The following is a 121591-nucleotide window of genomic DNA, read 5'->3' on the forward strand; positions in this document are numbered from 1 at the left end:
TATGTTTGTTTTTTCTTTTTGGTTTTCGTAGATTGCTTTTCGTTTGGTTCACTTTGTCACCGATGATCTTTTTCCTTAGTTTTATATCATATCATCTTTGATTCACTTTGTCATCAATTTATGAACTTTTTTCTTAATTTTATATCATATCATCCTTGATTCACTTTGTCATCAATTTCAAATTAGAAAAAAAACAAAAGAATGTTAGCTTTTCTCAAACAATAATTTTGATCATCCCTAGTGGATACGTTGGAGATTGTTTTATGCTCCAATTCAAATTTCTTGTTCTTTTAAAATTGATATTCTGGATGAGTGAAAAAGATACAAAAAAAGCAATTCAAATTTTTTATTCGTTTAAACTTGGTATTCTGGATGAATGAAAAAGATAAAAATAAAAAATAAAAGTAAAGAAAGAAAAAAAGATCATATAAACATCATTAACCATGTGTCTTGGACAGGAGACCACGTGTTGGCAGTGATCTCGCCAGTACACCACCAAATCTTTTCCCTAAATGCATATGGTAACATATACGAGGGACAATGACATTAGTTTCTTTATTAGAGGCAGAGTGGGATTTGGATGTACTTGGCCCAAAATAGGTTATGATACATGACTTGTCGTGCGCTGTTTTTTGTACATAGGTTTATTTGGACCTATCCTATGAAATCAAATTAAAAGCAAGAAGTGGACCTTCACTCAACGATGAAAAGAAAGAAAGAGAAAGGAGTGGAACCTCATAAATATACTTTAATTTTTTTTTAATTGAAAAAAAAACTACCCACTTTCAAAAATCTCATCCACACTTTTTTTTTTTTTTTTTTTTTCAATTTTGATATTTTTTATCAGAATAACCATCATGGTAATACGTGACTACCAAATTACGGTACTTTATGATAGAGAATTCACTGTGTTAAGGTTATTTTGGTAAAAAATAATATCAAAATTAAGAAAAAAAGATGTGGACGAAATTTATAAGAGTTGAGGGTATTTTTCAATTAGACAGAAATTAAGATATATTTCTGATAATTTTCTTATTTTTTGTTATTTTAATTATTTTAGTTATTTATATATTTTTTACGGCTTCATTCTAACGAGAAACGTGGATAAGTTTGAGCTCAATCCAATGCAGGGAAAAAGAAAGGGGCAATTTAAATGTTGGATATGCTAAAAAAAAAACGAATATGAACATAAACTATAAATATGGGAAAGTGTTTTATTAGTTAGCAGGTGCAAGAGCCCGCTGACTCTTCGATGTCCATCTTTAAGATGGACGTTGTGGAAAGAGCATGGGGTCAAGTCATATATGAATTGTGCCAAAAACATTCTAAAAAAACACACTGTAAGGTTCATATAAAAAAATATATTTTTTTTTATATTTATGATCAGCTTAGCTTAGATGACGAATTTTTAAATTTTTAAATAAAAAATTTATCTTTAAGGTGAATTTTATAGGGGCTCCACACGTGTACATATGAGTCGGCTGACTCATAGAAACCCATCCATAAAATATTGAGGACATTTCTTAAATTTTAAAAATTACAGAGAGTATTTATGTAAACCTCTCTCGGTTTACAGAGATGCATTATATGAAATGACTTATATAAGTGAAAATATTGGTCTTGGTCGAGGCCCAAATAGTGCAAAACCACAAAAGTTTATTTGAATTTTGCAAAATGTTTTAGGATTGTTTATTTTTTCATAGCAAATGCTTTTTTTAAATGTAAGTTATTATCATAGCAAAGGCTGTCGATGGGACATGCCCTTGATTTGTGAATTTTTGCTCATACAACTAGTGTGGTATGTTGGTCGCGTCCTCCTTGATGCTCTCTCAAAATCGTCTAAAAAAAAAACAAAAAAAACGAAAGACGGAGTTCGAATGCTTTTATTTGGGCTTGTATATTATGAGAACATTTATTTTTTGGTACAAAGAGGTCATAACTATTTTTAGCTATTAGTTGTAAGATTCAATAGGTTGAAGCATCAACCACCGTATTTTATATCTAATAGTCAATAATGATCGTGATCTCCTTTATTTAAAAGTAAATAGTCTCATTGTATGCATTTCTTTTTGGTTTTATAACGGTAATGATGTTATAAATAAAAAAATGCGTTTCATTACAGAAAGTGGAGAAATGGAGCCAAAAAAAATGGAAAAAAAGGGGAAGTAATGAAAAACTAGGGAAATAGGAAAATTTATGAAAAGTCCTCATATAAGCTCGACATTTAAAAATGGGGCGAGGTTTGTATGAGATACCCACCCTAAACTATACAACCAAAGCGTGCCTATTTTCCTTGAAGATATAGTTTTGGTATCGGAGATCTCATAATTTCAAGTAAAATTTCAAACATATTTATAAATAATTGAAAATCTTGAAAATATACAATCCAAGTAACTTATTACAAGATGCACTATTTTAAGACTTGATATTCTTTTTTTTTTTTTTTTTTATATGCACACTTTTGGTGGTCTAGATGAACAATCGAAAGGCTTTCCGACTTAGGAACACCCTTTTCTACTAAATTTTGGATCGACCCGCGAGTCGATGGCCACCCCTAATCACACTTGAGAACGCATTACATCTTCATCACTTGGCCATCTTTTTTTATTATAAATTCATCTATAACAACGAGGTAATCCCCTCTACGTGCATCTTTGAGTTGCTTTAAGTTTATCATTCCATGGTTGGCTTGCCCATTCATTATATCTCAATTTGGTGCAATTTTCATTGAGATTTCCTGAGTTTTTCATGGCTGAAAGTTTCTGACGGTTTTAATTATATATCAGTGAGCTTTTATATATATATATATATATATATATATATATATATATATATATGAAAAAACCTTAAAAATGCCAATAGGCGAAGTGCTACAGTGTTTCGCCACTGCCACAGACTTGCTATGTTCATGGCGGTTCATTGAACGGACCTGCAATGAACGACGCACCATTTATTGCGGTTTTGCATGAATTTTTTACCGTAGAAGTTGAAAGATACACGCCGTCCGATTTTTTCAGATGGTGATGAGCCTATGGCCGAAAACGCTATTCATTTTCAGACGGTGATGTGTGTGTATATATATATACATACTAAAGTGCCTCTTAGATCGGAATTGGCCAGTGGCCGGTTCCGATTTCGACCGGTTTGGTAACCAACCAGGTATTTTTTTAAAAAAAAAATTTAAAATTTATTTAAAATCTCAAAAAAGAATGGATTTTGTTTGTAATGTATTTTTTAATATTTTCATCATTATGAAAAAAATTGAAAATTGTTTTGGCCATCACTATTTATTTTTATATTTTCTCATCTTTTTTAAAAAATTTTAAAAATACCCTTGGGCACAAATTGATTCTTTAAAATTCATTTTTTTCCATTCATTTTCAACTTAATTTTGATGTGTTTTGTTCAATCATTCTTTAAATATAATTTTCATATATTATTAGATTTTTTGTTGTATTTTTTTATCACTTTTTTTTTACCGTCCGGGACTTACCCAATTAGAACGGTTGAATCCGCCGATTTACCAGTTAGTTCGGTTGAATCGCTTTCGGGACCATGTCCAGTTAACCGTTTCGATTCGATTTTTCCTACTCTGCTTGAAAAGCCATTTTTTCTAGACAATGCAATGCCAAAAATTTCCCATGCACTAGCTTGATCATTTCCCTGCCTTAATTTCTAATTTGGCCACTCTACAAACCTTTCTCTCACTCTAGTCCACACACACCATCTCTCTATCTCCATATCCCACACGTGTTCAAGTAGCCTTCCATACTTTTATTACAACACCCATTCATGTGGATTTAAGCTTTATGATGCGTGCTTCCCAACTGTGATTAAATTTGATCCTTTATCTTCTGTTATCGGGAGTGGTCATAAATAGGGGTAGCAATGGGTAGAGTGGCATGGCCCAACCCTGTCGTGCCATCCCTAAAAATTAGGACTTGGGCAAGGCCCAGCCCAGTTTAGCTCAGTTGGGCCTGGCATAGCCTAGCCCTGATAGGGCTATGGCCTCTTTGACCCTAATAGGGATAGCTCAGCTGGGCCCGGTTCAGCCAAGTCCTAATAGGGCTATGGACGGCATTGGGCCATGGCCTCTTCAGCCCTAATAGGGCTGGATTTGAGCCAACCTGTTACACCCCAAGAATTTACAATACTGTTATTTCTGAGATGTGACAGACAAAACATATATACATCTATTGATACGACAAATTTACAGTGGCGAGGTCTTACAAAGTAAATAAAGAAAGCTAGCACAACAACAGTATCTTCCAAGGTTGATCTTGACTAGCACTCAAAATGAATCCGCAGTTATCCTGAAAAAAATACCATAGTTTGATGAGTTTGGCTACTCAGTAAGTGATCATCATAATCCTAAAAATAATCATGATTGAAAGATATCAATATTTTCCAAAATGAGATCTATGAACAGAAATGCATCAACAGTTTCACTTTCAATAAATGCATAATTAAGTATAATCCGAGTAATTGAAATGCTTATAACACTTTTAATGGCAGTACATAGTTCAAAGGATTTCACAAAATACCCTACTGGCGTCCCAAGTAGGTCACCTATTGTCACACCCCAAGAATTTACAATACTGTTATTCCTGAGATGTGACAAACAAAACATATATACATCTATTGATAGGACAAATTTACAGTGGCGAGGTCTTACAAAGTAAATAAAGAAAGCTAGTACAACAACAGTATCTTCCAAGGTTGATCTTGACTATCACTCAAAATGAATCCGCAGTTATCCTGAAAAAAATGTTTACCGTAGTTTGTTGAGTTTGGTTACTCAGTAAGTGATCATCATAATCTTAAAAATAATCATGATTGAAAGATATCAAAATTTTCCAAAATGAGATCTATTAACAGAAATGCATCAACAGTTTTACTTTCAATAAATGCATAATTAAGTATAATCCGAGTAATTGAAATGCTTATAACACTTTTAACGGCAGTACATAATTCAAAGGATTTCACAAAATACCCTACTGGCGTCCCAAGTAGGTCACCTATATACCCCATCAGCGTCCTGATGGGTCCACTTAATCCCTATCGGCGTCCCAGATAGGTCCACTTAATCTCTGCAGGTCCACTTATACCTCACCGGCGTACCGGATGAGTCCACTTAAACCCTACTGGCGTCCCAGATAGGTCCACTTATACCTCACCGGCGAACCGGATGAGTCCACTTGCATACTTAAATTATTTCTAAATCTCTTTAAACCTTCGAAAGCAGCAATATCATGTACTCAACATATCACTGAAACCATTAATATGAATTTCACTTAAACCATTAATAACAATCACTCTCTATAACATTTCAAAAATAACCAATCGAATATTTTGGGCTCAAATTTAGAAAGGTAGTAGTTTGTAAAGGCATTCTAGCATAATTGCCAATTTAATATGTATAGAAAAACTCTTATAAAAATTCAAGAATACGGAATTATCACAATTTATGGAATATCAATTCACAAATAAACATTTTACAACAATACTATAATCAATTGCAAAAAATGTCAATTTTTAAATAATACGGCAGTCATTTGCACATGAATTTTACAATGTCTAAATATTCAAAACAGTAGAAAGAAATATCACAATTTTACTAAAAGCAGAAATATCACATTTATTTCTAACAATAGACAAGAAAAATAAATAAATTTATTTTTCTAATTTACAGCATTCAAAATTTCTAACATAAATAAAATATCACAATTTTTATTAAAAAGATTATTTTTCAAGATAATGAGGTCACGTGCGCATAAAATTTATCGCGCCTAAAATTCATGATAATAAGCAGAAATAATTATTTCATTTTATTTTTAAAAAGAATGAATTATTTTTCGAGACAATGAGGTCACTTACACACAAAACTGATAAAATAAAGATCCTAGACGGAAATATCACTATTTATTAAAAATAGACTATTTTTCAGAAAGACGATGTCACTTACCCACAATTATTTGAGAGGGAGCTTCCGATAAAAAAATTTCGGTTCGAGAGAGAAGTTCACTGTGTTTCGACCAAAGAGAGAGATCTCAAAATTTTGTTTTTAGGGTGGGAGTGCTCACATCCCCTATTTAAATTCTTATAACGTATTATTATATTGTTTTCTTACGCTCTACCTCATACCTGAGGTGTCGCGTTAAAAGTAGACTTTTATCGTACGAAAACCACGTCCGCTAAAGGACGCTGCCAGCTGCAAGCAGCAGGAGGCAAAAGCGGGCAAAGGAAAAAAAGTAAAGGCAAAGCAAAAGTTAATCCAAAGCAAAAGTTTTTGAAAACAGTGATGGTCCCCAAGGACCATCATACTCAAACAGAAGATCACCTATTTATAAGCATATTTTCTCCTTTTTTTTTTTTTTTTTTTTTTTTTTGAAATTTTAGGATTGTTACATTCTTCCCTCCTTAAAGAAATTTAGTCATCTAAATTTTTGTATCTGATTACTGAAAAAGATAGGGGTATTTTTCTCTGATTTTGTTTTCTCGTTCCCAAGTCGACTCTTCTCTTGAATGGTACTGCCATAATACACGGACTAAAGGAATCTCCTTGTTACGCAACACTTGCACCCTTCTATCCAGTATCAAAATTGGCTGCTCAATGAAGGATAGGTCCTTCCTGATCGGTAAAGGTTCATATTTTAAGATATGGGACGGGTCGGGCTGATATTTACGTAGTGAAGATACATGAAAGACATTATGGACATTTGCCAATTCGGGTGGTAAGGCAAGTCTATAAGCGACACCTCCGATTCTTTCCAGGATTTCAAATGGTCCGATGTAACGTGGGCTCAACTTTCCTTTCTTGCCGAATCTCATAATGCCCTTTATTGGTGAGATTTTTAGGAAAACTCGATCACCTTCCTCAAATTCAAGATCTCTCCTTCGGTTATCGGCATAACTCTTTTACCGACACTGAGATGTCCTGAGCCTTTCATGAATTAATGCTATTTTATCTGTGGTTATCTGGACAATTTCTGGCCCCAAAAGCTTTCTTTCACCAACCTCGTCCTAACATATGGGTGACCTGCATTTTCTTCCATACAGGGCTTCATATGGTGCCATTTGAATACTGACTTGGAAGCTATTATTATAAGCAAACTCAATCAGGGGTAAATGGTCATCCCAGCTTCCTGTAAGGTCAATAACACAGGCCCTCAGCATATCTTCCAAGGTTTGGATGGTCCTCTCCGATTATCCATCAGTTTGGGGGTGAAAGGCAGTACTAAAGGCGAGTCTCGTCCCCATGGCTGACTGTAGTCTAGCCCAAAATTTAGAAGTAAACCGAGTATCCCTGTCCTATACAATACTGACAGGAACTCCATGCAACCGCACTATTTCCTTAATGTACAGCAGAGCCAATCGATCCAAAGTGTACGTCGTGCGAATCGGTAGATAGTGGGTAGCTTTGGTTAACCGGTCCACAATGACCCAAATGCTATCATGTCCTGAATTTGTTCTAGGCAAGCCAGAGACAAAATCCATAGAGATGTGCTCCCATTTCCATTCTGGCACCGGTAAAGGCTGCAACAACCCAGCGGGCCTTTGATGTTCAGCTTTTACTTGCTGGCATGTTAAGCATTTAGACACAAATAGTGCTACCTCTTTTTTCATATTATTCCACCAAAAGGTTTTCTTCAGGTCCTGATACATTTTAATACTTCCGGGATGTATTGTATAACGAGAATGATGTGCTTCTTCTAAGATAGCTTTCTTTACACTCTCATCATTCGGGACACAAACCCGACCTTTGAATCTTAGCAAATCCTCACTACATATAGAGAATTCATCTCTCTTTCCTTGCTTCACCTCTTCTATAATTGTTATAAGCTGGTGGCCTTTCTTTTGTGCCAATCGAATTTGTTGGATTAATTGGGGTTCCGCCTTAATATTGGCAATCATACTTATCATACCATTAATGGACGGAGTTGGATGCCAATCCACTCTTTCTTTTAACAATCGCATTTCTTGGATCATTAGATGAGCTAAGACTCCCGTAGATTTTCTACTTAGAGCGTCGGCCACAACGTTAGCTTTTCCTGAATGATAATGGATTGTACAATCATAATCTTTTTAGAAATCCATCCATCTTATCTGCCGCATATTTAAATCTTTATGAGAGAAAAGGTATTTCAAACACTTATGATCCGTGTATATTACGAATTGTTCACCATATAGATAATGCCTCCATATTTTCAAAGCGAATACTATTGCAGCTAGCTCCAAATCATGAACTGGATATTTTTTCTCATATTCTTTCAACTGTCTGGATGCATATGCCACTACTTTCTCATATTGCATTAATACACAGCCCAAACCTTTATGTGAAGCATCACTATAAATCACAAATCCCCCACTCCCCTCAGGAATAGTTAAAATAGGTGCTGAAGTTAATCGAACTTTTAGTTCTTGAAAACTCTCCTCACATTCACTTGTTCACTCAAATTCGACATTTTTCTGTGTCAATCGAGTCAATGGGATTGCGATTCGAGAAAATCCTTCTACAAATTTTCTGTAATATCCTGTCAATCCCAAAAAGCTTCGAACTTCAGTCACATTACTTGATTGTTTCCAATTAACAATGGCTTCAACCTTTGAAGGATCAACTGATAGACCTTCTTTTGATATGACAAGTCCTAAAAATGTCACTTGTTCAAGCCAAAATTCACATTTACTAAGTTTGGCATACAATTTCTTCTCTCTTAATATTTGCAATATCATTCTTACATGCTGCTCATGTTCCTTCTGATTCTTGGAATAAATTAAAATATCATCGATGAATACCACAATAAATTTATCCAAAAAGGGCTTAAAGATCCGATTCATCAAATCCATAAATGCAGCTGGTGCATTGGTTAATCTAAAAGGCATGACTAAAAATTCATAATGGCCATACCTTGTTCTGAAAGCTGTCTTGAGTACATCTTCACTTTTAATCTTAAGCTGATAGTATCCAGATCTAAGATCAATTTTTGAAAACACTTGTGATCCTTGTAATTGATCAAATAAATCATCAATCCTAGGTAATGGATACTTATTTTTCACTGTCACTTGGTTCAACTGTCTATAATCAATACACAATCTCATAGTCCCATCTCTCTTTTTGACAAACAGTACTGGAGCACCCCAAGGTGACACACTGGGCCTGATAAAACCTTTATCTAATAATTCTTCCAATTGTTGTTTCAGTTCTTTAAGTTCTGCAGGAGCCATTCTGTAAGGTGCCTTAGAAATTGGTGCTACCCCTGGCAATAATTCAATGGAGAATGCAATTTCCCTGTCAGGCGGTAATCTTGGCAATTCTTCAGGAAAAACGTCGGGAAATTCTCGGATAACCGGAGTGGTATCCAAATTTATTTCTTCCTTTCTATCTTCTTTGATATAGGCAAGAAAGCCTTGACACCCTTTTCGACGGAGGCGATTAGCTCGAATACAAGAGATTAAATATGACGGGGAGTCTTCTTTGACACCATTGAAGTAAAATACTGGTTGATTCGGAATACTAAAGGTAACAAATTTTTTATAACAATCAATACTTGCATGGTATGCAGAAAGCCAATCCATGCCTAAGATTACATCAAAATCTTGAATTTCCAGGAGTATTAAATCAACCAACAGTTCCTTTTATTCTATCTTTATTATACATGATTTGTACATTATATTGGTGTTAATTGAATCTCCCATCGGTGTGGCTACCTCTAGAATGTATTCTAATTGTTCTGGTTCTACCTTTAAGTAGCATGCAAAGTGTTGTGACACAAATGAATGAGTAGATCCAGGATCAATCAAAACATGAGCTACTTTTTGGAAGATAGTAAGAGTACCTTGGATCACTGATTTTGAGGCCTGAGCGTCTTGCTCGGTAATCGCAAATACTCTTCCCTTCATCAGAGGCTTTGGAGCTATCTCTCCCTGCTTTGGAAGCTGTCGTGTCTGTAAACTAGGACATTGTTTAATCTGGTGTCCCAATTTTCCACATTTAAAACAGGCTCCGGTATTCCAATAACAAGGGCTTGATCCATGATTTTTCCCACATTTTCTACATGATTCTATTGGGTTTTGAAATGGCGAGGGCCTCGGCTTCTTGTTTGGCCTTTCAAACTGTTGTCGATTAGATGATGTAGGTCTAACATGACTGTTCTGATTTTTCGTCTTTTGGTAATCTTCAAAATCTTTTTCGACAATTTGGGCACGATCCACTATTTCAGCATAATTTCTTAATTTCAAGATTGATATTCTACTTCTAATAGCTGGCCTGAGACCCCTTTCAAATTTCTTCACCTTTCTTGCATCATTTTTAATCATATGTGGTGCAAACCTGGCCAATTCAGTAAACTTGGCCTCATACTGTGCTACTGTCTTATTTCCTTCGATTAATTCTAGAAATTCCATTTCTTTTTGGTCTCGAATAAAATTTGGGAAATATTTTTCATTAAATGCCTCTAGAAATACTTCCCAAGTCAAGGTTTTATTTTCTTTGACCAATACTCCTTTTGCCATTCGACACCAGTGTTGTGCCTCACCTTCTAACATAAAAACTGCCAAGGCCACCTTCCTATCATCAGGACATTCCATAACCTCGAATATTTTTTCCAATTGCATAATCCATCCCTCGGCTTCCAGTGGGTTTACAGCACCCTTAAAAGAAGGTGGGTTTAGTTTCTTAAATTGTTCGATATTGCTCCCACCATTTCCTGTAACTGACTGCCTGGGTGGATTGTTGTTTTCCATCTGATGTTGCATTAGAGCAACCATATTTTCCAAGGCTTTGTGAATTCCTTCCATATTGGCTTCAGCTATTCTGGATCTTGACTTTCTCCCGGTCTGTACACACAATAAATGTGATTTTAAGTACATTCTTTTTAAATTTCCTAAGGATCTTAAACCTATTGCTTTGATACCATAATTGTCACACCCCAAGAATTTACAATACTGTTATTCCTGAGATGTGACCGACAAAACATATATACATCTATTGATAGGACAAATTTACAGTGGCGAGGTCTTACAAAGTAAATAAAGAAAGCTAGCACAACAACAGTATCTTCCAATGTTGATCTTGACTAGCACTCAAAATGAATCCGCAGTTATCCTGAAAAAAATGTTTACCATAGTTTGATGAGTTTGGCTACTCAATAAGTGATCATCATAATCCTAAAAATAATCATGATTGAAAGATATCAATATTTTCCAAAATGAGATCTATTAACAGAAATGCATCAACAGTTTCACTTTCAATAAATGCATAATTAAGTATAGTCCGAGTAATTGAAATGCTTATAACACTTTTAACGGCAGTACATAATTCAAAGGATTTCACAAAATACCCTACTGGCGTCCCAAGTAGGTCACCTATATACCCCATCAGCGTCCTGATGGGTCCACTTAATCCCTATCGACGTCCCAGATAGATCCACTTAATCCCTGCAGGTCCACTTATACCTCACCGGCCTACCGGATGATTCCACTTAATCCCTACCGGCGTCCCAGATAGTTTCACTTATACCTCACCGACGAACCGGATGAGTCCACTTGCATACTTAAATTATTTCTAAATCTCTTTAAACATTCGAAAGCAGCAATATCATGTACTCAACATATCACTAAAATCATTAATATGAATTTCACTTAAACCATTAATAACAGTCACTCTCTAACATTTCAAAAATAACCAATCAAATATTTTGGGCTCAAATTTAGAAAGGTAGCAGTTTGTAAAGGCATTCTAGCATAATTGCCAATTTAATATGTATAGAAAAACTCTTATAAAAATTCAAAAATACGGAATTATCACAATTTATGGGATATCAATCCACAAATAAACATTTCACAACAATACTATAATCAATTGCAAAAATGTCAATTTTTTTAAATAATAAGGCAGACATTTGCACATGAATTTTACAATGTCTAAATATTCAAAACAGTAGAAAGAAATATCACAATTTTACTAAAAGCAGAAATATCACATTTATTTCTAACAATAAACAAGAAAAATAAATAAATTTATTTTTCTAATTTACAGCATTCAAAATTTCTAACATAGATAAAATATCACAATTTTTATTAAAAAGATTATTTTTCAAGATAATGAGGTCACGTGCGCATAAAATTTATCGCGCCTAAAATTCATGATAATAAGCAGAAATAATTATTTCATTTCATTTTTAAAAAGAATGGATTATTTTTCGAGACGATGGGGTCACTTACACACAAAACTTATAAAATAAGATCCTGGACGGAAATATCACTATTTATTAAAAACAGACTATTTTTCAGGAAGACGATGTCACTTACTCACAAATATTTGAGAGGGAGCTTCCGATAAAAATTCGGTTCGAGAGAGGAGTTCACTGTATTTCGACCAGAGAGAGAGAGATCTCAAAATTTTTTAGGATGGGAGTGCTGGCCTCCCCTATTTAAATTCTTATAACGTATTATTATATTATTTTATTACGCTCTACCTCATACCTGAGGTGTCGCGTTAAGAGTCTGCTTTTAACATATGAAAACCACGTCCACTAAAGGACGTGGCAAGCAGTAAGCAACAGGAGGCAAAAGCAGCAGCAAAAGTTTAAACAAAGTAAAAACTTTTAAAAATAGTGATGGTCCCCAAAGACCATCATACTCAAACAGACCATCACCTATTTAAAAGCATCTTTTCTTTTTTTTTTTTTTTTTTGAAATTTTAAGATTGTTACACACTCTATGTGGATCAGGGCTTGGTTAGGGCCAGGGCTAATGTGGTTGTTGCTGGCCCCAATCATAACATGGGGTGTATTCAAATCCTTGGAGGCGATCCGGGGTAATATCATTTGAAATCGGCTTCCGATGCTGTTAGATTAAGTGCACGCATTTGATTTATCATTATTCAATGAATCCAGATGGCAATTGGTGATGGGGTTAGAACTTCCTTTTGGTTTCATAAGTGGATAACAAATATACGAAATACCTAGTGGGGTATACGACTTAAATATTGAGTTTAAGGTTTAGGTTTCGATCGACTCTAAGCTAGAGAAGGTAAGGTGATTTGCAACTAAGTCCCTGTGGTGACCACTATATACCTTAAAGGCCTTGAAATTAGATTAATATTAAGATTTCTAGATGCCACTAAACTATGGGTTTTGCAAGTGCCACAAAGAATTGAAGCTGTTAAGGAGGTGTTTGGCCACTGGAAATTTTAGCGGTAGAAGTTGGGAGTTGAAATTTCTAGTTCACTGTAGCAGAAGTGGGTTTGATAGCGACCTAACCTGGTGGAAAGAGAAAGATACGGATCAAGAGATTAGGCCTCGATAGCAAAGAGCAGCGAAGCCTTACCAGATATCCTACGTGGGAGTAGCCTCGGTAGACCTGGTTAAGCTTTCGTTCCTTAGCCGAGTCTATATCCTAAGCTAATGCAATTCCCTCCCAACAATAAAATGTATGTGTTACCGCCCAATGGCTTTCATGCTATTCTGTTGCTTGGTTCTTGATATGCTCAACTAAGTGTCTCCTTGTTTGGCGATTGAAAATACTATTAGGGTAAAACTCAGGAATATTTAACAATAAAAAATTGTTAAACTAAAATCAACGTTTAACTATTTTGCACGTAATTTTGATGTTTGGATGATGATTTGTGAGTATTTTTTGTTGTATGGCCCTTTTTTTTTTTGAAATGTCTCTTGCAACAAATCAATATATATATATATATATATAATTACAACTTTTGATGTTATTTTTACTTTAATTTGAATTTAACTAGTTCTATTGTATTTGTAACAGTTTTTTTGTTTTTGTTTTTTGTTTTTTAATTTATTTGTTTGGGCTAGTTTGTTTGCACCGCACACCACTTGAGCGAGTCCGCTCGGACTCGACCTACTTGCTTGGCAACGGTAAGGCCTGATCTGAAGCCCGAACCGAGTTTTTAAACGTTTATCAATGCCATAGTTTTTTTATTCTCCCCTTCTCATAATTCATCTTCCACCTTTGCTCCCTTTCTTTTCTTTTTGTGGAAGACAAGCCCCAAAGCATAAAAGGCCTCCATATCATTGTCAATGACTCTGAATTTTTCATCAAATAATAGTAATATTTCATAAATAGGCCCATGCAACTTAATTAAGCTTAACAAGGAAACCCGGAGGATATGGTGTCTCAAGCATCTATTGATTCCAAGACAGATCAGACTAATTCAAAGTCCGATCCTTATGAGATCGTGTCCAAACTTAAATATTTAAAGTTAGAAGATGTGGGCTCCATCAAATTCAGAGCACGAAGAAATCAATTTAAAAAGACATGTCCTTCAAATATCCTTGGCCAAGCCGGCTTAGTTATTTGTAAAAAATGAAAAGAAAAATATAAATAGAAGACTCACCAAAAAAAAAAGAATATAAATAGAAGTAAAAAAAGAAGAACACATCTAAAGAGACTTTCTAAAGAAATAGACAATAATAATCGAAATAAAGGAAAACAACAAAAACTATGAAAGAAAAGAAATAATAGATGAATATACTTGAAGGCAATTATACCTTAAAGCCGAGCCCTCAAGCCCAACACCTGGAGTGAAGAAGAAGCTTGTTGTCCCTCTTGGTATAGAGATCTTTTGAGCATTCAAGAAAGAGTTTTTGGTAAGGATTTTTCATGGGTTTTTTCATTGAAGTAACATTGTATCTCATATTGTAAATTTATCTTTGCAAGTGGAATTTTTTGCTTGCCTCATTTCTCATGGATGTAGTCCGAGTGGTGAACTACGTAAATCCGTTGTTGTGGTTTGTTCTTCGTTTCTTTATATGGTTTGTTTATTCCATCCACATACAGTTGTGCAATATTAAGAAATAGACAATGATAATAGGAATAAAGGTTACAAAGAAGACAATGAAATCATGAAAAAAAAGAAATAAAGAACAACCATACCTGAAGGTTGGGCCCTCAAGCCCAATACTTGGAGTGAAGAAGAAGCTTGTTGTCCCTCTTGGTGCAAATATTTTATGAGCTTTCAAGAAAGGGTTTTGGTGAGGATTATTCACCGGTTTCTTCATTAACGTAAAATTCTTATCTTATTTTGTAAATTTCTCTTTGATAATCGAGCTTTTTGCTTGTCGCATTGCTCGTAAATGTAGTCCTAGTGGTGAACCACGTAAATATGATGTTGTACTTTGTTCTTCATTTCATTTTGTAGTTTTTTTATTCCATCTTTTGTTTATTTTTCTCCTTATTATATTGCACATGATTGCTTGGTTTTCTTCTTGCATAATCGGTACACATACGATGATCTATATACATTTTAGGAGGTCTTGGTCAAGAATATGATTCATTAGTTACATCCATCACAACTCGTGTTAGTGGGGCCAAACCTTATATGACTCCTATTGTCATTGGCAACAAATTATCTAAGGGCACAAACCATCCACTCCTTGATGGTACCGAGTATAGGAGTTGTTGGCGCTCTCCCATATTTAACCATAATATGCCCGACATTGGTTTTCTTGTCAATTAGGTGTGTCAATTTATGACACATTGGGCTACTGCTAAACGCATTCTACGGTACCTTAAAGGCACAATTGATTATGGTATTCACTTTAAGCTAGGCACACTAAATCTTGTTGCTTATTCTGATGTGGATTGAGCTAGTAGTCCGGATGATCACCAGTCAACAAGTAGCTATTGCGTATACTTTGATAGCAACCTCGTCGCATGGAGTGCCAAGAAATAGGCCACTATGGCTAGGTCAAGTACCAAGTCCGAATATAGATCGTTGACTCACACCGCTGTCGAGTTATACTTGATTCACATGCTTCTCAAGGACTTCATAATTTTTTACCGTCTCCACCAACCATTTGGTACGACAACATTAGCGCATTATCATTAGTTGCTAATCAGGTCTTTCATGCACATAATAAGTACGTGGAGGTTGACTATCACTTCGTTCGCAAAAAGTATATCACAAAGATCTTGATATTCGCTATGTTTCCACCTATGACCAAGTGGCAAACTTATTCACTAAAAGACTGCACTCTACCCGGTTTCACATGCTTCGTGACAAGCTGACTGTTCATCCCTGTACTCAGCCAATTTGCTTGATGGCCCTTATTAACAAACTTACCAAACCTATCTCCACCACATCAACAACAAACAAACCCTCTAATTCTTTTCACAAATGAAATATTTAAAATTGATTATCAATTTGTTGAGCTTACATGGTTTTATCTATATCCTACAATTTTATATAAATATCTACTATTTATGAAGTGAGAGAGGACCTCACTTTTTTTTTTATGATATGTGTTTCTCAAAATTAAAAAAGTGTGTCCTTCCTTAGAACTCTATGATCTTACATACCTCTCCCACCTCTTTTATTAAATTTTTTTTTTTCAATTTCTATATTTTTTCTGTCTCAAATTTTTAAAATGTGCATCTCCTCAAAACTCTCCTATCTCTCCTTAAATTTGAAAAGGTGCATACTTCCTTAAAATTCTCTCTCCTCTCGCATCTCTTTTCTTAAATTTTTTTGTTAAGGTTTTTCTCTCATAAAATTTGAAAAGTTGCATCTCTCCTTAAAACTCTCCCATCACTCATCTCATGCACATCTCTCGTCTCTTACATATATTTTTCTTTTTGAATTTTAGAATTTTTATATCTCAAAATTTGAAAGGTATCTCACACACTCCTCACTTTTTCTTTAAATTTTTCATTTGAATTTGTAAGTTTAATTTTTTCTAAAAATTTGAAAACGTGCATCTCTCCTTAAAACTTTTTTGTCTTTCATCTCATACATCTTTCCTATCTCTTTTCTTAAATTTTTGTTTTTTTTAGTTTCAAATTTTTTCATCTCACACATCTTTCTTTTTATTAATTTTAAATATATAAAAATATCATGGGAGCCCATTGTGCATATGGGCCCACCATATTTCTAGAAGGTGGGGCCTATGAGTGCCTCCCTTGGATGGCACACCCCACCCTTTATTCTCTTTCCTAGTTTTTTTAGTGATATGACATGTGGCCATATGGTTGGAAGATATTGACCAACTTGATATATCTTTGAAAGATTTTGTAGAAAGATTGAGTAGACTTGTGTTATTTTGTAGTATGCACAATATTTTGATTAGATTTAATTTGTTTAATTTCTACTGATAGTAAAATGGTTTAGGGTATGCACCTTCAATAATGTTGATGGCCCATTTATTAAATGGATGGCTCAAATATCTCACGCCACAAATCACTTAAATCAATGATTCTTATTCAATCTCTCAAGAAGATGCAAGTCAAAGAAAACCTTAATAAACCTTAATAAACCTTAATCTTATTTAAAGCTTATAAAAAGGGGATTGTCTCTACCCAAAATCTCTACACATTATCTTTCTATCTCTCTCTTAAAAAAAATTTCTTTTTCTCGTGAAAGCCAAAAAAAAAAAAAAGAGGCATGTCCCACTCTCCCATCTTTGAGATCGTTTTCTCTTCTACATTGTGAAAGAACCGAAGAGTTTAGGTTATGGAGTTTTTCTCTCTCATATCTCTCAACTATGGATTTACTATTTATGGCTAAGAGTTTTATGGTTTAGTAAAAAGATAATTCATCTCTCTCAAACTAGGTTGCTAAGGGAATTCACCTAGGGTTTGAGTTTGTGATCAAAGGTGTTCATGTTCTATTGGTGTGGCTTGGCCTAAATTTACTTTTCCGGTTGAGATTGAATGTTGAAAATTGATCCCGCACCATCGGATGGTGGTGACTCGGTGTGGGGTGTAATAAGCCGGTTGAGGTAATCTCCGGCACTCTCTTTTTTTTGTTTCTTACTATATTTAATTATATTGGTTTTATATTCCCAAGCAAAAGAATTGTTGATATTTTCTTTGGTTAAAGAAAATTGATTTAATGACATCAAGGTTTTTTTGAAGATATTGGATTTGTTAGTTTAATTTTCTTTGAATCAAGAGTTATTGCAATAAAACTACTTGTAAGTCATATTTGCTAAAAGAAAAAAAAAAAAAAGGGTGAAAAGAATATATATATATATATATGTATATGATCTCATAGTATACAATCCCTTTTTGAGCTCGTAAAATATCTCACTATCCTCGTATACTTAAATCTCATTCATCTCTCATCTCTATCTATTCTCGGACATATCTATCTCAATTTAAAAAGTTGCATCTTTTTACCAAAAAAAAAAAGAAAAAAAAAAGAAAAGAAAGGTGCATCTCTCTATATTTATCTCTCCCATCTCTCAACTATATATTCCTTCTTAATCGTATCTCTCAATTTGAAATAGTGGTCTCTTTCTATTTAAAAGAGGTGTGAGAAGTTGATAACAAGTTTTCCAAATCCCCTATTCTAGCGGTTTCCAATCTCTCATCTTCTCACTATTTTGTCATCCTCTTTCTACTCTCTTATCCTCTCTGTTTGCTCTCACTTTAGACTCTATATCTGCAAAACTCTCTACTCACTTTGATGTATCCTAGTAAGCTTTGATTCTTTTTTCTATTGATTTTTTTGTGCTATTATCTTTCAAATTATTTTACCTAAGTTCAGATTTTCCTTTGCTTTTTCTATTTTTTAAAGGGAAAAGTTTATACTCTAAACAATCAAATTTGAGCCTACTTCAAAAATTTCATTAGAATATATTGTTTTGATGTCCAAAATATCTTCAAATTGATCATCTCGACATCAAGAAGCATGGACATGAGAATAGAGCATTTTGTAAAGCATTTTTGGACCGTCAGTTTTCAAGATTTTCAAGTTTTCATAGATCTGTCAATCTACACTATTTTTGAAGCTTTCAAATTTATAAATAAATATAAAAATATATTTTAAGGCTATCACAAAGATTTCCAATAGTGAAACCACAATTTTGGACACTATTTGAAAGTAGACTCTAATTTGATTGTTTAGAGCCTAGGCTCTATACAAACCACACCCTTTTTTAAAAGGGATTTTATGTATGTTATTAGTACATTGAAATGAAAGGCATCTCATTTTTAGTTAAAAATCATTATTCAGTTAATTTAATTAATATTTATAATGAATAATTTTTAGTTTGAATTTTTTTATGTAATAAACACTAATATTTATTTTTGGATCTATATATTTTATTTTCAGTTAATTATTGGGTGTTACAATAAATATGCAAACCTCATCAAATGGGAGGAAATGTAATATATGCTTTGATTTTATTTTGTAAATTTTCTATCCATGTATTTTGTAAATGGACTATGAGGCTGGCTAGTTTCGCATTTTTGAATGTTGGTGTTTTCTCTAAAAATTTACTATTAATTTCTTATTGTATTTTTTATAAACCTGTTTAGTTTTTTAGGATATTTATTTTTGAATAATTTATTATATTTGTAATTAAAATTAATTCAGTTTCTTTTGGATGATGTGTGAAGTGGATCGCGTGGCATGATAGCTTCATGTTTTCAAATGTTAGTATTATCTCGAATACTTTGCTATTAAATTCTTATTACAAATTATTTTAAATTTTTAAATTGATTTTGGTAGGACCTTCAATTAATAATTGTTTTTTCTTTAAAATGTGACTAATTTTTAATGTTTTGTAGTGTGAAATTTGTAATTTCTAATACTATTGTATCATTTCATATATAATACTTTATTCAAGCATTAATTATATTGGGAAAAGGATGGGATCGTGATGGTAGCACCCCATATCCTACTCACCATATTGTGGTTTCTATTCCCACCACTAATGTCACCTCACCAATACCTTTAAAAACAAGTCATAACTTATATTTTTTTGAACTTTTGAGTAACTATAATTTTTAATTATAAATTTCACTTAATATAAAAACAAGCCATAATTAATTTTTTAAGTTCCTTATCAGATCTTGCTCTTTCTTTAAATTTTATCTTTTAATATGTTTAAATTATATATGTTAATTACTAACTTTTAAGAAATTATTTATGACTATTATTCACACTTCACTTCATAATATTATTTTATTTTTATTATTTATTCTACTCAATAATAACTTTTAAGTTTCCATGTAACGCAGCTCTCAAGTGAATATGAGCTTTCATCTCTCTTTCTTAGTATCATAATTTTACATCCTCTCCCTTCAATATGGCTAGGTGGGCAATCCAAATCCTATTCCAGGTGGGCAATCCAAATCCCAGTCCAAGTTTTAAGAAACCCCTATAAAGTACCTGGGTGAGGCAGGGGGGTTAAGACCATGGAGGGAATTATCACGTCTCATGAATTTGATATGGACGCAGTTAGCATGCGTCAAGCGTACAAATGGGCTTGGCAATAAATATATATTTTAAATATAATTTGAATCAAATTTTCAGTGAATATGTAACCTTTAATATACAGATCATGAATATGAAAAAATAAATAAATTTTGAATACTAAAAATAACAATTATATTAAAAAAACATTTGAACCATTAGTTACAATAGTTTTTAGAAGGACTACCTATTTACATCTATCTATAAAACATGCTTATACCTCTGGACTGCATGTTGTAGAAATGCGGTCCAGCCCACATGAAACAATTGTTCATTAGGGATAATATATTGGAAGGAAAAAGTTTATATAAGGATGCTACTTTATAATGTAGAACTATAGATGCCTCTAAAAAATCCATCGGAAAATATAGTTTTAATGTTGAAAAACCTTTTGATTGATCATCTCGACATCAAGATGTACGACCATGAAAAATAAAAAAAATTTAAGTCTAAAAAATAGTACATTTTACAACATATTATCTATACCATCCATTTTCAAGATTTTCATATGTTTATAGATCTATTTGATTTTAACTATTTTTAAAATTTTAAATTTTATAATTAAATATAAAAATATTTTTTGAGATAGTCTTAAAAATATTTTATAACAAAATTATATATCATGATAAAATTTGAAGGTGAACCCACCTGCGAATGCATCCGTATGCAAAGTGCACCCATGTTGAAAAAGTACTTGGCTTATTAATGGTTTAATTAATGTTTTAAAAGTAGGAAAGTATAGGAATGGTCAAACGGTTTTGGATCTGGGTACATGAAAAGCGGCAGGGCAATAACTTTTCCTTCGGATTCGGTGCCCAATTGGGATAAGGAAACCGTCTTTGTTTTTTTAATGTTGACTTCCGGTTTTAATGTTTACTTTAAACTAGTGAGAAATATGAGAATGGAACTTGGTATCTAGTATTTAAAATTTTAAAAATCAAAAAGTTTATGTAAGGTGGGAACCTTAAAAAGTAGAATTAAAGATGCAACTAAAAAATCCATTGGACAAAGTTGTTTTAATAGTGAAAAACCCTTTAATTGATCATCTCGACTTCGAGATGTATGAATATAAAAAAAAAAAAATTTGAATATAAAAGATAGTGCATCTTGTAACACATGTTAAAGATTTTCTTATGTTGAAAGATATGCTTGATTTTAATCATTTTTTATATTTAAAATTTTATAATTAGAGATCAAGATAGATTTAAAGATAATCCTAATAATTTTTTATATAAAAATTATATATCATGATAAAATTTGGAGGTGCACCCTAATTGGATTGTTTAAGGTTGCAACATTATAGAAACCATACGTTCTTGAAAATAGTACATATCGAGCATACCTATAAATATTTGAATATATTAAAAAAAACCGACTAGATAACTTGTTAGGAGATGTACTATGTTTAAGACCTAAAATAACTTTTTTTTTTCTATATCCATATAACTTAAACTCGAGATGATTAAAGTGGACGTTTTCCAATATCAGAACACTCCCTTCTAGACAATTATTGAAGCGCCGTTTAGTTCAATAGTTACACTTTCTATAAAAAAAAAATTTGTTTTTAAAATTTCAGAATCTGAATTGTCAAGGAATGATTCAATTTGCCTACTTAGTTCAATAATATAAGGTTAACACCTTATATAAACTTTTTTTGTTTTTTGCATTTCAAAATCTGAATTAAGGGATGATTCAATTTGCTGAGTTCAACTTAGGCGATTGTGTAGTTATGAATCACCAAGGGATGGATTCCATTCGCAAGTGATTTAAGATTTGGCTGTATATCATATCAAAACTAAAGAAAAAGAAAAAAAAAACCAACGGAATCAAGGTTATGCGATATTTTGTTTGGGTGAATAAGTGGGGGCTCCTTAATTTAAGTGGGAATTGAGCTTAAGACGTACCGTTACAAATCATCAAGCAATAACCAATTAAGCCCAAGTTCTTTTTTTACGTTCCTTAATAGGAAATCATCTACTTAGGAATTTTCATCGACAATACCATTTATGATCCCTGTTCAAAAAATATCTATATTTGGATCGGCAATTTTTCAAACACCATTCTCTCGCCTGGGATAAGCATCAGACGAAGGGAAAGGGAAAGGAAAAGGGGAGGGGGGGGGGGGAATAATTGGGAAAGAGAATTCCGTGAGATCATGTAGGTGTAAAAAGGATCCAGATTCGTGCAATTACAAGTTTGGAGCCTTTTTGTGAGTAGTTCAAACTGGCGGTCACAACATTAAAACTAGTCATGAAATCGGTTTTAAGTAAGGCAACCGACCTCGACAGGAGGGAAAGACCCAATTCAAGTTCGGGTATGTGTCTAAAAATTGGATATGATAGGTTGGGTTTGGGATCAAATCTTGGACTTGACAACAATTAGATTATTAGTCTCAATATATAAAATATTTTTAAATATAATTAAATACATAGACATTTTAATTTTGGGTCGTCTCAACCCCACATCATTTTTTTTGGTTTGGGACCGGCCTGAGGCATTCCCATACCCGACCGTTGTCACCTCTTCTATATCCCTAAATAAAATTTTTTAAAAAAAAAGAAAAAAAGAAAAAAAAAATTGTAATTTTTTAAGAGATATTCACTCGAAATTCCAATCCAGATTCCAATTCCCTCTCTACTTATCTGCCTCACTTTCTGTCACTCTCTACTTATCTGCCTCACTTTCTCTCTCATTGTACCTCTCTCTCTCTGCAGTATCTCGCTCTGTCCTCTCTCTCTCTCTCTAGTTATTCTCCATTTCTCTTTCTGCCCCTTCTCCACCTTCCCGTTCTTAGATCTCTCTCTCTCTCTCTCTCTCTAAATGGACTCAAAAACAGGGGCCGACTCCCCGGAGGAGGAAATGGAGAACTCACCAGTGGAGCAAGTTGCCCTGACGGTGCCTACAACAGACGACACCACTGTCCCAACCCTAACTTTCCGAACCTGGTTCCTAGGCTCCCTACTCTGCGTCCTCCTCTCCTTCCTCAACCAGTTCTTCTGGTTCCTCACCGAGCCCCTGTCGATAACCTCGATCTCAGCTCAGATTGCAGTGGTGCCCCTGGGCCACCTCATGGCCATTGTCTTGCCGACTTGGCCGTTCTTCAAGCGTACTAGCTGGGAGTTTACGCTGAATCCGGGGCCTTTTAACGTGAAGGAACATGTCCTCATCACCATTTCGCGAATTCGGGGGCCGGATCCGTTTACGCAATTCATATTGTGACTTCTGTGAAGATTTTTTACAAGCAGACTCTCACCTTCTTTGTCGCATTTCTGGTTGTGATCACAACTCAGGTATTTAGATCTGGTTTTTCATCTTTCGTGTTTGGTTTTTTTATTTTTTAAAATCGATTGAGGGGTTGGGTGTGGAATCTGTGGATTTGATTGGGGCTGTTACAGGTGTTGTTGGGTTTTGGATGGGCGGGAATATTTCGGAAATACTTGGTGGAGCCGGCTGCAATGTGGTGGCCCTCCAATCTTGTGCAGGTCTCCCTCTACAAAATGCATGTTTCTCTAAAATGCAATGCATGTTTCTCTAAAATGCAATGCATGTTTCTTTGGTGTGTGTTTTTAAGTTGGGTGTCGTTTGCTTGTTCGATGTCTCTTGGATTTGGGTCGTAGGTCGAAAGTGGTGGCAATGGACTCGGACCCGATCCGGGACGTCCAGGTGGGCATGGGTCGAAAAATTAGATTTATTGGTTAGGCACCCATGCAAACATTATTTGTTTCGGGACCTGCAGGTAGGTGTGGGTCGAAAATTTGGATTTACCGGTATTCTTATAAAAGAGTAAAGCATCCATCTTAAAGATGTAAAATTGCGAGCATGATTACTACACATGCAATCCAAAAAGTGTAGAGCATCCATCTCAAAGACTTGCAAGTGGGTGTGGGTCGAAATATTGGATTTACCGGTACTCCTATAAAAGAGTAAAGCATCCATCTTAAAGATGAAAAATTATGAGCATGGTTACTACACATGCAATCCAAAAAGTGTAGAGCATCCATCTTAAAGACAGATGCAACTAAGTGTTCCATCTAATAACATAATATAGGAAATTATGAGTCCAAATGTTTTTTTACTAAATTTATTTTTTAAAATTTTTAAAATTTATTTATTTATTTAAAATTTTTAAATTTATTTATTTATTTATTCACATGTCCAAAATCCATCTCAAAAATAAATTTTTAAGAAGCCCCGCATTTCTACATGCCCGCATACTAACGGCGTCCTTTAAGTTGTGTTTTGTTTGATATTCTCTTGGGTTTAGGTCACAGGTGGTTTGCTCTCTCTCTTCTCATGCATAGAGAGTCGTGCACTTCCTTTTTCCTTTTTCTTCTCATTTTCTCTCTCTCTATATGTAGTTTCTCTCTCTAAATCCAGCGCTTCTGGGTTCTCGGTTTCCTTTACTCGGAGTTTTTTCCAAAACAGGGAGTTCAGGAAAAAGGCATCTAACAGAGAGAAAACGATGTTTTACTTTTCTATAAATTTCTTTGTCATGTAGTCAAAGATTCCTTTATTCAATTTTTTTTGAAGTATTTTGACTCTTTTTAATTTTTAATTTTAATTTTTTTTGCTTTTATCATTTTTATTCGAAAACTTTATGAATGCCCTTCAAATTCTACCGTCTATATATCCTATCCCCAAAACTTATTTTATCCCACTGTAAACCCCAATAATATTTTTCTCATACACCATTGGAGTTTAGGGTAGTATACAAAAAAATTTGAAAGGTGAGATTTTTAGAAAATTGAATTTGGAGATTTCTATGATTTTTTTTTTTTAATTTCGTTAGAAGGTTTATCTCCAATTTATTAAACTAAGTACTTTGATAATAATTTAGTTTTCGATCCCGATCCCATCGTGATTTTTTGGCTTGTTTTGACTATTTTAATCATTTTTTATTGTTCCCCTTTATTTTATTTTTTTGTGAAATATTATTACAAAATTTTTTGATATTAAAAAAAAGGGTACTATTTTTATATCAAACAGTAACCTTCAAATAGTGTCGAGAAATGCGATTTCAATATTGAAAATCTTTGTGATAGCCTTAATATATTTTCATCCCTAATTATATATTTTAAAATTTAAAAAATAGTGCAGATCGAGCAGATTTATAAAAACTTGAAAATATTAAAAATTGACATTCCGAGAATGCAATACAATATACACTATTTCCAAAACTTGAAATCCATTTTTTTCTCATGTCCATGTATCTTGATGTCGAGATGATTAATTTAAAAATATTTGAGCATCAAAACAACCTCTTCTAGTGAAATTTTTTAGATCGCTCTAATTTGATTATTAAGAGCCTCAGCTCTATATAAATTTTTTCCTTAAGGACTGTTTCTATGTGGCCAAGCCTGTAGATGTAGAAATGTGGGCCTCTTAATAAATCTATTTTTAAGATGGATTTTAATACTTAAGTTTTAAGGACATGTAATCTCTTTATGGAGATCATGATTATGAACAATTAAATCAATTTTAAATACTAAAAATCATAATTTTATTAAGAATATATTTGGACCATTAATTTCCATTGGTTTTAGATGAAACACCTATTAATCTTTAAGATGGATGCTTTACACTTTCCGGACTACATATGTAGAAATATCTGACAAGTCTTGTGTATCAAAATTTGAAAACGCATTTTTTCTAAAGAAAACAACTCAGAACATGCGTTTCGATCTAGTGGCAAAAACATATATTTCGGTTGAACAGATCTCCAACTTTTACCCTGGTTTTCTATGAAAAATTTGTTTCGGAACATCCAAATAACATGGTGATACTTGAAAATCTTGGAAATTGGAAGAACACAAATTGGGTAGAACAAATTTTTCTTATGGGTTTTTGAGGTGTGCCTTTTTTTCTATAGGTAATTTTATAGGTAATAGAAGTGTTCCCGAGTCAATTGTGTGTGAAAACTGGGGTATTTAAGAAAATTACAAAAAACAAAAAAATTGTAAAACATAAAGTTGTGTTATACAATTTTTTCTTGCATGATCTAGATGTAATGGTGAGTATTTTTTGTCATAATCACATTTTTGTATTGTTCGTTTTTTAACTCTTTTTTTAAAAAAAATATCCAAAACAGTAAATTGCGCTTTTCTAAATCATTGTTTTCTCTACCTTTTTAAACCTTTCTTTTATCTTTTTAATGGTGTTTTAGGTTTGAATTTACTTTTAATACATATTTATTATTTTTCAAAAATTTTGTTTTTTTATTTTTTTAAAGGGCCAACTCGATTATTTATATACATTGGATAATAGACTAAGGTTGGTACCTTATTTTTTTAACTTTTTCCCTTTTTAATTCCACAAAGATGCGATAGTACCAAAAAAATACCTTCCTTTTTAAATTAAGATCCTGTAAGAAGAAGCTGCGGATGCTGGTTTTATAGAATCTATAAAGAGAAAAAGACTGTGTTACAGTATTATTCAAAGGGCAAAAGAATCTCATGCTCTGTCTTATTTATTAGATTTTATAAAAAGGAAAAGACTGTAGCACTATAAGTCAATAGGGAGATAATCAAATGTATTCAACTTTTCATTAAGTGAGTTAGGGGAAGAGCAAAAGGTGTGGTGTGGTGTGGTGTTTGTGGAATGAATGGCCCGTCTCCAACCCAACCATCACGTGGGTATTCAAATTTATTTATTTCCACATGCCCTAAAAGTGGCTACGGTGTGACAATAGGGGTGGCAACGGGACCTGGACCCGAAAGAAATTATGCGACCATGATTCTGAACCCGATTGGACCCATTCTAAAAATAAATAAAAATAAAACGAAAAATATCTCTTTATTTTTTATTTTTAACTTCTATATATCACGATATCCAAGAATTTAAAATGTTATTTGCAAGAAAAAAATGTCTCAATCTTTTCCATCTTACAAGCTCTTGGACCCTTTTGATCATAAATTTTTTACCCAAACAAATACTAAAATGACACCTTATTCAAACTCTATCTCTCTTCCTAAAACTCCGTCTCTCTTTTCACTTCTAGCTGAGTTTACCCGCTATGATCATAATTTTTTTACCTAAACAAATATTAAAATGACACCCTATTTAAACTCCATCTCTCTCTCTCTCTCTTTGCTTCTAGCCGAGTTTATCGGCCAAGGGGTTTAGCTTTAACTCTTACACGAGTACACCTTTTTGTGTGTGAGAGAGAAATGGAGTTTTAGAGAGAGAGAGAGATGGAATTTAGGTTTTAGAGATGGAATTTTAAAGAGAGAGATGGAGTTTGAGTTTTGGGGAGAGAGATAGAGTTTTGAGAGAGTGACAATGATGTGAGAGAGAGAGATGAGTTTGGATTTTAGAGAGAGACAGAGTTTTGAGTGAGAGAGACATGATGCGAGAAAGATGAGTTTTAGAAAGAGATAGAATCATTTCATAAGTTGTTGAGGTCAATAATACATGGTCAAAAGGGTTTAAGGGGTTGGAAGATAAAAGAGATGAATTCTTTTTTTTTACAATTAATATTTTTAATTTTTAGGTATCACGAGATATAGAAATTAAAAATAGAGGATAATAGCATATTTTCCCATAAAAAGAAAAATCTAAATATATTTAAATGTTATGTTAAATGTATATATATATATATATATTATTCAAATATTATAATTGAAAATATATAATTATATTTATTTAAATATTAATTAAATAAGTATTATTAAATTATTATATATTAAATATTATTTATATAATAATGCTATTCGGGTCTGAGTTTATTTATTAAAATATTATATTAAATACTATTTATATAATAACACTATTCAGGTCCGGGTTGGGTCCACGTATTCAAGTTCGAATTTTGGACCTAGACCCGACCTGCTAGGTCCAAGTCTTGAACCCAGACCCAAGTCGGGTCCTAGGTCCATTGCCGCCCCTACGATATTAGTGCCAAACACCCTTCTAATGACCTGCAAATCTCAGTGTTAGTGCAAATCTAATGTGGCCCACAATACGATTTCGAGGTCCAAATCTGTGTTTTATGAGGTGCACATTGATAAAACACTCCATGATTGGGACGTGTAACTTCATAAAATACTTTTCGAGACTAAAATAAATCCTTATAAAATAGTTGAAAAAAATAAGATATTAAACAGAAAAAGATAAGATATTAAATAGTTGATAAATCAGATGTATTTTGATTAGTTTCCCACTTAGAAATGCCAAAATATATTTGGGTACCAGACAAAAAGTGAGTGGCATCCCACACTTATATGCAACTCTTTTAAGTTTTTCCGTTTTTTTTTTTCTCCTCCTTTTGACCCGTGAATATCCAATTTGTAGAAAAAGAAATCAAGCTCACGTGCTTTCTTCATTATTATTATTTAATTAAAAACCTCATGTCTCAATCGGGTATATTTAAATCCTTACCACTTGGTCCATATCAGGGTTTTCTACAAAAGGCGAACCAAACTGGAATCTGACAGTTCCGATTGGGAACTGATGGCACCGGTTTGCTTTCACAAAATATCGGTATTCCGTCGGTTTTAGTTGAGTGACAAAACCAGTCCGACTTTTACTTTTTAATTTATTTATTTTTTATTCTCTAATTTTTAAAAACTTTTTTATTGGCTGGTTCGCTCGGTCAGTTTAGGGTTTAGGGCAGATGGGTGATCCGGGTCACCGAACTGTATTTGAAGCCTAGTTCTGTATAAAAGATATTACACAAGTGGTGTATTTTGTATGATACATGGGACGGCCCAGTCCACCGTTCATCCTCATGAACGGATCATAGAGATGAGTGATCCATTGTTCCCCATTATAGTGCAACGTCGTCCCCTTCATTGAAAAAATATCTAGCGTCGAATGATGGGACTAACGGTGGATGGTCCCTCTTATATACCATAGACACTGTACATACCATTCCAACCTTGATATTATTCTCGGATTAATTCAATTTATCTTTATTCTATAAGATAAATTGTAATGGCAATAATATTCCCGATAAATATCCTGCAAAATTAATTTATCACGATATTTTATATGTTGTTATTATCATGATAAATTACATTCTCGATAATATGTAATTCAAAAGCAAAATTAACTATTTGAATATAAAAAAAATATTCACATACCTAAAAACAGCTCTGAAATATCAAGAAGGCAAATGGGAGCAAGTTTCAAAAATATTGATAATGGACATGTAAGTTCAAGCTAAAAGTGCACAATGGGTGACAAAATTAATTTTGTTTATAAATTTTGTTATAAATTAGAAATCATTAACTTTATCGCTCATAAAAACTTTTAATTTATTTATGATTTCACCTGGGTGAAATAAAATTAACAAATAAACTCTCTAAATTTACCCCTCCAGAGATTTTTTAAAGGTTTTGACCCTTTAATTATATTTGTCCCTTGCAACAAGTTCTGAACATTTTGGAGTGTTGTTCATCTGCTCGAAGTCGATAAAAAATATCCATAAATCAAAGAACTTCAACAGAACTATCGACACGAGATCCATGCAGTACATGATATAATTATAGCATAGTGATCCTTCTACGCTATCACACATGTTCATACGGTTCTTTTTTCCGTAATCTCGTACTATTATTTCTCCTAAATTTCATATTTATTTTTAGGGGAAATATCATATATCCCTTATTTTTAGATTTCATTTTTTGATAAACCCAAAGTTTCAAAGGATATATTCACCCTTTAACACTTATTTTTTAACTTAAACAAATATGAAAAAAACATGCTCTTTCTAAACCCTATCATTTTTTTCTCTTAACTTATATACCCCAAACTGCTCTCTTTCTCTCTCTCTCTTCCTGTCTTTGTCCTATCGTCTTTTTAGATTTGTCTCAAGGGTTAGAAAAAATAGAATCTACCATATTTATACCTCAAAATATCTTTTAAAACCTTAGGTCTATCGTGAAATGAAACCTAAAAAAAAATATACAGATATTTTTCTTTATTTTTATTCTCTCACCTTGTCTAATAGTATGGTTTCTAGCATTCTTTCTTTTTGATAGTTCTATCATATCTGTCACATATATCATTCGTATTTTTATCATATCTACCATTCATTTTAACATGCTCTCTCTCTCTCTCTCTCTCTCTCTCTCAGGGCACTGCACGAGAAGGACAAGCGGCCAAAGGGCGGTCTAACCCGAAACCAGTTTTTCCTAATTGCCCTCATGTGCAGCTTTGCATACTACGCCCTCCCTGGCTACCTCTTCCCAATGCTCACCTCTCTCTCATGGGTTTGTTGGATTTTCCCAAAATCTGTTCTCGCCCAACAATTGGGCTCAGGCCTATATGGGCTGGGCTAGGGTGCAGTTGGGCTCGACTGGTCAGCTATCTCCTCTTACTTAGGCAGCCCATTAGCGAGCCCGTGGTTTGCAATAGCTAACATAGGAGCTGGTTTCTTCTTGGTTATGTATGTCATAGCTCCAATATGCTACTGGTTCGATATGTTCCACGCAAAGAGGTTCCCTATATTTTCTGAGGATCTCTTCAAATTTTCAGGCCAACAATATGACATTTTGAGCATAATTAACAATAAATTCAATATAGACCTTGATGCCTATAAGAGAAATGGGCCACTTTACCTTAGCACCTTCTTTGCAGTCACGTATGGGGTCGGTTTCGCGTCTCTCACTGCGACAGTAGTACACGTGATGCCGTTTCATGGTCGGTAGGTGGACCTCTTTGTTCTCTTTTTTTGCACTTCTGTTAATGTTGGTGTGCTTGCGTTGTGATCTCTCGATATCTGCTAGTTTAAAGGTGAGAGACCTTTCGTAGATTGTCTTTGGAAGATACACTCTATACTAAGGGTGTATGATGTATGGGAACACAACGAGGACATTCACCATCCATTCCAGAACATGGATGGTGGAGATTAATGGTAAGATTAACCCAATAGGACACACAACCACCTACAACGAAGCTCCATTTTAGGTGGATATTCCACTGGTAAATCATGCATTGCGCAAACTAATGCGAAGTGTAGTTTCTCCCCTATTGATAACTAAAGAATGAGCACATTGGTGCATTTGGGCCACTTTCTTAGACCTTTGGATATTTTGAACCAACCTGGATATTTTAAACCAATCATATAATCCCCCACTTTTCTCATGTTTGTAGCGAAATATGGCAATTGAGCAAGTCTGCATTCCAAAAAGAGACAATGGATATCCATACCAAGCTCATGAGTAAGTATAAGCAAGTTCCCGAGTGGTGGTTCTTCATCATCCTTGCAATCCATATAGTCCTCACAATCTTTGCCTGCGAATATTACAAAGAACAGCTTCAACTGCCATGGTGGGGTGTCCTACTTTCCTGTGGCCTAGCCTTTTTTTTCACTCTTCCAGTTGGGATCATCGCTGCAACTACTAACCAAGTATGAACTCCCTACACCCCCACTCCATATAATCATAAACATGTACAAACAATTCTGAGAGGTAAAATAAAGGGAAAATATCAAGGCAGTGCCTGGCAAACCTAAATAATTCATTAAGGAGCTCCAAAAGCTTCTAATCTCAAGACTTTTTCAAATACCTGATCTGAAAGTTCACATTGGAAGAGACACCTGTCCAGGCTGCTTATTGATGCTTAAAACTGACACCCACAGTACCGGGTTTCTCAGCATCTGATTTGATATTTTCCCTTAAGACAGTACTTTATTGCCATAAAGTTGGGTACTTGATTCATTCTCTATTTCTAATAGCATTCTTATTGCATTTTGTGTTGCACAAAAACCTGGTTCCTGACAAGATTTTGATGGTAACAGGCTTCTGGTCTCAATATCATCACTGAATACATCATTGGCTACATGTATCAGGGTCGACCAGTGGCAAATGTTTGCTTCAAGGTGTATGAGTACATTAGTATGTTACAAGCTCTCACCTTCTTGCAAGACTTTAAGCTCGGCCACTACATGAAGAAACCTCCAAGAACAATGTTTGTTGCACAGGTACTTTCCTAGTTATGACTTAGTTTCTTTGTTCAATTGAAGATACTGGATTTCAGAATGATTTTTTACTCTTATCCAGCACAAATTTTTTAATATAGACAAGAGTTTAAGTGCTTTAAGAAACTAAACAGGAATGTGGTTTGAAATAATGGATGAAAATAAGACTGCTTTCCACTCAAATGAACAAAAAAGTCGCTTTTTAAACAAAATATTCAGTTTTGGAAACAAAAAAGTTTCACTCATGAAAAATCTAAATTAAGCCAAAAAGGTAATTTGGAAACAAGAAAGTTGCACATGAAAAATCCAAATTGAAAAAAAAAAAGGGGTAAATCAGTTTGTCGCTCTCTTGGTTTGGTGTTGATGAAGAAAGCATATTAGTAGCTTGTTTTCAGGCTAGATTAGAAGGCTGAAATTTTGGAAAGACAAAAAAATCATTGCTGCTCACTAGGACTAGTTGAGCATGTTCTCCTGGTTCTTGTATTTTGTTTTCATAATTCTCTTGGTATTTGTATTTTGTTATCATATTGCTTTTCATATTGCCTTTCAGAAGCAAGCTCTTAGAAACTTAGGTCTTAAACAACATGGAATTTTTCTTTTAAAAAAAATTCTATGATGCTTCAAGTGATTCATAAATTTCTCCAATCTTACTCTCCTCGAGGCCTGAGGAATCCCCAAGAGGCCAAATTACTATACTTTGCCTAAGGAATCCCCAAGAAAAGCCAAATTACTATACTTTTCCTAAGGAATCCCCAAGAAAAGCCAAATTCCTATACTTTCTCTATGAAATAACCCCACAGAAGATAGAAATCCCCTGAGAACTAATTCTCTCACTATAGATACCTATAGAAATCCCCTGAGAACTAGATCTCTCACTATAGAGACCTATAGAAATCCCCTGAGAACTAGTTCTCTCACTACAGAGACCTAAAAGTGTTTGTATTGGTAACAACGAACAGGTGGTGGGGACCTTGATTGCCTCCTTTGTCTACTTGGGAACTGCATGGTGGCTCATGAACTCCATTCCCCACATATGCGACAGAAAGCTCCTCCCTCATGATAGCCCTTGGACTTGCCCAATGGACAGAGTCTTCTATGATGCCTCAGTCATATGGGGCCTCATTGGCCCACGTTGAATCTTTGGTAACCTTGGCTTCTATAGTTCAGTGAATTGGTTCTTCCTCGTCGGTGCCATAGCCCCTGTTCTTGTGTGGCTCTTGCACAAGGCCTACCCCACAAAGACTTGGATTCGCCTCATCAACATGCCAGTCTTAATTGGGGCAACAGGAATGATGCCTCCAGCCACTGCAGTTAATTATACCACTTATGTTTTTGTTGGTTTCCTCTTCAGCGTTGTGCTATATAGGTATTACCGAGGGTGGTGGGCAAGGCATAACTATGTGCTTTCGGGTGCTTTCGATGCGGGGTTGGCCTTCATGGGAGTGCTTCTATACTTATCATTGGGGCTCGAGAATGTTAGCTTCAAATGGTGGGGCTCAGAGCTTCATGGGTGCCCCCTGGCTACTTGCCCTACGGCGAAGGGAGTGCATGTTCAAGGTTGCCCGGTCTTCTAACTTGTTGGGTGTTTTACACTGGAAACCTTGTGGTTGAGACGTAAACCTCCTCCAGCTTGTCTGCTCCTGCTTCTTACTCTTTATTCCAATTTTTCCCTCTATTGGGCAGCTGAATTTCATATTTGAACCAGAAGCGTAGTGATTGAGATAAAATCTATGTTTTCTAGTTTTTAGCATAAACGTCAGTTTCTGGTGGATATGTTCCAGATTCTATGTTCCCATTTGTAAAGATCTTCGAATTGTAAATATGCATAGTAAGACGCATGATCATTTTAAGCAGAATATGGTATTTGGTACGATTTTGTAAACCATGTTTACTTAAAAATATGAAAGTTAAAAGGAGTGCCATTAGAAGATAATGAGATCCTCTGCCTCAATTTATGGAAATTTGAGTTCTGAAATGTCCTAAAGCTCCTGTCCTATAAGTATAATGTGAACTACCTCCAATAAGAAATAAAAGCTGGACTAAAATTAGAATATAATCAACACAGTAACATGTAAATGTCAGATGGAAAGGAAGGGAAAGGATTCAATAGATTGATGTTAATATTTCATGATAAATGTTTTGATGCGGTTCCAGCTACAACATAAATCATATAGCTTCACTTCATTTCACCATAAGTTTCAGAGTTTGATGGCCCAAAAAAAGTTTCAAATATAGGTATCTTAACACATCCTCTCAGTGAGCACCAATTAATACAAGTCAATTCACACCAAGTTGTTGCATAGGTCTCTTGTTGCCCTCTTTTATGGAAACATGCCTGACTCATAAATTGACTCAAAAAAATACAAAACTGACATATGGAGGAAACAATAACAATAAAGTGTAAAATACAAACATACATCTCAATAAAGAAGTTTGACATTTAATATATATATATATATATATATATATATATATATATATATATATATATATATATATATATATATATATATATATATATATTAAATGTCACGGGAGGAAGAGGGTTGGGTGAGCTTTGAGACAGACTTAGGTAATTCATGGGAGGAAGTTTCTGAGAGGGGAATCTCGGGGGATGGGGGAGGTTTAATGGGAGCCGTAGATCTCCACCTATGAGGCCTCCAAAGGGGAGATGGAATCAAGTGGATTTAGGGAGGGGGAATGAGATTGCCAGCATGGCTTGAGGATCTGAGATCAAAACATGGGTAGATTAAGGGGGTGAGATGGGTTACTTTCTGCAGCCTAGACGATAGGGCTTACATCAGCCCTGGTTGGGGGAGGGGAAGACGGAAGGGTGGGGAGATTATGGGGCCTAGGGTTCTGGGGAAGGATAGCATGCGTGGGATGAGGAGGGTGGGATGCAATTAGGGCCCTTGGATGATGCGGGGCGACGATTGCGATGATTCCTTCTGTGCTTTCTATAGTGGACCTAATCCCCCCTTCATGGTCCCCTCTGTGCTCCCGAGAGTGGTCTCTAGGATGGAGTTCAGGGTGGGGAGAGGCGACCATCCAGGTGATGTTGCCCTCTCAATGTATGCCATTGTTCTGAGGGGATAAGCTATGAATCAAATGCTGTACTAAGCAACTGTATTGCTTCCAGTAGAAGTATCTCTGAGGATCTCCAATGCACTGAGACAACCCCCACAAGCCTCTCTGATAACTCTAAAGGTGTCAACATGCCACACATAGAAGGGGATGTGGGATGCTCAAATCCAATATCTGAGCTTACAGGATGCACCCAGGTCCTTATGACAATGGGCCAGAGAGAGGGGGCCTCCTTTGAAGTGGGGTTTACTCCAGTGCAATGCTCGGAGAGCTCTGCCTTCAGATGGAGATGAGAAGAGCACTCCCCTGCTGGAAAGTTTGTGACATATTAGGTCTGGCTCGTCCCGTAGACTTTAGCACCACTTTTCGATGTCCCTGATGTCGTCTCCATGGGGTCAAAAGGGGCTCACCGGGGTGGATTGCAGTTGTTTCTCCAGAGCTATGCAATGTTGCTCCTCAAGACAAATAAGGTTTGGGTGAGGATGGGTGTAAGCAGATACGGGATAAAGATGTAGTCGATGTGGCGGGGGTACGAGGGAAGGGGAAGCTGGGGGCTTACGAATGGAAGGGGCAGGAGGTTTGAGGAGGTGATCATAGTTATGGTAAAGAGGAGGGAGCGGAGGGCAATACGGGCCGGTGTGGCGATTTGGTAGAAAGGAGGGAGTGTGGCGGGGGTATGGGGGAAGGGAAAACTGGGGGCTTGGGAATGGAAGGGGCAGGAAGTTTTGCCAGAGGTGAACATAGTTCTGTAGGGAGGAGGGAGTGGAGTGCAATAGGGGCCAGGGTGACATTTAATAATTAATATATGCATTTTTGCGCTCATGAAATAAAATTTTAGCCTCAGTTGTTACATGAATATACCCCAAGGACAATGTATTAGATGTACTGGAAAGACTTCATACATGGAAGAGTTACAATTAATACTTTAAATTTTCATCTGCAATTGGCCAAAGAAAAAGGGTGTGGTTTGTATAAGGCTGAGGCCCTAAACAATCAAAGGCGCACCTTCAAATAGTGCAGAAACATTTGCTTCAGTATTAGAGATCTTTATGATGGCCTGAAAATTTAATTTCATCTCTAATTATAAAATTTAAAGATTAAAAAATATTGTAGATCGAGCAGATTTATGAACACTTGAAAATCTTGAAAATTGACGGTCTAGATAATATATTACAAGATGCACTATTTCTAAGATCTGAGATCTATTTTCTCTCATCTCCATACATCTTGAGGTCGAGATGATCAAATTGAAGGTGTTTCAACATTGAAAAAACCTCTTCTAGTAAATCTTTAGGTGCGCCTTAATTTGATTGTTTCGGGCCTCACCCTAATATAAACCTTTTCCAAAGAACAAACCTAATAATGAGAAACTACAAGTCCAGAAATACTAAACACACATTCTCAAATTAATATTTATAACATTGTTATACAAGGGTATCTGGTATTACATTCATTTAATCAGTTATTCACATACCCTTGCGTGTTTATGCAGGATTCAAGTCTTCAGAAAAACCCAGCAGATAATTCAGGGTCAATAAATTTGGTTCTGACACTTCTGTTTGGCCTTCAAATTTGTCACAAGGAGTTGCAAAGAGTTGCCATAAACAAGAAGTTTTTTTTTTGATGAAAAAATTTTATGATCACCCATTGTACAGGCCATAAACAACAAGTTAATTCATGGGGAACAAGTTGGTCAAGAAAATGTAATCGGTCAAACAGCTTCCCTGAAGTAATATGTTAAAAAATCATCTCTCTTCTCAAAGTATAGCTTTCGAAAATGGTTTCACATAAACGTCAACACAGAAATTCTGATCTGCCATTTTGTAAGCTTGCCCGCAAGCCGGCACTTACAGTATCCTGAAAACTAGAGACTAACCTGCTCATCCATGGACTAGCTTCAAAGACCAACTCTTCCATAACGCATCCATTGTGTTGTGCTGATCAGCTCTCAGCACATCTTTGGCAACCCTGGCACCTAGTTGGATAACCCAAATTCTTCCTTGTCAGTATAGTTGTTCCAACCACAATATCACAAGTCATGAAGACCTATATTAAGAGCTGTTAATATGCTGACATTCAATGTGACATTAGGAAGAGGACCCCAACAGCCACATAGCAACAAACATGTAAATCCATGTGTCTTAGAGCAAATTTATACCAGGGATCGTCTTTGTCCTTACCTTTAGTTAGTGCATGTGTTAGATAAATGTTTAGAGAGGATTAAAACTTGATGGCTGGGGCACTTGCCTGACAACTACAAAGATCACAGTAAAGATCCGCTGAGCTTTACAGGTCTGACAAATGGTTAATTGGTGCCTGATGAGTGTTACTATTTGCATTCAAGATGCTCTTGCAGCTAGAAATCATTGAATAACAGATGCATGAATGAATTTTCACAAGAAACAAATAGCACACATTCTAAAGAGGCAAGAAACAATGAGTACAGAAAGAATGCCATCACTAAACAGAAGATATCCAAGTACAAAATGGGTAAAATTCTGGCCCAATTACAAGAAGGAACATTCTACATACAGAAGATAATGTGAAGACAAGGATCAGAAATAATATACACACATATGAATACACCAGTCCCATGGAATAACCTCTTATTTGCTTTAAAAAAATGGACTTTACTTCAGAAAGTGGAATACAATACACGCATGAAAGAACCAGTGCATCCTTGCAAAAGACCTGCCATTTTGTTCATGAGACATCAACCCCTGCAAAAGATTATTAGCACTTCAGACCCAACTCCTAGATAGTTTGATCAATTAAAAGAAATCAAGGGTTACCACCACTAACTTTTCATAAGAAATGGAAGCATACCTCTACATCATTTGAAAAATGTGTCAAGTTACAGAACTCTAACACCTGGTGATAGAAGGTACTTCTAGAGGTGCTTTGGTTAATTGAAAAAACGAAAAAGAATGAATTTAAACCCTCCTATAAAAATCCAAGAATACCCTTCGCTCTTATATTACACGTGAGCTGCTTTCATTCTCAAAAAAATATTCCGAGGTACTTTTTTCCCAGAAATCAGGTTTGCCTTCTCTTCCATATCCCAGTTCACATTTGCTACATCAGAACCCTGCCCATTGATCTCAGAAATAACTGGACTGATCATGAAGCACATTCAAGTGAGCCAGAGTCCTGGCTGCCAAAGACTTGGTAGTGCTATTCCCCCTCTGGGTAATATCCACAAGATGAATTTGAACAGAGGTGCCAAACTCTGTTCTATACTCATTCAACATAAACACCCTCTCTAAAACCCTAAGTGCCTTCTCTTGAACATTGGCTGAATCTGTGCTCAATAATCTTATCATGCCCATTATTCCATTTGCCTCCGCAATAACTTGACTGCCACTTTGTAACCGCTCCCCTTCGATTAGAGTCTCTAAAGCCCGCAAAGCTCCCTCGCGTGCACCTTCATCCGGGTCCTCCAAAACCCTAACCAGTGGCCCCACTGCTCCAGCCTCTACCAAACAAAAAGACTCTTCTACTGAGCAGATACCAGGGTGGACACGACAACCTCTTTCTGGAGGAGGTGCAAAGCACAAGAAGCCTCTCCTTCTTATCAATGGCCTGCACAAACCACCAGAACTTTGAGAGAATTGTGCAAGTGAAATTGAAGCTTGGCGTTTTGTTAAGCTGCTTCCATGCTGTAGAAGCTTCACTAGAATTGGGATTGTGTTGGCTTCAGCCACTTTTCTTTGACAATCAACATCATTTGGTGAAGTCAAGTGGCAAAGAACCCCAGCTGAATTCTCAACCAACTGAGTTTGAGGCTGGTTATTTGAATAAGCAGCATTTTCGAGGATTCTGATGATAATTGGGAGTGCCCATGAGGCTGCAAGCCATTGGGTGATCTCTGTGTTTCGCACAGGGAGGTTGGCGATGATCCCCATGGCTGCAGCTTTCTCCTCTTCATCTGCCGATGTTTGAATTATGTTTAATAGGGTTTCGAGGTCACTCTGAGCAATTTGCTCCATTTCTGAGCTATTAGTGCTGCTCTGAGACAGGCTAAAGAGCAGCTTCACTGCACTTGACCTGATTACAAGGTTCCCACTGTCGAAGACTTGAATCAGAACTTGAACAGCTCTTGCCTGTGAAATCCAACAATTAGATACAGAAATGGGCATGCATGTGCACGACCATGCCTACACACACACACACACGAAAGAGGGAAAAAAGCAAATTTTTTAAGTCGAGCCAACAACTTAAAGCTGCTCGCTGAAAAGTTGTCTCCCTTAAACACTATGCGAGTATGTACGCAATTATTCAAACATTTGTTCCCCTAGCATTTTTCAGGGAAGATTTGTTACAGGAGTAGATTAGGCAAGACTTTGGGAGTTGCAGCTGGAAACATTCTAACCATGTTTCTAAATGGTGCATTACATACATTGCCAATATACATGCACACATATATACTTACATGACTGCTAATATCTGTACATGTAAGCATATTTGTTATGCATCCCTGAAGGTGCGAGTGGCACCACAGCTGAAAATATGCCTTGAGGGATGTCTTCCAACACTTTGTATGGCACTCCCATTCTTTTGCACATTCCTGAACAAAATTGCCGATTTTCGCCCACTGGCGAACCTATGTTCTAAGAAAGTAAAAGTGTTTTGAAATTTAAATCAAAAAAGGACAAGTGGAAGATGAGAGATTATTTAGTTAGTAGTTACTTGGGTTCCGTTGATAATATTCCTTCTTGATCTGTTCATCACTATAGTTAAGCCAAAGCTTGTCTAATCGCTACAAAGGAATTAAAGGCGAAGTACAAAAAATCAACATGGTCTTTCAAGAACCACTTATGGAAACCAAAAGCTAATTGTGATGACAAAAAACCTCTAATTATCCACAAATGACAAACAATCAAATGTCAGAAAGAATCCATTTAGGTTCCAAGAATTGATGTAATGAGCACATCACTAGAAACCCTAGAAAAAACCATTACAATGTGATCTTTCAGAAATGACCAATGAATCAAAACACAGTGAGTCCGACTCAGACTTGACCAAATTACTCAAACAAATCAGGCTGCCTAGTCCAGCTTGCTGAGTCTGGAACCACAACCATGGTAACCGGCTGAGTCTCATTGCTTTCCAATATTTGGTATCTTTTTTTTTAAGTACTGAGCCAAGTTCTTGAAAGATTTGTTTTCGAGTTCAAGTTTCCTGACTCAAGCTGGGGACTTTAGCAAGCCCCAACCAGATCCTTGCCTTAAAGCACTGGAGATTACAACCCCAGATGGCCTCAACCCCTCCAATAGCTTATTTGAAATAACTACAATATCTTTTATTTTTAAACACCATGATATTTCCAAAAATAAATCAAAAACCTCAGAAATTAATGTGCTTTAACGTCCTTTTCAATTTATAACTCATCAATAATAACCAATTGAAACCATTACCAAGTGAAGAAGACTAAATTCCAACTAAAAGGATAAAAAAACGCATCAGATCACTGCAAATTTGTACCTCAATTAGCTTGTTCCTCATGTCAGTTGCTGAGGGAGGTCTGCACATTGCATGAAAAGCAGCAAGTATGCTTCCCTGTATACTAGGTCCAGTCAAGTTAACCAAAGAGAACAGCCTGAATATGTCATTATCAGACTCCAAAAACACCACTCTCTCTCCACCAGGTTCAGCCATTGTGGCAGAGACTGCAAGATTGGCAAGGGTTGCAGCTGAATGTTCCCTTAAGGTTTGTGAAGATCCACTTGGAAGCTGCAGAAGGTCTAGTAAGGGGTGCACCAACCCTTCTTTGATCATACGAATCCCATTCTTAGGCACAGTAGAGAGGTTTTGAAGAGCTCTTATGGATGCTTCCTTACAATGCATATCTACATTGGAGACCATTCCAAGGAGTGATGTGAGGGCACCTTCATCAAAGAGAGAAGATTTCTTGTGATCCACTAACTCCATTTCAGCCAAAGCTGTGGCCATTTTCGTTTTCACAGCTTCAGATCCTGCATTCCCAAAAAACATCAATGCAGTAAGTATTTGAGGGGAGAAAACCCCCTGTACATATGACATGAACACAGAGAACCCACTGAAAGGACCAACTTCTAACTCCTTGAAGATTCCTAAAGAATCTATTAAGGTTCACAAAGTCAAAGTAATTGTTTCCTGAATACTTTATCCTGTTAGTTAGCATCTCAAAGAATCATCTTCCACATGGTCCACATCAAATGAGTGAACATCCCAAAGATTCAATACTTACTCACTGAAACAGAAATTGTTTTCATTCAGAAAGCACACAATGTTAAGAATGGGCACACTTTTATAGTTTCACAGAATCTGGATGCTGCCTGGTTGCAACCCAGATATAAAGAACATGTAATTTGGTGCATTCTGAATCTTAGATTCATAATAGATTTTTGAAGCATTTCAAACAGTGATAAAATTTAAATACTTCTTTAATTTGGCCAAAAGTAAAAAAATTTGGCAAAAAACTCAGGACTTGCCCAAAATAAAAAAATCACAGATAATTTTTGCATAAAAAACGGCAAGTTCCTAGAAAGAAGTAACTAGCATATGCAAAGTTGAAACAATACTGGAATGAAATAACAGTGTACATTCCCCCGCCCCTGCGAAAACCTTAGTCCCCCAGACTACCCACATAAACATAATGAATTTATGATAACTCATATTCATTAGCATGTTCTTATATACTTCTCTCACTAAACATCTTAAAAAGAAACCAATTGAATTTGGTAAATAGTAATTGCACAATAAAAAATAACCAAACTTCCCTCAAAAAATTCAAATCTCTAAAATTTCAGGACTAAGAAAACCCACAAATATCTTAGTTTTTAGAAGGGCTTTCTGATTGCCATATATTGCTCTCACTAAACTTCTCAATGATACTTCTTTTTCATCGACATCTCACCCAAAAGAACAAGGACCATAGATCAACCAATCAGCAAAATAAGATTCCTTAAAAGAAATAACGCTACAACAGGAATTCATAAATTTGGATATCAAAATGACATAGATGTTAACGCACAATGCCATCCAACTTCCATACTAGATAAAATGCAGCGGTCATAAATTTTCCAACATATCCATTAAGAGAAGTCACATTTTAGACCTTCTTAGCATTGTATGTCAGGAAACCTGTAGCTCGAATAGTAGATTAGCAAACCTTAGCTGAAATACATGCACTAGAAAATCTTAGCTGAAAGAAAGGGATTAGCCTGGGTAGTTATATTTACCTGTGTTCCTCGATTTAGGTAGTTTCTTTATTTGAATAAGATGTATGGGATTGTGTAGGGTAATGCTTACATGAGTTGAAGTAATAAAAAAAGAAAAAAAACCATTGAACTTTTTACCCTAGTTTGTGCATGTTGCACAAGGAGGACAACCCTCCCAAAGAAGATCAACCATTGCGTTTCTTTTCTTTTCTTTTGGTTGCTGGGTATGACTTGGCTTTGTGAGATCATATCATTTGGCATCAAAGCATCGACCCTGGTGTGCCCAAAGCTGGTCAGAAGGCTTTGGATAAGCAGGGGATGGAACAAAAAATGGAAAAGCTCGAAGGACAGGTACATCAACACTCAGACTGCTGCATGAGATACACAAGACCCTCGCCGCTAAGTCTTCAGTATGAGCGGTTTAGCATCTTCAATACCAAACTTGCAGAGGAATGGTCGATCAATCAGGTCAGGAGGACCAAGGTAGACATGTCCCATGGAGGGACATTTTGCACTGGAGAGGGTGGAGCCCCGATCAAAACCTGGTATACATGTTTAGATTTTCATGAGTTTGGTGGTGATGATCCAACTGGGTGGATTTATCGCGTGGAGCAATTCTTCAAGTTTAGAGACATACAGAAGGAACAAAAGCTTCTCCTAGCATCTTTCCACTTGGAAAGAGATGCAGTGCAGATATTGCAACACTGACATGGGCAGATATTGGTAAAGCATTATGTGTTTGTTTCGGACCCATGGACTACAAAGAGTTCGATGTAGCCCTCTTTAAATTACAGTGGATGGGAACCATTCGAGAATATTTTTGAGAGGCTACCAAATCGGGTGGAGGGTGGACAGGAAAAGGATTTAATCAGGAGCTTTATCGGGGCCTAAAGGAAGAAATAGGGACCGTGGTCCAAATGTTCCAGCCCACAACCTTGACAGACATGATCAGTCTTACACGTGTGCAAGCAGAAAAACCACAACTCATTAGGTGTAGAGGAAAAAACCAAGTTAACTGGCACGAGGCTATTGTACCCTTGCAGACAACTTCTAACACAGGAACCCCTGCGACTAAGAAACTGGCCTGGGCCGAGATGGAGTGCAGAGACAATGGTCTCTACTATGAGATGGAGTGTAGTGACAATGGTCTCTACTATAATTATGACAAAAATTTCGAGCTGGGCCACAGATGTAAGTCCCAACAGTTATTTATGCTAGATGGTGATGATGACTGGAGGGCGGATGATCAAGAGGGATAATAAGCGAGCGCTTCCCAGATTTCTGACCTCAAGGTTGATTTGAAGGAGGGTGGAATGTTAGGAAACCCGTCGTTGGAGGATTAGGAAACCTTAAATAAGGGATTAGGAAATATTAGCTGAAATAAAGGGATTACCTTGGGTAGTTATGGTTACCTAAATATCTGGGGAGTGCCTTGATTTAGGTAGTTTCTTTACTTGAATAAGATTGTATGGAATTGTGTTGGGTAATGCCTTTATCTATAAAGGTGAGTTGAAGTAATGAAAAAGAAAAAACCATTGAAATTTTACCCCAATGTGTGCACGTCGCACAAGGAGGACAATCCCTCTCAAAAAGGATCAAGCATTGCTTTGTTTTCTGGTCTTTTAGTTTCCAGGTACGACCTGACTTACCGATATCGTATCATTGTATTATTCTGGTTGGCATAAGACCTTGTTACCATAAATAGGTGGAATCTAAAACATATGGAAAATTCAGCTATTATAGTGAATAATTAACTGCTTGAACATTTCTTTTTCTTTTTGATAGTTCCCCATTCTATGTAAATAACTTCTAGGTAAACAGCTAAGTTTCCCAGGATGCACCTTTTACATACAGCTATTTCCGACTTAAATGGCAAACCGCAGTCAAGAATCAAAGTGTGTGAATGGACTTATTATGGACAAGAGAGACCTATATTTACAAGAATATCTCAACAAAATCTTTATTAAAATAAGATGGTCCAAACAAATCTGAAAATAGCAAGACAAGAGAGCACACCAGAATGTAGGCACCGCAATAAGGGTTTGAAATAGTTTGTCTTTGCCATCTGTACTACATTCTCATCAACCGAAGAAAGATTGTCCAAAAGCTTACACGCATCTTCTGCAGCTTGAGAGCTCTCATCATTTAACATGTTGACCAAGAGGAATATGCATCCCTTTACACTTGCAATCCGGTTATGAACTGCATCATTCTCCGATAGTTCCAAAAGCAAAGAAACAGCTAAAATGCGTTCCCCAACATTCCTAGAAAGTGAACGAACTATATCCTCAATGGCATGATCCACCTCTGCTATTCTCTCCTGTTACACTCAATAATATCGATTAATTCACGAAATCCTAAATTCTAGACAAATCGCTCCAACAAAGTGCTCATAAACAGTGCATACCGTATAGCTATGATTTCAGATAGACAATACATGAAAATGGATACTTATCTGGGCCAATACTTTGTTTTAGAAAACAAACACTACCAAAAATAGATGGCTTTACTGTGTCCATAGTCATTTATATTTACAACAAAAAGCCCTTTGGTTTCATGTAAATAAAACCGCAGTTTCAAATTTCTGTGATTACGCTTTAGTTTCAATGGCTTCTAGAAATCGAAGTCCAGGTAATGTCTATGCGACTATCTTTAGGACAAAAACTGAATAAAAAAACAAATTACAAAAGGACAGTAAAAGTACCAACAAAAATATACCAAAAAAGTTTCAGAGAAACGACCGAAATATTTTGTTAACTAGAAAAAAAATGATTTTCATGAAACCCAGTAGCAGCACTCACCCTGGTGTCATAGCTGTCCTTTGCCAAGCAGCAGAGTATGGTCAAAGCCTGCTTCCTGATTAACTTCTTATTGTTACCAGACCTGTTCCTGCCAAGAAACCTTAGAAGGAGAGGTATGTAATCCTCCATCACAATCCATTCCCGATGCACATCTCTCTCTTCACAAAGAGAATGCAGCTCCAATAGAGTATCCAATACTTCTTGCTCGTCATGAGAACCAAGCTTGGGTTTCATAGAGGCAATTGTGATCATGGTGTTCCGATCCTTCCATTCCTCGATAGATTTCCTTAAGGTAATATTTGGTCTGAGCTCACCAGTAACTGGGGTCTTGGTAACAGGGCAAATCTTATTCTCAGTAGCAAACCACTTCTCTATGGCGCTTCTCTCGAAAGTTTGACCTGATGAAATCTCAACAGGGTCCACCATAACATCTTGGGTTATTGGGCAATAAAATGGTTGAAGGGGTTCTAAGAGCTGATTTCCCAAAGACTTTCTCTTGTTATGATATTTACTGGCCCTCTCCTTTGGAGAAGAGGCAACATCGGCCCACTCGAGCAAAGCAATGATTTGCTCCATTTGAATGGCTTCTGCCCTGTTTTTTCTCAATTGGGCATCAGTCATTTCACTCTTAAATTCATCGAATTCCTTCTTAATGGCTGACCTATCACTTGGAACACCAACTGCCTCAGCAATCTGAATAAGCAAGTCATTTGCATATGATCTATTGGCACTACGTTCCCTTATTCCTGCGTCAATACTCTCCAGAACTTTTTCCTCTTTAACAGTTGCCTTAAACTCAGCAGTCAACATTTTGTCACATAGCTCCCCAATCTCATCATGGGTTCTTGAGGAGATCTCCAGCAAAGCCAAGGGAATGAGGCTAAGGGCTCGACCAATCTCTCTAGTTGTGTCTTGGATTTGCTTAACTATTTTCTTACAATTGATTAAGAGATAAAACCTATTTCTCTTAGAGCATTCTGAGATGAGATGATTAGCAATCTTGACCTCTCTACAGAGAATCTCTATTGCATTGCTCACACTCTCGGATTGTGAAAGGTTTTTATGCATCAGTTCTTTTAAGACTGGAACAACCTTTTCCAGGTAACTTGAGAGCTCAGAAAAGCTCTTCTGCTCTATGACCACATCATTGGCACTTCGCAATGTCCCTACTATCTCATCTACTACCTTAGACAGGGCCTCGGATGCAGGAACAAGAGATGCTTCTAAAATTGCATTCCCCGACATCTTAAGAGCAACTCGTGGAAACAGATCGAGTACCAATTTCTAGGGCTATATCAAGGAACTATGGCCAAGATGACACTTTTTTCTTTCTAGAGAGATTTCCAATGACTGTAGCCACATTGCAGATTAACACACTCCATAATGCAAGACCTTGAAGATTTACAGCAAATCTGGTCATTCATTTTAAGCAGTGATCTTTTCTGTTCACGATTTCTCTAAATTTGAGCCTCTTTAGATGAGAATTAAGTCAGACGATAAGTTTGCAAGGGTTTCTTTCCTTTGAGAGCTCAAATAAGGCAATGTAAATAATGAAACCACTAAATCATGCAAAACAAGATCCAATTTATCCAAAATCTTCTAATAAAAGGTGAACAATCACTCTTTCTTGACCTGTATTGCAGGTACACAGGAGTGAAACACCTAAAATTTCTGGAATGGAATTCTACCAAAGAAAAATTTTCAATAAATACACCACATACTCTCTTCCTTGAATGAGTCCATGGCAACATCAGACTAAAACAAGGCAGTCACTCATCCTGCCAAATTCGTCAAAGATAGCTGGATATCTCAGTTCTTGGACCGAAACTTACACGGAATTCAGACCGAGACATGACAGGATCCAATTACTGCCCTATGTTTGAAAAGTGAAACTAATATTACGGGTGAAATTCTCTATACTGGAAATCAGTCCATTCACAAGAAAAGCATGTAACAACATACATTTTCTCGATCATTCCTCTCTCCAAACTTGTAAGACCATCCCCTGAAACAAATGATCTTGTTATGCAGCTTCCACTTCACTCCCCCGCCAAAGATTACAGTAATTCCAAGGTAAATACCAGAAAGAACGAAAAAAAAGCCTTAACAGCAAGTTAGAGAAGGAAATCCTAACTCATTCATTTCCGAAGAATCTGTGGTCTTCGAACTCCATATATACTGCACAAACAACCCAGCAATGGAGAATTCAGTTTCAGCAAGCTAGGGTTTGCTCATCTCAAGAGGCTCTGGAGAAATTCAACTGAGAAATGAAATTCAACTTGAAAATTGAAATTCAAATTGAAAATTAAATAAAAAACTCTTCATTTTTCATCACGATGACCAAAATTCGCCACCCCAGTCCAAAACGAACCGAGAGAAAGAAGAAAACAATAATCCAATCAATATACACACTGTAGGATAAAAACAGAGTGTTTCGAGTTTCATTAGACTTGACTAGGTTTTATTTGAGGTGGTGCGAGAGCGATGAATTACAATTTTACCCCTGTGTCCTCTTTTGGTATTTCGAGATTTTGGTATTTTGCAAGTGGGTTTCTTCCCCTTTTACTCGGCAGGTGCTTGAGAGAATAATTACTAAAATACCCCTTGACTTGGTTTGATTCTACCAAAATACTCCTTGACTTGGATTGACTCCGTGGCCGGCGCCCCGGCATAAAAACAGAGAACCGACACGAACACGAACAATGAAACACAATTTCGGGACGGAACCAAAATTTCGGGACGGGACCAAAGTTTCGGCGGGAATTTAGATGGAAAATTCGTAGAACTTGTGAGTGGTATGCCGGACCACCAAATTCACTTGCTCTACGCCGCAAAACATGGATTTCTTTGAGCTGAAATTTCTCGAGCCATTTTCGATTCACCTTTGATCCTACGTGATTCACCTTGTGAGCCCAGTGAGTAATTAAAAGAAATAAAAATAAAATCACCTTTTAATATCCTCGATTTATTCTTCGATCAATTGGATGGTTTGGTGATCGAACATTTTTTCCTTGTTAAATTTTGAGATTTCGGACTAATTCGTTTTTAATTGCGTACTACTGTGTTTCAAATGTAAAGGCGAACATACAGTCATGGTTGCCAACGGACCAGACCAACCGGTTTGATGGTTGGTCAGTGCCTTAGCCAGTTGGATCTAAAGAAGAAATTTAGTTTGATCGAAAACTGATTGAAATCATTGTTCGACTGATTTTGGCCAGTCGAACCATACAGTTATGACCAATTCAACCAGCTAAACAAATTTGAGAAATTTTTTTCTAATTTGAAACATGTCTTTAAAATATTATGCTAAATTATGTATGAACCCAAAATAATTACCTAAATTACAAAATGATCTGATTTAGGCAAAAATTACAATGAAAATCAGTCAACCCGCACTTTTTATTTTTTTAAAATTGTCCCTCGGTCCGAGGATTCTATCCTCAAACTATATTTAATATTTATTTTTATTTTTTTTCATTAGTAGGGCAATCTCCCAAGTTATAGGGGCAACATCAAGGCAGTCTAAGGTTAAAATCCTCGGACCGCCTTGCGAACACAGAAAAGCCCCAATAGAGTGGTCCGAGGCCCCTATCCTCGGATTGTTGTTTTTCTTAAAAAACAAGAAATAAAATGCAGTCTGAGGATGGGGAACTTGAACCATGTTGGAGCTGAGTTTTGCTCAATCCAAAAAGCGGTCTAACGTCTTCATCCTCATACTATTGTTTTTCTAATAAAAATAAAAATAAAAATAACGTAAAGCGTGATCTGAGGGATGGGGACCTTGGACTGATGCTTTTTTCAAAAAAATAAAAAGAGTTGTCTGAGGATGGGGACTAGGTGCCGCTCAACAACTGAGGCCTGCTTAGTCCAAAGGACGGTCCGGCTAGGCACCGCCCCTAAAGCTTGAGGCACTTTTGGAAAAAATAAAAAATATAGGTTGATAGACCTTCTACGTAATTTTCACCCAAAATTATCCCATTTTTAGGTAAATTTTTCGGGTATGTATGTAAATCACTCAAAATATTACGATATTTTTTATATTTTAAAAACCTAAAAGATGTGGAGTATATTGTCCATTTACTTCCTCGGATGAAACCCCACTTAAGATTAGTTTTAGGAACCCAAATTTTAACCTCTTTAACAATTAACCTCAATATAAAAAATAAAAATAAAAAAATCTAGTTACACCCTCTAAACACTTAAAAAAATATTGCCTCCTAGAAAACTCAAATTTCAAAAAACAAAAATTGAGCATAATCATCACTCTTTAAAGTGGTTATCAATATTTCAGGTTGAAAAGATCTCCCCAAGTAGATCATCTTACTGATGCAGTAAAAGTAAACTATGTTCCCGAAGGAGCATAGCATAGATGCTCGGTAAAAATTTTGGTACCATGGGATTGTACAGTATGAAACCATTTACTTTTGTTACAAAAAGGTTACAAATACCTTAAGCCATTCGATTTCAAATTGGACAACTTGAGTTGTGTTACAAAGTTCGAAAAAAAAAAATTTGAATTTTGAACTTAGTCAATAACACACTTATAACCACCTGATTTAAAATCTGATAGACAATAGTGATTGTGAAATATATAAGCTCTTTGTATATTTTCCTATTTTAATTGGGCTAGATTCGTCACTGATTTAGTGGCTACTTGGATCATGATAAGTGGTTAGATTCCTCTCTTCATTTTTTTTAATAAAAAAATCTCATATTGGAGAGCACAGAGCATAGAGATGTAAAGCTCAATGCGTTGATCTCTAAAAGCCTATCTGATTTCTGGAAGGCAAATGTTTTTTGGAAATTGGAAGTACTTCGATATTGGGCATTAGGACATTAATTTTCTGAAGCTGTTAATGACTATTTGATAACTTAGGGTGGGGGTGCCTAGGAGCAAGCTAGTGAGAGGAAGAGGCTGGGGCGAGTGATATTGCTGATGGGCTAGCCAATGATGTTGTTGATAGGCTAGTTAAATATGGTGGTGTTTCTCTTCCCTTTTTGCAAGTTTGTAACGATTCGATATAATTTTTGTAATCTCATGCTTTTGAAGCATTGCTTTAATATAAGTTCATAACATTTGTCAAAAAAAAAAAAAAAAAAAACTGTGAAAAGTTTGTGCGGAGACTGAGAGGAGTTAGGGTGGTGCAGAGGCAAGGAGGAGCTAGGGTAAATGGTCGAATGTGAACCTCAGGTGTCCTTCCCAAAGTTTGACTACAAGGTCGACAACGAAGTCAAACCTTATCATGTTGAACTGGAAAAAAAGAAGAGAGTTCTAACACTCAAACTGATTCCTGGATGTTTCAGTTCCTCCTAAACAAATACGCCATAAAATTCAAGAATAGTTGTTTCACTCTGTGTTTTTATGGGCACTTTCGAAGTAAATTCATATAATACATTGGTAAACGTAATAAATAACCTTCGTGAGAGTGGACTTTTTTTATTCTTAGGTAGACAAAATTGTTTGAGGAATCTTAAACATTTCCATGCATGGGTTGACATTTTTAGTCCATGGAACTTTGCTTTTTGGTCATTTTTTAGAATAAGGCTTTGAAATATACTAGAAAACAAGATAAATTGTTTGAGAAATCTAAAACATTTCCATGCAAGGGTTGACATTTTTAGTCGATGAAACTTTTCTTTTTGGCGTTTTTGAGTAGGATGAAGTTTCTATAAGTCCTAAGCTTTATGAAAACAAAAGAAACTTTCACCACAAATTCTCGTCCTGCGGAGGAAATCTCCATGATGGTTTTAAAATCAATTTTCAACACTAACAATAAAAATTGAAACTCAAAAAATGATATAAATCTTGCGAATCTGTGAACACTTAGTTTTTAGGGCGAAATCTACGGTCTAGATAATCGGTTAAAATATACACTATTTTTAGAGCTTGAAATACTTTTTTTTTTTCACAACCATAATATTCAAGCTGAGATGATCGATATAAGGGTTTTTCGATGCTTAAATTACAATTTTCGATGAATTATGAGGTGAGGTTTTACTTAACTGCAGCCCTATCAAACAATTTTCCTTTCTGAGTCATAGGCTTTGAACCTTGGTTTGGTCCAGGCACTACACAGAGCTTGAACCCCAAAGAACAAGAACATAAATGCTATTGTTAACTTAGACAAAGAGTGAGATTGATAGAAGACAAATCGATGACTTAGGACATTTAACTAAGCGCACAAATGAAATAGCCTTGGGCATATTTTTTTCTCTTTTGAATAAGGAAAAGTATATAAAAAGACCATTTATTTTTGGTATAAGGAGGTCCTAATCATTTAGTTCATTAAATTTTAAATTGGGTGAGTTGTTAAGAGTGTCATTGACTAGTCTCAAAATTCGAAACAAAAAATTTGAACTTTATAGCACAATCCAAACCATCCAATTTGACATCTAATGGCTAAGAATAATTGTGACCTCAATATCTGATAGTATGCAATCCCTTAAATAATTTGTTTGGTAGGCATGCTTAGTCCATTTCATGGAGAGAGTGGCCATCTTGATTTTAGCAAGGCAAACCTCTGTTTTTTTTTTTTCAGCAAGGTAATTTTGCCACTGATTTATCACTTCACAAACTTTAAGAAATTATTTGAAAAAATTAAAAATAGAAATGTAAAAAGAAAATGAAAACCTCAACTATCTGACTCCAATTCTAGTCTAGCAAGATAGTGTTTCTGTTGTGATTGTTTTGTGGAGTATCCAAATAATACATGAATATGTTTAGTAACAGTTTATGGACACAATAAAATAAAATGGGAAGGTTTTCAATTCAACATAAAAAAAAAATTGCTAGTTTTTTAAATGAGAAGAACAAGCTTGCCCTTGATCTTTTTCAGACAGAGAAACTAATTCCTTGAATTTTTATATTTAATTCGAAAATGCTCATTTTCTTTTTATTTTGGTATTGAAAATGCTCATTTTCATTTCATTTTTATATAATTTCAAAATGCTCATTTTCATTTTATTTTGGTATAAGGAGCTCCTCCCACAAGAGCATATTGTCCACTTGGTCCCCGAGGTAATACTCCCACTTAAGAGGATTTGTGTGATATAGAATTACCTTAGAAACATTAAATGAATCATCTATATATCTTTACATACGAAAACGTTTACATCAAGTTGAGGCCCTAAATAATCAAACTAAGGTTCATACCAAAAACTCACTAGAAGAAGTTGTGTTTTATGCCGAAATACCCTAAAATCCGATCATCTCACCCCTGAGATACATGGACGGAAATAACATGGACTTCAAGTCTTGAAAATAGTCCATCTTGTAATATATTATCATATTGTCAGTTTTTTAAGGTATTCATATATCTGTTTGATCTACACTATTTTTTAAGCTTTAAATTTATAATTAGAGATGAAATTAAATTTTTAGGCCATTGTAAATATTTTTTATACCGAAATGTCATCTTTCGATACTATTTGAGGCGGTGCCTACTTTGATTGTTTAGAGCCTTAGCTTTATACAAACCACACCGTTATATACAAGAGGAGGTCCCCTTTTATTTTTTTTTACCAATTGTCATTTTTACTTTCTAATTTTATCCTTTAATAATTTTTTATTCCTATTTTTCAGCAAGGTAATTTCGCCACTATCTACTATATTTATCACTATTTATTCATAGAAAATTTGTATATAAGGCCGTAAGAATTCACAAGAAGAAGTTGTTTCGATGTTGAAAAACTCTCGAATCTGATCATCTCAACCTTGAGATATATGAATGTAAAAAAAATAGACTTCAAGTCTTGGAAATACTGCAACTTGTAATGCATTATTAGGCTACCAATTTTCAAGATGAACAGTGTTCATAGATCTACTTATTTACACTATTTTTTAAACTTTAAAATTTATAATTAGAAATAACAATAAATTTTGAGGCCATCATAAAGATTTTTGAAACCAAAACATCTTTCAACATTATTTAAAGGTGTGTCTGTACTTTGATTGTTTAAAGCATCAAAATTATACAAACCGTACCCTTTATTCATATTCTCTCTCTTTCATTGAATTATCTCTCCCTCTCTCTATCTCTCTCACACACATACACAACAGGTTTACATGCAAATTATTTATTTTTATCTCTTCTCTCAAATTATTTATTTTTGTCTCTTCTCTCAACAAACTCTTTCTCTCTCTCTCTAAATAGTTATAAATAACCGTATTTATTTTCCCTCACCTCTTATATTTACTCTCTGTTCTCCTTCTCAGCGGATTTACATGCAAATTATTCTTTTATCTTTATTTTTTCTCTAAATATTTCTATTTAGTCCTTTTTGTTTCATTAAATCTCTATTGAATCCATTTATTTCCTTAACTTTGAGGTTCTCTAGAATTTTAATGAAAATTTTAACAAACGAACATTTTTAGTTGATAAATTCATCTATCTTTACGTGATTGACGTCATGTGCACGTTCTTTTAGATAAAAAGTTATACTCATATAAGGCACATTCATATTCAATAAGAGGTCAGTCTTTTCTTTTTAGCATTGAACTTCCACGATTCTTGGTTTATTTATTAGTATTGGAATAAATTTATTATTATTATTATTGTTATTGTTATCGTTATTGTTATTATTATTTTATTTTGCAGTGTTGGAGTGGTTGATTTTCATTGTGTAGAAATATTTTGCTCGTTAACTATATGATTCAATAAAACATGAAGTTATCAGTTAAGAATTATGCTTATAGTTTCAATGTTAGCATGTCTTTGTTTTTTGAATTTTAAAATTTTAAATTAAACTTTTGCATTATATTCAAATTGCTATCTAGAATAATTTTTTTCCTTTTTTTGTATTTTTTCAATTTTTGAGATTTTATTTCATGGATTTATCTTGAGGTCCACATGAGTTTTTTTTTTTTTTTTTTCCTATTTCAGTTTACACATATTATACTATATTATGTTTTCAATTTTCAATTAAAATGTTTTTCTGTTTAGTAAGAGGTTGAATGTATGATAAATTTATCGCTTTCCATCTTATGTAAATTTCTTTCCTATATTTGAAATCATTAATATTCTATATTTTCAATTTTAAAAAAAGTTTTTTCATGTGTTATTGTTAGATTTTTCATTTTTTCAACGTGGTTGATTTTATTTTTGTTGGATAATCTTCTATTTTATTTTCAGTGTCAATCAAGCGGCACTAGCATAGACGCTCACATTCAATATGTTTTATAGAATTTTTATGTTTTAAATAATATTTTTATGTTACTCTAATATTTAATTATATTTTTCTTATATTTAATTTATATTATGAGAAAAACTTATTCATTTGAATCTGTTTATTGTTTTCTTCTTATTTTGTGTGTTTTCATTATTAAATAAATAAATCATGATAATTGTTTGACGTGTGTATTTTTAATGTTGATAGTATGTGTCAGACTCTACTTTTTTATATAATTGTAGGTTAGTGCCTTTTGATTATTCTAATTTTCTCCCTACTTCCATGCATTCTTACTCTTTTTTAATCTTAATAATCGTTCCTATTTTTCAAATCTTTCTCTTCACAACCTTAAACAATTAATTAAGGCGCACCTCCAAATTTTATAATAACATATAATTTTGGTGTAAAATTTTTTAGAATTATCTGAAAATCTATTTTTATCTATAATTATAAAATTTTAAACTCCAAAATAGTAAAAATCAACTAGAATATGGAAAATAGACGGTCTGTATAATCTGTTGCAATATGCACTATTTTTGGGACTCAAAATCTTCTTCTTCTTTTCATATTCATACATCTTGATACCAAGATGATCAATTAGAGGGTTTTTCAACATTAAAACAACCTTTTCCGATAGATTTTTTAAGTGTATCTTTCATTCTACATTTAAGGTTGCAACCTTATAGAAACGTTTTTCCATATATATGTGTATGTGCATGCACAGGTGTGTTCCGATATATTTATATACATTGGTGTTCTTATATTAAGATAATCACTTTCAAGTATCAGTATTTTCCAAACTTCTCTCTCTCCAAATCAAAATTCCTTGCAACAAAGCCGCAAGTTGAGCATGATTTGCTGTCATCACTCCACATGGGCCAACAATGCAAAATAAGATGGATCCCATACTATCCCTACATACCCCACCAACTCTGCATTCCCTAGGTTTCACAAGGATGAATCATCAAAATTGATCTTAAAACTTTCTTCTATCGTTGGGACCCATCTCACATTTGGTTGAAGCGATGAGTTATTAGAATTTCCAAATTTTAAAAAGAGTAATGATCCTATGAGACCCTCCCACACACATGTGTGTAAGACCTCAAATGATCACCATTAAATTTGATACAGACATCTAGAAAAGTTATCATATGGATATGGGACTTGACTTTTTTAGAGATCTATGTCAAATTTAATGGTGATCCTTTAGGGTCTTACATACATGTGTGTGGGAGGGTCTCATAAGATGCTCTTTAAAAAAACAGTAACTTTAGAGACCCCAAGCTACCCTGAACCGAATCCAAACCATATTAAAAATTCTATTTTTCCGCTCTTGTAACTCCTAGGACCCTCCATCGAAAGTTTTTGTGTCTATGAAGCTTAAGATCGAGATGATCGATTTGAGAGTTTTCTAACGTAAGAACAATCTTCAATAATGGGTTTTTACGTGCACCCTAGCCACACAGTACAAGGTTGAGACCTTCTATAAATTTTTTCCTTTCCTTTTTCATGTTTGGTTCTCCAAAACCTCTTCAAAACCGAAAAAAAAAACGTACTTATGAGGAAAAGGGCTATGAGGGGGCATGTGGTTGATGTTCCAAGTAATCACATAAGTGATGAATATTAGATGGTATTTACACATCACAACCAAGTGTCAAAGACCAAGTGAATTAATTAATTAAGGAGAGAGAAAAATGGGGCCACTTGTCTCCCAAAAAAAAAAAATTTCCAAAGGGTTTTAACCGACAGAGAAAAAAGAAGGATAATTATTTGTGGTCCCTAAGTACCACTCAAAACAATGGCCCTGCAAAAAAGAAAAGGAGGTAAAATTAGAATATTTGTTTTGAAACAAAAACATAGATTAAATAGCAATAGCTTCCCTAAAGAAAAATATTTGGCCACAAACAGGAATTCAAGCTCTAAAAGGAAAAACCACAATGGGGCTCCCCAAGGTCCAGGCCAAGAGCATAGCATGTACATCTACTCCCTAAGTCAAAAGACGCATTTGGGAAACATTTTGAATCTTAAAATTTGAAAACCCTTTAAAATCACTAGATGGTTATTCTCACAAATAAATAACTTGACATTTTGAGTTTTCTGATACTTAGAACTTACCTTCTAAAATTTAGACGGTGCCCATCCAATCTTAGGACATTACATTTCAAAGGTGAATCAGGGTTTAATTAATATTTTATTCTTTTTTTTAATTGAGGTTAATCTATTGCTTGAAGTGATTACATCCCCAACATTTGGAATTTACATAAGTGAGTAAATTTACAATATACTCTTTTTTTTGGTTAAGTAATTTACAATAGGGAACGGTTTCTATACTTCCTCTAGATCATAAAAGATCTATGCTTCCCTTATATCCAACTGTCCAATTTTGATCAAAAGAGTCGCTCATCATTTGATCTTAGATCCGACGTCTCAAAGTATTTTATTTTTAATTTTTTATACAAATTGCATAAATATGAAATTTGGTACGTATCATCTTCTCATTGGGGTACACCTATAAAAAATATTAAAAATAAATTTTTGATAAAATATAATAACCAAAATACCCTTTGAAACTTTCAAAGGTATTTTGGAGATTTTATTTTAGTGAAAATATTTTTTTTATATTTTTCACTAGTACAAGTTTAGTAGAGGATTGAACGTTTAAAATTTGGTGTCAAAATAGTAAAAAATTAAAAATAAAATAGTGTAACTACGTGACACTGTAATTCCATTCAGAATAGAGGGTTGGATAAAAGGAAGTCTGTAAAGTTTATGCTATAGGAGAAGCATATAAAGCTTGCCTTTTACAATATACTCAACTAGAAGATAATATCATTTGGCATCATTATCATCCAAGTCTTTTTTCAACTATTTGGCATAATTTTATAAATACAATACCTTCTCTCTTCTCATGAGAGAGACACCATCAAGGGTCATCTTCATTTAATTTATAAAATTGTATATTATGATACCATTTATCTTTCATACAACAAAGTCCCAATTCTGAATGGATGTAAAATCTAATAATTTCAATGTGTCATAAAGTTCAATTTTTTTTTTTTAAAAGTTTAATCTTAGTCAATGAAATAAATAGAGCCATTTAATTTCACATCCAATAGATAAACACAACCATTCCATGTGAAATCAAATAGATTCAAAAAAAAAAATTTGAAGTTTAAAAATAAATACAATCATATAATTTAACATCCAATGGTCAAAATTAATTCTGAGCTACCAAATATAAATGATCTCCGGCTCAAGATTAATTGTGAGCTACCAAAGATAAATGATCTCCCGCTGGGTAACTATGGATGACAACGAGTTAACCATTTCTAACGCTCTTTCTCTCTCTTTCTCTCTAAAACGTCTCACTACGCTTAAAATGAGTGCACCTCATCTGTATCGCCATTGCTTCTCTCTCTTATGAACCAGATAAAGCAAATCCACGCCCACACACTCAGGAATGGCCTGGATCAAACCAAGCTCTTGATCACCAGGCTTCTGCAACTCCCCAACCTTCATTACGCTCGCCTTCTCTTCAATCAAATCCTTGAACCCCAACCATTCTTATACAACAAACTGATCCAATCTTACTCGAACAATGGCCCCTTTGAACAAAGTTTGTTCTTATACTCAAACATGCACAGTAATGGCCTCCCCGCAAATCAGTATACCTTCACCTTCCTACTCAAGGCCTGTGTTTCTCTCTGTAGAATTCATGAAGGTCAGAGCCTCCACACCCATATTGTCAAATTGGGCTTTTACTCTGATCTCTTTGTGACCACCTCCATGGTTGACTTGTATGCGAAGGCCGGTCTATTGGGTGATGCAGAAAAACTGTTTGATGAAATGGGAAAGAGAGAGGTCGTCGCCTGCAATGTTCTCATTGCCGGCTATGGCAAAATTGGGGATTTGTGCAGAGCAAGAGAGGTGTTTGATACAATTGAGCTCAAAACAGTTGTTTCATGGACTGCCATGATTGCCGGATATGTCCAAAACGATCGGTTTTTAGAAGCAATAAGCCTCTTTCGAATGATGACAGAGAAAGGCATGAGCCCCAATGAGGTAACATTAGCAAGCATTCTCCCCGCCTGTGCAAGCCTCGGGGCTTTGGGATTAGGTGAAGAGATACATTCCTATGTGAGAGAAAATGGGTACGCCTCAATTTTTGTTGACAATGCTTTAATGGAGATGTATGCCCGATGTGGTTGCATAGACAAGGCATGGAAACTCTTTGATGAAATACCTGAAAGAAACCTATGTTCATGGAACACCATTATCATAGGCCTTGCTGTGCATGGTCAATGGAGGGACGCACTCAACCTCTTCAATCAAATGATCACTGGTAGCTTAAAACCAGATGACATAACATTTGTTGGTGTTTTAAGTGCGTGTAGCCATGGAGGACTCATGAACCATGGACGGAATTACTTCAATTCAATGAACTCGATCTATGGCATAATCCCCAAATTGCAACACTATGGATGCATGGTAGATCTTCTAGGAAGAGCTGGTCAGTTAACAGAGGCATACATGCTCATAACAAGCATGCCCGTGATGCCCGATTCAGTCATATGGGGAGCTCTTCTTGGGGCTTGTAGTTTTCATTGTAATATCGAATTTGCGGAGAAAGCTGTCGATTTCTTGTTCGAGCTCGAGCCAAACAATCCAGGGAACTATGTGATCATGTCAAATATATATGCTGCTAGAGATAGGTGGGATGGGGTCGCTAGAGTGAGAATGAAGATGAGAAAGAATGGGATTCAAAAGGTGGCAGGGCATAGCTCGATCGAAGTGGATGGTGGGGTTCACAAGTTCATGGTGGAGGATATGTCGCACCCTCGGTCTGTTGAGATTTACAGTGTGTTGGATGAAATTGCTGAGCATATGAGGCTTCCTAGGTTTGTTATGGGCCAGGATTTGGGGTTCAGTGTACCAGGGTGACCGATGGCCGGCTAGTTTTTGTGGCTCCATGATTGAGATTTGGATGAAGAGAGAGAGAGAGACCTCTCAGTTTAAATACAGAAGAGGCGGGGGAGGAATGAGATACTACCAGTTGCACAACCAGTGGTACCCCACTCAAAAAAAATTGTATTTCATGTATTTATTTTATTTATACTATACTACATACAGGCGGTGATCTCATGCAACGGTTGTATTATAGTATAATGCAACTACATTTCTAAAAAACTATGTTTATGGTATTTGTATGCACACTCTTTTCATCTCAATAATCAATCTAAAAAAAAAACTAATTTACAGCCAAAATGAATCGTCTCCAACAATAAATCTAGACCGTCCATTTGATGAATTTCAAGATCTAAGCTTTTATGAATTCAAAATCAATTTTTTCTTTTTAATTTTGTTAATCTAATGATAATAAAATTATCTAAAAATTTTGGAAAGAAAAAATATCATTTTAAAGCTTAGATCTAAGTATCTCAGCAAAATAGATGGCTTATATTAATTGGGTTAAAAAAATACTCTCTTTTAAATTTTTTTTTTTTGTTGTTCATTAGAATAAAAAGAGTCTGTATTTTGAAATTTAGATCAAACAAATGGCCGATGATTTTTTAAAATTATCGTATTATATTATTATACAACCGTTGCATGAAATCATTGCTCATTATATTATTAATTTAGAGTTAGAAGTACATTATTAATTCAGAGTTGAAGGGTAGACAGATATGGCAAGAATAGGAAAGGGCTGTGATGTTATAGAGATTTCATGGTAGGTGACTCTAAATCATATTCCCCATCTTTAGAGGAGGAGAGAGATTTCATACTCATTTTTTAGAGAGGTCTTCATCATTTATCAGAGAGGTCTTTAGGGGAGGAGAGAGATTTCATACTCATTTTTTAGAGAGAGGTGTAAACACAGATTACTTTGTTGGATTTCGATTGCCTTGCCATTGTTTTAAGCAAAAAAAAATCACATAATAGATAAATCAAAAGAATTTTAGCCCCCCCCCCCCCCCCCCCCCCACAAAACAACTGCCTTTCTTTCTCACCTCCCTTTTTCTTTTTAACTTCGCAAAAAACCAATAACAAAGTATATTCCTAACTACCCCCATGAATATTCCAAATTTATGTGCATGTTTTATATTATTATAATTTTATTTTTTTTTAGTTTTTAATTTTGAGATTCTAACAATGTTAATAATCATTAGTAATTATAAATATGATTATATGATCATTACTATAATATTAGTCTCTCTCTAAAATAAATGAGTAAACTCTTTCTTTCTTTTTGACAAGAGTATTTAATTTTATTAGATCAAGAGGTAGTTACATCACAAAATTACAGCAAATGAGAAGAAACAATTGATGACTCCATAGATACAACCCTCTTCGCCAAGTCATCTGTAACTTCATCGGCCTACTTATAGACATGGTTGCAACTCACCGAGCATACAGCAGTAAGCTCTTGATGCTGGGTTCATGTTTTGGGCTCCGGACACCAAATTGATGCTGGGCTCATGTTTCAGGCTCCCGACACCAGATTGCAAAGTTTATAATTTTTCGAATGTTATAAATCTGTTATTGGATCAAGATCCGATTTCATGAAACTGGAGAGTTGAGTTTGTAAATTTCTCTAGTAAGATAAATTGCAAGACATTACTCCTTTTTTTCAGTGCTATTGGCGAATGCCATGCTCTCCCCAAAGAGAGAACAATGTGCAGAGAAGATAAAGGCAAGAAATAAAATAGATCAAAGGATAACCCAAGCAGTTCTCCACACATCTCAACCAGCTTCATCCCCTGTAGAAACATATAAATGCATAAATGAATTAACAGCCATAGGGTGATTGCAAAGAGCCAATACAACAAGAGGGCAAGGCCAAAAGAAGGAGAACCTTGCAACATCAAGAGTAAGAATAAACATGGCATGCAAATTTGATTGTCAGCATCCTCATCTCACTGTATTCTTCGTGCCATACCTGTAGACAGAGAGAGATCCTATCTCTACTACTGTATTCTTCATGTCAAATCTGTAGAGAGCGAGAGCAAGTCTGTACACGAATAATAGAATTATCATCATCAGAGCATTTTTTCAACTATTCGAGGTCAACTACACGAATTAAATGATAGAATGTGTACGTGTAAATAAAAATACAATAGAGAGTATGAACGGCACCAGTAAAAACGGTGCTAGTAAAAAGTAATTGTGTTTTTGAGAGAGAGAGAGAAGATTCCTTGATAGAGAAAATTGTGTGCATGCATATTGTTTTAGGGGGAGAAAGTGAGAGTGAGCCATTCCTTTGCCTACCATTATGGGTGATGCCAACATTCAGCCATAAACACGCAGAGCCGCTTCTTCCCGATCCCACAAAACCTAAACATAGTAAAATTTAATGTGTCTTTTTTTAAAAAAAATAGAAATCAAAACTTGTGAAAAAAATATATATATATCAAACGTGCTAGTTATGATTCTTCCATGTAGTGATCTGAAAATTGGAATCCGCCCCCGGATCATGAGGGGCTCGTTTCTAATTTGCTCGGTCCAACAGTGTGATTCCCAAGCCAACCAGGATGCAATTAACAAGAGATTAAAAAAAAAAAAAAGAAAATCTTGGATAATTGGAGCGACTCCAAGGTTCCTTGATTAGACTCGGCTCCTAGTCAAATAGGCAATATTCAGAAATGCATTCAAATACGCCTGCGACCTTGCCCATAGAAGAAAGGCTGGATGCTCCACACTATCGATTTTAGTTAGACTATATAGATTTGATGGGTTTTTTATAACAGCTTCAAAATAGCACGCTATATAAGATAGTATCATATCTAAATCGTCCAATTAAAATAGGGGCATAGATTGTTGTAACCTTACTTCTACAATCTACAAGTAACTCATAAAAACTTTTCCCTTTTAAAAAAGATGGATGGAAGATTATTGAGGACAAGGTTGCGATTAAAACATGAAACTCACATTTTAAATCTCCAACTCTGAACAAAAGCTATTTGAAAAATAGAAAAGAATTTGAAAGCTATGGTACATGTACCATACTGTTCAGTTGGGGCATGCACCATCAACCATCGGTTGTCAACAATGCTGCAATTCAACATGACACCAACCCACCAGACTGTCAAGCCTACAAGTGGGTGCACTTGGGCTCCACACCCAGGTCGAGCATGCCAAGGCAAGGAAATCCCGATCCTTGTGCTTGTCCACCTTTGCCAACAACAAACACACCTCTCAAGCCACTTCAACACCCTCTCTCAACGGCTCCGACACACCGAGCACCACCACCGCCAAATGACCGGCTCCTTGGACCGAGCCATAAGCATCCCCACTTTCATGCACAACCTTGCCTCTCAAACCCATGCACTCCCCGTAGAAGACACATGTTCTACTATCTCATATAAAACATATACAATGTCCATATGACCGAGTAGATTATAGTCACTCGCGTGGTCTCTTGATATATATATATATATTGGTTTCCATAAGGTTTCAACTTCAAACAATCAGCACCATTAAATTTTATCATATATGTAATTTTGGCATAAAAATTTATGGGATTGTATACCATTTACCTTTTATAGAAAGTGGTCACAATTCTATACAACCATTTGATGTGAAATCTGAAAGCTTGTGTGAATCATAAAGTTTGAGAAAATTTCTTTTGAAGTTTATGCTTGGTCAATGAAATAAATGCAGCCATCTAATTTCACATCCAATGGTCAATGAAATAAATGCAGCCATCTAATTTCACATCCAATGATCAAGATTAATTATGACTACCTTGTACTAAAGATAAATGATCTTATTGAGAATCCATTTTTAGTTCTTATTATAAAAGTTTAGACTTCAAAAATGGTTCAAATAAAGTAGATTTATAAATACACAAAAATATTGAAAATGAACCTTACAAAATCTATTGTAAAGTGCGCTACTTTTAGACTAAACAAAAAAACAAAAAAAACAAAAAATATATATATCTCGAAGTTGAGATGATCAATTAGAGAGTTTCAAATTTCAAAACAACCTTTCACGATGTATTTGTTAAGTGAACCTCAATTCTACAATTTAAAGTTGCAACTTCACAAACTTTTTTCATATATATATATATATATATATATATATATATAGAGAGAGAGAGAGAGAGAGAAAGAGCAAGTGTTAAGAGTATGACAGGCAATTGATTGAAAGTAAGACCCTATTATGTATGAGGGCTTGGAGTATGTGACCTTAAAGAGAGGTCTTATGTGAGGGGGCTTAGGGTAGGTAACCTTTAAAAAGAGAGCCTTTTGGTAGGGTACGGGAGAGAGTAAGATGAGGCGAGGCAATTGGATATGGCATGGTAGAGGAGATGGGCCTCCCTTAACCGTAGCCCTCTTCATAAAATCTCTCACTTTCTCATCGCCAATCAAAACGCTCTCCACCGACATTCTCTCACTATTTTTAATAGGAAATAGGGATATTTACCTAATCATCATCTCTTGCTTTTTAAGACGAAATGGGGATATTAACTAATCAAGATCGGATGGGAGATTTTATATGGAACAATTTTATAAATAATTAAGGAAAAGGGTATAGATAAGAGGAAAAATATTTCAAGAGAGAGAGCGAAAGATTCATGCCCACTCTCTATGGAGTATGGACACCGTTTATATGAGTCTACAGTCTCACATGCAGAAATGCGAGCCCTTTAATAATTTATTTTTGAAATAGAATTTAATCTTAATTTATAGGAAATATATAACCTTTAACATAAAAATTATTAACATGTAAAAATAAATAAATTTTAAAAATTAAAAATAATATTTTTTAGAAAAAATACTTGAACCGTTGATTTTACTTTTTCAGACCCTATTTTATTGGACGGTTTAGATCTCCAAGCCAACATAGTAACAAGGGCAGGCTTGGATGCACAAGCCAATTTTCCACTCTCTATACATCAACCAACAATCGTTGCGCCAGATCAAATTTAGATCATTATTCTTTTGATTTAAAATTCAAGTATTTTATTCGATGCTGATGCATTTAAGTCCACGTGCGAAGAGCACGCATTCAATTGGTATTATCGTAAGTGTTGAGACTCGAAAGCAAATAACCGGTTGGACCTGGCTTGGGCTAACGGCGAAAGACAGAATATGGGTTTGACCCAAACCTAGTTGGTTTCAAGCCTTGGGTCCAAGTCAAAGTGGACTAAAACCCAAACTCAACCCGTTTGGGTTTAGTCTAATCCAAGTCAAAATTTATATTATATCAATTTTATTATTATAATATATATATATATATATATATAAAACGCGTATAGGTGAAGTTACAATTTTATCACCGTTCAAAGTTTATCACACAATCACAGATATCTGATAGAATTTGAAATTTAATATTTGTTTTACATGTCATATTGATCTGAATTTTGTAAGTCTGTGCGCCTTAATAAGATGCACATGAATAAAATATAAAACAAATAATTTGAATGATAAAAATTACACAAAATACCGCTATAAAGTTTTAAGGATAATTTTACCATTTTATTTTTTGACTATTATTGTTTTAATATTTGATTTTGATAGAACTTGATCATATGTAAAAACTCCCCAAATTTTAAATAAATCTGATTAGTACAATAATAATAAAAACAAACAAACACTACTGAACAACTGTGACCATGTGATGGACTTTGGATGGTGATAAAGTATAGATGAAATATAGTAGAAATTCACTGATAGGCATTTTGCAGTACCTTCTCATATATATAGGGAAAAATTTATATAGAGCTTAAGCTCTAAACAATCAAATTATAGCTTACCTCAAAACTTGTTTTGATGCCCAAATATAATCAAATTGATCATCTCTATATCAAAAATCAAGGACATGAGAAAAAAATGGATTTCAAGTTTCATAAATAGTACATCTTTTAACACATTTTTGGACCATCAATTTTAAATATTTTCAAGTTTTCATAGATCTGTTTGATCTACACTATCTTTTAAGCTTTAAATTTTACAACTAAAGATGAAAATATATTTTAAGGCTATCACAAAACTTTCCAGTATTAAAGTCATATTTCTTTACACTATTAAAAGGAGAGCTCTAATTTGATCGTTTAGAGCCTCGGCACAATATAAACCGCACCCATATATATATATATAAATATATATATATATATATATATATATATATATATATATATATATATATAAAAAAAAATATTGAGATAAACCCACTCGCTCATATGAACATATGAATCCAACAGCCTAGATAGAATTTGAACCGATCTGACGATCAAGATCTTATTTCATGTTTGACTTTTAATTTTTTTTATACAAATCCAAATAACTTAAAATTTTAGACATTCATTCTTCTTATCAAAACGCACCTAATAAAAATATTTAAAAATAATTCACATTATAAAATTGACCAAAATACCTTCAAAACGTTTCAATGGTATTTTTATCAATTTATTTCTTACAAATTATTTTTTGATTGTTTTATTAGATTATCGTATTTTTGAAAAATACATGCTTAAAATTTCAGTTTATTTGGATTTGTAGAAAAAAATAAAAATTCAAATATGAAATGAAATCGTGACCGTCAGATCGACTTAGATTCAATCTGCGCCATTGGGCTCGTATCAACTCATATATTCATATGTATATATCAAAGAAAAGTCTTCCCAACACCTATAGGTGAAAATGAATTGTGATTTCACCTACCCATCATCACCTTCCAAATTTCATTACGAGATCACGATTGTCCAATAGTGTTTTATTTTTTTATTTTTTTTTCTACAAATCAAAATGCCCTGAAATTTGGAAAGTATGTACATCTTACTGAAACGCATTTAATAAAAATATACAACAAACTATCCGTAAAAAAAATTAACTAAAATACCCTCAAAACTTTTTGGGGGTATTTTGACCATTTTTTTCATGTAACATATTTTTATATATATTTTTTAAAGATTCCCCTATTTTTTATGAATACACGCTTCAAATTTCAAGTCATTCCGAATTGTAGAAAAAAAATGAAAAATGAAACACTATCGAACAATCGTGACCGCGCGATGAACTTTGGATGATGATGATGGTAAACGAAATCACTCTTCTTTTTCACCTATAGCCTGTAGAAAAAAATTTAAAATTCAAACACAAAATAGAATCATGAGCTTTAGATCGACCCCGATTTCAATCTGGACCGTTGGACGTTTACTGTAGTAGTACGCACATGGGATATTTTTCACATATATATATATATATATATATATATATATATATATATATATATATATATATATATATATATATATATATATATATATATATATATAGGAAAATAACTAACAATAGTTGGCCAACTATAATGAATAGTGCTATAGGTAGAATGGGAACCATCAGATTTTCATTATACGGTTCAGAATGCATATCACTGTTTTAATTTTAATTATTTTTCTATAAATCAGATCATAATGAAATTTTGGACATGTGTACTAAAAAATAGGGCGCACAAATAAAAATATATAAAAAATATATTTCTCATAATATAAAATGACCAAAACACCCCTAAAAAATGATAGGGATAATTTAATCATTTTAAATTATTGAAAATAATTTTTTTATATGGTGCACAATAGTATTAGGTATATACACTTAGAATTTCATATTAATCAGATTTACATAAAAAAAACATAAAATTAAATAATTATGTGCATAATGAACCGCATGATGAAGATCTGACTGCTCCCATTCCACCTATATACTATTCATTATAGCTGACCAGTTGTGGTTTAACCATATATATATATATATATATATATATATATATATATATATATATATAAGTAATACTATGAAACCATCCCACACCCATGTGAATAACATCTCAAATGATCACTATTAAATTCTGACACAGATCTCTAAAAAAATTATCACATGGGTACAAAACTAAGGTGAATGGGTTTATTGATAACTTTTCTAAATATATATATCAAAATTTAATGGTGATTCTTTGACGTCCTACTCACATAGGTGTGGGAAGGTCTCATAATATCATTACTCTGTATATATATGAGAAATGACTCCTACACCCATGTGTGTAGGACACCAAATGATCACCATTAAATTTGATACATATCTCTAAAAAAGTCAAGTCTCACACCCATATAATAACTTTTCCAAAGATCTGTGTCAAATTTAATAGTGACCTTTTGAAATCCTACACACATGAGTGTAAAAAAGTCTCATAAGATCATCACTATATATTTATATGAAAAATGTTGATATTAGCCCACTAGCTCTTATGAATATATGAGCGCAACGATCATATTGAATCTGGACTAATCTGACGATCACGATCTGATTTATTATTTTAATTTTAATTTTTTTCAAATTAAAATTATGTTTTTAATTTTGAGGTATTTTGATCAATTTATTTTTTACAAATTATTTTTTTGATATTTTTATTACGTTTTCCTATTTTTTAAAAAATACACATCTTTCAAACTATTTGGATTCTTCGAAAAGACATTAAAATTTAAATACAAAATAAAGTCGCGATCGTTAGATTAAACCCGATTCAATCTGAACCGTTGGGCTCATATATTCATATAAGCTAATGGGCTAATCTCAACATTTTCTATATATATATATATATATATATATATATATATATATAAAATTAAATTTTATATATATCATCACTAGAATATTTTATGCATACTAACGATATAATATTATAACCCATGATGAGTCAAGTCCGGTCAACCCCGAACTTGAGCTAATGTGGTTAGGTCGGGCTGGGTCCATCTCAAGAGGGATAAAACTTGGGTCCGCCAGTCTTGTCCAAACCCAGAGCGGGACCTATCCACCCATTAAGTACCACACTTTTATTATGAAATGGTCACAATATGATGGTGAAAGTGATTTGAGAGAGTAGGACCATGAAAACATCACATAAAATAAGTGGATGGTCCAACACCATCAATGTACGATGGGATTAGAAGGCCAGGCCCTCACCATTACAAACTCAAAATTCTACACTGTACCACGAATAAGAAAATTTTACTGCAAAAGAGATTCCATTCCTTCAAACTTCTCACCTTTGGTATATGATCCACCTCTCTCTCTCTCTCTCTCTCTCTCTCTCTCCTTGCTTTTTTTTTCCTTTTTTATCACACTATTACAGAATGGAACCTACACGTACTCTTAATTCTCGTCCTACTAAAATCCAGTAAACAAATATACCCCAATTATTTTCGCTTAACATGCATTCTTTCTTTGTTGGAAAATATAAACTTTCGTACACCAGCTCTTGAAACCCCAACTCTTACACTTTCGGGTGAAGCTTGTTGCATTCGTGCATTATAAATGCCTTTGCATTTTCCTTTTTTTTTCAGAATAATTTTTAATAGGAGATTATTTAACATCATTAGCAAATTTATACTACCATAACGCTTTTCTTAATTATTGGTATTATTTACATATGTTTGACCACTAAAGGACACCAAAAATTCAGGGATATTTGGCCCTCACCATTTCTCCATCAACTTGTCTTTTTCGGCTAATTTAGTACCAACATTTGATCTTGGGATATAGGGTTGCAATCAGAATCTTAATTAACCAAAGCCCAAATCATAATTTGTGTATTTTATTTTTAACATGGTTAAATAGGAATGGAACTTGAGATGTGATATAAAAACCCTATCTCTATCGTCTTGACCCAAGCAAGATTCCTAATTTGTGTAAATTTTAAAAGATGGGATTCTTTTTTCTTTTTTTTGTCCAATAAAGATTATTTTCTTTTTAAAAAGACAGGATTCTTCAGCAAGAAATAACTTTAAAAAAAAAAAAGGTAAGTAAATAAAGATTTGAACCTCTATCCTGTGGTGAGATGAGAATCATAGAATTCGTTGGTACTACCGCTATCAATACACATTGGGTAGAACCCCACCACCTTAACTATTCGAACGATAGAGAAAAAGTATTCGGTGAGTGAGCCACGACCCATATCCAACTTGGTTTTCTAGGGATTTAAGCCCTGAAACAAATCCCCAATAATAGCTGTAAATCCACTTTCACCTCGCATTCATTAATTTGGAGCTCCAGACTTAAAATGTATTCTTATTTGATTAATTAAAAAATAAATAATCCAAAAAAAGGTACACAATAAATCACTTTTAAGGCGCAAAAGTTCCTTTTTTCTTTTCCTCTTTTCCAGATCACATACAAAATTTTGGATTCGAAACCCATCTCCAGGATGGATTCTGAGGGGGTGGACTCACTAGAACAGGCGCATTCCCAAACACGCTAAATCCAAACCTCACAAGCGCATGACATAACAAAGATAAAAATTACATAAGGCTAAAAAATTCACAAAGAAATCATTTTCCAAACTTCAAAAATGCAAATCAAATAAGAACTCATTTGTATTTCTTACATAAATATTTTCTACACCTCAGTTCAATAAAAATATTTACACAATAAAACTTTGAAAATATAAATATAAAAAGCATACTCTGACCATTATAAGCATGATATATTTCACTTAAAAAACAATCAAAGAGTTGGACGTTAAAACCTAGACCACAAGGCACATAAGGTTAAAATTATAGAAAGACCAGTAGGCCAACTACAATTTTAAACTAGACGAACTATCTTATTCTTTAATCTACACCATACGCTTAATGCTTTTTTTAAAAGAAAAAAAATTAATTTCCACAAAGACGTCATAAATTAATAAAAGTGATCAAAATATAGGATCATCATCTTCATCATTTTAACATTTTTCCCGATTAATTGAGTCGGCCACATGAATCCTGATTCTCAATGTTGCGGGTCAAAATATAGTATATACATCATAAATTTACAAATAATGACAATTACGAGACTTTATCGATCGTATACATGTTGGCCTCATCTAATACGAATTTGCAAAAGCATTATCAAGACCGGACCAATGGTCCGGTCCAACAAATCAGACCATAAAAACCAATATCTTGGCTAGTCTAATCTTAAACAAAACTGGGATATATTAAAAAATAAGTAGAAATCAATATTTAACCAATTTGGCAATCAGACCTACTGTTTTTTTTCTAGTCTTTATGATTCTGATACCAAAGTGCACAGCTTACCTAAATAATTTAGGTTAATTAAGAGAAACCAAAAGTCGCAGAAAAGTTTAAACTATAAATAAATATAACGATTTAATCTAAGTGAAAATGATAATAGCAGCGGGTAAATTGTTACCCGAGAAAACAAATATCCCCTCCCCACAACTAAAAAAAATAGAAAGAAAAAAGCAAAAAAAAAATATAGAAAAACCGCATAACAGCTTAAAAAATGGAAATTGCAAAACCGGAATGAAGATGATAATTCTGTTTCCTACATTTTTTTTGAGCATCACCTCAATGATCTGATGTCAACAAGGGACACTAAGGTGATGCTAAAAACCTGCAGAAATTGAAGTCATGTTTACAAAGCCTAGCAAAATACTACCATCAAATATGAGGAAAACTCTACGATGGAAAACTAAGTAAAACCCACGAACTTCTTTCAATCAATCCCTATGAATTATGATACGATCCGATGTAGTCGCACAGTTTCTATAAAGCGATTAACAAGATAAACCGAATGCCAAGTCGACCAAATTCGATAATCATCACCAAGAGGGCTCCCAAAGCGTAAACTGCAAATCTGATTCCTACCCAGTAGATAACATACGACATCTAAATAAACCCCGTCTCTCTCTCACTATCGCAAATATCTCGAACAAACGTCTACCATAACACGATCCCATCTCGCCCGCAACTCCAACGATTAACTGTTACGAATCCTGCGCCTCGTGCTCGAAAACGTAAGGTGAAACACTACAGAAATGCCACCCTTTTCGGGAAAATATTAACAAAATATTCATAAGATATAGACATGTTATTGCCAGCAATCAATATGCATGGATGCGCAGGGTGGGGGAGATGGAGAGGTGATCAGCATCAACTGGCAACTCACTGATATTAGAAAAAGATGCATGGGGACAATGCACCAGTCCCTGTGGCCCGGTTTTTTGTGGTCATTTGTGGGGGGAAGAAAGGGGGAAGAGAAAGAAAGAGAGAGAGTATGCTTCTCAGAAACATAGGGATAGTCATCTAATATGACTAAACCTGGTAACATATTTTGGAAGTTCTTAAGCTAGCAGTATTTTGGTAGTTAATTTTCAAAACGGTGGCATTTCACTAGTTTGCAGCGGAAAAAACAAAGCAATGCATGTAATGCTACTCACCTGATAGCTAGGCAAATGGGTGGAGGCCTCAACGTCTCCCACGGGGCCCACCTCCTGACCTTGGCCCAGGATAACGGGCAAATTGCAGCCTCAAGTTTGGGGAGTCTCGATCATGCTCATCAAGTTTGTAACCTACAGGGGATAATGAAACCAGACAACTTCACAAATGAATGTTGAACATTCTTGAGACATGAGAATTCTTATGTGTTTTTTGTTCTTTCATTTTATAAGTGAGGAGAGATGATTGCAAAAGGGTTCCCAGAAATGGGACTAAGGGACAGAAAGGGTAGAGAGGGCAGTGAAAGAAACTTCTCTCTAAACCCCGGTTTGCAATCGTTTGCTCTTTTCTTCAACAACATGAGAGGGAGCCCAGGACAACTAAAAAATTAAAAAAAATATGGCATAGGTATGGAAGACACATCAATCAAAGCATGAGGGCAGTAGCAAAGCACACTAAAATAGTGCTTTAGCATGTTGAGTGTAACATTGTTGACATAGTTAAACATGTTTTGATAAGTAGTCATTATATCTGCGGCGTGCAAGTCATCACATCTGCGGCGTACAAGTCATCCCAGGGACCAGAAAACCAGTAGAGATCATCCAGAAAGAAATATTACTGAAATAAACTGCTATGTAGTCGTACACATCGCATGTTATGCAAAGGGTGCACGTACTCACACTCTAAGCAACGGTCATGTGATAGGTGTTCAGCTTCAGCCTGGCAGTGGATAGACTTAACAAGAGCTTGGTGAATACAAATCCTACTTGCTGAGTTCATTATAGGGGGACGTCCACTATTTTATGGACCAAGACTCTCTCGCCATGATTACCTTGTTTATCTCCTATAGTTCGATTGGGATAGCTATTGATTGACAGAGGTAATGGATTACCATGACATTGCTTTTCCACTACATACCCGTTTGGGATATAATGCCAAATGGCATTTTGCATAAAACCATGCTTGAGTGTTGGCAAAATGCATTCTAAAAGCCACTCCAAAACAAAGCATTAGTTTTCTAGAAAACTCTTCTACCACTTCTGATATAAGCCCCAATACCGCAAAAGAGAATAACTAGCACATCAATGCTGAGATACCTAACAAGGTATGTATAGCAAACACATTGACGCATGGACGACTAAACAAAGCCTATGTTAACAATACTCTTAGAAATACAAAGAGGGGATCTAATAATAGCCTCAATAAAAATAGACCAGCTTGACAAGATTAGCAAACTCGAATTTCTATGGTACATATAGATCAACCGTGTAGCTGTAAGCATGTATATATGAACATGCATGCAATGATATCAAATCCTCTCTTAGGAGAACAATAAGTACACCCATATTTTTCTCCCTTCTGATAAATGAAGAAGTATACTGACCTTGTAAAGCATCCAAGGCAGTTGCAGCATAAGCTGGGCTTGTAAAATCAACAAAGCAAAGGACCAATGGATCTCCTCCAGGCTGCAGGAGATTTAAGAAAAACAATGCTCAGCACGATGGAATAAATTAAAGTGAGCACAATGGAATAAATTAATGTCTCGAATTACATTCGACTGAAAACAAACACTTACTTGTCTGGACTCTTTGTTCACAAGTCTTACTTCTTTGAAACCAACAAAAGGGCGGAAGATATCTGAGACCCAAGTGAAGGAAATTCTAGCACAAGCCTAGAATGATTTTTCTTTGGAACACTTCCAACTTTTTGGTTTTCCAATAAAATGTCAAGCAACTTTCAGAAAGCTAGATCTATGAAAAATTTTAGAGAAAATGAAAAAAAAACCCAGAAACATTGACAATATGTTTAAAACAAAAATTTTAGGGAAGTGATTCTGAGCTCAACAAAAACAAAAATAAAAGCTGCATAAGATCAATAATGATGTGTAAGGATACGTGCAACTTCCCTACGAGTACAGTTTGATGGAAGGCCCTCAACAAAAAGCGTGTTCGAAGCATCAGGAGGAAGCATCATTTCAGGCCTTCCACCACCAAATGGCATGCTTCGCCCTTTAGCTCCCAAACTGGGATCCATGTTTGGAACACCCATCATAACAGGATCTTCAACAGGAAGGCCAGGCATTCCCCCAGTCACAGGCCTAGTCATGCCCCCTCCACCAAGATTACCAGGTTCTCCAGCACCAAAGGAGGTAATTTGCTGAAAAAACCAGTTTATTAGTCACATCATAAGTAAAAATTAAAGAAAATATGTTAGTCATGTCACAAGACAAAAATAAGAGTATGGTTTTTACTGAAAAAAATAAAACATACAAGAGGAAAATATTACTATAGTCCAATGCAGTATGGAAAATCACAGCCCATAGGGTCATCATCATCCTATGAAATAATGGGTAATAATGGAGAGAGGATCAGACCCACCAGAACAGAAAATAATCCCCAAGATGAATCCCAATCTCTCAGCATCATCGTGCATCATATTCTGTTCTGCTGGATCCCACTCTTTCCATCACCATCAATCATTTCATAGGATGGCAATAACACCAATCCCTTATGTCATCCGATGGTCCATTGGATTATCGTATGCTATCATCAAAATGGTAAATTGCAGAAAATGAGGGAAAATACCCCACTACGAAGGTAGCGATCATATGATGCTCCAAGAGATTCAGTGTCCCTAATCACACGGGTTCCCCTATCTTCTTCACGCTGCATATAACCAGACATCTCAAGGCCACCGGGCATTCCTAGATCATGTCTGGTAACCGTAGGCATGGCATCTACAAGGTCAAGTAGTGATTTAATGAAGCATTGTTACTTGTAGATGAGTAAAGTATTGTGTAGACCAAGAAAACAATAAACTTTTCTCATAATTTCACGATCAGTGCCTGTCTTGGGCTCCTCTATTCCCCCAAATAGAGAACTAAACATTTAAAATCCCAAAGAAGCTGCTAACACATTACTAATTAGAGAGTTACAGGTAGAACCCATATTGGATGCAATACCCAGCCTATAGATCTCAACAAAGGATTCCAGTAGATCTACTTTTTATGAACTACCAATAGCCCTAGTGGATGATATACACAAACAAATTGCACGAATGTGAGAGTGCACATGCACATGTGTGCTTGCATGGGTACAGCCAACCTCACGGTCCCAAACCTGCAAAATCTTCCATAATAGCACTAGGACAACAAACATGATAAACGATGTCTAGGGAACTCCCACTTCCAAAATAGTGTCTCAATTGCATACATGCAGCCATGTAGGAGTCATCCGTGATGATGGAAATGCATGCCATAAACGCTTAATGTTCTCCTACACATGCAAGCATTTCTTGAAAAGTGTAGAGCTGCTCAATGGTATTTGTAAGCAGAGTACATCCCTTTTTGCTTCTATGGTTACTTGAAACTATTTTTGCTTATCATTATTTTTGAGAAAAGTAACGATTTGCTCTTCTTTTGCAAGAAGAGAAAATCTTATACACAGTTCACGGGAATCTCATCGATTAATGATAATCCTAAATAAATGCAAGGTGACCATGTAAGTTGTTCCTCTAGAGCCCATTAACAAATAAAGTACCATAGAGACATAGTAGATTAGACCGACCAAAAAATAGGCACCTTGACAACTTCTTTTGAGAAAGATTACCTTTAGAGTCCTTGACAATTTAGTTCATTCTAATTTTCAATAAAAAGCAACCTGCCTAAGACACATCAGACATAGCTTCAATGATTCATCATCAGTTTAATGGCTATGGATCGAATTATGATGGAGGAATACACTGTACAAGGGTTCTAAATCACATTAAGAAGGGAACTACATGAATCTTAAGTCTAATAATTCTTTTCTTGTGCCCAGAATGGAAAATATAATTCAAAACGATCAATTTTACTGACAAATGGCCATAAATAGTTTTCTTCGCAAAGGTTTATACTTATTGCATGAATCATGGTTAAAGAAGGTGAACTGGATGTAAAAATATTTAAAAAAACAAAAACAAACGGACTCTCAGAAATAGCAAGAAACAACCAGAAGTTTATAATCCCCAAAAATAGATGGTCTTTTTGGATGATGACCATGACATGAAAAAGTGAACAAAATAATGGTATAATTATGTAAATAAGCAGGCTTCCAGCTACAAATTGTGGTCAAGAGACATTCACCCAAAGAGAATGAAGTATATACAGATTCAGCACCAAATGAGTTCTCACTGAACATGTATTCTACAAGTCAATCCAAGCCCAACAACTAGGCAAGAATTTAGAATAACAAATTTCTGTTCCAGCGAATTTCAAGAGGTAAATAGCACAATGACCCACCCATGTTTTTTTTTCTAATTGCAACTCAACTTGAGAGATTATATAACTTTTTCAAGGAAGGAAAAATTTTGATCTCAACTAAGCTTTGAAGCTTAACCATGCCAGCTATCAAACCATTTTTTTTTTTTTCTTTTTTCTTTTTTCTTTTTTCTTTTCATAATCAAAGCACTTTATTATGACCAAAGAAAAAGGAAAATATAACACCGACACTTTTTTTTCCTTTTCCTAAGAGTGGAGTATTTGTGTAATCCGTCTCAAGACAAGGCAATCTCAGAACAAAACCAAATATTCTTATTTTAAATGGACTGGTTCTGATTACAAATTCTTTGTAACTAAATTGCAATAACAAAACTATAACGGATATTGCTTGCATTGACCTCCATCAAATTTCAAATATTTAAATTTTAAGCAAACTTACAGTCTCACCAGCTTGGAGTTTTCTGATCTAAAATATTTTACATTACTTCCAAATTTTCAATTTCTAATAGTGGAATGCACTAGTGAGATTCCAAAAATCATTTCTTTGCAATGTACTTTTTGGCATTGAAAGGGATTAGCACAAACTAGTGGTAGTCTCAATAATCCAATCAAATACATTAAATCTATGTGCATAATGGAACAGCAGCTGCAAATTAATGGCAACCTCAAGGATCCACAAAGGACCAGGAATCAACAAAACCACCCAATGACACTAGACAGGAGACCAGAAACAACAAAGGCACCCAAAAAAGGATATACAGGAGACTGGACACAATGAAGGCACCCAAAAAGTATAGACAGCAGACCAGAAACGACGGAGACACCCAAAAAAAGCAAGTACTTCTAAAACACCAGAGCAATAGAAACTCATTGAACCGCAAAAGCCCAGTCTTTGGTTCTATGAACCTTCACCAATCCCATTACCCCGCAAGCGTCATCTAGAAAAATTAAGATTCCATTTTCTTTTCGATGAAAATAAGAAGCTTACATGCCAAACTTCCATGACATTCTCTCTAACACACAAACCCAAGAAGAAGGGCTCCAAATTAATACTTCATCATACCCCCCCATGAACACTCCTCTAATCTTATTCCATTTGACAAAAATTAGCAACGAAACATTTTAATGTTACCATAAAAAACACCAGCCAACGCACTTTCACATCCATCAAGTCCTCTTAAATATTAATCCCTACACAACCCACACTTTCACATCCATCGAATCCTTCTTAGGTATTAATCCCCTTCACAACCCAGCCTATCATCCAAAATCCAAAAACAAAACCAACACCCATAGAATCCACCGGTCAACTCAAACTGCAAAAAAATGGAGCTACAGTGACAATACCCAAAAACAGAAGCCCCAGCCCAAAAACATGATTTAATTTAAAAATAAATATAAATGACAGCACGAGTATTACTGACTGTATGATAATTAACTTTGATTGATTGACAAAAAATAAATAAATACCATTTCCTAAATGGGGAGCAAAGCGATAATTTGCAAGACAAAGAATCATCACGTGATCCTAGGGGTGATCCGGTTCAAACAATCATAAGAATAAGTGCAGCTCTAAAATATTCAAAATACAACGAAAAATATCATCAGGAAATGAAAAAATTTATCCATTTCTACATGAAATTGATTTCATTTAAGAAGAAAGCAGATAACTTGTTTTTTTTTTTTTTTGAGAATCGGTTAACTAAAGCAAAGAACATATTAACACCCACATAACCCTAAACAATCCTGATCTAAGAAGACATAAATAGATCTAAGAAGATATAAATGAAATATTGAGAGAAGAAGAAGTAGACAAACCAAATTCAGTGCGAGAACGCTTTGTGGGCATAGCCGGAGCCATCATGGCCTGCTGGCGTCCGTCTCCAAACCTCCAGAAATCCCCCATGGCCTACTCCGGAAACGGACTAAGAATCCCTCGGCAAAATCACGGGTTTTGAGGGAGAAAGAGGGAGCTGGTGATGATGATATAAAAGCCAAACCCTAGGAAACAAGAAGAGGGGAGGCTATTGAAGTGTAAGCTGGGCTATGGATGGGTGATAGATTTTAGGGCTTTTTACGAGGGAAAATTGTTTCATGCGGGGTTGGACCGCATTTTTACATATGCCGTCCACAAAGTGTAAGGCCAAGTACGTGTTCCATTCAAACACGATGGAAATTAATGGTGCAAACGTTTTCTAATTATTATTTGTGGTTTCTAAATTTTATTTATTTTTTCATTCATGGTCTCCATGTTGGAGATTAATTGTCTTTAAAAATTAAGCCTTAAAATTCATCTCAAAAATAGATTTATAAAGAGACTCGTATTTCTACATATGCAGGTTTGGACGTATAGAAACCAAGTCTTTTTACGAGAAAAACATTACCAAGTCTTTTTACGAGAAAAACATTACGGGAGTCTATTTTTATTGGGTAGCAATGGACCCTACTAGACCCGAGACCCAATAGGTATGCCCAACTTCTGGTCCGGGTATGGGTTTAAATTTTGGACCCGAATATTATTCGGGTTCAATTCTGAGTCCAGCCAAACCCGACCTGTACCCATAGTCATAGGGCATATGATGGCAATCATATGTTTTTAGGGTCGCGCTAAGTGATCATGTTGTCACAATATTGGCAACCTTTACATTATTATACGCAAAAAAAGAGAAACTCATAGTCATAAGATACACGATGGTAAAAGATAGGGAAAAAAAAAAAAGCTTATAGTCATAAGGTGGCAAGGGACCCGACGGGTCTTGGTATGTGTCCAAATTTTTTACCTGAATACTATTCGGGTCCGGGTACCGGTTCCAGATAGACCCGACCCGACCCGAGCCGTTGCTACCCCTAATTTTTAAGATTTTGGACTCGTTGGAAAGTTATCTTTAACTTTGGCTATACTTTTTTTTTTATAGAGGGTCAAATGGATTATTTTGCCCCATTTAAAAAGGATGAAGTTTCTATAAAACCTAGGCTCAATGAAATCACCTCATATCCTTGTCCAGAAAGCACATTTGGCAACGGAAATCTCTATAATAACTGTAAAATCAATTTTCAATACGGGCAATAAATTTTGAAGCTCAAAAAATATTACATATCTTTCGGTCTTTGAACGTTTGTTTTTAGGGTGAAATAGACGGTATGGATAATTTATTATAATGTGCACATTTTTTTTTAGATTTTGAAATCCTAATTTGTTTTCACAACCGTAATATTCAAGCCAACATGATTGATTTAAAAGTTTTGCAATGCTTGAATTGCAATTGTCGATGAGTTATGAAGTAAGGCTTTGGTTATTTTCATAAGGTCATAGCCCTATCAAATCATTTTCTTTTTAAAAATAAATTTTTAATCTCATTTTTCTCATCTTGCACAAATTTTTCTCAAGAATTTTTTATCTATCTCTCACATTCTCTCTCTAAAAACCCAACTTATTATTCCATCTTCTCACATTTTCTCTAAACACCCAATAAATTATTCTCTACTATCGCATTGTCTCTCTAGAAACCCAACCAAAATTTTGTCTCCTCTCATACTCTCTAGAAATTTAATATCTTTTTTGCCTCCAATGGCATTCCTTTTGAGAAAGCGAATCACATTCTCTTTCTAGAAACCGAATCTCATTCTTGCCTCCTCCCATATTCTGTCTCAACAAACCAATCTCATTTTTGTGTCCACGCACATTCTCTCTCAATGCCAACCCCACCTTTTCTCTTCCGACATTTTTAGAGAGAGAATGTGATTGAAGGGAAAAATGTGTTGCATTTTCAAATAGAAGATGTTAGAGGAGGGAAGAAACTAGGGTAAAAAAGTGAGATGAGATGCTTTATATTTTGTAGGGCAATGATTTCATGCAACTGTTGTATAGTAATACGATGCAATAACCTTAAAAAATTATCTTATAGCTATTTGTTTGATCCAAATTTTGAAATATACACTCTTTTCATTGTAATGAACAATCACAAAAAAATAAAAAATTGAAAACACAACTTAGAAAGTATTTTTTTTAGCCCAATTAATATAGGCCGTTCATTTTGGTGAGATGCTTAGATCTAGGCCTTAGAAGGATTTTTTCATTTCCATTTTTTTTGGATGGCTTTATTATCATTAGATGAACAATGTAAAGAAATAAAAAAAATGATTTTGAGTTTATAAAGGTTAAGATATTGAAATTCACAAAATGAATGGTCTAGATTCGTTTTTGGAGATGACTCATTTTGACCATATCTAGGGTTCAAATTGAACTTTTGTTTTTTTTGGAGATTGATTATTGAGATAAAGAGAGTGTATGTGTAAAATTTGGGTTCATACAAATACCACAAACATGGTTTTCTATATGTATCGTTGCATTATACTATGATACAACTGTTGCATTGGATCATTGCTCTATTTTGTTTGTGGAAATTAGTTTACTTGCCCACTATAAACACTGGGAGGGTCAAAGTCAAAAAATAAAATTTTATTAGGTCTTTTTCCTTTTGTAATTAATTTATGCTTAGATAAATCTATTTTTTCATTTTTTAAATTACACCACCCAGTTGTTGGACGCCCATTACTTTCTCCTCTTCTCCTCCATGTTTTTATGCAGATGTCCATTACGATGAGCCTATGTGATGTAGGGAGAAAAAAATAGTTATAACAAAAATAAAACAAAGGGTGAGAAATTATACCATCTTTCAGGGTTGAGAGAGAATCCACCCCCAACTTGCAGACCCACCCCCAACGAGAGAATACACCATCTCGCAGGGTCTGCAAGGGAATCCACCCAAAAAACGATATTTTTCACAATACCAAATTTTACTCAAATTTCAATCTCCGATTACAATGTAGGGACATTTCCCGTTAAAACTCTAGAAGAACAAACTCACATATGGTTCTCTCTCTCTTTTCCATGTACTTTATCCTATTTTCTCTCTCCTCACTATTTTCTCTCTCTCTCATGTACCGCCCCTATTTTCTCTTTTTCTAACTTCCACATCAGCCTTTCTAAGAGTAAAAGATAACTTCCACTTATTATTTCGTAAACCAAAAGATCTTTACTTTATCTGTATGTTATTCCCTAAACTACAAAAATAGACCTTCTCAAAACAAAACTCGCGCCTCAATCAGGCCCTCTAAACTTATCTCTTCCTATCCCTAATTAAAAAAAGAAAGAAAAATAAACTCTAATTTTTATTTGCATCACTATGTTGGGTAGTCAACTCTCTCATGAAATAACGTTGCAATCTTTTTTTTATTTTGAGTAAGTGCGATATTCATTAAGATAATGAAGGATTACAATAAGAAAAGAAAGCGAAAAGAAAAAAGCATACAAAAAGAGAGAGAAAAGGAAAGAAGAGAAGAAGGCATCTAAGTAAAAGCTAAGATGAAGAGAGATGAATAGCAGTCAGCTTAGCTAAAGATTATGCGTCAATGTTAGAACCACGATGAACATGAAGAAAGGAGAGATCATGGTCCCTCAGAGTCAAAAGAAGTTCATCTGTGACCGCACTAAGCCTCCAAGGAACAAGATCTGACTAGATACACCACGAGATAACATTAGCAATCTCTTTCAATAATCACTTTCTAATGCATTTGGTCTACGCAGGACATACCCATCTTAAGGGCCCAAAGCTTAGCTTATACCCATCTTAAGGGCCCAAAGCTTAGTTTCATTGATCTCGTAAGGATGGAGGCTACCAGAGTAAGATCAGCTCATATAACAAATATCATCTTGAAAGAGGCCATAAAAACCAAACCGTGCTTCCCTCACACTTCCATCAAAATTGAGTTTGAACCAGCCTTCTGGTGGTTTCCTTCATACCCAACGAATCATGGAACGATTGTTCCTAAGAACCAGAAAGTATTTGACATGAGAAACGAAGAGTAGTTTAGGAACCACAGTCAACAGAAGAGAAGCATAAGCCCAAGTTACAATCGACCGTAGAATAGCAAAGCGCAAAGTGGGGAACCTTGCAGTCTTAAGAGAAGCATAAGCCCAAGTTACAATGGACCGCTAAATAGTAGAGTGCATAGCGGGGAACCTTGCAGTCTTTACATGAGTGGGGAACCATGCATCATCTTTACATGATAGTCGATCTACCTCCTGGGATAACCTTGCAGCTTATCTGGCTTTTACATGATGGTACTACTAAATATTTAAGGGAAAATTTCGTATAGAACCCTAATTCCTCATATTATTTCATAGCAGACCCTCTTTATTTTTTTCTTTCAAGCGGCATAAGAAAATCTCTAAATATTTTACAATACCTCTTCATCTCTTATCTCCCTATTTTATTTACTTTTTACCATAAAAATTAGCTCCAACAAATATTTTTATACCATTTAATCTCAAAAAAATTTTAACCCTCTTTTCCCTTTCTACCAATTAAAAAAGTTTTTGGATTGAAATAGTATAAAAATATTTGTTGGGGCTAATTTTTATGATCAAAAGTCAATAATAGAAGGAGATAAGAGATGAAGGGGTATGATGAAATCTTTAGTATGCCGCTTGAAAGAAAAACAGAAAGAGGATCTACCATGAAATAATAAGAGAAATTAGAGTTCTATACAAAATTTTCCCAATATTTTAAAATGGCCCTAATAAATATTTAAAATAAAAATAATATGAGACATCATATTAACATCTAACACCCAAGAGCCAACTCTACTCGAATCATATAGCTGAGAGGAAGATCACATACTTTATATGTGGGTGGGGTCACATGTCAAGCTTTCCCTTTATTGTAACTTTGACAGCTCCGAAGGATCTTGTAACCTTAACGTTTGCAATATTGCTCCGCACTTTTATGCAAGCATGGACGTAATTAGAATAAGCCAACATAAGATTTGGAAAAAAGACTAATCCATCCAAAGACTAATCCATCCCCAACAAAAAAAAAAATATATCTGAGACTAGGATCCCTTATACACCCTCAAGTCCACTAACTATATCATATAATGGTAGAGGGAGAACCAAACTCCATTGAAAAGAAATGAAAAAAAAAAAAACAAGTCATACAGTAGACATTAATGGATTAAAAAATTGAATCACCGAAAGTATAAGATGATCGTATATATACATATGGCCCCCATAGACCCAGATATCTTAGTAATGTGAAAAAAGAGCAATTAAACCCCGATTAAAGAAGGGAAAATATCACCAGATACTCATATTGCCGAAGATCCAGGTCCATGACCATCGTCCAATGTAAAGGGGTGCAACAGTGAGGGTTTAAAACCAGATCCAGCACAAACAAATGGGAAGGAAGATGAGAAAGATTGAGAAATGAATCTCTGCAACCTCCAATCATCTGCAAGCTCTCTCTCTGTACCCATGTCCAACTCTTTCCCGATGGAGTCCCTAGAGAGGGGAAAACCAGTCAGTCTGTCTGTACTGGAGGTTGTTCCTTTCTATATCCATAGAAGTACGTAATTTTGTGTGGTCACAAGCTTCATCACCATGCAATTAATTATTTTAAATGATGGATGAACGGGTTGTACTTGGCACAAACATGACATGACCGGGTCAGGGGTTCCACTCTTTGGGGTAGAGAGAGAGATTTCAACTTCAGTAATTCCAATTTAAACTCCTACTTGGTACAAACATGACATGACCGGGTCAGGGGTTCCACTCTTTGGGGTAGAGAGAGATTTCAACTTCAGTAATTCCAATTTAAACTCCTCTTTCTTGCTAACCACTCAGACCTCAGGTAAAGGTCTTTAGCAAAGACCACTTATTTGGACGAGTTTGAGTAACTCACTTGCGTTCAACCCGACTTAAACAAATAAAAATAAAGACTAAAATAAGTAGAGTGTTTATAACATCAAATACAAAATGCCTTCTTGGTTAGCAATGCTGCACTTGACATGCCTCTACCTCTGAGAGGTCCTGGATTCGATTCTCGTGCCATTTTTTGAAACTCATGTTTTTTTAGCCCTTAGCAACCAGGCTTGCTAGCAACAAGCTTTTTGAATGCTTTTGAATTAAAAATATACATAATATCTACATACATGTGTACAACAAACTCGGGAGAAACTCGCCTCACTCATAAGGCAAGGCTGAGTAACTCGGCCCAAGTCAGACTCTCGGAACACTGCCTATAAATATGACTGAATCAAGGAGGAACGTTTAAACAAACCAAAGGAAACAACCACCCATTTTCACGTAAAACAAATACCGGAAATACCGGAAAACATGATGGACAATAGAACCGTTATTCCAAATTCACATCCCTTCCCCAAGTCTCAGACCATTTTTTCCTTTGTCGTTCTCCTTTGTCTCCTCCCTGCAAACTTCAGCAATTCATCGATCAACACTACTGGTGCTGAGACCAACAATACCAGGCACCACTCATTACAGCTTAGAGGAACAATCCCAAACACATTAGCCAAAAATGGCACATAAAGTATGAGAAAATGAAGGCCAAATGAGACAGCCATGGCTCCTAAAAGCCATGGATTAGCCCAGGGTGGCAATGTAACCAAGCTGTTGTCCTCTGATAAGGCATTGAGAGAATTGAACATCTCAATAGCCACCAGAACAGATAGAGAGAGTGTCATGGCCTTTGCCTTTCCTTCGGTGAAGTAATCGCACGGGTCTGAGAAAGAGAAGACACGTCCACCAGCTACAAAGGGTGAAACGGTAAAATTGCTCCATGAGGGGCATTCACTCCAGGTGCGGAGCTGGGTTAGAGAGATGAGAGTGTGGCCATCTTGTGAAAGGTCAATGCCAAGAAAGGAGCTTTGCGTGTACCATAATGTGAAGACGCCGACAGTAGCCACCCCCACATAGAGGCCAATTACCTGTAGAAAACTGGGCTTAAGAAATGTGTGCCTAAGAGCTCCGTGTGTGTGAGAGAGAGAGAGAGAGAGAGATGTATTTTCTCCAGAACTTTGAGCTATTTATCTTCGTATGATGGTTAATTCCATTTTTCTCAACACCAGTTATGGTCCATAAAATGTTTGAAACGAGAGTGCTGTATCCCAAAATCAGCATTGTAATTGTCGCTTCCTCTTTTCCCAATTAGACAAAGGAACCACCAAAAATGCATGAACTAGAGAAAGCTATTCAAGCAAACAATCCATTCCCAAAAACAAATCCTATTCAAGAGCTAATTTAATTCACAAACCAGTAAGTAAGTAACCATTTTCATTATGTTTTATAACGGTTTGCCTCATCAATGTGAAAATGATTTAAGATAATCAATAGTTACTTCAAAACAAAGAGAAATCCTCGTTGTACTCTCTCTGTTTTTTTTTTCTTAGTCTTCTTTCCCCACTTGGTTAAGTATACTATAACCAATGGACCTCATAAATCCAGTCTGTTATGGTCATCATTGCATGATCAAATCATGGATGGGTGATGTAGAGAGTGGGATCCACCGCCCGACTCTCTCTCTCCATGCTGACAGTTATGATCCTAATGACTACAGTATACTTAACCCCATCATGATCCTAATGGCTACAGTATACTTACCACCATTTTCTTTCAACAAAATACTGTTTTAGAGGTTACCTGTCTTCCATGCATAACTCTTAATCATATGAACATTTCATTAGCTAATTACAAAAAGAGCAGAGGAGATTGAGGTTGTTTTTTTTTTATATGATAATAAAGTAGATGAAGAGTGAGTACCAAGTAACGGAAGAGAACCCAAGAATTGATGAGTGCATCATTGCTGTTGCGAGGTGGCTTCTTCATGATATCTACGTCAGCTGGATTGAAGCCGAGAGCAGTGGCAGGGGGTCCATCAGTTACCAGATTGACCCAAAGGAGTTGCACTGATATCAAGCATTCTGGTATTCCCAGTGCAGCTGTTAGAAAGATGGAAATCACCTCTCCCACGTTAGATGATATCATGTACCTGTAATTCATTTTAAACGATAAAAATTATTAGAGAATGATATTCTACAAAGATTCTACAAAGGGAATTGGAAGAAACCCAAAAAAATGAAAAGATACTTCCCTCTCTCTCTCTCTCTCTCTCTCTTTCTCTCTCTCTTGACCACGGGCAAACCCTCCACTGCCCTTACTTAAAGAGACAAATCAGAATTTATGAAATGCATACCTCACTACTTTTATCTCAAAGATTGCATTTCCTTTTGCCTTAGTTTCTGAAAACCTTTAAGGTACAGCATCATATTCAACAAAACTATGAACTACTGTGATTAATTAATCAATGGATGTTCAAAACCAATAGCCCGAGAACTCTAGTTTTTTAACTTTCCCCTTAACTCATGATGATTGGTACAAGAAAATACCTAATAAATGCTTTCATGTTATTGTAGATAGATCGTCCTTCAGCGACTGCTGAAACAATAGTGCTAAAGTTATCATCGGCCAGAACCATGTCCGATGCTTCCTTAGCAACCTGAAACACAAAACAGATAGATAGGCATCAAAGAACCTAATTTAACATTCTCTATAAACAAATATCATGGTCACACTTGATTTTGCATGTATAACTGTTTTAGATAAACAAGCTAAATTGAAAAGTGTGTACTAAATCCAATGGACTGTGGAAACATAGTTCTTTTCACCATCCAATGAAACGATTGATGGGGATGGAGAGTGAATTCGACCTGGCATTGGGAGCATGTCCAGGAGGGTCCATCTCTCTCTCCATCACAGTCCATCATTTCATGGTGCAGTCCCCATGAACTACGGTCTCCATAGTCCATTAGATAATAGTATATCTTCCCTCTTTTTTCATACATAAAATCCATTCAATAAAAGTTCTCACACTGTAGGGGGAAATTACCTCAGTACCAGTGATACCCATTGCAATTCCAATATTAGCAAGCTTTAGTGCAGGTGCATCATTCACCCCATCTCCAGTCATTGCCACAACCTCACCAGCATCTTTTAGCATCCTCACAATATCTTGTTTGTGCTTCGGTTCAGCTCGGGAAAAGACAAGGCTTCCAGGCTTCGATAGTATCTCAACCTGAAGGTTTGGAGGAAGAGCCATGAATTCTTTCCCTGTAAAGCTTCTTGTTTTGAGGTTCTCATTAGAAGAGAAGAGCCTTATCTCCCGACATACAGCTTCGGCTGTCGATTTATTATCACCCGTGATAACAATTACTTTAATACCAGCTTCTTCACAATCCTCTATGGCTTTGTGAACTTCACCTCGAGGAGGATCCTGTCCATGTCAAATTTCAACCTAGAAAGTGAGGAAAAAGGAGGAATATGGTCTAAAATGATTGTTTTTCAAATGGCAGGCTGGGATGTTTGTCTAAAAGAATATGTTAAGAATGACAAGTTGACAATGAAAAGTATCATTAAAGAAAATTGAGATGGATGTATATGCTCTAACTATATGTGTGAGAGTTTAAGAAGGAAAATTGAATAAAATATAACAGAAGTCGTCCCCATGAGGAAAAGGTGAAGTTAAATAAAGTGAGAGGAGCTGTATATTGGAAAATAGAAATAAAGACGCAAAAAGCATACCAGGGTACTAAAACATATGAAAAGCGAGAGCATGTCTGAGTGATTTAGTAAGTGACAGGAAGTGCGCCCTCACTTTTATTCTGTTGAGAGAGAGAGAGAGAGAGTAGACTTCGACATAAGCACTCACCCTTAGTCCAACAAGGCCAACAAAAACTAGATTGCTCTCGATCAACGAATAATTGAGAGGATCAAGCAATTTCTGATGAGCAGGGTGACTCTCTGAATAATACTCAGAAAACTCCCCAAGATCTTCTTTGAACGCAAATCCTAAGCACCGCAAGCCCTTTGAGCTCATGTTTAAGAGTGTCATTATAATCGACTGTCTGCATGACTCATCCATGATAATAACTGATCCATCTGCAAGCTGAACATGGGAACTCCGTTCAAGTATGCTCTCTACAGCACCCTGGATCAATCGAAATAGTCAGTCTTGATATAGAAAATGTTCATGTAGCAAATCAAATGTTGTCATAAAAATGACAGTGATAAGCTCAGTCACTTTTACGGGTAGTAAACTCCAATTGGTCTTCTAAGTTGTCATAAACATAACCGTGATAAGTTCAGTCACTTTTACGGGTAGTAAACTCCAATCAGTCTTAAAATAACATTAAGATAAAGTATTTAGAGAGTATTACTATTAGATTATTTCTATTATTCTATGTGTGTTCATGTTTATTTTCTGTATACATTGAACAAGAGTTCTCCTGCTTTGCATAGATTTAAATTAATTCTCCTGCTTTGCATAGATTTAAATTAAGTTTTTCTTTGAAATTCAGGTCTATTCATACGTATTCCTATTCTTCCTACAACTTGTCTCCCATTCCCCATTTTCTCTCTTCCTCTCCCTATCTCTCTCTTCCCTAAAAAACAAATCCTCCGTTTCACTTATCTCAATCTTTTCTCCTCTCACTTATGTTTGACTTACCATAAAAAACCTCAATGTTTTAAATATACTAAAGCCAAAAAAACTATGGTCTAAGAAGAGTGAGGACCTTAAACTTTCCCTAAACCTGTCCCAAGCTTAGGTAAAGGAGGTGGGTGGTGTTAGATAGGCAGCCATATTAAATGCATATTAGCAAAAATGATAGAAAAAACGTGTAGGGATCTATACCATATTAAATACATTAAGAGTGTGGATCAAAGGGTGTTGGTGAAGGATGAAGAGGTCAATGAAATATGGAGAGTTTATTTAAAAATTATTAAATGACGAACACAATGGGAACATCGCAGTAGAAGGAACAGTTGGCATAAATGAGGACGGAGGACATAGATACATGCGTAGTATCATGATATGGGAAGTAAAAGAAATTTTGAAGAGGATGAAGATTGGAAAGGCTTTAGGACCACATGGTATCCCGGTAGAGGTTTGGAAGTGTATGGGGTAGATCGATATCTACTGGCTCTAAGCTGTTCAACAAGGTGTTGAGAACAAAGAAAATACCAGATGAATGGAGGAAAAGTATTGTGATACATATTTACAAGAACAAAGAAGACTTACATAATTGTGAGAACTATCGAATGATCAAACTTATGAATCACACTATGAAGCTGTGGGATAAAATGATTAAGCCACGACTAAGGCATGAAACGAGTGTATTAGAAAACCACTTTAGTTTTATACAAGGGAGGTGAACAACTGAAACTATTTTCTTTCCTAGGCAAATGATTGAGGAGTTTAAAGCGAAGAAAAAGACCTCCACATGGTCTTTATTGATCTAAAGAAAGTTTATAATAGAGTACCTCTAGATTTAATTTGGTAAGTATGGGAAAAAAAGGGTGTCTTCAAATACTACATCGACTTGGTAAGAGGTATGTACGAGGGAGCACTAACTAGTGTGGGCCCAACTTGTAGAGAGATGAACGAGTTTTGATGACAATAGGTCTACATCTAGGGTCAACAGTGAGCCCATACTTCATTGTCTTAGTTATAGACAACTTAACTAGGATAAGATGAGGAGGTACCATGATGTATTCATTTGCAAATGACATAATTTTGAGTGATGAGACCCGAAACGACGTTAACGCAAAGTTAGAACATTGGAGGGATGCTCTAGAATCTAAGTGTTTTAAAATTAGAGCAAGCTTTCTATGCTTCCCTTACAACATAAAACTTATATACTTCCCCTTATTCAATCGTCCATCCTGAATGGAGGGCTAAGATTGCCCCAATCACAATGTCACATCTCTACACTATTTTATTTTTAATTTTTTTATATAAACTATTTTAATACCAAATTTTGGACGTCTTATCCTCTATTAAACTCGCACTAGAAAAAAAAGTAAAAAAAAAAATTCAAATAAAATAAAATGACCAAAATACCCCTGAAACTTTCAAGGGGTATTTTGGTCATTATATTTCATCGAAAAATTATTTTAAACTTTTTTATAGGTGCACCCCAATGAGAAGATGGCACATACCAAATTTTATATTCATAAAATTTGTATAAAAAAAACTAAACATAAAATACTTTGAGATGTCGGATTTAAGATGAAACAGTGAGTGGCTCTCTTGATCAAAATTGGACAGCTGGATGGTTGGGGAAGCATAGATCTTCTATGCAGTAGGGGAAGTATAGAAACCTTTCCCTTAAAATTAGCCAGATGAAGATAGAGTATATGAAATGCAAGTTCAGCAACAATAAGAGTAAAGACGAGAAAGTAGTTAAAATTAGTGTAGGAAAAATTGGGCAGTTCAAATTCTAGCCGCCTGATTAGATCAAAACTGGCCATTGGCGGGTTCTGGTTTTGACCGGTTGTGGTGAACCAGCTAGGTATTAAAAAAAAAATTATATAAAATCCCAAAAAAAAAGGGACTTTGCTTCTAATGTATTTTTTAATGTTTTTATCATTTTGGCAAAGATTGGAAATTGTTTTGGCCATTAATACTTATTTTTATATTTTTTCATCTTTTTTGAAAAATTTTAAAAATACCCTTTACACAAAGCAATTCTATAAAATCCATTTTTTCATTAGTTTTAAACTACATTTGGATGTGCTTTGTTTAATCATGCTTTAAATATATTTTCATATTTTATTAGTTTTTTTGTATTTTACACTTTTTTGACCGCACGGGACTTGCCTGGTTTAGGCGGTTGAACCGGCCGGTTTACCGATTATACTAAGTAATTGTTTCCAGCCCCATGTCCGGTTAACCGTTCTGGTTTGATTTTTCCTACACTGGTTAAAATTGGCGGCAAAGAAATACCAAAAAAAAATGCGTTTTTGATAACTTGAGTGAATAATCTAAGAAAATGGAGAGTTTGAGAAAGATGTCGCACATAGAATTAGAGCTGGATGGGCATAATAGAGATGTGCAACCGGAGTTTTATGTGATTATCGAATACTAATGAAGCTAAAGGGAAAGTTCTTCTATAGGAGAGTTGTGAGACCACATTTGCTTCATGGGGTGGAATGGTGGGCGGTCAAGAAGGACCACACCCATAGGATGAGTGTAGCTGAGATGAGGATGTTGAGATGGATGAGTGGCAAGACAATAAGGGATATAATTCAAAATAAATAAATTTGGAAGAACTTAGGTGTGACACCAATAGGCAATTAGATGAGAGAAAGTAGATTTAGGCAGGCTAGTCATGTGCAGCGCAGACCCAGTAAAACACCTGTTAGGAGGTGTAAAGTGTTCAAATTGAAAGCTCAAAAGGACAAAGGGTAGACCCAAAATGACATAGTTGGAAGTAGTGAGAAAAGATATGGGGACTTATGCCCTCACCAAGGGTATGCCCCTCAATAGAGCAGAATGGCAGACTAAGATTCGTGTAGCCGACCCTAAATAGTTTAAAAAAAGGCTACAATGACGATTGATGAAGCCAGAAAAATTAGGACATTCGAAATAGATAAATAAAAAGAATGTAATAGTAAAATTGTATATCAACGAAAAAGATTGTTTAAATGGCACCAAGTTCACAACACTGCAAAAATATGTGATTGTAATAAAGAACAATTATAAGGTAAGATAATCATCCACCTTCACCAGAAGACGATTCTTTCCAGTTGGCTCCTTGACGATCACACTCATTGATTTCCTAACACGATCAAATTCCAATGTGGCGATCCTTTTTGATTTTCTCGTCCACCATTCACAACACACTAAAATGTAAATGCAGGTCATGTTATTTATCAAAGCTCATAAACAAATGACTGAGCATAAAAATACACATAAAGATTACAAAATAGAGATATGGTTCTGCTCACCCAATCTAACAGTGCTCTTATCACTAGAATGATCAGCAGCAAGTTGAGCATTATTCATTCTTTCCCTAGTCCTCTTGTCTGGAACTCCCATCTTTTCAACTAAGACCTATTCATATGGAATTACCCTTCAAATAAGAAATTGTATTCCTTCTCCTACAATTGTCAAAAAAAGGAAACAAAAAACAAATCTATCTCCCTTAAAACAGAAGGGAAAGCACTTTAGTTTACTATGGAATATCAATAGTCCATTGGGTAAGCCTTGTCAACTGAATTGATGGAGGGAGATGGAGAAAGAGTGGGGCCCGCCAAATTGGACATAACCCCAAGGGTAGATTCTGCAATCTGTACATCACCATCCATCATTTTGTTTGATGATGATGGTCCAATGAACCATGAATTTTAATAGTCCTTTGTATAAGGCATACTTTCCCTAGAAAAGGGGGGAAAAAAATTCAAGCAAGTTCCTAAACAATTCTACACAGCATATAGTTTTTAACTTCTCTAAAAGAAAGTCAATTGACCAACTGAAGCTCAGGTTCAAAAGAAGTTCAAGCGAATACAAAAAAAAGAACACATACCTTGAGCGCTGCTTCAGTGGGCAAGCCCACAGCTCGAAAAATTTTACCATCTGAAGAAACTCCGGCATCATTACAAACAGAACAAATCTCAGCCAATGCTTGTAAATTTGCATCCATATTGTAATAAGTCCAATCCACAATGCCCCCATCTTTTGGATCATAGGTTGTTCCCTCCACATGGAAAACACGAGGAAGCGTGCTCTTCCCACCCAAGGTGGAGAATTCGGTTGCTGACATCTGATTTGTAGTAAGAGTCCCGGTCTTATCAGAACAGATCACAGTGGTGCACCCAAGGGTTTCCACACTTGGAAGCTTACGCACAATTGCATTCTTTTGAGCCATTTTACGGGTTCCAAGTGCCAAACAAGTGGTAATAACAGCAGGAAGGCCTTCAGGGATGGCGGCAACAGCAAGAGCCACAGCAATTTTGAAATAATATGTGCACTTTTGGAATGAGAAACTGAGATTTGTGGGCCACCCATTTACAGTTTCCCATGTCAAAAAATATTTGTAGTTGATGACCCAAACAAGAAGGCAAACAAACCCAATTACCTGTGTCAATTTCTCTCCAAACTCATCTAGCTTCTTCTTCAAGGGGGTGTCAGTTTCCTCCAAGGAAGCCTCATGGATTTGAGCCTGGATCTTCCCGATTTCAGTCTTCATGCCTATGCTCACTACAATGCAAACGCAGCTTCCATTAACAACTGTGGTACCTGAAAAGATCATGCATTCTTTCGCTTGTAACTCACAATCATCCATAAAAACCGGGTTTGTGCTCTTATTAACAGGCATGCTCTCTCCAGTTAGTGAGCTTTGTTCCACTCTAAGAGTTGAGGTCTTTAAAGCCGCTACTCTCATATCAGCCGGAACCTTATCTCCAACTCTTAGTTCAACAATATCACCGGGCACAAGCTCTCTTGCAGGAAGATCAGGTACACAAGCCCCATCTCTAAGAACCTTGGCACATTCACATTGCATAGCTTTTAAAGCGTCCAAAGCCCTTTCAGCATTACTCTCTTGCCAGACTCCCACAATGGCATTCAGAATCAGTATCAAAACTATGACTAGGGGTTCAATATATGCTGTTAAGCTTGATTCTCTTGATTCGTGACCTTCAAAATAGGCAAGAAAGAATGAAATTAAGGCAGCTACAAGAAGGATTTTAACGAGTGTGTCATCAAATTGTTCTAAGACTAATCTCCACAAGGGTTTTCCACTTCCTTTATCAAGCTCATTCCACCCATATATCTTTCTTCGTGTTTCTGCTTCACGATAGCTTAAGCCCTTGTCTAATTTCACATTATACTCCTCTAAGCAGTCCTCAACAGACCAAGACCAAGCTGAAAACGGTTTCTGTTCCATAGGAAAGGTCCCCTTCTTTTTACCTTCTTTAACTTCCAGTACTCCACCAGTCAAAAGACCATTGTCCATACTAAAAAGGTCCAAAGCTGGTTCCCCAATATCCATCACCCCAGCAATTAATCAACCAGTAAACTGTTGGTTCTGCCATAAAAGACACAATGGTTCAAAATCCAAAATTGTTTCAAATTTTCAAAGTGATCCCAGTGGCAAGTAATTTGCCAGTGAGTGGGAGCTAGCAGTAATAAGAAATTAACAAATAGTTGCCAAAAAAACGGGAGCGGAATTATGCAAGAATAAACTATTTGCAAACATATTATGAAATTTTTTAAAATTTTCCATTTCTATTAGTAGAGCAGTCTAAATAGCGAAGAGCATGTATTATATTATCTACTCCCTCAGTCAAAAGACCTACTTGGGAGGATTTATTTTATTTTGAAATTTTGAGAGCAATATGAGAATCACTAGATGAATAAATTTCCAAAGGAAAAAGATTGAATTTTGTGTTTCCTAGCACTTAGATTTCACCTTCCAAAAATCATTTATGGTCTCTGTTCAATCTTGAGAAATTGTTTTTTTCAAGGGCATAGAGGGTGCAATTTAAAAATTTTCTTTATTGAGGGTTAATTTACAGATTGAAGAGGTTGCATCCCCAAAAGTTGGGATCTTAAAATTATTCCTAGATTATGCTTTACCCTGGGGAGTAATGGTAGGTATACTCCATTTGGAGTATGAAATGCTTTGGTAATAGCCAATGCCTATTAAGGGCAGTGTTCACAAAATCGAACTGGAACGGTTAACTAGACATGGGCCCCAAAGCAGTTTAACTGGCCAAACCGGTAAACCGGCTAATTCAACCATTCTAACCTGACAAGTCCCGGGAAAAAAAAAAGTGTTGAAAAAATAAAAAATATACAAAAAAAAAACTATTAAAGTATGAAAAGCATATAAAGAATGATTAAAACAAAACGCATTCAAATAAAATTGAAAATTAATAAAAAAAAATGGATTTTAACGAATCAATTTTTTAATTAAAGTGAGTATTAATGACCAAAACAATTTTTAATCTTTACAATAATGTAAAGAATATTAAAAAATGCATTACAAATCAAATTCATTATATTTAGGAATTTATATACATTTCATTTATTTATTTATTTTAAAACACCAGTCGATCACCAAAACCGCCCAAAATCGGAACCGACCGATCTAACCGGGCGGTTAGCAGTTAGATCACCCATTTTTTTCAACAGTGATTAAGGGTATAAAAGAATAAAGAACCCTAAGTAGCAAAGAAATGAGCAGCCTTCCCAGGGAATTATCGGCACACAAGAAATTTCAAGGAGCCATATTCTTTAGATCCAAGCCTATTTAAACTCATAATATGCAAAACCACAAATGCTCATTCACCAAAAGAAAAACTGGCAAAATTTGCTGAATCTTTCCCATAACTGGGATCTCAAACCAACAAATTAAATGAATGAAAGTACACAGAAAATTTTCTTGTTTTTAACAGAGACCAGAACAATAATCACATACCCATGAATAGTGATCAAAATAATTACATAAAATATCAAACCGAAGACCAAAGAAACAAATAAATACAGTGCATAGACTCTAACCAGTCGTGTAAAATATGCAATGATGTGACCCACAAGATATCCACCCTATATATTTTCCTTTTTGTGATGGGTTAGTTACAGAAACTGAAGTAAAAACTAAAGAATCTAGAGCATCTCTTTCACCCCAATTCAATAACTTTTGATCAAAGAATGGCATGCCGTCGCAAAAACTCGGTAACCCATTCAAGCAATTCGCATACATGTCGCCATAGAGAAAACCACCCTCAATCTTTATTTTTTATTTTTTATTTATTTTAATAAGCCATGGTTCAGTAACTGTTAGTGAGACTAGACCGACATAATTCATAAAACAGCTTCCATGAAACAGAAAAATATCACATTGTCACACAAAAAACACACAAAAGAAATTAAAAACAGGAATTTGCATAGAAACTAAATACAGGAATCTTCCCCACCGAATTACCCAAAAAAAACTAAATAGAGGAAACTACTCAAAACGAGTGACTGGATAATGCACCAAAATCATGTACCACCCTTTCAATGCAGGAAACAGAAGAGTTCACAGTAAACGAAAAGAAATATCACGAAAAAACAGAATTTCGATGAAGTTACCATCCGAGCATGAACTTTGAAGCAAATGTTGATTACAGGAACAACAAGTAAATAGAACATGGGCTAGGAAGTGTATGAGAATTGCTTGTAAACAAAGCAAAGGAACAACTCAGGTTCTTTGATCAATAAATCTAGGGTTGTTATAGTAAGAGTTCGGGTCTCCTCTTTTCTTTTATAGAGGTTTGGTTTTGAAAGGCAAAGGTGGGGGGGGCTTCTGGTTCGAAAACTGTCCTTCCTCGAACTTTCCTTTACTCCCTTTCTCTCTCTAAACACTTTCTTTTCTCTCTCTAGATGCAGAATAAGCGTTGCGGAAAATTACTATGTTGCCCCTGAAATTTAAATTTGACGATGGAAAACTTACTGGCTTTTTCAAAATGCATGTTGTACGTTATAATGACGAAAGTGGTCCAATCTTCTCCTTTTATGTCAACGAAGTCCCCTGATGTTATCATGTTGGTCAAAAGTACCCTTGTAACTATGCAAAATGACTGCTGCGCCCCTGCCGTGGTGGATATGACATTGTGATAGCATGGCTCTGGAAAAAGTTGATGTAAGGTTGACACCTTAAAATGTAGAATTAAGGCCAACCTCCAAATATTTTGAAAATAGTTGTTATGATGTTGGAAAAATACTCAATTGATCATCTTGACATCAATATGTATAGATATGGAGAAAACAAGAGGTTTTAAGTTCTAAAAATAGTACATCTTACAACACATTATCTGGACCGTTCATTTGCAAGAGCTTCGTGTGTTTTTATAGATATGCTTGATTAGATTCATTTTTTTTTTAGTTTCAAATTTTATAATTAAAGATAAAAATAGGTTTTTGTACCATCTTAAGAATTTTTTACAGTGAAATTGTATCTCTTGACAAAGTTAGGACGTGTACTTTAATTTGATGGTTCAAGTTGCAACCTTAGGCAAAACCTTTTCTTTTGGATGGGTTTCTATAGCCGACTCATATGTAGACATGCAGCCCCCTCTAAAATCTGCTTTAAAGATGGATTTTTTTATCAAAATTTTAGAGATTCATGATCTAGGGCAAGCTAATCATGAATATGAAAGGCAAACAAAATTGTGAACTTTAAAATGTGCTTTTTTTGGAGTTTTTTTTGCCACCGCCCATATGTTTATTTAATCTTATGTGCTTTACACAACGTTCATCTTTGAGATGGATGTCGAAGGGTCAGCGGGCTATTACACCTGCTGACTCGGAGAAAACTTTTTACTTTCTGTTTCCTTCTTCTTCTTCTTGTTTTTAATTTGGAAACCGTAGTATCGGGTAGAGTCTAGGGAGTGTAGGTCGTTATTTAACTTTCGTAATGGAGAAAATGTTGTTGTCTAGGTTGTTATCTAGCTTAGGTAATAGAGAATTTTTAGGAAATATTCTTCTATCCAAAACTTAATTTTAATAATGGATTTATTGATGGAAATAATTCAAATGAGTAGTTTTTAAATGAAATGGACTTTAGTTCTAATGACATGGACCTCTCATGCTCATTTGATAAATGGTGCAGTTTATATAAGGTGGAAACTTTATTTGTAGAAATAAAGCTGCAATATTTTATGTTGTCTATTTTTTGTTGGAAAGTGTAGATTTGATGTCTTTTAAGATAGTGCAAAAAAAAAAACATGTCTTTTAAGATAAAATCAAATTTACACCATCCAAAGAAATATATATAGTATAAATTAGTACAACCTCACTTCTGTAATCAAGATTGTAATCTTTTTATAAGCTTTTCCCTTTGATAAATAACAAGAAGGAAAAGTGTTTCATGAGTTAAGGATGCAATAATTGGATTGCCTACTTGAACACATCCATTGTCTGTTTATACCTAGACGGTAGAAATTTCACCCAAAAATTAATTTTTTGCCACAATCTCCACCATCCATTATAAATGGACAGTGGATGTTTTAGAGGACGCATACCAACAACTACATCTCTTCATTCATAAAAACAAACCCCTCACAAGAATCTTGAAAATAGTTTAAAAAAATATAGGAAAGTATGATACGACTACTTAATTTTAGTAAAAAATGGCCTTGATCACCTCTATCATCATAATCAGTCCATTGACCATGCTTAGAGTTTAAGAATATTTCTCTCAAAATTTGTGGAGAGAAGTGACAGACCCCCAACTGCGTGAATTCACACCAGACTACTAGAAATGAATGTGACATTCTTGTATCAAATAAAAACAATGTAATAATATAAAATCCGATGAATTATCTGTCTTTATCATGAAATCATAGCGCTGAAGGAAAACTGGACAGTAGAGAAGAGCCATCGACTTGAACACCTAGCATTGTACGATATAATACATGGAATATGATATCCAAATAAGATGTAGGGTGCTAGCAAGTAAAAGTGCAGTAATCAAACCTCAAGCCTCAACAACAACTCCCATTATTATCAGTTAGAGAATTTGCAATAATTTGAGTAGGACGTGGGGGTATACTTGAAAGTTAAGGGTGCTCGAGTGAGATAATTGGCATGGGGACCTCCAGAGAAGCCCATGCGCCAAAAGAGGCATAAATGGATGAGCAGCAATAGTGGGGATAGTAAAAATAATTTAAGGGAGTAAATTTTCCACTTAGTATAATAAATATGTGCATGGAGAGAGAGAAAGAGAGCAGGAGTGGGAATGGACCTCGATCTAGGGGGGAGATCAGATCCGGGTTTAGGTATGGATTCAAAAATTGGACCTGGCAAGTTGGGTCCGGATCCAAATTTTGGACCCGAACACTATTCGTATCTGGGTCTGGGTAATATTTTTTTGGGTCTCAATACATGAAATATAGTTAAATACATAGATATTTTAATTTTTGGGTCGGGTCTACACCATAATTATTGACCCGACCCGACCTGTTGCCATACCGAAAGAGAGAGGGATTAACAAGTTTGATGTTGAGTTTAATGCATTACTGCAATTAAAAAAGGTTGGTTTTCAAAGTATGATGTTTAACTCAGTGATACAAAAATCAAAATGAAGCTTCACACAAGCGGGGTCCGATTCATAATCGCCCCCGGCAACTTGGGCAATTCCAGAGTCAGTTATATTCAACAAAAAAAAAAAAAAAAAAGCTACAAAAAATTAAAAAATTGAGAAGCATGGGCAATTCCAAAGTTATTTTGCCTAGAATCATGAGCCTCTTGATCTGGTTCAACTTGGGTGACGGGCCAGCACTGTCATGGCTCTGGCCTAGTCCCAGCCTAGCCTGGTCCTTAAACCACATCTTGTTGATCAGGCCCTAGTTTTTTAGAGCCTAGCGAATCGGGCTGGGCCTGACAGGCCATTGCCATGCCTAAATTGTGCAACCAAAGCTCCTAAAAAGGGTAGTTTTGTCATTCATTTTTTGTACAGTTCGAGATTTTAAACTGAACACTGGTAAATTGGTCTTTTTGAAGCTCCCCTCTTTTGCACTTAATGCTTGCTATTAAAACTCTGAAAAATAATTTACATGCAATTGACATGCGGCTTTTATTCAATTCAGATCCTTGTACATGCGTTTGCGAAAATAATTAACAATCGACAGCAGCCTTAGAAAACTTTACAATGTTCCTCTGCCACGTTTTAGTTAAGAAATGCCTCCCCTGAATTGAAAGAATGAGCTCAATAAAAAAAAAAAAGATGCCCTTTCTATAAGGTCTTATATTTTAAAATACAAAAATAAAATAAAATAAATCCTCACCTCAAAATCAACGCTTTGAGCATGTGAAATTTCCATGATGGTTCTGAAGTCTATTTTCTACATTGGGTATAAAATTTGTGGCTTAAAAATGATATTGGTCTCATGGATCCATCAACTCTTGGAATTGACAACTTAGATAATATTATTTTTTGGGTAATTTAGAGGGGAAGACAAGCACTCTCCCATTTTTTTAAGATAGATAAGGAAGTTAGCTTTTTCTTTAGGGTGTCAATGGATGGTGTTAGCAGGATTAAAAACAAAAAATGTGATAACTAAGTATAGGGGTGCTACCACCACGACCCAACTCATTTCTTACGACTCAGATGAAATGAAGTCCTTTTGCTTATCAAATCTATAATAATCAAGGTTACGATCAATTCAATGACTTTATGATATCAACACTGCAATGTTTTGTTAAGATTTAAGACGTGACTTTATTTTTTTCCATAAAGCCTCGGCCTTTATTTTGTTGGATTTTGTACTATCCAAAATCATCCACATAGGAAATCTCATATTATTAGGATTGAGATATTTCCTTATTACGTGAGATTCAGATTGATATTGCTACGTTTTCTAAAGGAAATAGAAATTCAAAAAGATTATAACTTTTGGATAGATAAATATATATATATATACATATATATATAATGAAAGTGCAGAGAATTTGTACGCTCTATTTGGGTTACCATATAGGAATGGTAGTTTCTCTAGAGAGAGAGGAATAGGGCACCATATGGGAATGGTGGTTTCTCTAGGTAGAAAGAGGGCAGAGCCTCACGTGTATAAAATGAAAGGATTCTTCTTAGAAAGAAGAAAGTTCTTTCCCTTATTAGTTAGAGATAAATTCAGTTTTTTATTACTCTCGCATCTCTTATCTGATGTTGTTGGTAATGGTTGCTAGAAGTAAAGAGAATGAGTGTCTTTTATCTAATGTTGTCGGTAATGGTTGCTAAAGGTAAAGAGAAAGAAGGAAGAGTGATTTAAACGGGTTGTTGACTGGGTTTTATCGAGGGTTAGAGAGGTAATTTTATGTTTCAAAATCTATGATGTATCTTTTATTAGTATAATGGATTTAAGTTTACTGTTCTCGTGGATGTAGTCCTTTTAGGGTGAACCACTTAAATCTCTGTGTTCTTGTAGTATGTATTTCATACTTTATTTTTCATGATTTATTTGCCAAAAATCAACCCATCGGATTTAGAGCTTCGACGCACAACATATTAAACTTGGCTTGTAATTATTCCAATATTTATATGTGCAATTTAAAATTCCAAAGAAGGTCCGTAAATTTTCTGAAGGTTTCAAACAATCTATGATGTTATTAAGACTTATGGTTTGACGTCCTCTTTTGCTTAGATCTATAATTGTCGAGATGGAAATGATTGATCTGCCAACATTTGATTGTTGAACTTATATTCTTCAATGCGATTTGTGGCGTGAATTTATTAAATTGCGACCAGAAAAAAAAAAAGATCTAACCTTATAGCTCAATTTTATTTTTTTTCTTTTGATAATTAAGTTCATAGCTCAATTACAATGTTTCCATTTATACCCTTAGTTAAGAGAGAGATAGAGAAAGAGGGGTAGGTGTTAATTCCCAATTCATTTATACCATTAGCTAAGATAGAGGGATTAATCTCCCGTACATTTATGGGTGTGGTTTGTATTATGCTGAGGCAATAAACAATCAAAGTAATGCACACCTCTGAATAGTGTCCAAAGATGATTTTTCGGTAACAAATATATTTGTGATAGCTAGAACATCTATTTGCATCTCTAATTATATAATTTGAAGGTTAAACAATAGCGTAGATCGAGTAGTTCTATAAACACTTGAAAATATTAACAATTGACCGTTGAGAGATAATGCATTACAAGATACACTATTTCCCCGACTTCAAATCCATTTTTTTTCATGTCTATGCATTTTGAGATCAAGACGATCGATTTGAGGGTTTTTTAAAATCGAAATAACCTTTTTTAATGAATTTATGAGGTGTTCTTTAATTTGATTGTTTGGGCCTCAACCTTATATTACCTTTTTCTTCCATAGCTCCGGAACTCTCAAGACGGTACGTAGTAAGGCAGAATAGTAGGGGTAATTTCGTCATTTATTTATACACTTATTTTTTGAATAGTAAGATTCTTCTTGTCATTGTCAAAAAGAACATGGCTAATTTTCAGGAATACAAAATCCCAACAGACGCTCGTGGCTCGGCTCAACTGCAAAAGCAGTTGACTTTCCCTTAAGAGACAAAACTGCCCTTTCAATGTGGATTCGCAAAAAGACGTAATTGCCCTTGTTTGGCTGCCACATAACGCATCGTATATAAAATTAGAAAAGGGGGAAAGCTTATATAAGGTCCCAAAGTTTTTTTATGAGGCCTAGGTTTTGTATTAAAAATAGAAGTTAATTGTAAAGTTTAAAATGTAGATGACGATGATAATGATCGCACCATATCAGACGATCCGATTTGGACCTGGCATCCTGACTCGGATTTTCAAGTAATCAAGTTGGATTTTAAATATTGTTTTTAGGGAAATTTATCAAAATACCGAATATCGATGACAGATGAACTATTTAATGCTTTATTTGTATAACATGATCATTAGAATAGTGTAAATTGTGCAAAATGCTTGACAGTACATTGGGTATTTTGATAAATTACTTTTATTTTTATAATACTACTTCAAAATATTGTTCTAAAAAACAGGCTCAGAATTGTCTGAGTCATATAAAAATACTAGATTTTTGAATGATTTAAAAAAAAATATTTTTGCCTACAAAATTCTTTGAACCACTCAAAAAACCATTAATCCATGAAACTAGTGATTGAAAAAATGTTTGATTTTTTATCATTCGTCGATCATTTTTAATCACCAATTTTTTCAATCAAATGAGAAATTTGAATCAATCATTTCGATTCAACAGAAGTCGTCAGGAGAGAGAAACTTATAGAATTTATCACAACCTTAAAACCAGTTTAAATATTTTTAATAAATTTTACATGCTTTAAAAATAGTTTATGACCAATTTTTGAGCTATAATGCCTCAAATTTGGTGATCTGGTTGGGGATCAACAAAAAAACTGAGGCCTTCGAAAGACCGAGTCGGACCGCCGAACATTGTTTCAAGGTATGTTCGATTCAACTCGGTTAAGTGTGATATATTTAGTGTTCCAAGTTATATTGGATTCAACTAGGTTAACCATGATATACCTATCTGCAATTGACTTCAGATTTTAGTTTTTTTTTTTTTTTAAATGAACCTCGAACCTTGTTTTTTGAAATCACAATGAACCTTGAACTATTGGTAGTGTTTAATAGTCAACCTCATATACTGCGTTGAATTTTGGTTTTCTTTTGTTAATATTTTTCAATGAACCTTGAACTATTATTGGTAGTGTTTAACACTGGAAAAAAAAAAGAAAATAAGTCAGCGGGTGCAAGAGCACGCTGACGCTTAACCACCCATCTTTAAGGTGGACGCATCTAAAGCTCACAGGGTCAAATGAAATCAAACATGGAGAGTGTTAAAAACATCCCAAAAAAAATGCATTTTTATTTCATAAAATAATTTATAAATACCCCCAATAACATACTTTTCATGCAACTTACTCCCAACCTAAGTTTTGTTTTCACTTTTTTTCCTCAAAACACATTTTCTATGCAAATATCCCCCTAATTAAAAAAAAAAAAAAAAACTAGACTACCCTCCCATTTTTTTTACCCTACCCACACCTCTCTCCCATGTTTTATGGGCAGTCCGGCATGTTCTATGGGCAGTCTGGCATTGTGCAGCTTCGGTCCGATAGGGGCGGTCCGACAGTAGAAGATACTGGATCAAAAAGGGGTCCGATGATCACAGAGTAGCTCAGGTAGAAATGATGTGGGTCCAATGTTTTACTGGTGCGGTCCGGCAATGTGCCACTGGAGTCGGTCAGTCAATGTTAATATCCGGTCAAAATGCTTTAAAAAAAAGTAATTTTTTATCTTGGGGTGATATTTACATAAAAAATATAATTTAGGGAAAAAGTGAGAAAAACTTCGATCGGGAGTAAATTGCATGGAAAGTGTATTGTTGAGGTTTTTTATATTTACGATGAGCCTGGCTTAGATAATCAATACCCAATGTTTTAAATGAAAAAACCATCAGGTGGTTTTAGAGGGAGGCCATGTTTTAAATGAAAAAACCATCAGGTGGTTTTAGAGGGAGGCCAGACGTGTACGTACGAGTGGACCGGGTACATGTGAGTCAGTTTATTCTTAAGAAATTAACTGATAGATAAGTGGACATGGACATTAATAAAAGGGTGCAGTTTGTATGGAGCCTAGGCTCTAAACAATCAAATTAGAGTCTAAAGTCTATCTTCAAATAGTTTTGAAAAATATGGTTTCAATACTGGAAATCCTTATGATAGCCTTAAAATATATTTTTATATTTATTTATAAAGTTTAAAAATTTATAATAGTATAGATCGACAAATCTATAAAAACTTGAAAATCTTAAAAATTGACGGTAAAAAAATGCGATACAAAATACACTATTTTTCAGAACTTAAAATCCATTTTTTTCTCATATCCATGCATCTTGATATCGAGATGATCAATTTGAAAATATCTGAGTATCAAAACAACCACTTTTAATAAAATTTTTGAAGTAAGTTTAAATTCGATTGTTTAGAGCCTCGGCTCTATATAAACTTTTCCCTCACCTAAAATAGTACCCGGTGATATCACCCGAGCGTTTTTTATGAAAACATGCCAATATTTAGGGGCAATTCCGTCATATGGAAATATCTGAAGACCCACCCTTGGAGCCAAAGTGGATATGGGCCGGGCCCATCAATGACGTCATGTAAGCATTCTCTTGAGGAGTATAGAGTACGGAAACACTAAACTGGGTACAGCAGATTTTAATTTTCTCACCCTTGTTTTTGGTGATAATATCAGTGAGAATAAAATTGTATTTTTTATAAAAGGTTATAATCTTTGATTATAGAAGTAAGGTGTACCTAAGAATCAGTACAAAAGAGTGTTTTGAAGTTGTTGGGAGACCTTCGAATTGATCATCTCGACTTTGAGAAGTGAGGATATAAAGAAAAAAAGAATTTAAAGTTTTAAAAATAGTATATTTTGTAACAAGTTACTTAGATTATCTATTTTCGAGTGTTTATAGAGCTGTTCGATCTGCACTATTTAATCAAATCAAAATTTTATAATTAAGGTTGAGCATAGATTTTTAGCTATCATAAGATTTTTGACACTAGAACTGCATCTTCCAGTAAAATTTAGAGGTATGCCTTATTTTTATGGTATAAGGTGGGCACTTAAATGAATTTTTCATCTTTCTTTTTTTTTAGATTAGTAGATAAAAAGTCCCCCACCTATAGTAAACACAATATCATGTTGTGGCACCCACCACCCTGATTACACATGAGTCCATCCCTACTCTCTACAAACCTCTATCCAATAAATATTCCCTATAAAATTATCTTACTTTTTTGCTATAATGCTACCAATTGAGCTTGCCTTACATTTGAGAATTCGTTACCATGCTGTAGGAAACCAACTGTTATCATGGTTCACCTTTTCTTCAATAAATAGAACCAAACAATCGGCTCGGCTAGTGTCGGCTAACCAGCTGACTGTGTTTTCTGGTTGGCGAATCAGCCGAATGGCAAAAACCGAGTGAGCCGATTCTAAACCGCGCCATGAGCCAGGACCCGATGCCAAAGGGCTCGCCTTTTAAGATTTGAGGAGGCTATAATTCGGTCAAGGTGCCTTTCGCACTTTTCGTTGTACCAGCTCCCTCCCCTTACTTTAAATTTTTTCTTTTGCTTTTTGAAATATTTATTTAGGCAGCTTATGTTGTATTATGATGGGTAAATTATTTTATTTAGGTGAGCCTGCATAAAACCTCCACCGTTTAACTTGGTTGGAATGTCCTAGTATAATGCCCAAGAGTGGGTATAATCAAGCAAGTGGGCATGCTCCCTTTTTATATCTGTACATTTGGAATATACTTTATGTGCATGGCGATTGCTAGTAGGGGTGGCAACGGGTCGGCTCGAGTCCGGGCAGGCTGGACCTGACTAGACCATGACCCGACTGGCCCAGACTCAAAAATAAAAAATTATATTAAATATATATATATATGTATTATTTAAATATTACAACTAAAAATATATAGTTATATTTATTTAAATATTATATATTAAATATCGTTTATATAATAACACTATTTGGGTCGGTTCCTGGTAGACCCAACCTGGGCCTGAACCTGAAGAGTATTTGGGTCCAATTCTTGGACCTATATCCGGACTTGGGTCGGGTTCGGGTCGATTGCCACCCCTAATTGTTAGGAGTGAGTTGACAGTATAATCATACATTAATTATATTTGGAAAAGCATTTAGTGACTAAGGCGACTCATCTATTTATGTGTGTCCCCCTGCAAAATCCAGGTTAAAGATTGAAAAGATGGATTTTGGACCTAAATTTTATGGTTTGTTAATCTCAACTATGATGATGATAATGAATCTGATTTATTTTATTTTTAAAATAAAATAATCTTTTCAAACAAAAATTCCACCATCCATTTAACCCTTTTGTGGAGGCATAATCTTTTGATGTCTATCTCTAAGATGGACATCCGATACATATGGGGACTCACATAAATAAGAGTCATTCGAGCCACCATGACCAAGTGCATTATGTTTTGACAAGCCCCTCTGCTCAATCCTAGTCGCACGATTAAAATCACGCGCCTATAAGTTTTCATTGACAATCGTGTAACCAAAATCACTTAGTATTTGTAGTTCATGTTCATTGTAAAAGATAAATATGTAAATTAGGGATTTATTTGTAACTTTATCTAACCCTCAATTAATTAGGATTACAAAGTAATATAAATATATATCTTCGAGTGCAGCTACTCACTCTTAAAGGAATTCAGAGTCACGCTACTCTTATTTTGGCTTTCTCTCAATCCATTTCTACTTGTACCACAATCGGCTCTTCTCTCCCATGTATTCAAGATGATATTTTTACATGGTACCAAAGCGAGATTTAATCATTATGTGATCCATTGATCAAAGGTATCAAGATCTCCCTTTTATCTCTTTTCTTTCTCATTCACTAAATAATGCTGTGAAATCATAAATCTAACCCCTTAACTTGGATTTCTAGACCTCTCTTAGCCCTAAATCTCTTCTTATCTCTAAATCTCTTATTTAACCCGATTTCTTTATTTTTAAATGGATAGTATACCCTAGTTACTATTCACATGAATAGTAAAGCCTAGTTACTACATTAACAGTAAATCCTAGTTAATGTTCACATGAACAGTAAAACCCAAGTTAATTGACTTGTCAAGGATCAAGAATTAATTGGGTGGATTAATTCTATATTGTCAAAATATATATTGGAATAAATGGTTGATATGGGCGCTGCTGAATAATTGACTTGTTAAAGATCAAGCTAGTCTAATGAGCTTGAGACATAACTTTTGAGTTGCAGAAAGGAAAACAAATCCATGTATGACTATGATTCAACATCTTGTTTGTGATACTGACAAAGTGTACATTGCTTTGAAGGGTCTTGGTGATCAATAGGAGACTTTTGTAGTGTTACATTTAGACCAACACATACCAAAATTACGTCCTCTACTTCTGCAATATGAAGGTATGTTCCATACTAAAAGGACAACAAAGTAATCGAGTGCATATTCTTATGATGTTTTGTTTATCAAGAATAATTATTCATCTCCTAAGAATGGCTTTCATGGAGGTAGATGAAATGCGAGTTCCAGTCGTGAGAATAGTGGTATAGTGTATCAGATTTGTGGAAGACATAACCACTCGGATTCTAATCGTTATAATAGATATGACGGAAACCCAAGACCTGGAAGCAACCAGCTTGATGCTCTAAATACACCTATTGATAAAGCTGTGAGTACTGAATTGAATACATCTATGTAGAATCTTGCCATTACCTCTCCATTTAAAGCTACAAGGATCGTTGATAGTGGAGCAACCAACCATTTAACAGGAAACTCAGGTTTGTTTTTTTCCCTTGTCTTTTATTTGAATAGTGGGTATGTTTGAACTGGAGCTGGGTCCTCTCACCACATTACAGATGTTGAGAAACTCATCATTTAGTGTTTCAAAGGTCTTATACCTCTCAAAAATATTTTCCTTGTCCTTAATTTTTAATGTAATCTTATTTTGGTGTTATAGTTGATTAGAGAAAATCATGTATTCTTTGTATTTACTCCGAATTGTGTTTAACTTGAGGATCAGCTATCAAGGATTACATCGCTAGCGGTTATGAGTTGGAGAGTTGTACACAGTTGATGATCAGTCAAAGAAGTTCCAAACGTTGGTCGTGTCTTGTCATGTTAATAAGGATGCCACTGTATGGCCTCATAGATTGGGACATTATAGTATGGAGTCTTTAAAGAACTTGTATAAACAAGGACTTATTTCCTCCAATATTGATCATCCTAGTGAGTTTATTTCTCACGTTTGTTAGCTGGAAAACATGTCAAGTTACCATTTGTTTTTAGTAATAAAAGAGCTTCTTCTCCATTTGAGTTACTACATTTTGATATATGGGGTGCCAAATCTATCTCCTTCCAATTCCCTTTGTTGTGTGATATTTGTTGATGACGTCTTTAGATTTACAGATTTTCTTTCTTAATAAAAAATCTCATGTGATTGAGGCATTAAGCCATTTCCAGTCGTTTGTTGAAAAGCACTTCCGTACACAAATTGGATACTTTTGTAGTGATGGAGGATGTTCAAAATTGCTTAAGGGACAACGGCATCGAGCAACATATTTATTGTCCTTATACTCCATGACATATAAATAACGTTGGATTATCTATTATGTTTTCTAGTGGAGTTCCAAACATATGTATTGGATGAAAAATCCTCATACCATAGACTATTTGGAAGAACTCCTGATTATTCTATTTTGAGGAGGTTTGGATGTTGGAGTTATGTCCATATTGAAAGTAACTTTAGATCATATTGAAAGTAACTTTAGATCACCTGCATCGGCGATCTAATTTAGGATTTGTTACTGCCATCTAAAGTTAATGGAAAAATATGCTATAACATCATTTACCTCCGATATGCAGAATTACAGAAATCATGCAGCAAAAGTGTGAAGAAATTTTTCGAATTTTGTAACACACCTGAGGAATTTGGAAATTCACTCCTAATGATTAGAAGAATGACTTTTGATTTCATTCCCTTACTAGTGGTTTTTTTTCCCAATTTTCTAGAATCCCTTGAAATAAGTTAATTTTTTTGAAAAATTATCACAAATATACCTTAATTTTTATCTATTTAGAAAAAAAAACCCTCAACTTTCATAAGTCTTACCCACACCATTTTTCTTCAAGTTTGAGCATTTTTTTACCAAAATAACCTTCGTCGTATTACCTTAAAAAAAACCTTCGTCATATTACTGTGAATCCAATCATGGTACTTTAATTACCATAAAACTAATACATGTTATACGGCATTTTAAGTATCGTAAAAACTAATCCATATTATACGGTATTTTTAAATATTGTAAAAACTAAACCTATACGACACTCAAAATGTTGTAAATCCGTTTCTCCCGTTCATATTTATCTCTTTCATCTCTCTAATTTTTTATTTTTTATGTTTATCTCTTCTTTCTCTCTATAATTCTTTTTAATAGTTATCTCTTCTTTCTTTCTAAATCTTTTCCCTCATTAACTCTTTTTAATAGTTATCTGTTCTTTCTCTCTAAATCTTTTCTCTCACTAACTCTCTTTCTCTTGCGACTTACTTCATCAACTCTACAAACACGGCTTCATCAACTCAACAAACATGATTCCAACGCTGACTCCGTCTAATTTTTATAGGGGATGGGGTTGAAGGGAGTTTTTATAGGGGATGGTAAGGTACGCACAGGTTGTTATACAAATCTCCTTGGAGAGAAAAAAAGAGATAGAGAGAGAAAAAAGAGATAAAAAAGAATTAGAGAGAGAAAGAAAGAAGAGATAAATATTAAAAAAAAATAGAGAGAGAAAGAAGAGATAAATATTTAAAAAAATTAGAAAGAGAAATAAGAGATAAATATTAAAAAAAAATAGAGAGAGAAATAAAAGATAAACCTAAAAAGAATTAGACAGATGAAAGTGATAAATATAAACATGATGAAAGAGATAACTATAAAGTATAAACAATAGAAAAGGGTTTACGGTATTTCGAGTGTCATATAACATGAGTTAGTTTTTATGGTACTTAAAATACTGTAAAGCATGGGTTAGTTTTTAGGGAAAATATCCTATTATCCCCTATTTTTAATTTCAATATTTCATCAGACCCAAGAATTGAAAATATTATTTTTAACTTCTATATCTCATCAGATCCAAGAGTTGAAAATATTACTTGTAATCAAAAGGACTCCATCTTTTCTATCTTCCCACCACCTAAACCCTTTTAACCATGTATTATTGACCTCAACAACTTATGAAATAACTCTATCTATCTCTCTCTCACATCATCATCTCTCTCTCTTAAAACTCCCTCCATCTCTTTCTGAAACCCAAACTCCATATCTCTCTCACACATCATTGTCTTTCTCTCTCTCAAAACTTCATCTCTCTCCCTAAACTCAAACTCCATCTCTCTCTCTAAAACTCCATCTTTCTCTAAAACCCAAACTCCATCTCTCTCTCTCTAAAACTCTCATTCTGTGCTCATGTTCAAGCTCAAGCTAAACCTCAAAACTCACACCATCTCTCTCTGAAATCCAAACTCCATCTCTCTCTCACACATCATTGTCTTTCTCTCTCTCTCTCAAAACTTCATATCTCTCGCTAAAACTCAAACTCAAACTCCATCTTTCTCTAAAACCTAACTCCATCTCTCACACATAAGAAGGCGTGCTCGTGTTCAAGTGCAAGCTAAACCGCTTGGCTGGTAAACTCACCGAGAAGCGAAGAGAGAGAGATATGGGGTTTTAGAGAGAGGTAGAGTTTGAATATGGTGTCATTTTAGTATTTATTTGGGTAAACAATTTATGGTCAAAGGGTCCAGAGGGTTGTAAGATAGAAAAGAGGGAGACATTTTGCTTATCAGTAATATTTTAAATTCTTGGGTCTCATGAGATATGGAAGTTAAAAATAGGGGATAAGGAGATATTTTTCGTAGTTTTTACTGTACTTAAAATGCCGTATAACAGTTTAGTTTTTTGCATCACGGTAATGCAAAGGTTATTTTGGTAAAAAAAACTCACAATTGAAGAAAAAAAAAGATGGGGTCGAAGTTTATGAAAGTTAAAGGTTTTTTTTCTAAATAGATGAAAATTAAGGTATATTAGTGATAATTTCTCAAATTTTTAAAAATATTTCTATATTTACCTCTAATTACATTCAATAAATCTATCTCTATCTCTAACTCCAACCAATTCCTAGATTCTCACTCACAAGTATGGAGAAAGTCAAGCTCAAATTTCAAAAATATTTTCTAAAAATTCAAGTAATTCATTTTAGTTGTGAATTAATTGGTTTTAGGCAAACTTTTCTTGATATCCCTTATAGTTAGTGGCATTTCAAAGAAATCCCCCTTGTTTTATATTTGAATGTGGTTTGTATAAGGCCGAAGCTCTAAACAATCAAAGTAAGGCGCACATTCAAATAATATTGAAAAATATAATTGCAATATAGTTAGTGGCATTTTAAAAAAACCTTGTGTTGTTTTTTCATGTTTTCTATTTTACGAATATAACCCCAGTTCTAAACAAGTTATGAATTGGGGATTTTTTTTTTTATCATCGGGGTATCATTCGAAACAAGTTCGCCGAGTTTTTTCATTTCAGATCTTAAAATTCCAAACCACTCAACTCCAGGAAAAAGGGTAGTAAAGGCAACTTAATCAATTTGGAACACCAAGTTTTGAACAGGCAAATGTCCTTTTTTTTTTTTTTTTTAATTTATGAATGATCGATTCAGGACTTCAAATTCCTAACGGGATCACTTCTATATTTTTTAGAGCGAATGAATGGTTCAAAACTTGGAGTTCCGAACTACTCATTTACAAAAGAGGACAAAGTGTATTGGTTCAAAACTTGGCTTTCTTAATTGTCTGACTTTGTCCGAGTGAAAACGCATTTGGAACTTGAAGTTCTGGATTAGTTGGTTTGCAAAAAAAAGGCCAATTAGGAACTTAAAGCTCCAAAAAATGTCCTCATAAATAATAATAATAATAATAATAATAATAATAATATATAAAAAAAATAAATAAATAAAAATTAAGAAAAAGACACCCAAGTTATAGGGTATATGAGAGAAAAAAAAAGAGAGCATATTCCCCTAAAATATCGTTATTAAAAAAATCTCCCTTAAAATTTTAAATTTATGTCCATACCCTTTTCTACGATTTTTTTTTTTGTCCCAAAATGCCCTTGTCTTTGGTCTTCAAGATCTGAAATTCATATGGAACTTACATACTCGAAAATTTGAAGGCAAAATTTTCATATTTTGAAATTTTTGAGCTTCAACTTTTGGATTTCCAAAATCCAAATTTTTTGAAATTTCGAAGTTTGAAATTTCAAAACTTCTTTTAGGCACACTAAATTCTGGTTTTCTAACTCTTTAAATTTCAAATCTTCACGATCCGAAATTTTATGAAGATACAGAATTTTACATACTTCATCCTTACTAACTTTTATATATTGAAGATACAAAATACTGTTAATTTGGTCATTTTAAAAAAAATATAAAAAGGGGTATGAACATAATAATAGAAAATTTTTAGGTAATTATTAAATAATGGTAAGATCCAAAATATGGGTGATTTGGTCCTTTTAAAAAAATAAACGGGCATGGACCTAACAATAGAAATTTTTAGATAATTATTAAATAATGGTAAAATTGAGGGATATGCATGTAAATTTATCATAAAAAAAAACATAAAATAGGGACATCAACTTAAAACATAAAACATGGAGGACATTCTCTAAATACCAATTCTGAGGGATATTGTTTTTTGTAGACAACATCAAGACTGAACGAACTAAGAATCCCCTTGCTCTAATTTTTGCCTGAACATTGGCGCTTCTCAAATTAATATAAGTTTAGGGTTAAAAGTTTATATAAGGTCTCAACCTTTTTACTGTACGGGTAAGGTGCACCTGAAATACACACTAGTGAAGGTTGTTCTTATGCTGGAAAACCTTCAAATTGATCATCTCGAACTCGAGATTCATAGACATGAAGAAAAAAAAGGATTTATGATTCTAAAAATAGTTCATCTTCTAAAACATTATCTGGACCATTCATTTACAAGATTTCAAGTGTTTATATATTTTCTTAAAGAACTTTAAATTTCATAATCGGTAACAACAATAGATTTTCATATCATCGCAAGGCATTACGGCACATAAACTATACTTTCGGCATAGTTTTGAGACGCACCTTACTTCATTAGTACAAGGTTGAAACCTCATACAAACCTCACCTTTCATCAAATTATAGACCACAACTCGCAACCTACTTCCTAATGTCCCCCAGTTGTGTGGGTTAAGAATCACCAAAGTTAAGGGCAAACAACTATTGAAATTAGTTCTTATTGAAATAACCCAAAACCAGCATATATATATACAAGGGAAAGTTTTATATGCTTCTCCAACATAAAAGATATATACTTCCCCCTTCATCCAGCCATCCAAATTATATATCAAGTGAATCACTAATCATTTAATCTAGTTTCGATATCTTAGAGTATTTTTTTTTAAATTTCTTTACTAACTATATAACTATAAAATGTAGTACATATTATCACCTAAATGGGGCCGCACCTAAATAAAATATTAAAAAATAATTTTGATAAAATACAATGACCAAAATACCGCTAAAACTTCTAAGGGCATTTTTAGTCATTTTTTTATTGGGAATATTTTTTTATAGATGCGAGCTCAAGAGAGGATTGGACACCTAAATTTTGGTGTCAAAATGTTTTGTAGAAAAAAAAAAAAAAAAAAAACTAATATAGAGGGTGACACTGTGATTGGAGACATCTAAGCTGTCTATTTAAAATGGACGGTGGGATAGGAAGAAGTATAGAAGTTTTATGCTATAGGGAAAGCAATGAAAGTTGGCCCATATTTTAAATAAAATATGAAGAAAACTAAAGCGCCTTCTTAACTAAGTTGGACATATAGGCCCAACGCATAGAGTGGGGCCCAGATCAGACCTGTGAGTTTTGGGGTCTGAACTTGTCTGATTTTGAATGATCCTTGGGGCCTATTTGGTTCTTTAGACTCAAATTTCTAGGAGTCACTTTTCCTAGAAATGCTAAGGTCAATCGTGTTTGGTTTGTTTAGAATTGACATTTCTGTTTGAATTGAGATTTTTGTGGGATTCCTAAATGCCTGCCTAAATTTTGAAAATCTCAATTCCACAAAAATAGATGGAATTGACACTTCATGCAAATGATCCATTTTGCTACTGAAAAAATCAAAATTTTAGAGAGGGAAACCATATAAAATTTTAGAGTGAAAAAACATATTAAATTTTTTGAGAGGGAAATTATATCGAATTTTAGAGAGATAAAAAATATATGAAATTTTTTAGAGAGAGAAAATATAGGATTTTTTTAAAAAGAGAAACTATCTCAAATTTTTAGAGAGAGCTATCTCAAATTTAAAGTTTTAGAGATACCATATTAAAATTTAGAGAGAAAAAATATCTCAAATCTTAAGTTTTAGAGAGAGAAATTTTATTAAAATTTTAGAGAGATAAACTACATTAAATTTTAGAGAGATGAACTACTTCAGTTTTTTTAGGAGAGAAATATCTCAAAACATTTAGAGAGATAAATTATCTCAAATTTTAAGTTTTAGAAAGATAGCATATTAAAATTTTAGAGATTAGAAACTATATCAAATTCTAGATAGAGAAACTACTTGAAATTTTTTAGATATTATCAAATTTTAGATAGAGATAATACCTGAAATTTTTAGAGAGAAACTATTTTAAAAATTTTAGATAGAGAAAGTATATCAAATTTTAAGTCTTAGAGAGATAAAGTATATTAAAATTCTTGAGAGAAAAACTACTTGAAAATTTTAAAGAGAAAATCTCTCTCAATTTTTAAGTTTTAGAGAGAGAAAATATCTTAAAACTTTAGATAGAGAGACTATATCAAATTTTCAAATAGAGAAAGTACCTGAAATTTTTAGAAAGGTAAACTTTTTAAATTTTAAGATAGAGAAACTATATCAAATTTTACGTTTTAGAGAGATAAAATATATTAAAATTTTAGAGAGAGAAACTGCATGAAAATTTTAGACAGAGAAACTGTCTCAAAATTTAATTTTTAGATAAAGAAAGCATCTTAAAATTTTAGATAGAGTGACTATATCAACTTTTAGAGTGAAAAAATACCTAAAATTTCTTAGAGAGAAAAACTTTCTTAAAACTTTTAGAAAAAAACTATCTCAAATTTTAAGTTTTAGATAGAGAAAGTACTTTAAAATTTTAGAGAGAGAAACTATCTCAAAATTTTTATAGAGAGAAACTAACTCGTATTTTATGTTTTGGAGAGAGAAAATATTTCCAATTTTTAGAGAGATAAACAATATCAAATTTTAGAGAGTGAAAGTAAATAATTTTTTTAGAAAGATAAACTATTCTCAAAAACTTGAGAGACAAAGAGCGTGTATTCAAATTTTAAGTTTTTGAAAGTGAGTGTATTAAAATTTTAAAGAGAAGAACTATCTCAAAATTTTTAGAGAGAGAAAAAAGATGTGCATTTATAAAAAAAGATATTCCAGGCAATCCAAACAAGGAATTTGCATATTTCTACCCTAAGCGATCCAAACAACATACATCAAATTTCAAGAAATGTCAATTCCAGTAAATCTCAATTCCAAGGTTTACTTTTTCCAGTATTGAAAAATCAAGGGATCCAAACGGACCCTTACTGTACTTTGGCTCAACGTTTTGGTAATTGGGATTTTTTTTTAATGAGTTTTGAGATTTGATGTCCTGAATGTTTAGGATTTTCTACGCCATAGGTTTGATATCCATAAGTTAATAACTATACACAAGTGGTGGTTTTTCTAGGTAATTTCGGAGCTTGAATTTAAGCTTGAGGGAGTCTAGGAAGGGTCTAGAATTTTTGGTTTAAGGCTCAAGGTCCAAGGTTAAGGCTCATAATATAGGCGGGGTGTCATTTAGATCTACTAATCTTAGGAAGAAAATTTCTCAATAACTTAGGAATAAAATTTCTCAAAATTATATGAAACTTCATTACATATGTTGACCAAGTCCCGTTCATCTCTCTCTCTCTCTCTCCAAATTATACAAAGTTCAGTATTGATATCTAATTATCTTGGTTCATCGAGCCAAGTCCCATTCATCTCTCTCACTCTGCACTTTATTTTGCTTTTAAATTTGCTCTTTCAATGCCATCTAGTACTTGGTATTTATATCTTACAATCTTAGCCTAAATCAATTTAGTTTGTTAAATAAGTTATAGTTAGTTGAAAATGAGAAGGTATTAATGATAGTTTAGTATTTGATTACTTATAATATGTCCTGATCATTTTTTTGTTTGCTTGTATTTATTTGATTTAACTTATCCTCCCTATATAAATTTACCCCAAAATATAGATATTATATGCCTATACTATCTAATCTGATTTTTTAAGGAAATATGAAATTATCACGTCTTCGTTTCTCAAAATTCTTTTATTAGGCAAGTGAAATGATTACGCCCTTTTTTCTCAACGTTTGGCACTATGTAATTTCTGGTCATTCTTTGACTTTAATCTTTTTAAAAATACCAAATTAATCCTGAAATTTGTCGCCCATGGATTTATGGAAAATTAACAAAAAAAAAGATACTTTTTTTATTTTGAAAATATAAATATACACTATATATATATATATATATATATATATATATATATATATATATATATATATATATATATATATATATATATAGAAAAACTCTTCCTAACGCCTATAGGCGAAAATAAATAGTGATTTTGTCGACCCTCATCACCATCTAAGTTTCATCGTGCGCTCACGATTATCTGGTAGTGTTTTATTTTTTATTTTTTTCTATAAATCGGAATAACTTGAAATTTGGAGGGTATGTACATCTTACTGAGACGCATCTAATAAAAATATATAAATAAAAAAATGATCAAAATACCTCCGAAATGTTTCGGGGGTATTTTGATTAATTGTTTCATGTAAAATATTTTTTTTTATATTTTTCGAAGATTCACATATTTTTTATGAATACACACTCCAAATTTTAGGTCAATCCGATTTATAGAAAAAAAATGAAAAATATAACACTACTGAACAATTGTGACCATGCGATGAACTTTGGACGATGATGGGGGTAGGCGGAATCACTGTTCATTTTCGTTTATAAGCATTGCGTAGTGTTTTCTATATACGTTACAAGATGCACGATTTTCAAAACTTAAATTCCATTCTTTTCCCATGCCCATGCATCATGATGTCGAGATGATCAATTTGAAAATATTTAAACATCAAAACAACATTTTATAGTGAACTTTTTTGAAGTGGAATCTAATTTGATTGTTTAGAGCCTCGGTTCTATATAAACTTTTCCCTTCAAATTATGTCCTAAAAGGCATTAGAGGAAGGTTTAAATAGGAACAAATGGCCCCTTCATCCGATGGGAATAGGAGTACTAGGATCTATATCTGGATTTGTCTTTTGACTATTGAACTTTTATTCTAGAGCTACTAGAAAAGGTTTTATCAGTGATTGTATGCGCCAGGGGACCCAAAAGCACAACCAGAGGGGGATCCTTAAGAGAAAGGTCTTATCAGTGATGCTAGCTATTGCGGTCCCTTGACGCCATTTGTGTTTTCGTACCCAGACAACTCCGGGTACCTAGACAACTCCGGACACCTCCAGATGATGCCAGACATCTTTTTTAATGGTGGTTTGGTCGAATTTTTTTAAGTGTTTTTGTTGCCACAACATATTTTACAGCCTCCATGTCATCACCTTTTACTCCCACCTCACCCCTCGTCTTTGCTGAAGGTCCATGGAACAGTAATGGGGTGGCCATTCCGAGCCTTATAATCATTTCTACCTGTTTGTGATCCAAACATGCAAAGGATCCAAGCTTTTGCTGTATCATATTCTAAAAATAATGGAATAAGGGGAAGAAAGTATATTGGATGAACTTTGACATCTGGTACTCCAAGACTACATCTGTCGTCGGCTACTATTGATAGATGGTTGGAGATGAACTCAAGGTGGATAGAGCTGTGGGCTCCATCTCATTTAATCTCCGATCAAATGTTGATGGGATCTGGATGTAGGTGTACTGTGTACAATTGTCTACCAGATAAGGAAAATAGTTTTATGGGTCTGCAACCCTGTCAAACTAAGTGAAGCCTCACCTCGTAACTTATCGAAAATGGCAATTTAAGCATTCAAAAAGCTTTAAAAATAAAGGTTCACATATACCATTTTTTGAATTTCAAATTTTTTTGTCGGTGTTGAAAATTTATTTTAGAGCCATCATGGAGATTTTCGTTGCCAAAAGTGTTTTCTAGATGTGGATTTCAGATGTGGCTTTATTTTGCTTTCACAAAGCCTAGGCCTTATAGAAACTTCATCCATCAGATAATGGCATGCTTCCTTGTAATAGTAGTAAGATGTTTTCACGTCAAAAACATATGCATCACTAGATTGTGAGTTACTGGCAATAGTGATAAGATATATATATTGAAAGAAAGACCTATGTAATTTTATGCCGGGGAAATACATTTTTTTTTTTAATAATAATTACCCCTTATAATTTTGGCAACAAGATCACTCACATGTGGTTTTATTACAAATAATAGAGATTAAAAAAAAAAATACGTCAATAAAATAGATCTCAACTACTTGATGTCATTCATACAACCTAATACTGTGCTTGAGAATATAAAATAAAAGAACAAACAATTAAAAGAAAAGATGTCGGATATTACCTCAACCAGGCTTTTTACACCCACCACCGAGTCACCACATCCAATGGCGCAGGATCAGCGGCCTAGCTTCAATCTCGAACCAGGAAAGCAAATTTCGGCCAAACTAGGTAACCCTTAAATCTCTACAAAAACCTAACTCCAAAATAAGTAAGCTCAAATCCTAATTTTTCCAACCCTTAGATTATATCATGAGAGAGAGAGAAAGAGTCTCTATGTTGGGCGTGCCCCTTAGGGTCCGTTATGGGAGAGAGAGAGAGTAGAGAGAGAAAATAAGAGAGTAGGGAGAGAGGGGCATGGCCCCTAGGGAATATAGAGAGAGAGTTTGTGGGAGAGAGATGTGTGTTGAGATGGGGGGAGAGCACCCCTATTCATAGTGAAATTTAGGTCTAGGGTTCTTTTAGGGTTTCCTATAGTTTGTCTCTTTCTTGACATTGAATATTGACCGTTGATCAAGGTGACGTGTGGGGTAAGAGATCTTAGCCATCCATTCTATAGATGAGCCTCAACATCATGGAAGATGCATGAACCATTATCCCCATTTCCTTAATTAATTTTCTCATCAATATATTTAAATAAATTAAATTCATTAAAGATATAGTGCATACCATAAATTGCATATTCCATCTCATATTTTCCATAAGAATATTTCAATAATATCAAATCAAGATATTCCTTCAATAATCAAGATAAGATATGGTCAATATTTTCTAATCAATATTTGACCACATGCTACAAGATGTAATTACCATATTTAACAAACTTGAAGACAAAGCAACCAAATAAGGTATCCAAGGGTGGAACGTGCCATCCATGTATGACATGTGGGGCCCCACCTAATACCCACATGGTAGGCCCATGTGCACTCTGGGCCTTCATATATTTTTTTAATAAATATTTTAAAATTTAAACAAAATAAATTTTAAAATACTATAACTTTGTAAATTAATAACTTCATTTTTATAAGTTCAAAAATAATAAATAAAATATCAAATGATTTACAAAAATTCAAATAAATAAATCTAAAATAATTTAATAATAAAATCAACACAATTAAATTAATATGATGGGAAGTGGATCCATATGGTTTAGGAATTCAATCAACGATCACGGGGTACTCCACCTTCAACTGTGGACTACAGACCACACTTGCTTTATCGAACTGACCATGTGTTTCCCATGACCCACAGTCCAAGCAGGGGCTCATTAGCGGGTTACCAAAGTTTGATCGATGAGCCATGGAGTCGTAATCTCAGTTTGTGGATTACAGGTCCTCCCCTAGACAAGTCAAGGTCACCACGACCTGATGCGACTACATCTTTATGACGCATATGAGTATCTCTCACACATGCATATGCTTCACCCAAAGGTGGATATCTAGTTTTTTCAAACGATCGATCTATATGCATGCCGTGTGATGAAACAAGGATGAGGTTTTGGCTCCTGTCTGTGTAGGCCTACCATCACTCACAAGGGTCACACAGCCCCTCGACTCACTCATCTAGGCATAAACTCTGACCTCATCAAGGGCTAACCTAAAAACCCTTATCGGTTTATTTTTTATGCCCAGATACATTGGGTTTTCCAACCGACTGGCTTAGATCGTCAAGCACAATCCGTTATCCGCAAATATCATTTGCTTAGTATGGTATTCGAGAGACCACATTCCCACTGAGTTTATGTTCTACTATAGTAAATGTTTTTCATTACACACTCATAAAGCCTTTAAAGGCCACATGAACCCAACATATATATGATCCTAAATATTACAGTGGAACTAGGTAATTAGTTACCCCAAAATATTAAGTTGTCATAAGTTTGCTTTAGATAATTACCTCCATTAAATCAATAGATTCTTTTTCCTTGTATTTGAAATTTATTTGGGACAAAATAATTTCAATTCCTATTTGGGAAACATTTTCAGTTCTTATAAGGAAACCAAATTTTCCGATAACTCATCCAAAAAAAATGAAGTTTAGAATACTTCGAGAAAAACAATCTTGATACAAATTTTCTGAGAATGAGATTCATTACTATGGTGCAAAAACTACAACATGCACCCTAAACCAATGATTTTAAATTTTCTTGGGCCTTGGACTATGCACTAGCCCAAGCCAAGTAACTTAGCCGAGTCTCAGTGGATTTTATCACGTAGTGATAGGGCCTAGAAGACCCCAAAAAATAAAAAATTCAAAAAAGCCAAAAACTAAAATAACAAACTATAAAAGTGAAACAAAACAAGAAAACAATATAAAAAGTCCAAATAAGCTGAACAAAAACATAGATTTAGAAAAAATAATTTACAGTTTGAGATATTTTAAAAAACCCAAAAAAAAAAACAAAAAAAAAATAAGACATATGACAAGAAAATCCAAAACACATCCCCTCCTATTTGTCAACAATGGGATTTCCAAGGGTGTGAACCAATGGTTTAAAAACCGGATCGGTGACCCGGATCGGGCTTTTCAAAAACCGATCCGGATCGGCGAATCGGCGATCCGGATCGGAATCGGGTGAATCGGTCAGAATAAAGCTTCAAAAAAATCCGAAAAAATTATTAAAATTCATTATAAATATTGGTTTTTAGGAATTCAATAAAAAATGAGGGTACTCCATTAAGAATTTTCATGTTTTTGAATGAATATGCAAATATTGATATGTTCTTTCCCTGCATGAACCGCCATTCAGCATTTAATTTACAGTATTTCGTGCTCATCCCTACACTGTTGCTGTTGGGACTCGATATGTGAATAATATGGTTGGGATAGGGTGGCCTCAGAATCATCATCTCTCTCGTTTTCTCTTTGAATAATATGGATTAAAAAAAAAAAAAAACAAATTTTCAAAAAAATCTATCATAGATTAAAAAAAAAATCACAAATTTTCAAAAAATTCTATCATGGATTACAAAAAAAAATTCGATCATGGATTAAACAAAAAAAATCACAAATTTTCAAAAAATTCAATCATGGATTACATAAAATTCGATCATGGATTACATAAAATTCGATCATGGATTACAAAAAAAAACAAACAAAAAAAACAAAAAATTCAATCGTGGATTACAAAAAAAGAAAAAAATAGTTCGATCATGGATTACAAAAAATTCAATCATGGATTACAAAAAACTCTATCATGGGTTACAAAAAAAGCAAAAAACAAAAAATTCAATCATGGATTAAAAAAAAACAAACAAACATTTCAATCATGGATTACAAA

The 121591-nt window shown here is 34.7% G+C and overlaps 5 protein-coding genes, 1 long non-coding RNA gene and 1 pseudogene across 17 annotated transcripts; 3 read left to right on the forward strand and 4 right to left on the reverse strand.

The window, feature by feature from the left end:
- Positions 1–22891: 22891 nt before the first annotated feature.
- Positions 22892–24038, forward strand: LOC148780649 (oligopeptide transporter 7-like; annotated as a pseudogene). The gene is made up of 2 exons (XR_016040294.1): positions 22892–23517; positions 23623–24038. The product of XR_016040294.1 is annotated as an oligopeptide transporter 7-like (transcript).
- A 6179-nt stretch (positions 24039–30217) lies between these two features.
- Positions 30218–34000, forward strand: LOC18441590 (oligopeptide transporter 7-like). Of its 3 annotated transcripts, none has more exons than XM_088846135.1 (4): positions 30218–30872; positions 31322–31577; positions 32019–32150; positions 33107–34000. In XM_088846135.1, the coding sequence occupies exons 1-4, from the start codon at positions 30613–30615 to the stop codon at positions 33281–33283; spliced, it is 825 nt and encodes a 274-aa protein (XP_088702261.1). In that variant the 5' UTR covers positions 30218–30612; the 3' UTR covers positions 33284–34000. The 3 variants fall into 3 exon arrangements, with proteins under 3 accessions (XP_088702261.1, XP_088702259.1, XP_088702260.1); XM_088846133.1 differs by having other exon boundaries at positions 30278–30872; positions 31968–32150; XM_088846134.1 differs by having other exon boundaries at positions 30402–30872; positions 31968–32150.
- Positions 34001–37668: 3668 nt separating this feature from the next.
- On the reverse strand, positions 37669–47671 carry LOC18441587 (U-box domain-containing protein 43). Its single transcript, XM_006851817.4, has 5 exons — positions 45235–47671; positions 44450–44753; positions 40716–41206; positions 38058–39334; positions 37669–37951 (listed from the first exon to the last, which is right to left on the reverse strand). The coding sequence occupies exons 1-4, from the start codon at positions 46477–46479 to the stop codon at positions 38333–38335; spliced, it is 3042 nt and encodes a 1013-aa protein (XP_006851879.1). The 5' UTR covers positions 46480–47671; the 3' UTR covers positions 37669–37951; positions 38058–38332.
- Positions 47672–56695: 9024 nt separating this feature from the next.
- Positions 56696–61033, forward strand: LOC105421224 (Pentatricopeptide repeat (PPR) superfamily protein). The gene has a single exon (XM_088846136.1). The coding sequence runs from the start codon at positions 57823–57825 to the stop codon at positions 59341–59343; it is 1521 nt and encodes a 506-aa protein (XP_088702262.1). The 5' UTR covers positions 56696–57822; the 3' UTR covers positions 59344–61033.
- On the reverse strand, positions 60639–77929 carry LOC18441586 (RNA-binding protein 2). 8 transcript variants are annotated; one of them, XR_016040295.1, is made up of 9 exons: positions 77700–77929; positions 74209–74360; positions 73519–73780; positions 73200–73261; positions 73008–73089; positions 71626–71757; positions 61669–61734; positions 61340–61411; positions 60639–61160 (listed from the first exon to the last, which is right to left on the reverse strand). XR_016040295.1 is itself a non-coding variant. In XM_088846137.1 (7 exons), the coding sequence occupies exons 1-6, from the start codon at positions 77785–77787 to the stop codon at positions 71654–71656; spliced, it is 750 nt and encodes a 249-aa protein (XP_088702263.1). In that variant the 5' UTR covers positions 77788–77929; the 3' UTR covers positions 66164–66475; positions 71626–71653. The 8 variants fall into 8 exon arrangements, 4 of the variants coding, with proteins under 4 accessions (XP_088702263.1, XP_006851878.1, XP_011626072.1 ...); XR_002282164.2 differs by having other exon boundaries at positions 61256–61411; XR_016040296.1 differs by lacking the exon at positions 61669–61734.
- A 3320-nt stretch (positions 77930–81249) lies between these two features.
- On the reverse strand, positions 81250–83334 carry LOC148780650 (uncharacterized). Its single transcript, XR_016040297.1, has 3 exons — positions 83024–83334; positions 82565–82664; positions 81250–81709 (listed from the first exon to the last, which is right to left on the reverse strand). It is a non-coding gene; the product is annotated as an uncharacterized LOC148780650 (long non-coding RNA).
- A 494-nt stretch (positions 83335–83828) lies between these two features.
- Positions 83829–95993, reverse strand: ECA2 (ER-type Ca2+-ATPase 2). Of its 2 annotated transcripts, none has more exons than XM_006851815.4 (9): positions 95657–95993; positions 92103–93605; positions 91525–91630; positions 91298–91419; positions 87443–87721; positions 86624–87007; positions 86124–86233; positions 85498–85726; positions 83829–84665 (listed from the first exon to the last, which is right to left on the reverse strand). In XM_006851815.4, the coding sequence occupies exons 2-9, from the start codon at positions 93567–93569 to the stop codon at positions 84108–84110; spliced, it is 3255 nt and encodes a 1084-aa protein (XP_006851877.3). In that variant the 5' UTR covers positions 93570–93605; positions 95657–95993; the 3' UTR covers positions 83829–84107. The 2 variants fall into 2 exon arrangements, with proteins under 2 accessions (XP_006851877.3, XP_088702264.1); XM_088846138.1 differs by having other exon boundaries at positions 92103–93596; positions 95657–95825.
- Between the last annotated feature and the right edge of the window lie 25598 nt (positions 95994–121591).

Source organism: Amborella trichopoda, chromosome 9 (assembly GCF_054954075.1).
Source record: "Amborella trichopoda isolate Santa Cruz 75 chromosome 9, AtrichopodaSantaCruz75HAP2 v2.0, whole genome shotgun sequence".
In the NCBI taxonomy this organism is placed as follows: Eukaryota; Viridiplantae; Streptophyta; class Magnoliopsida; order Amborellales; family Amborellaceae; genus Amborella; species Amborella trichopoda.

Coding starts and splice junctions, on each gene's coding strand:
- LOC18441590 (XM_088846134.1), top strand. CDS start 30,613: ATGTATGTCATAGCTCCAATATGCTACTGGTTCGATATGTTCCACGCA. Junction 30,873..31,321: donor GTGATGCCGTTTCATGGTCG/GTAGGTGGACCT, acceptor TCATGTTTGTAG/CGAAATATGGCAATTGAGCA. Junction 31,578..31,967: donor TCGCTGCAACTACTAACCAA/GTATGAACTCCC, acceptor TGATGGTAACAG/GCTTCTGGTCTCAATATCAT.
- LOC18441587 (XM_006851817.4), bottom strand. CDS start 46,479: ATGTCGGGGAATGCAATTTTAGAAGCATCTCTTGTTCCTGCATCCGAG. Junction 41,207..44,449: donor ATTGCGGTGCCTACATTCTG/GTGTGCTCTCTT, acceptor TTGGGAATGCAG/GATCTGAAGCTGTGAAAACG. Junction 39,335..40,715: donor TGAGGAACAAGCTAATTGAG/GTACAAATTTGC, acceptor TGGATTTCACAG/GCAAGAGCTGTTCAAGTTCT.
- LOC105421224 (XM_088846136.1), top strand. CDS start 57,823: ATGAACCAGATAAAGCAAATCCACGCCCACACACTCAGGAATGGCCTG.
- LOC18441586 (XM_088846137.1), bottom strand. CDS start 77,787: ATGGGGGATTTCTGGAGGTTTGGAGACGGACGCCAGCAGGCCATGATG. Junction 74,361..77,699: donor GCGTTCTCGCACTGAATTTG/GTTTGTCTACTT, acceptor TTGACCTTGTAG/ATGCCATGCCTACGGTTACC. Junction 73,781..74,208: donor ATCGCTACCTTCGTAGTGGG/GTATTTTCCCTC, acceptor TGGTTTTTTCAG/CAAATTACCTCCTTTGGTGC.
- ECA2 (XM_006851815.4), bottom strand. CDS start 93,569: ATGGATATTGGGGAACCAGCTTTGGACCTTTTTAGTATGGACAATGGT. Junction 91,420..91,524: donor TAAGAGCACTGTTAGATTGG/GTGAGCAGAACC, acceptor TTTACATTTTAG/TGTGTTGTGAATGGTGGACG. Junction 85,727..86,123: donor AACATGAAAGCATTTATTAG/GTATTTTCTTGT, acceptor AATGAATTACAG/GTACATGATATCATCTAACG.